Source organism: Dryobates pubescens, chromosome 14, assembly GCF_014839835.1.
Source record: "Dryobates pubescens isolate bDryPub1 chromosome 14, bDryPub1.pri, whole genome shotgun sequence".
NCBI classification, from domain to species: Eukaryota; Metazoa; Chordata; class Aves; order Piciformes; family Picidae; genus Dryobates; species Dryobates pubescens.
In genome coordinates, this window is record NC_071625.1 from 8,119,497 (window position 1) to 8,262,028 (window position 142,532).

Sequence of the window (142,532 nt, forward strand, 5' to 3'; positions counted from 1 at the left end):
ATGCCCTGAATTTCAAGAACTGGTTCCTTGATTACTTTGGAATTTGCCATGAGTTAATCAAAATGAACTCTTTGGCCTCATTAGCTCTGAAATAATTGGAAGAGATGAATTCACTTGCAGGCTAGAGCAAGAGCTTTGCCTTTCTCCTGTTTTCCCCCCTCTTCAGGACCATTCTTTACTGCTATGGGCTGGAGAAACATCTGCCCTGGGAGAAGATGGAACCACGGGAGGCAAAATATTGTGAATGATTTGCTTTTTATTGTGAATGATTTGCTTTTTATTAAAGCCATTTGATCTTCCCTTCTGGCATATGCAGGGTCTATGCTGTCCTTTTCAAGGGAACCTAATGGTGCAAAATTCCCTCTGTGCACACTTTTATCACGTTTTTCTTCACATGAGCTCTGTGTGACACTGCATCAGCGATGAGCCCCTTTGCCATGCTTGAGTCTTGCTCAGGGTGACTAATATGTGACACACTGGATGAGAAAAGTTTCAGGTGCTCCTTTCCCACAGCAGTTTTCCTGGTCATGGAGTGAAAACTGACAGGTCAGTAAACATACAGAGTCAGGTGGCTAACCTTTGCACACTGAGGTACAGGTCTGACTGGCTGAAGAGCTGAGAGCTGAGTGGTTGGACACCCTTACACCAAGTGTTTTGTGTAACTCTTCACATACATGCTCCTGAAATATTCCTGAGCTGTGCTACTTTACAGGTAAAACTCTGCACTTCCCTCCCAAGCCTTGTGAAAAGCCAGCATGGACCAAATACCTGTCTTGGCTCATACAGATGTAGGATCCCTGTGAGATCTGAACACCGAACGGCAGCGTCCAGGCTTCCCCAGCTGGTGCTGAGACAGAGCTGGTTGTGGGTGTCTCTTGTTAGAACTCAGCAAAGTGTGGAATAAGGATGGGGGGGAAAGTCCCTAATTTTCCTCATTTCCCATTCCATCAGGAGCCACCTGTCTAGTGTTATGTCTCGAAAGGAAGAGCCCTGGGCATTCAAACATTTCCAGCCCAGATGCTGTGACAGTGGTTGCGTCAAACACTCCCTTGGGCCGCCTGCTCCATGCACCCCTAGGGCCCTTCCTGCTCTTCCCTGCAGAAGTCCCTTAAGTTCTCCAGAGCACCATGGCTGAAAAAATTGCTTTCTGGTTGTTCAGGTCCCCATACTAGTGTGCCTCAGTGGTCTTCCAACCATAACAATTCAATGATAAAAATCTCTTCCCACCCTCAGAGGCAGATAAGTGACATCAGATTCTTGCTGATTCAGGAAGTATTTGCTGGCCTCCCTAACCAGGCAGGCTGCTCCCTCTTCCCAAGGCAGTGGCTGGGAAGCAGTAGGTGGTGACTACTGTGCCGGTGAGGAGTCCTGTGAAACATCAAAATTAACCTCTGAGCCAGGATTTTCCCATCTGATTCTGCACACTCCTAATTAATCCTTTCTTCAGACCTGACTTAGGCTCCATCTCATTTACAATGTTTGACTGCTCCCCTCCAAACTGCTGATACCTCAGTAATAGGATAAGCACTGGGAAATGAATGTGTTTAATGCTCTCACGGGGCCACATGTCTCCTCTCTGGCTCTCAGTGTGCCTCTTGTCTTCTCCATTGCTGTTTCTTACAGTACAGTGCATAGCACAAAGAGAATAGAATGAAATGTTGGCCAAGGTGGCAAATAGCATCCTGGCCTGGATCAGGAAGAGTGTCAACAGCAGGACCAGGGAAGTGATTGTTCTCCTGTACTCCTTGAGCTGGACACACTGGCTTCAGTTTTGGATCCCTCACTACAAGAAAGACATTGAGGTGCTGGGGTGGGTCCAGAGAAGGGCAATGAAGATGGTGAAGGGTGTGGAGAACAGGTTTGGTGAGGAGCAGCTGAGGGAACTGGCATTATTTAGCTTGGAGAAGAGGAGGCTGAGGGGACACCTTGCTCTCTACAGCTTCCTGACAAGAGGATGGAGTGAGCTGGGGCTTGGTCTGTTCTTCCCAGTATCAGGTTACAGAACAGGAGGAAAGGGCCTGAAACCTTGCCAAGGAAGGTTTAGATTGGATATTAGGAAAAATTTCTTTGCTGCAAGAGTTGTCAGGCACTGGAACAGGCTGCCCAGGGAGGTGGTGGAGTGTCAGTCCTTGGAGGGTGTGGACATGGCACTCTGGGGCATGGTTTAATGGCCATGGTGGTGTTAGGTTGAAGGTTGGGCTTGATGATCTTAGAGGTCTTTTCCAACTGAAATGATTCTATGATTCTGTGAAAGTAGCTGCACTAATCAGTTTTTCTGCCTCTTCACAGGCTGCTATTGGTATAGCAGAGTGGGGAAGGAGACCTTGCTCACTCTGCATTTCCATCCCATGCTGCTGGATCCTGCCACAGCACTGCTGTGCAGGGCCATTCCTGGACACCTCTGTGCATGGAACTTCAAAGGGATGAGGGAAGCTGCTGGGCTGCCCATCCACTTCCAGCCTACCTGAGATACTTGTCCTTACTAGGCATTAACAGCACAACCCCTCCATACAGCCCAGAGGTGGCCAATGTGTTTAGCAGTGGGAGCAGCAGTAATGTATATGTTGTGGTTTGTTGGGTTTTTATCCAGCTCTTCTAAATTGATTACTTTAATCTGCAGGGATAAGCCCCTGGGTTTTCACACTCTCTGTGAAGAAGAGTGAGCAGTACATTAAAAATCTCTTCCAATAGCTTATCTAAACCTGCTTTCTCCTAATCCCCCAGTTTGAGTCTTGAAATTCAAATATGCTTAATATGCTTCCTTTCTCCTTTCATGGCTATGTCACTCAGCAATTAGCCAGCTGAAGATGTGGGGAAATGTTAGTTCACACTAATGAGATACAGCTCTGCCCTGACTGCTAGCTCTCCAAGGAGATTAGGAGAAGGTGGAGAAAATATTTCTAAATGAGGATGGAAAAACTGAACCCCCTTGCCAGGGTTCTGGGCACATCCACTCTGGAGCAGTGCTGGCTGTGCCAAGGTTGGCTCCTCTGTGATAAGGGCTGTTGTGAAGAAACACAGAAGCTGAAGCCTGCTCCCCTTGCCTTGTGGGAGCTGCTTTTTAGCTGAGGCTTTACCTCTGCCCTCCTCCTATGCTACATCATAGTGATGCCCACTCCTGGGCTCCTGCTGCTGAGATTCTGGACCTGACCCAGCACAACTGGCTCAGCTTCCCAGCTTGCCCTTAGATATGTTTTGCTGCCGTGGACTTGCTCGGTGACCACCTGGCTGTGTCTGACCCTAGTCACTGATCCCCAGACCTGATCCCCAGACTGGATGCTCAGCATCCTGGCCCCTGGTTATTGATGGATGTGCCTTGCTAGCTGTGCTGCCACAGAGCAGCGCTGAGGTCCTCCTGTTTTGAAGCTGGACTTTTACGTAGCACAAGTAGAACACATTGTGATGGACAGTGAGTTAGAAGATAAAGTAAAGGTGGTACCCCCAAATTTCTTGGGGCTATGAAATAGTTGCCAAGGGACTGTAATGATGAACAAGAGCATTCAGTGCTGGCACTTTCCCTGGTGGAGCAGGAGCTGGATGTTTTCAGTTTTGAGCCAGGTCTTTTACAGAGCCTGAGTAGAGATCATTGTGAAGGATGGTGGGTTAGAAGCTAAAGTAAGGGTGGTACCCCCAGATTTCTTGGGGCTATGAAATTGTTGCCAAGTGTTGGGCAACAGCATTCAGTGCTGGCTCTTTCCCTGCAGGAGTAGGAAATGGACACCTGACTTGCTTTTGTCTTTCCAGGGAACATTTTAATCCCATTCAATAACATTCCCTCCAATTCAAAACCCTGGGAAGACTGAATCGGCCCTGTGTGGCCACACGGTAAAGCTATTTCTGCCCAGTTCATTATTTCCAATGAGTAATAGCAGATTTGTCAATATTTATACTGCAGCCTCTGTAGAAGCCAGCTTGTTTAAGCTGAAGTCAATACAAACTGGTGATTCATGCTGCCTGAAATATCTGTCCACATTCTCTCAACACTTCAGTCGAGTTACAAACGCCTGCACTTTAGAACAAGAAATATCTTGTGTTAATACCTCTGAGTTAATATTTTCCCATTATGCAGATCGGGGTCTTGAGGCAATGACTTCCCTTCAGCACCATTTATAGCTCCTGACAGCTTCCTGACAGTGACAGAGTGAGTTCTGAAGCGCAGAGTCAGCCAGCTGAAGACACCGACCGAGCTGGGGGTTTATTAAAAGCACCTCTCAGCCGTCATGCAGTCTCACATGTAAATATCCTCACCAGCTTCTGGGGAAGCAACAGCAGACGTGCAAACGGGCTCTGTTTCCACTGCTGCCTTTGCAGTGGCTTTAAGGATACCATCTGAGCGGAGAGAGAAGGGGCTGGGAGTCTTGAAACTCAAATCCACCCCTCCTGGTTCATTGGTGACCCTGGGCAAAGGCATAGGATGTATGAATCCCCAAAATGTGTGAGGGAGGTGTTACCTTCCAGAGGGATACATCAGCTGCTACACAAGTAAGTAGAGCCACTGCTTTCACTCCATTTATCAGGGGAATAAATGCTCTCAGATTGATCTACTCTACAAAACTCAACTCAGTTGTGGTATATGGTGTGGAGACATCTCCTGCTGCAGTGTGTACCCCAGGAAAAGCAAAGATAGCTCTTTGCATAGTGGACTCAACACCAAAACTGTATTTCATGGAGGTACACCCTGACTAGTTCAGTGACTGATAATCATAGAATCATCTGGCTGGGAAAGATCTTTAAGACCATTACCTAACCATTACCTACTCTTCCAAGTCTGATCCTAAACCGTGTCCCTCAGCACTATGTGCAAGCCTGACATTCATGCTGCAGTCCATGTTTATGCTGCTGCTTTGGTAGATTTTACAACCTGCAATTCAATTCCTTGCTCTCTAGCTACACTACTGAAAAACCCAAAGGTAGGTACTGTAGAGCTGGAGCTATCACAGTGATGTGGCATGGCAGGTCCTTCAGCCTGCTATGACACAACAGGGTGATGGGCAAGAGGGACAGCAATAGAGTACCACAATTAACTGGGACTGTGACATGAGTTTCCACTTCGATCTGGAATTGTTTTGCCAGTAGAGTGGAATAAGCTGGAATCTGGAATTGTTTTGCCAGAAGAGAGGAATAAGCCTGTAGGAGTGATCTAAAAGTGGTAACCAACAGGTTTGGAAAAGGAGCTCCAAGCACATGTGGAGAGAGGGTCCTGTAACTTGTTCTAGTGGAAAGTGTCCCTATCCACGGCAGGGGGCTGGAACTAGATGATTCTTGAGGTTCCTTCCAAGCCTGACAGTTCCCTGATTCTGCCATAGCATTGGGTGGTTTTAGTCTAAGTCCCACTGTCTCACAGTTCCTGACTTGGCATGGCTTTCACCTTGATTTTTCTTCTTCTTTTCTTTGCAGAGTAGAATTCATAGAATCATAGAATCAAACAGGTTGGAAAAGACCTCAGAGATCATCAAGTCCAACCTATTACCTAACACCTCATGACAACTAAACCATGGCTTCAAGTGTCACGTTTTTTGAACATCTCCAAGGATAGTGACTCCACCACCTGCCTGGGCAGCACATTCCACTGGCCAATTACTCTTTCTGTGAAGAACTTTCTCCTTACCTTGAGCCTAAACTTCCCCTGGTGCAGCTTGAGACTGTGTTCTCTTGTTCTGCCCACTGGTTGCCTGGGAGAAGAGACCAACCCCCACCTGCTTGGCCTCTAATGTGCACATGAGCTCAACGTGGACTGCCCTGTGTCCCAAGCAGGCAGAAGGATGAGTCTGAGGATGTGATCAGTGTGCTCCCTCAAGCTTCTGGACCAAAAAAAAAGAGGCAAAATGAATCAGAATTATATCAAACCTCATTTTCCAAAGCAATTTTCATGACTTTTGGAGATTTTTACCCTGACTTTGACTTTGGCAGTGAGAGGGCAGCTATTGAGAGAGAATGTGTGAGCCTGGCCACTTAGCACTGCTCACGTGTCCAGCACACGTGAGCGCATCAAGGCTGTGAAAGTGTTCATTACTGCCAATTCCCTTATCTGTGCAGAAGACAAACAAGGTAAATAAAGACAAGCCATGTAAGAAGCCTTATGAGAAAGGAGGACTCTTGGAGCTGTGTCTTGTCTTTTTTTTCTATTCTCCTCCCCAAGAGCCACCTCAGGGTGCCTTCCTCCAGCTGCTGGTCTCATGGACCTGCCCTGGCTGATGAACTACAGCCCTGTAAGCACTGCATGGTGCCTGGAGGTGCTCTGGGGGAAGCCCATAAACATTTCATGGAAGGTACCAGCTTTTTCCCTGGCTTTGGTAAATGAGTATGTGTTACCTTCCAAGTATTGTCTGATGGCTGTGAGGGAGTGTATTTACAGCAAGGTTGCAGTTGCTACAGAAACAGGTCAGTGGAAGACAATTAGGCAAGCAAAAGCCACGGAAATCATGAAATCATCCATGTGTGAAGTGGCATCCTAAACATCCACACCTTTCCTTAATGTATACACTTGTGTGCAGACAGATGGAGCATGTAAATAGGTGCAATATTATCATCAGCCAGTTTGAGATGTCCCTTCTTCTGCTTTTGCTTGGGGAGGAGCATACATCCTCTTTAAAAATGAAAGCAATGACTGCTTAGAGCCAGAGGAAGCTCTGCTAAAAGGTCTGCCTTCCCCTAGCCTTATTCATTATTTAGGTCTTCAGCTGATGCATTTAGTACTGCAAGGCACTTGGAGACTGCAGTTTGACAGAAATATGCTGCATGAAACCAAGCTTCCTCAGGAGCAGGAAGCATCTTCAAAAGTTAATTGCTTTTACACAGTTAAATAAACCTCTTTATTACTGCTCTGTTCAGAAGAAGAACTCACAGCACCTCTTTAATTTCTTCATGATACATGCTATGTGGGTAGCCCAATTCCCCTCTCCTTTTCTGTTTTGGTAACAGTGAAAACTTCACACCAATGAGTTGACTCTGACTGCATCTTGGAACACACAGGAAGAGAATTAACTGTGGTCTTTTAATGCTGAAATTGGCTGGAGACACAGAGCCACACACTGATTTACTTCATAAACCCTAAGGTTAAAGCACAGAAGTGCTGCAAAAGAAACCATGGGCTGAGTCCTAGGTTGTTTCAAGTTGACAGCAGTAGCTGATACATGAAGAGGAAAGCACACTGGAGGCACCATCGATGTACTGTTATCACAAGAGAAATAAAATCAGAGAGTCCAGTGTTCAGAGGGAAGATGTGCAAGTATTAGTTCTTCATCCAGGTAAGCAGGTACTGCCTCTAAACTGAGCAACCAAACCATTTGTGTGGCTCTTGCCTTCACAGCAAACCAAAACATTTCTCATAAAGCTACTGTGAAGACCCCAACTATACAATTAATTATCACAGATGTGTTAGGAGGTGAATTGCAGAACATGCTGCCTTGTGGCTTTTGAACACAGACATCTTTTTGTACCTCCAAGTATGGGTCCCTGAGATCTGTGTGTGTGAGGGGGGCATTGGCTTTCCCTGGTACATACAAATCGTCTCAGCATAAGGAAGAACAGGCCAAAAAAAGCTGTTTTCTGAGCCCTCCTTACTGGTGCTGAGGATGTTTATTGTGTTTTGCATGTTCCCAGGGCTTTACAGAACAGATTAAAAGTTTGCTCTTGGTGAAAAGCTAGTGGCATTATGTGTATCCTGTCACTGCTTCAAGCCAGGAGCCCAATGCACCCACCTAGCAGAGGCTGAAGAGGACAAGACTGTGGCCAAAGTTCTGGCTTGCATTGTGGGATCCTGCCTGTGGCAACTTGACCAAGATCTCCCAGGTGATGTTTTTTGACCTTGAGGATGAGAGAAATGAAAATAACTGTGAGTGGGAGTGAACAAGTATGCTCCTAGCTGCTCAAGGGAGAAACGGAGCAGCTGGGACTTGTAACACACGCAAAAGCAGGCAAAGGAGTGTGCACATGAGGAGCAGGAGAGGTGCGTGAAGGGCTGCGTTACAGAAGGGGAGATGAAGGTTAAACACATCCAGATTGTAGCTCCATCCCCTGCTGCACTGTACACCAGGAGTTCTGGAAAAAAAAAAAAAGGCTTTACATTATTTATTTTCCAGTCACTTCCAGTTAGCACTGCGAGACAGCCACCCCGCAGTGTGGCAGAGCCACATGCCTGCGATGCCTTCCCTCCAAAATCCCTAACAGCACGCTAGGAATGCTCAACAGCCTCTGCAGCCACGAGGGGAGCAGAGTCTGCACTGAAGCCAGGTCTAGCTATTAATTGGTTTCATTTAGTGAAGTAATGGGAGTGAAAAATGTGCGGTGCAGAAATACCGTTGCAGGAGAGCAGGGAGATTTCTCAGGCAGAGAGTTTTCACAGCTATTCCCCCCCCTGCTGTGCTCAGGACTGGGACTGGAGCTTGCAAAGCACCAGCTGGGCACATCTTGAGTTGAAACAGAGAGCTGAGAGATACAGATTTGGAATGGAGATGTAAATGTCTATATGTGGCTCAGCCAGTGCTGTAGGAGGGCAGGGTTCTACTGCTCTCAGAGGCACAAGTTTTCCTTTAGGTCACTGGTCAGACAACTGCACATACAGTGCCTGCAGACAGACAGCAGTGTGAATCATCGAATCACCTCTATGACCATCGAGTCCAACCTTCAACCTAACACTACCATGGCCATTAAACCATGTCCTGAAATGCCATGTCCACAGGTTTCTTGAACACCCCCCAGGGACAGTGACTTCACCACTTCCCTGGGCAACCTGATCCAATACCTGACCGCTCTTGTGGGGAAGAAGAACACCTTCCTAAGATGTGTTCTAAACCTCCCTGGCACAGTTTCAAGCCATTTCCTCTCATTCTGTCACCTGATACTAGGGAGAAGAGACTAACACCCACCTCACTCCAGCCTCCTTTCAGGGAGTTGTAGAGAGCAAAGAGGTCTCCCCTCAGCCTCCTCTTTTCCAGACTAAACAACCCCCAGTTCCCTCAGTCACTCCTCACAAGACCTGTTCTCCAGACCCTTCACCGGCTTTGTTGACCTTCTCTCAATGTCTTTTGTGTAGTGAGGCTCTTTATCACAGCTTACACCCTCTCTGCAATGGCATGGGCAAGTGACACCCTCATGTCTGCACGGAGCACAGGCACCCAAGTATAACTCAGTCACAAAGTACAATTGGAGCAAGTACCAGGATTTTCTCTCTGATGGGAGAAAAAGTGAAACCAGTGCAGGCTGCCTGCAGAAGCTCAGCTGTGCCTCCTGGCTGCTGCTGGGCAGGGAAAGGGCTGCAGAACTTCTGGTCGGAGTCTGAGTTGAGTGAGAAAGCAGAGAAACTTTGTGTTGACTTTAAACAAAGAGATAAATGGTAGAAAAGGAGGAGAGGAGGCCTGCTTTATCTGTTTTGGTATGGCTGGAATCAGAAGCACAGCCCGTTTGCTTCGGGGAAATTTCAAGGCAAGATTTTGCAAGGAGTTTCAAAGTGAGATCTGTGAGATCAAGCAGGAATTAAGTTATGAGATGTAGTGTAGTTGGCTTCACAACAGCCTGGAGGAAAAACTTACTAAATCAGATATGATTATATCTGATTTATCTTGTCACTCTTCACAGAGACCTCCTCGCTCCCTACAGCTGCCTGAAAGGAGGTTGGAGTCAGGTGGGGGCTGGTTTCTTCCCTCTATTTACAAGCAGTAGGGTGAGAGCAAATGGTCTTAAGTTGTGATGGGCAGGTTTAGGTTGGATATTAGGAAAGATTTCTTCCCTGAAAGGGCTTTCAAAGATTAGAACAGGCTCCTCAGGGCAGTGGTTGAATCCCCATCCCTGGAGGTGTTTCAGAGAAGCAGAGATGTAGTGCTGAGGGGCATGGGTTAGCACCAGCCTTGGTACAGAGTGTGGGCAGTTAATGATCTTAAAAGTCTTTTCCAACTTAAATGATTACAATTCATGATTTGTGCATCTCCTGTGTTGGAATATTATTTATAAGTGAAATTGTGATGGAACTGTCTGGGAAATGGCAGCAGGGAGTAGACAGTGCTACTAGTAAAAGATTAAGGAGATGAATGAATCTTTAATCGCAGTGTTTATCATCAAATAAGTTGCTCTCATTTCCCCTTTATGTTGGCTAGCTCATTGCCTTACCAATGAAGACTGTGATATTCCTAGAAGCCTGAAACAAAGATTGCCTCTTTTCAGAAGGCTAGATGCTATGCCATCAGTGAGGAACGAGGCTTGACCTTTTGTTTGCAAAACAGGGAAGGAAAAAAACTGCCTGCTGAGGGAATTGAAAGGCTGTGGTTCTATGGCTTGTGTTGTACAAGAGAGCAGGCTTTTGCAATAGTCTTTTCCTGCTTGTAAAATCCATAAACAATTTGCAGCAGTTTTAGTTAATTGGGTCATTCCCCCTCCCCCCCCCTTATAACCTTTTAATTGGATTCCTCTATATTTCTTCTGGCTCCAGTCCTGCTTTTTCAGTCTGCTTCTAGCAGATTGTAAACAACCCTTTTGGTTTGCCAGTAATAAATCGGACCTGGCAATACCTCGTCATCTCACAAGAGTACACTGAAAGTTAACTACAATTTGGAAAGCAGTCCTAGATCCTCTGGTTCTTAATTACCAGGCAGTAGCTGCACAGGACTGCAGCCTTGAAAATGATTTAGTAATGAGTGAATAATGAGAAGACATGACCTTGTTTTATTCCTAATATCAATGTCTAGAATGTGAAAATGTTCCATGTAGTCCATTTTCTGGAACAGAGTGTTTGTGACTGACTAATTGGCAGTTAGTTGACATGGATGTAGTTTAGCCAAAGCTTTATGCATGTTGTGATTTACTGCAGCAGTAAAGGTGCTGGCCACAGATGGCAATGCAAGCGGCAAAGAAAGGACCGCGCTCCTCAATCGATGTATTTATGTCAGCACTGGAAATAGCTTGGAGGCTTGAGAATGCTTTGTCACATCATTCCTGGAGCTATAATTGAGCAAAGGAAGTTGTGGTACCAAAGTAACTAATGAGAAGGTAAAAATATTTCTTCTGTTCATGAAAGAAAGTAAAGAGTGGGGGTGGGAAAGGAAGGAGTGGGGGGAGATGAGAAATACAAACTATTCTTAGATGTGCCTGAGTTTTAGTAACTTTGCAAAGGGGAGGAGTGATGACATTAACAACAAATTAATTGCTGCATGGTATCATTGTCTTTCATGTGCATCTGTGCACATCTGTGCTGGATTCCTCATTTCTCATGCACAAGAAGCCTCACTACAAGTTTTGGGGTCTTGATTACGAGAAGCACCTAGGTACTCACACACAGAATCACAGACACCTAGGTACTCACACACGGAATCACAGACACCTAGGTACTCACACACGGAATCACAGACACCTAGGTACTCACACACAGAATCACAGACACCTAGGTACTCACACACGGAATCACAGACACCTAGGTACTCACACACAGAATCACAGACACCTAGGTACTCACACACAGAATCACAGACACCTAGGTACTCACACACAGAATCACAGACACCTAGGTACTCACACACAGAATCACAGAATGGTAGGGGTTGGAAGGGACCTCCAGAGATCATCGAGTCTAACCCCCTGCTAAGGCAGATTCACCTAAAGAAGGTCACAAAGGAACACATCCCAGGTAGGTTTTGAATGTCTCCAGAGACAGAGACTCCACCACCTCTCTGGGCAGTCTGCTCCACTGCTCCATCACCCCTTGCCCTGTCACTGGGCCCCACGGAAAAAAAGACTGGTCCCATCCTCCTGACACCCACCCTTGAAGTATGTATAAGCCTTTTCATAGTACTCTTCCTTCATGGGGAAATGGTGAGCTGACTGGGAGACAGCCAAAATCTCAGCCCACGGGGTGCTCTTCCTCTCCCTCTAGTGCCTCTGCAGTGGATTTAACACCAGGCTTTCAGTCCTCTTTTTTCCCCCATCCTCCCCTTCCTCCCACCGCCAAGTCTATTCATCCCACACTCGGTAACAGCTGTACAGAGGAGATGTCAAACGCTGCTGCAGATGGGAGGCACCCAGTGCCAGCTGACAGCCTTTTGCATGCCCCCAGTCAGATTCGTTACAGGGACAAACGTAGGCAGGTGTCCTGAAGCCTGCTCCTTTGGTGGAAGGGTCAGCTGCCAGCAGGATTGCAGGATTTTCCCAGGGCAAATAATTGTCTTACAGCTAGACAACCACAGTGCAATGCTCATGGAAGCTTCCCTCTGTGGTGGACTAATCACTTTAAGTCCTCCAGGTGGATTTTTTTTTGGGGGGGGTGATGTCTTTGACAGCCTGCCCTAAAAATACAGACACCCAAATGGTGAGAACTGCAAGAACTGCATGGTCATTCTCTTCTAAAGCATTCAATCAATTCAGCATTTAACTCCCACTTGCAAGAGTGGCTTTGGACTAGGAGACACTCAGGCACTTCAAGAGGTAGAAAGGCATCCACAGATATTTTCAGCAATACCACAATTAGCTCAGGGTAAAGTTGAAGCTTATGGGATTTTAGAATCCTGCTAGGCATCTGCTTATCTGTCCCAGTGGGTCCATAGGTATGATCTTGACCTGTAGATACCAAGAGCTGTGAAGGATTTCTTTCCCACAAAAGGCTTTTAGCAGGAAATACAGAAGTCAAAACAACAGACCTGTTGACTTGCTAGTCAGCTGACACCTAACCCAAAGGTTAACCTTCCATGTTCAGTGTCTCTTTTCGATGGTACAGTCAGTTCTGGGCACAGGCAATTCTGCTTTCAGGAATTTCTACTGCTGCCTCAGGTGGGACACATTACACAGGATTTCAGATCCAGTGTATCCCCCTCTGGCTGCCAGGACTTTGATCCAGTGTTCAGAGTTATGCCTGGTGCATCAGGCAGTAATGCAGAGGGAGCGAGGGTGCTCACCTGTCTGGTTTCCTTCCTTTAATATCCCAGCAGTGTTCACCCAGGATATGACAAAGGTTCACTGAGCAGCTATGTTTTTCACTTCTCCAGGAGACTGATGTTTCAGTATATAGTTGTCTCCTCTGCTGAGGAGGTTTTGAATTTGCACTTTGAAGGACAGTGCCCAAGACAGGGGATTATGAGGAAGGGGCTACCAAGTGAGCCAGGGAGTGGTGTGACTACCACCCTGCTATAAGGGCTGTTGTGTGGGGAGGGAAAAATCCTCTCTGTGTTTAGCTATGTCACACTGAATAGCTGGAATGCAGCTGAGCAGTGAGGCTTTTCTCTTACTAAAATTTAATGTTAGACTCTTTTGATCCTTCATATACAGTGGAAACATTCCCATTGGAGGGACTGAACATTATCCTGACCCACAGCAGGTTGATTTCCCCTGAGCTTGGGACAGGTTTATGGGACAGAAGAGCTAAATTTCCTGCCTAGAATCATAGATTGGTTTGGCTTGGAAGAGATCACAAAAATCTTCTAGTTCCAACCTCCCTGCCATGGGCAGGGACACCTCCTACTCAACCACGCTGCTCAGGACCCCATCTAATCTGCCTTTCAACACTTCCAGGCTCAGAGACTTCACAGTTTCTCTGGGCAACCTGTTCCAGTGCCTCACCACCTTCATGGGGAAGAATTTCTTTATCACATCTAATCTCAATCGAGCTTCTTCCAGTTTCAAGCCATTATCCCTTGTACCATCACTCCAAGCCTTTGCAAACAGTCCCTCTCCAGCTCTCTTGCAGCCCTTCAAATACTGTCAAGAAGATTTCTCCCAGAAGATGACTCAGGGCTGTGAATAATTGGAGGGCATTTTGTGCCAGGTAAAGTACTACAAGCCTGGCAAGGCAAAGAATCTGGCACAGATGTCTCTATCACTTTCTAGTGCTTTGGTTGTGTGACCTACATGGTTCAGGTCTAAAATGTTCAGCCCTCTCAGTAGGCACAGCCCTTTCAGCCTGCTTACAGTCTTGTTTGCATAGCATGAGATCAGCATAGCAGCTTTCCTGTGTGACCTTCCTTAGGAAAACCTGCCTTGGCAGGGGGGATGAACTTCATCTCCAGAGGTCCCTTCCAATCTGTTCTGTGATTCTGTGGTACCCTGACCTAGCATAACCTACCATCACCTACCATCAGCCAGTCCAGCTCTGTGTAACTGCATTTGTGACTATGTCAGGAAAGCTAAAGGGCAGTGAGGTCCTTTGAAAAATAATTAGTTCTCTTAAATGTGGGTTCTTCAATGAGCTTGGCAGTATTAATTCTTTGAAACCTTGGCCTTTATACACTTCTGAGTGCTTTGTCTCTTATTTTCAACAAACAGCTGACCTAGGGGGAATGTATTTAAAACTCCACAGAGGAAGACCCAGCCTATCTGGATGGCAGAGCACTGGGAAGGCTCAGGTGCTGTAGGTGTGAAGTGAAATGTGGCATGCAGCTATAACATGAGCTGTTCCTGGTTTTGCTGCTCTACTCTTACTGCCATACAAGAAATGTCTCTTGCACAGAACAGGCACAGTCCCATTCAGAACAAAGTATTTTGAGGTCTTGTATTTAGGCAGGTAGTCATAGGTTTTCATGTTTGTAACTGCCTGGAGGAAACAAGAAGTCACAGGCACAAAGCTCTGTTGCCCAGTACACCACTAGTCCCATTGTCCTTCCCTTTTGTCCTTTGTTATGAAGACCACAAGACCTTCAAGACAGATTCAGTTCATGTGTTGATATTCAGGGATCCTAACAGGAGCCTGCAGGCAATATTTACACTGCTTGCAGCAGGCATTAATCTGAGTAACAAATGCTCATTACAACGATTCCATCTCCTTTCTAGCCAGGACAATCTGTACAAGGGGAATGCTTCATTGTATTTACAGATGGTGGCTTTTGCCTCATTCTTGCATCTAAAACCTTTCTGAACAGGATTCCTTGGGACCTGCTTGGGATCTGATCCCACAGGTAGCCCTCTTGACGCTTTGAGTGGGCCACAGCTGCTAGGGAAATTGAACTGCATAGTGTGTGGGGGACCTGGGAAAGGGGGGGGATTTCTAAACTTAGGCAATGAGTTCAGCAAAATGGTGCAAGGGCTCCACCTGCACTGAACAGGGCATTCCTCAGCCAGGCAGGTGGTGGGTGTGCCAGCAGTGCTCCACTCCACTCAGGCTCAGGTGACCTGGTGGGACTGGCAGAGGATACTAAATCAGCTTCTCAGGTAATACTCCTTCCCCCATTACCAGCTCCTGCTTTTTGGGATGCACTGGTGAAACCTCCCTGCCTCTAAAAGCAGCAGAGGGATGCTGACAGCTTCACTGCTCTGCAGGTTTGCTCCTGACAGGCATTTCAGCTCTGCCAGGGCTGCTGCCATTGTAAAGGAGCTTCAAATGTTAATGCTGTTGATATTCTTCCACTATGATTACAGATCATGTATCACACAGCAGTGGGAAAGCTTGGGAATTCAAGTGGAGTACAGTGGGACAAAATCTATTCTCTTTTTTTCTTGTAAAGGAAACAACCCAAACACAACAAACAGATGTGCCTTGGAATATCTACTTGAGATGAGTTTTTGAAACAGTTGTGAAACATAAGTGAGGTATGTAGGATGAGCCTGTGTTTAGAATCATATATTTGAGCAAATTAATTCCTGTGCTATGAGATGCAACAAGGGATAAACATGCAGGGATAGAGCCTGATCTGCTTGCTAGTTTTATGGCTCCATTATAACAACCTCCCGCTGCAGCTACACAGATTCTTTATCCCAGCAAAAGCTCATGTTCCTCCTGCCCAATAGATTGCAAAATACCTGGGTTTTCTGCTGCTGTTTGTTATCCAAAGCAAGGACTTCCTGAGTTGGCACCTCCTGACTCTCTATTGTGCTCTGCTTTAGCATGTGACCGTGCCTGCTGAACGCTGGTGACAATTTGGCTATTCACACAGCCTCACGCCGTGGAGGCCTTGCTGCTCATTCTGTGCAGACATTGATCTTTTTGAACAATCAAATCCATAGCTGTCAGGGCCAGGGATTTGGAAAGGCTGGAGTAAAAAAAAATCTGTTTGGTAGCTTATAAATCTTAGTAGTCTTGTAAAGCAGTTTGCTGGGCAAACTACAAAATGAAAACTTGTGGAATTATGGACTGCTTTAGGTTGGAAGGGGCCTTTCAAGGTCATCTAGTCCAACACCCTCACAGTAAGCAGGGACAGCTTTAATAGAACGAGTTGCTTGGAGTCCCATCCCAAAAAACCAAACCCAAACAAAACTTCTTTTTATCTAGTCAAAAAATCCCTCTTTAAGTTTAAACCCATCACCCCTTGTCCTGTCACAACAGGCCCTGCTAAAAAGTCTGTCCCCAGCTTTCTTATCAGATCCTTTGGATCCTGAAAGCTCACCGAAAGGTCTCCCTGGAGCCTCCTATTCTCCAGGCTGAACAGCCCCAACTTTCTCAAGCCTGCCCTCACAGCAGAGGTGCTCCAACCCTCTTTATCATTTCTGTGGCAGTCCTCTGGGTCTGCTGCAACAGGTTCATGTTCTTATGCTAGTGAAGGCCCCAAAACTGAACCCAGTACTTAAGGTGTGGCCTCACCAGTGCTGAGTACAGGGCACAATCACTGCCCTGGTCCTTCTGGTCACACTATAGGTGATCCGAGGTACAGGATGCTGTTCGTCTTCTTGGCCACCTGGGCACAGGCTGGCTCACGTTCTGCCAGCTGTTGTTCAACACCCCCAGGTCTCTCCCTGCTGGGCATTTTCCAGCCCCCCGGCCCCAAGCCTGGGGCATTCATGGGGTTGTTGTGACCCAACTGCAGCCCTGTTGAACCGTATACCACGGACCTTGGCCTACTGACCCAGCCTGTCCGGGTCCCTCTGCAGAGCGATCCTACCCTCCAGCAAATCCAGAGGGCTGAGGGTTCCCTGGATCCCCTAGTTCAGATCACGGATGACGGCGTCGCTGGGCGGGTTCCGAGCTCTTTAGCCTGCCAGCCCGGCACCAGTGCCGACTCACAAGGGCTGCCGGAGTTAGTCCCGGTCCCGGTCCCGATCCCGATCCTGGCCCTCGGCCACCCTCACCTGGGCGGGGCGGGGCGCGCCGGTGACTGACGTGTCGCGGCACCGCCCCCGCGGTCACGGGCGGCGTCTCCGCTGCCAGCCAGCAGCCGGTGAGGAGAGGCTGCGATCGCCGAGCCGGGACCGGGACTGCCGCCGCCATGGAACCCTCGAGGGACCAAGGTAGGGCAGAGGAGGAGGCGGCGGGCGGCTGGCCGGACGTTCTTGCCGCTGCCGTGCGGCGTGGGGACGGCTGTTCTCCCCGCAGCTCTTCCGCCACCGGCACGCCCGGGCGGACCTGCCCTGCTCCGCTCTGCCCTGCCACCCCGCAGCGGGAGCGCCTCAGCGCACCGTCTGTCCCCTCCGCGCTTTCGAGACTGGGCGAAGGGCGAGGTCCCTTCCCGAGATAACTCCCAAGGCGGCAGTGAGGGACTGCGCGGGGAGAGCTCCTGCTGGAGCCCGGGGCCGGAGCGGGTTCCCCCGGCCTGCCGCAAGGCTTCGCCTGCCGCCGCCAGCTCGGCAAATGCGGAACCGGGAGGCGGGCAGCAGAGCCCGGGGCAGCCCCTCCGCTGCCTTCCCCGCTCAGTGGATGTCGGCACTCCCCGGGCGGCGGGCACGGAAAGCGGCTGCCGGCCTTCCCGCCGCGATTAGCGGAGAGATTAAACTTTCTAGTTTCACCCAGGAGTAAAAGTAGAGCGCTTCCACTGCACCACCGTGCAACTTTGTGTTAACCAGCGCTGTTCGCAGGGTTTATTCCCTCGCAATTCTCTCCAGACCAGGGCTGCCCAGCCTCTGGCAAGCTCCATTTTGGCAGCTGCTCCTCCCCGGCTCCTGGGCGGTAGCGGCGGGGGTGGCACCTCCGGGCGGCCGCTTGCGTGGCTCCTCGTGGCTCTTCGGCTTGTGCAAGGCCCCGGTGCTCGCCGACCTGCCTTTGGCCGGGGGAAGGCTTGTCCCAGCTGCTACGGTTGCAGCCATCTCCTCGAAACAGTGAGGATGCCAAAGTGGGGATTTGGTGCTTTGATGAGGGCTGACCTGAATACGGGCGAAGCACAACTTGCTAGGGAAGCTTCTCCCACAGAGGTGTGTTAGTGACCCTTCCACCAGTTGGAGTCCACTGTACAGTGTCACGATGACCTGAACAGCAGCTGCATTCCTTCGGACCCAGTAAGGCAGGCTGGGGTCAGGATGCACCTTCGTTTGCGTAAGCTGGTGGGACTGTGGGCCTAGCACGGTGTTTGTGCCCTTTTTCCTGCTGAGGGTGTTGGGAACGATTGGAAGTGTTTGCTTGTGGCAGCAGTGGTGTTGGGGTGCTGGGGGTCTGTCTGCTCAAGCTCTCTGCTCTGTCAGGGGAGATGGTTGAGGCACCAGCCTGGTCTGCCCCTGTGCTTGCTGAAGTGTTTCGAGGCTGCTGTAGTGCACTTGTACAATTAGCAGCGACTTCTGAGTCTCTCCATATAGAAAAAATGTCACTTTGGCAGAGCAGGGGCTGAACCTCCTCCGGGAGTTTCAATCATTCTGAAATGCTGTGTCTTATAAATACAAAAATCCCCAATCAACCAAACCCCAAACCTTGTTTTTGGGGACTGACAAAACAGAACCGTTCAGCCAGAGAGCAGCACAGCTGTCAGTTCAGTCAGGATTTTAATCCCAGCTGCAGGAGCGTTGGCACAGATTTCAGTTATTTGTCCCAAAGTTCTCTGTGTTTGAACCTGTTAAACACAGCTGCAGGGTCTTGAACAACTCCTGAAGCAAAAGGAGAGTAAAATCCTGTGATCTTTTGAAAAGCTTTAGTGACAATGCTGACACTTCCAGAGAGATCTGTTTGGCGGTTGAGCTCATTTTTGTACAACTAGTGCTTTGTACGAAGAGGCTCATACAGCACCTCAGGTTGTACATCAGATCGGTGTATCTGATGTGACCTCAGTGCAAACATGGTGCAACACTTTCTTCTGCTGCCTTCTTTTCAAGGCAATCAGGCTATTTTCTCTTTTGGGTGAGGTGAAGACTGCAGATACAATGGGAAAATATAGAAGAACCAATAGACTCGTGCCTGTTCAATTAACAACTTCCAGTACCCTGCTGGGTAGCCTTCCAAGTCCTATCTCCCTGGCAAGCTGGTGTGCTTGCAGTGGAAATTCTGCTTGATGATCTGGTATTAGACACTGAAGCCGTGTATTTGGCTTAAATCCAGGCTGCCAGGTTCTGTCTCTGGGGCTGGCATAAACATCCTGGGTTGCCTCCTCTAAGCAGAAATTAGTTTGTTTGAAGTGTGAGTCAGAGGTTGCATTTTTCGCTGCTGTTACGACCGCTTTCTCAACGAGCGAATGCTAGGGGTGGGAAGATGATCTAGGTCATGGTTAAGATTGTGGTCAGACTAGGCAAGGTGTATAATGTGTTTAAGTCTTCCCTCTGTCTTGAGCAGTTGGGTCTGGCAGCAGCATTGGAAGCACTGAGCAGTTTTTCACCTGAAGTGTCTTTGTTTCCAGTGAAGGGATGCTTGGCCTGGCTGTATGCCTCTGCACGGTGCTCTGTGCATTCCAGCTGCTCTGGAAAGCTGGAGTCTCTTGTTCTGTGAGTACAAGCACCAAAGCAGTAGTCAGCCCTAGCCAAATGAATGCAATATTCTCCTGAGCTGAGGAGTCCCTTGTTCTGTTGCTTTGCATTAACTTGTCACAGACAAAGGTCTGGTCCTTCACGGTGTTGACTTGGTCGCTGAGTGGACTGCCACCTGCAGCTGTGCTTTCACAAATATTCTGGTGCTTTTTTTTCCTTATATTTTTCCCCCTCAGAAAGAAATTGTGTCCCTAGTTTTGCATGTGAAAATGGTCTCTCTGTGGCTTGCCACTCTTCCTGTTAGTGCTGGGTATGGTTCACCACTGCAAAACCAAGGGTGGTGCTGCCCCAACAGTAGAGGCAGCGTGCCCTGAAGGAGGAGGCTATGCCCCTGAGCAGTTTCATGAAGTTGTGCAGCACAGCACAAGGAGTTACCAAAAACACCGTCTCCAGTGCTGTGTTCAAGGGAAGGTTCCTCTTCTGTTTCATCAGCTTTTAGATTATGTAACCTGGTGTCTTTCAAAATCTTCTGGCTTTGTGGGACTTAGAGCATTAGAATCATTTCAGTTGGAAAAGACCCTTAAGATTGAGTCTAACCATTCTCTTAACTGCCAGCTCTCCACCACATCTCTGCCTCTTTGAAACACCTCCAGGGATGGGTATTCAACCACCTCCCTGGGGATCCTGTTCCAATGTTTCAGAACCCTTTCAGTTGAAGATGTTTCTTCTAATCTCCAACTTAAACTTTCCCTGGTGCAATTTGAGGTCATTGCCTCTCCTCATGTCACTTGTTACTACAGAGACCAACCCTTACTTTGGTACAACCTCCTTTTAAGGAGTTAGAGTGAGGAGGTCTCCCCTCAGCCTCCCTTTACTGCAGATTAAATGATCCCAGTTCTCTCAGATGCTCCTCTCAAGGCCTGTTCTTCAGACCCTTCACCAGCTTTGTTGCCCTTCTTTGGATCTGTTCCAGCACCTCGATGTCCTCCTTTAGTGAGGGCCCCAAAACTGAATGCCATACTCAAGGTGCACATTGTTGCTGGGTACAAGGGCATGATCACTTCCTAGTCCTGCTGGCCACACTATTGGAGATCCAGGCCAGCATGCTGTTGGCCTTCTTGAGCTCCTGGGCACACTTTGGCCGGCTGTTGACCGACACATCCCCAGGTCCTTTTCTGCAGGACAGCTTCCCAGCCACTCTTCCCCAAGCCTGGAGGAGGTTTTTGTGACCAAAGTGCTGATTCACTATAAGCACTGAAACTGACTTTTTTTTTTCTTTGTAGTAAATTTGGACTGGATGCACTTGAAGGTCTCTTCCAACCAAATACATTCTGTGATTCTGTGGCTTAGGAGTCCCAAAACACTCCAGATGGTTTCTTGACAGAGTACATACACCTTTCCTTCCATAGGGCATTGCCTTGTGTTTGTGGGGCTGGCAAAATGGACTCTAATGTTCTTTTAGAGCAGAAGGAAACTGTTGCTGGCAGTAAGATAAGGTTTTCTCCCATTGTCCCAGTGGATGAAGCTCCACCTTTTTGTACTGCTCTGTTTGTTTTCTTTATCTCTAGGTGCTTGCAGTACTATAGGTAAGATTTTTGTTTTCCTTAGGGTGTAGTTATGAAATCAAATACTTGTATGTGAATAAGAGTGGACAGCTGTTGTCCTTACTGCAAAGGAAGAATGATTTCACTGAGCTGAGTGTCTGTCACAGTGACTTGAAGATGAGAGAGGAGAAAACCAGCAGACAGTTAGATCCGTAGGTCTCTTGAGCAGCAGCAAGTCTTCCCCTCTTGCATGAGAAGCTTGGGGATGAAGACTTCATTTTTCTGACTTGGGTCCTGGCTTGACATGGAGGTATATGTGAGTTATTTAATGAATGTGAGTTATTTAATGACACTGCTGTCCTCCTCCCTCAGCCAGTGCATAAATCAGGCACTGAAATGCAGGGGAGTGGTGCACTGTGTTGGAAGGATGCAGGAGCAGCTGGTGCACAAAGCAGTGTCAGCTGTTGCTGCCCCCTCCAGTGCTTGGGCATTGAAGGGTAACTTAACTCTTCATTCATGCTCACACCCACTTCAGGAGGAGATTGGGGGAGAGAGCTTGCTTGGCTCTCCAGCAGTGGGAAGAGTCTCTTGGTTGTACTGTGTGTGGATCTTCTGTCTCTGTTCTCTGTAGCCAGCACTGTCACAGGCAGCCAAGACAATCCTTCACCCAGCCAGAGTAAAGCCTGCTCTCAGACCTCTTGAAATGGGGAAAGCTTAGCTAAGAATCTGCTTCCTTTGAGCCTCTACTAACTGCTAGGGGCTTTTAAAATCCCAGTGACATGAAACTGATGAAAGTCCCGTTTGTTCCACTTTCCCACACTTTGCAGCCCTGTGGAACAGCCCATGGGTTCCCCTTTCTCCTGCTGCAAATGCCCATCAAAGCAACAGGAAACCTGGGAGGCTGGGCCTGACCTTGCTGGCTCAAAACAAAGCACTGTGGCTCAGCTCCAGTTTAAGAACTGTGCTGGTGCAAGCTGGGCAAGGGCCTTGCTTTGCTTGATCTGGGTGCTCTGTGGGTAAAGTGGGAACAGCTGATCTTTATGGCTGGAGCTGGCTGCCTTATGTTAACACCTCTCCTAAAGCTGGCCTGGGTAGGAGTGTTACTAAGCTGTTTTCAGCTGTGCCTGGAGACAGCCCCTTCCATCTGCAGGGGCTGGTGATAACTGTGTCCTGCACTAGGCTGCCTTGGGAACTCTGTTTATGTTCATTTTCTTGTTCCTGTCTATTCTGTACATAGTTTTATTTCTTGTCTTCTACAACTGCTAAATACAGTAGCCCTTGACCAGGAGCCAGATCTCAGGATAGTCCTGGGAGGAGTTGGGTGGCAAGGGAAATGGGTGCTGTGCTGGGACTTCTGGTGCTTTCTGCTGTGCACTGACACTACAAGAGGCTTTGGCTGCCCTGTGTGTTGTCAAGGCTGGGGTGCTGGGTACGCTTTGCCCTCTTTCTCCACAACCCTTTGCTCCTTTAACAGGAAGAGGTCCAGGCAGTTTTCACAGTGAGGCAGCCTCTCATCTAGTACAGAGAAGTCCAGGGACTAGTTTTGCCACATAAAATCAGTGAGTTGTTTGTAGCTTGCTGATTCCTGAGGGTGCTGCATATTGCTGCAGGTGAAGGAGGCTATCAGCTGTATCTCTTCAGAAAGTCATGTTTCCATGGCAGCAGATACAGTGCAAGGAGTCTTCTTGAAAGGCAGTGTTTTCTTGACCAGCTTTTTTCCCCCCCTCTCTTTTATTTTTTTTCTTTTTTTCACCCAAACTCCATTTTCAGGTTAGTAGGAAAGATCAGTGGTGTTGGTTATTGAATCCTGTGCAGCAGACACCTGATGGCTGTGGGGTTTTTCATGGGTTTTTTTAGAGGAGCTCACCTGCAGGTAGGATGGTGATGACCCCACTGTTGCCTTCACTTCAATCTTTGTAATATGGGCACTTCTGGTTTGAGATTTGCTCTATGGAGGAAGGGAGGTGTTTGCCCTTGTCCTTTAAATGTCCTGCAGTGAGCCAGCAGAAAAATGTCAAACAAAGGGTGACTGAAAGGGAAAGCAAGCATTAAGTGAGATTAAGCACTAAATTGAAATGCTCTTGTTCAGCCAGAACTGTCACTCTGTGTAATCTTCAATTTAAGATTCCAGAGAGACAGGTTTCTCTCCTGTTAAAGGCAGTGAACATCTTTAGAGGCTGTGGAGTCTCCTTCTCTAGAGACTTGCAAAACCCATCTGGATGTGTTCCTGTGTGGCCTGCCATGAGTGAACCTGCTCTGGCAGGGGGGTTGGACTCAATGATCTCCAGAGGTCCCTTTTGATCCCTATCATTCTGTGATTCCAAGTCTCTCATATCTGGGAGAGAGCCAGAGAGAGATGTAGAGCCTTTGCTCAGAAACCTTGTGTTGGAGGTAGGCTTTCAGCCACAAGCCTTCTCTTCTGGGAAGGACTGCAGTAACAGACATACTACACATAACTGTCTACTCTGGATCTCTCCAGACTGTCACTCCTGTCATTTCCTCTTGCTCCTCTTCTGCCTTCTCCTCTGGCCCTTATGAAGGGGAGCTGAAAGAACACGTGGCTGTGTGTTGGCTGTGGCAGAGTGATACCATGAGCTGGGGGTAACTGAGCTGGCTGTGGCTGCCTGCTATGGAAAAGCTGATCTGTGGCAGAGGTGTAGACAGCTGCACGGATTCCTCTGCTACTGCACTTACGAGTGGTGGCAATCATCTGCATGAGTCTGCAGCCCATTGTCCCTGGGGGAGGCCAGGACAGCAGAGAGTACAGTGGCTGCCAGCAGATGCTGGTGTGCAGAGAAATGCTCATTGTGCTGGTGCAGAAAGGGCTGGATTGATGCTGTCTAGAGAGAAACCAGCGCTGCTGCTGTGGCACGGACACAGCCCCTGAAGGGGGCAGCTTTCCTGTTTCACAGGCTGACTTCCCTGTTGCAGGGTGTGAGAGCAGAGCAATAGGTGTCCTCTGCAATGCTCCAGCAAACGCTGCCTTGGCCAGGCCTGGGGTGCTCCCCTAATCTCTGCAGGAACAGGTTGTACCACACATGGTTTGCAGTGAGAAGGTTCTGACCCACCTCTCTCCCTGCTTGTAGCCTACCAGTGGCCCAACGAGCGTGTCCTGTGCTTAAAAACTTCAGAGGTGAAGAGAAAGAACACTCTGTGTGTGTAAAAGACAGCAAATAATGTATTGCTAGTGTCACAGGAATCTGAACTAATTCAAGAGTGGTTATTAGTTTAGATCTTCTTACAGAAAGATGGTTTATGCAGATGAAGTCTCAGCAGGAATGAAGGTCGCGTTGTACGCGCTCAGTTTTCCCACCTTTCCCTGGTGCTCCTCTCGTGCTTCCCCTCTGTTCTGAGGCTAGTAGTAGTGTCATTTTGGTGGTGGCAGGGGCATTACAGCACGTTGTTAGTGTTGTGACTCCTTTGTTTGAAGGAACAGAATGTTGATGGCTGCTGCTTCCTCATGGCAGGATCCACTGAGGTCCTTCTCTTACAGAATCATAGAATTACTAAGGTTGGAAAAGACCTCTAAGATCATCAAGTCCAACCCCAACACCTCCAGTCACAACACTTAACAATGTGCTGTAATGCCCCTGCCACCACCAAAATGACACTACTTGTGCTCCCAAACCCCTCATGAGCTGAGGTCCCTTCTCACAGGTAATTAGCACTAGAACAAGAGGGAACAGACGTGTCCTGACATGCCATGTCTACTTGAGTACTGTTTCCTTGAGTACTGTGACCAGTTCTGGGCCCCTCAGTTTAGGAAAGATGTTGACTTGCTGAAATGTGTCCAGAGAAGGGCAACAAAGCTGGGGAGGGGTTTGGAGCACAAGCCCTGTGAGGAGAGGCTGAGGGAGCTGGGGTTGCTTAGCCTGGAGAAGAGGAGGCTCAGGGCAGACCTTATTGCTCTCTACAACTACCTGAAGGGAGGTTGTAGCCAGGTGGGGGTTGGTCTCTTCTCCCAGGCAACCAGCACCAGAACAAGATGACACAGTCTCAAGCTGCACCAGGGAAGGTTTAGGCTGGAGGTTAGGAAGAAGTTCTTCAGAGGAAGAGAGATTGGCCATTGGAATGTGCTGCCCAGGGAGGTGGTGGAGTCATCGTCACTGGAGGTGTTTAGGAAGAGACTTGGTAGGGTGCTTGGTGCCATGGTTTAGTTGATTAGATTATGTTGGATGATAGGTTGGACTTGATGATCTCAAAGGTCTTTTCCAACCTGTTTTATTCTCTTCTACTCATTGTTAGCTTTACTTTTTACACATTGTTTCTTTCATGGCTCTGGAATGTCCCTTTTACATCCAAGTAAGTGCCTTTTATGTATGTTAGATGTTATTTCTTTGCTCTCTCTGTTACCTCCTGAAGTAGTTTTTGTCCAGCTGCAGATCTCCATGGGCAGCTGATGACTTTTTGCAGCCCTGGGGTCTTTAGTGTCAACGCTGTACCCTATGATTTATCACACTGTGCTTGCAGTGTCACAGCCTGTCTCTGCTTTCTGAGATGCACCAGATGAAACAGAGCTGCAGGCAAATCAAGAAGCTCAGACAGAGCAAGCCTGACAAGCCTGTGCTCCCGAGGCCTTGCAAACTCAGTTAAAAGCTCCTAGCTTGTTACTGGCGATGGCAATACGGTGTTAAGGACTAACGAAGAGGCTGGTGAACAGCTGCAGCTGGCTGGGGAAGGTGGGAGAGGCTATCAGAGGCAGACCAGCTGGATTTACTTTCTCCTTTGCTTTTCCTTCTCTAGCAGCTAGAGGGGAGTGGAGCTTCATCAGAGCCCCCTAGGTACCGATGTAAAGATGTGCCAAGGGAGGCAGCCTGGGCTGGAGTTAGTGTTTCCAGTCAGGTGCTTCCCTAGGATCAGAGCCCATGCCTGGCAGTGATCTTGGTTCATGAGAACATATGCAAAATGTTGAAAAGAAGCTTTGTAAGTAGTGCTGCTTTGCTGCTCTGGCAAGGCAAAACTGCCTGTTTCAGCTGGGAGCACTGTTTGCTTGATTGATTTTTTAAGTACTTTAATTAAACTTCTATCAGGAGTCCCAAGACTAGCAAAAACCAGTCTTGCTCATCACTCTCTCTGTGACTGCTCTCTGCCTGGACATGTACCACATCATGGCACTAGAAAGGCTTGATCAGGATAGCAGGATTTAGTAGAACCCCCTGATTCTTCCACTCAAGTCCTTGCTGTCTGGTGTTCATTGCAGTGTTCTACAGTGGTCCCTGGGAATGCTCATCCAACAGTGGACATCTGCAGCTGCTGGCAGGAAGGGCTGCCTCCTTGAGGATGGCTGTTTCTCTACTCTGCAGAGAATAGAATAGAATAAAGCAGGTTGGAAGAGACCTTCGAGATCATCGTGTCCAACCCATCATCCAACACCACCTAATCAACTAAACCATGGCACCAAGCACTCCATCAAGTCTCCTCCTGAACACCTCCAGTGATGGTGACTCTACCACCTCCCTGGGCAGCCCATTCCAATGGGCAATCACTCTCTCTGTGTAGAGTTTCTTCCTAACCTCCAGCCTAGACCTCCTCTGGTGCAGCTTGAGACTGTGTCCTCTTGTTCTGGTGCTGGTTGCCTGGCTGGTTGCCCCACCTGGCTACAGCCTCCCTTGAGGTAGTTGTAGAGAGCAATAAGGTCTGCCCTGAGCCTCCTCTCCTCCAGGCTAAGCAGCCCCAGCTCCCTCAGCCTCTCCTCATAGGGCTTGTGTTCCAAGCGGCTCCCCAGCTTTGTTGCCCTTCTCTGGACACGTACCAGCAAGTCAACATCCTTCCTAAACTGAGGGGAGGTTACAGGGGACCAGAAGATGCAAGTTTAGTCTAGGGTCCTGACATGTCCCCTGCTTTTCCTTACACAGATTCCCAGGAGTGAGGCTGTACAAGGACTTGCCTATCATGGAGCCATGGAATGGTTTGGTTTGAATCACCTAGTTCCAGACAGTAATTATCTTTAAAGAAACTGTCCTGGTTGGAATCAATGATCTTAAAGATCTTTTCCAAATGAAATGATTCTATTCTTCCAAGCAGGAACCAGCACTTCCAGCCCAAAAGAAGCTTACACTGGCCAAAGTGCCTCTTGCTCTCTCCTTGCTGTACTGCTCTGTAGAAGACAAATCCCTTCAGCACAGCTCAGAAGTTATTTGCCTGCATCTGTGGAGTCTCAAGAAGCAGGCTGAAGGCAGAGAAGCCCTCAAATGAGTTGCTGTTCCTAATTAACCTGCTGCCTCTTCTGTGCACTTTGATTACTGTTTGCAAAGCTTAGTTTTATGCCTTGACACCAACAAGCTTCAGTCTGTGAGCTGATCCCACGCTGCTTCTCCAGTGCCACTGAAATCTATGCTGGGCAATCCTGCAGTGTCTTGCTGAGCAGCTGATGTGTGCCCAGGGGTGAGCAGCATTAGGAGTAGCACACAGGGTGAGGAAGGAGCCCTATTTAAATATTGGCTTTCTTGTTGCCAGCTGTCACTGTCTTGGCAGAAGGAAAAAGGGCTGTTTCACTGCAGCTGTGCTTGGAGCCATCAGCTCTTCAAAGCACCATTCACACTGTGGGTTTCATCTCCTCCATGAGCTGCTCACAGGGTTGTGCTCCAGATAGTGGTTTTTTTTAGAGGGGATTTGATCTTGAGTAAAAGAGTAGACTTGCAGTGAGATCTTGTCTTTCTCTTCTCCCAGGGTGGCTCTGATGCCTGCCCGGCAGGTGTTTGTTCTACCTCCTGGTCCTCTGGGTTATGACAGCCCTTTGTGTCTGCTGCCAGAGTCTTCAAGTGCCATGCAGCTATAGTCCCTGGATAGGCAGTGTACAGGCCCTTGAGCAAGGGATATGTCCTGGAGTGTCAGTGGAATCTGCAGAGCAGCCTGTTAACTGCTTCCTGCAGTGGTGGGGGAGTGTTTGTGCACTGAAGAGCAGAGCCAGGGCGTTACTGGAACACCACTTAGATTCTGTCCTGGCACACCAGTACATGAAGTTTTGAATATGCTTTTGCTTCTTATTTACAGTTCAAGAGAAACCTTCACCTAGGTGAATCACAGGAATCTCCTTCTCTTCCCTCCCCACTGGAAAGTACTTCAGTGTTTGGGGAAAGTGACAATGTGGAATGGGAAGAGGGATGCAGAAGCCAAAGGCAGACCTGTGTGTGTGCTCAAGAGGAGCTTTTTAGGCTCTTTGGGAGGGAGAACTGAGAAGCTGAGGACAAAGCAAGTGTTAAGTAACTAGACTCCTGTGGTCTTCCTCTTCCAAGGCAATGTCACTGGAGAGGCCTTGGTTCCCCTTCATGCAAGGTGGTGGCAGCAGCACTTCTGAGGGGTGTGATGGCTCCTTAATGATCATGTCAGGTCACAGCTCCCCAGCTAAAGTGCACCTTGGAGACTGACAACTGGGAACAAGCAGGATGCAAGTCAGGGCTTGGACTTTTCTTAAATATCCTGATCTGTTCTTTATTGCATTTTAAAGAGGTATTTAAGCTCTGAATTACTTTGTCTGTGCTGTTGGATGAGCTGCGATGTGCCAAACCTGATGTCCTGGTAACCTCCTGGGTATCAGCTAGACCAGTCCTTAAGCATAAAGCTTGAAAAGCTTCCTGGGCTAATCCATTGAACAGAACTGATCCATGGAACTGTGCCTGGAGCATCACCTTAGAGGGGCTATGGTGATGAGTTGGTGATGGCTGCTAAACTTAGATTTCACTTGGCAGTGCAAAGCTTTATTCTTAGGGTTTGTAGTGATAACCAAACACTGTGAAGAGGCAACTTGTAGAAACAGTGGAGGTGTGCTTTGTTTAAAAACAAAAACCCCCTAACCCCTGCCCCAAAAACCCTAAACCTAATAACCCAAACAAAACAACAAACCCCACCTACAGCCAGCCAAAAAAAACCCACCCAAAAATCCTGCTGTATTCTTTCCTCACATACCCTCCTCCAACTTTTAGAGCTGAAGCTCTATTTCCTTAAAGACACATCCTTCAACCTTGGGTCCTTCAAACTCACTGCACCTCTTCTCTTCCCCTGTATTTTCCATCACATCAGCTGTCCCAGAATTAGGAAGAGTGTCTGTCTGACATTTTTTTCCATCTAGATAGACCTTTCCAGTTTTGTCCACTCTCATATACTTCAGCAAAAGAAATGGTTTAACTTGCTCTACTTACTTTGCTGTGAAATACAGGCAAGGAGCCAGGAAATCAGCTCAGCCAGGCATGCTGATGTTTAGGAAAACTTGTGCAGAGTGGACTGTAATCCAACTAGATTATGCATCAGGAACTTCTTTACTTTGAGGGTGGTGGAACACTGGAACAGGTTGCCCAGTGAGGTGGTTGGAGTATCCATCTCTGGAGTCATTCCACGCTGTCCACTGGGACAATGTCCTGTGAAACCTGCTCTAGGTGAATGTGCTCTGGCAGGGGTTTGGACTAGATGATAGCCCCTATTACAAGAGGGATCTGGAGGTGCTGGAAGGTGTCCAGAGAAGGGCCACGAGGATGAGCAGAGGGCTGGAGCACCTCTCCTATGAGGACAGACTGAAGGAGTTGGGGCTGTTCAGTCTGGAGAAGAGAAGGCTCTGAGGTGACCTTATTGTGGCCTACCAGTATCTGAAGGCTGGGGAGGGACTTCTCAGGGTATCAAGTAGTGATAGGACTAGGGGGAATAGAATGAAGCTGGAGGTGGGGAGATTCAGGCTGGATGTGAGGAGGAAGTTCTTCACCATGAGAGTGGTGAAGCCCTGGAATGGGTTGTCCAGGGAGGTGGTTGAGGCCCTATCCCTGGAGGTGTTTAATAGCAGGCTGGATGAGGCTCTGGCCAGGCTGATCTAGTATGGGGTGTCCCTGCCCATGGCAGGGGGGTTGGAACTAAATGATCCTTGTGGTCCCTTCCAACCCTTACCATTCTGTAACACTGATTGGAAGTCTTGAGACTTTAGTACTTTTATGATCTGAACCCATGTAGGTTGGAGGAAAACCAGGTATAGTTTGTCTGTGAGATCCCCCAGAGGTAGAAAGTAGTTACCTCTTGTCCAAAGTGCCAGCTGGTGGAAGGAGGTATGCTCAAGTTCTAGGACCTGGAAATCCTTAAAAGCTTTGTAGGGAAATGATCTCTAAACAAACTTCTTGAGCCTCTTCTCCACTGCCTTCTGCTTTGGGAGTGATGAGTGTTTTGTGACCGTGTTGACTTGTGTGACAGCAGTATCTCTAGGCTAGCAGCTTCATTTAATTTACTGTCCTAGACTGACTTGAAGGAGGAGCAAATGTCTCTTAACAGGATTTACACAGCTGAAGCAGCATTAAAAGTCATTCAGGGGCATATGAATTGGCTAAAATTCCAGGGTACTTAAAATGGAAACTTCAGTGGCCACAATAGTTTAAAGGTAGATGCATTACCTGCATTATGTTAGAAAAATTGAGTCAGTGCAGTTGGTTTGTTAGTGAATAACTCCTGGTCTGTTGCAGGCACAGCTGCAGGATTCTCCCTCTTATCTCTTAAATGGGATTAAGAGCAGTGAGGAAATATTCAAGCCCCCCCATCTTGAGTTTGACCAGTTTGCAGCCCCTGCAGAATGTGGTTTGATATCCCTTTGGTAGTGACAGCCAGTGCTACCAAGCAATGCAGGAGGTGGTGCTGCCCAGCTGAGATACCACCTGGAGTCCTGTGTCCAGCTCTGGGGCCCATGACATAAGAAGGGCATGGACCTACTGGAGCTGGGCCACAGGGAGGCCACAAAGATGATCAGAGGGCTGGAGCACCTCTCCTGTGAGGACAGGCTGAGGGAGTTGGGGCTGTTCAGCCTGGAGAAGAGAGAGCTCTGGGGAGACCTTAGAGCAGCATTCCGATATCTAAAGGGGACCCACAGGAAGGCTGGAGAGGGATTGTTTAGAAGGGCTTGTGGAGGCAGGAGGAGGGGCAGTGGGTAGATTTAGGTCAGACATTAGGAGGAAGTTCTTCACAGTGAGAGTGGTGGAACACTGGAACAGGTTGCCCAGGGGTGTGATGGAGGCCCCATCCATGGAGACATTTGAGATCAAATGTGATGGGGCCCTGAGCAACCTGATCTAGTTGGAGATGCCCCTGCTCATGGCAGGGGGGTTGGACAAGATGACCTTTGAGGGTCCCTTCCAACCCAATAGATCTGTCATATGTCACCTAGCAGTAGAGGCAAGTAGCAGGCCAGCTCCACCTGGAGCAGGACAGTTGGGTGTGTGACTGGTGGAATGCTGCCCTGTAAAGGAGTAGATGTGATTGACCAGTTGGGGAAAGGGGATCAGGAGCATGTTCTTAGCTGAGAGAGTTCTGGGGCACATCTCCTTGCATGTGTATTGTGCCAGTGCCCTGCTGCTGGCTAGGCAGAGTTTTGCAGTTCCATGGACGTTTACACTATGCTCTCAGACAAGCCAAGAGCAAAGCTGTCAGTAAGATTTCTCCACAGCTTGCTACTCAGAGTTGCTTATGTTGCTTCATGTGTTATGCATTTATGCTTGTTTGACAGTCTGAATCTTAAACTTGGTTTGTCAAAGCCTGGCAGGGGAGGAGATTATCAACTTGGTGGTTGCCATTAAGCTTTTTACCTAATGATTTTTGTTGCTTGCTCACTCATCTTGTGAGCAAAATGTAAGTCAGCCCTTTTTATGCACATACCTGGACTTGTGCAAAGCATTTGACACTATCCTGCCTGGCATCCTTGTCTCTACGTTGGAGAGACATGGATTTGATGGATGGAGCATTTGGCTGAAAAAGAATTGGCTGGAGGGTCACTCTCAGAGTTGTCTGAGTGGAGACCAGCCATGAGTCGTGTTCCTCAGGGGTCAGTTCTGGGACCTTTGTTGGCAATGTGGACAGTGGGATTGAGGCTCCCTTAGCAAGTTTGCCCACAATACCAAGGTGAGTAGTGTGGTCCCCATGCTGGAGAGAAGGGATGTGGACAAATCCAGGCACCAGCTTGGTAATTACATGGTGGGAGCTCGTGTGTACCTCAAGCATTGAAGAGTGCTTACTGGCATTATCAAGGGGCTGCTCAGACCAGGTGGTGCTTTTTGTGTGTGTGCGATTATCCTTCCAGATACCACAGTACATGATTCAGCCTAATATGCAGCCAAATGTGCTTTGTTCTTAAAACTTCAAGATAATTTTCAGGGTGGGGCCTGACAGTGTGCAGTGGGAATGGTGGGCTCTTTTGGAGCTGCTTTTCAGACGTGGAAGTGCCAGGGTGCAGTGTTGGAAGGGGGAGCTTCGTTTTAAGAGTGCAGAAGAGCAGACTTGCCTTCTGAGGGAGGCTAGGAGCTGCTGCAACTGAACTCACTCAAGTAAAGCTTTTAATTAGATTGCAAGGTTCCATACTAAAACTTTGTTGAAAACAATTTAGTTCTGCACTACAGCCTTTTCTTCCTGATCTTTTCCAGCTGTCATCTGGCTGCAGCTCAGCACTGTTTCGCCAGTGTTCTTGACAGGTTCAGTTTCCTACCAGGGATTGGAGTCTCCAGAGAATGGCAGCATGACTGGGATAAGCAATTGAAGTCAAATAAATACATTCCTCTAAAAGCTACCTGGCAGTTCTTTGAGTCTGTTAGTCTCACTTGGAAATATTCCTCTGTGTTTGCAGAGTTTGGCCCGAGTTCTCCAGAGCTGCTGCAATGTTCTCCTTACCTGCCCTACTTCTCCCCAGTACAAGTGGGTTAAGAGCCTTACTATGGTGCCAGCTTGTCCAGCAGCAAAATATGACTGTGGAGCTACTCCCTCCCAAAATCTCAGGAAATTAGTCTGAGTTTATAATTGGATTGGAAGGAAGAGAGAAGTGCTGCCTTTGCTAAGGCAGCAGTCTGAAATGGCGGGGACTGAGACTTTGCTTTAAGGAAAGGGCAATACTGACAGTCCAGAAATCCACAGCTTTAACACTCAGAAGTGTTTGTCCTGCAGGGTGACACATCTTGGGGGAACACTGAGCATTCCATGAGGGTTTTGTTGGTTTGTGTTTTTTGGGTTATTTGATTGTTTTAAGTAAGCAAAGGCAGCATTTAGTCTTATGAAAATGCTGGAGAAGATCTTTCTATACTGTGTTCAGTTTTGGGGTTGTGAGTGTAAGAAAGACATTGAGGTGATGAAGTGTGTCCAGGGAAGGGCAATGAAGCTGGTGAAGGGTCTAGAGAACAAATCTGGTAAGGAGCAGATGAGGAACCTGGGGTTGTGTAGTCAGGAGAAAAGGAGGCTGAGGGGAGACCTCCTTGCCTTCTCCAACTCCCGAGAGGAGGTTGGAGTGAGGTGGGTGTTGGTCTGTTCTCCCAAGCGGCAAATGCCAGGATGAGAGAAGACACAGTCTCAAGTTGGACCAGGAGGGGTTTAGGTTGGATATTAGAAGACAGTTCTTCACTTACAGGGTTGTCAAGCCCTGAAATAGGCTTCCCAGGGCAGTGGTTAAGTCACTGTCCCTGGAGGTGTTTAAAAGAGGCAGAAATGTGGTGCTGAAGGTCAAGGTCTAGCCAGGAGACTTGGTAGGGTTGGGTTAATGGTTGACTTGATGGTTTTAAGGGTTTTTTCCAGCTTAAATAGTTCTGTGATCCTATACAAAGAGTCATACTACACAGTGCTGTTGCATCAGGGGGAGGTAGTGCAGAGAAAGTATGTGTGGGGAGGCTGAAGTAATGAGATTATTGTGCTGGTATTGAGTTGGACTCTGCTAGAAGACAACAAACGCCTGAACCCTTAAGCCACAGTCTGCTGACCATTACTAACAGGGCTGCAGAAAGCTGTGCTCACACTGTTCAGCAACCTCTGTAGCTGTGCAGATCCATTCTTGCCATGCATACTTCTTGGGGGGCTGGAAGAGGTACCTGCTGTCAAAGGGGAGAGAGGGAGCGCAAGTGAACCGCTTTAAGGCTTGGTTAGTGGTTAAGCTTCTGTCCTGTTGCTTCATGGCATCCTTCTCTCTTAGTGCAGTTTTAAAGTCTCAGATCAGGTGCTGAAAGGCTTTAGTCATCTGTAAAGTGGTAAGGCTTTGAAGATCAAACTGAAACTAGGGAACCTAGATTGGCTTAAGATACTTAAGTAGCTTTATAGCTCTTAAAATGGCTTATGCCCTATAAAATTCATTTGGAGTGGGGGGAAGAGCCTGACTGTTGCTGCCTGATTGGGCTCTACCTGGTAAAGCTGGGGGTCAGACCTGACTGGAAGTCTTTACCCCAGTTACTGGAAGGCCTCTGCTTAGCCTTGCCTGCCAGCAGATTGCAGAAGGTGCAAATTTAGACCAGGTACCGGCTGAGCAGCCGGGTGAATCTTAACAATCATCCTTGAAATAGGAGGTTCAGTATTTCTGTATTGCCTCCAAAGCAGCTGCAGAGCTGGGTAGCAGGTGGTATCTGAGGAAAGAATGATGTCTGAGACTGGGCAGGCAAATATCTGGTGACAGCCCTTGCTTAAACTTCATGGCTTTTCTAGGTATGCAGGAAGTTCCCTCCCTTGTGATTCATGGTGTGCACAATCCATGCTGGTGCTAGCTAGTTACCTGGCAGGGCTTTAAGCACACTCTCTAACCTGGCCAGAGGAGATTACATGTGATTAATTGTAGTTGTTGTGACTGAGCCTTCCTGAGACACCTGGTGACATTCAGTTGAACTTGTCAAGGATGCTTGAAACAGTTACTGACAGAAGTTACCTACCTTCATGCCACTCTCTCAAACAGCAGCTTCCAAAATGGCACAGATGACTGAAGTGCCAACCTTTTAGTTACCCAAAGATGTTAAGGGCCAATGAGTACTTTCTTAGGAACAACTAAATCTTCAGTTTCAATCTTCTGCTTAGTGAGCAAAGCCCCAGTGCCACTTGTCTCTGGAGCAGGTACCTCTGCAGGCTTCAAGATCTCTTCAGATACTGTCTTGCAGCCAATACCTGCAGTAACAACGAGGTGACAATTGATCTGTTCTAGCAGGGAGGCATATCCTGTACTTGTCTCTCCAGCCACACTGATGGGCTGCGCAGTGTGGCCCATCCACGCTTCTGGCTGCAGCAGTGATAGCCCAGGTCGGTAACTTTATTCAGACTGCAACTGAGGTGTCTCCAGGGGCTTGAAGCCACCTTGTGCACTGTAAAGGTGTGAGAAGAGTGCTGCTTTTTTTTGGTTTTGAGTGGCTGGTCTGGCCACAGGCAGTTCCCTGTAAATGCCAAGAAGGTGTAAGTACTGCCTCGGTAAATCAGGAGTCAGGAACTGGGATTCCTGATTGTCAGCAGGGACGAACAGATCATCATATGCAGTGGTTATTCCTACAATAGCTACTCCCAGCTGTTGTAGCCTGCTAGCACTGACTGGTCTTACACTGAATGGTTCTTTGGGGTTGGGAAAAAGTCTGTGAGGGAATAGCTTTATCTTCACTCTCTTTTTCTGTGTTGAGAGAGTGATGGTAGAAAGCACCCAGCTCTTCCAGCATTCCCCATCCAAGAGCTTGTTCTGCCTAATCCAGTCAGTACAACTCCTGCCTGAGCTGTTGTGCAGGGCAGCCTCTCTGCTGAGTTACAGGAGGGAAGGCAGCAGAGCAGATGAGGTAGCTGCTTACCTTGGCCTGCATGGTTAGTAGAGCTTGTTTCTGCTGTAGCCATGTCACAGCCTCTGGCTGCTTTAACCGGAATCTGGCATCGAAGCTTTCACCTCGTTCACATGAACTTTGCAGTGTTTCTGTTGGGTGCCACAGCCACATGTCAGAAATGCAGAAGGCTGTTACATTTTCTCCTCTTCCCTGGGTTCAGAAAGTAGCAGAGCATTTTAGGCTTTGGCACTTGCGTTATTGTGAGCCTGCAGGTAGCCTGCACCAGAAGCCAATGTAGGTCTGCGGTCTAAAAGGAACTGCTCTTTAATTAGCTGGAGGGTCTGTTCCTGCTCCTGCTGACTGCAGTGGAAAGGGGAAGTTAAAACTTCAGAAGTGGTACACTTTCTTCTTGTATCCCCAGGGATGACGTTGCCTGAGCTTTGCTTCAATGTGCTGCAGAGCTCCTTCACTTCTGCGGCTCCGAGGGGAGGGTGGGGTGATGTCTCTGCCTTCAAAGAGCACTCAGGGTGCGGGGGAGAGATTAGCTTCCACTTGATTGTGCTCCTCTGTGTGCAGGCTGCAGTGAAGAGCCCAGGCGAGGGGGTGGGTGTGGGAGGGAACGGTTGCTCAGCTGTACAGGTGATCTGCACTGCTGGTTAGCTTGATGTTTCCAGTGAAAGAGGCTGGCCTTGGACGTAGAAAACCACACAAACAAACCACAAACTAAACCAGGAATGTAGTGAAGCATTGTAGAACTGAGCCAAGTGCCTCTTTTAGGTACGGACTTCTGCTTCCCAGGGCTCAATCTGATGCCCAGCAAGGAATCAGGTGGCTTACATAAGTTGCTCTTTATGGTCTACGTGTCCCAGTAGAAATGCTGTTGGTGAGGACAGAGCATTCCGGTGTTACCGGTTCCTGGCGTAACGGGCTGCTCCAGCTGACGCTGCCTGACGCACCCAGGACAGGGGGGGCAGTGCACCAAGCAGCAGCCTAAACCCTCTCATGCTTTTAGCCTTGTGGGCAAAAATAATGCCTACTAGCATGCTGACTAAAACACAGGTGATGTTCATAGCAGGGTGGGTTGGAACTAGATGATCCTTGAGGTCCCTTCCAACCCTAACAATGTTATGAGTCTCATTTACAGCATAGCCTTCAGAGATCAGTGCTGCTTCCTCCTGTTCTGTGGAGCCCATGCTACAATGTGAGACTTGGGCAGCAGAGACTGGCTTCTGGCTACTGGTTATGACTCTGGTGGAAGCAGCTGGGGAAATAGTTACGCACGCAGAATTTTCCATTAATCAGAGGAAAAACTCCTACACAGATGGTCTATAGGATAGATTATGGCTGGTAATCCTTTTGTGTCCTAGAAGATTAAGGATATCCTGGTGTAGCTGCAGTCAGCTGACCTTTTTTTTTTATTTAAATGATTGAAAATTCTTGATGCAGTCCTGCAGAGGACCAAGGCTCTTCCAGCAGCCGTGAGCCGTGTGCTGTGAATGTTTGTTAAAGGCACGGTCTGTTTAGATCCAGCCCCGGTTATACATTTACAGGAACTTAAGGCTGTGGCAGCAGCTTACGGGATGGATCAGGAACCACTTGCTAGACAGCTCCATCCAATCTAGCAGTGGTGTAAGAGAGCCAAATTTTGGGGAGGGACAGTAAGTGTCATGTGAAGGAAGCGGAGCGATTCTTAATCCTGCTGCCTGGGTCACCCCAGAGAGCGAAGATGAACGCGGCGGTGGAAGAGGAGGATGGCTGCATGCTCTGAGTTCTCTGGCATGGATCTGTATGAGGATTACAAATCACCCTTTGATTTCAATGCTGGAGTGAACAGAAACTATCTCTACCTGTCGCCTAGCATAACCCTTTCTCCACCGGGATCACCTACGCTGGCCAAGTCTGGTAATTTCTTTCTCCTTCTTTTTCAAAACCTCTGTGTGGAAAGCTTAGTGATTAAGGTCTGTAAAAAGCAAGTTCTTAAATGAAGACTCTGTAAAATGTGGCTGCAACACTGATGTAAGTGAAGGTAAAAGCTGACCTGTTGTTAACTCTGGTAGTTGATGAGCTTCAGTGTGCCCTGTAGGTAGTCTCTCCTGTGCTATGCATTTACCAGCTTTACCTTATTTCTTAATCCAGTAGAAAGGCAGTTTGAAGGCAAATGGAGTGAGCAAAATAATTAGGAGCAAAAGAGCAGATTCTGTAAGACTGGAGTAATTGGCCTAGTTTGACTGACTCTTAGCTTTTTTCCAAGGGGAGGTAGGAATTGCATACCGAGCCTGACTTCAGAGCTCTGTGTGGTCTGACATCTGTTTGCCTCTAGTACTGAAAATAGCACTGATTAACGAAAATGCCCTCTAAAACCTCTACTCTATTCCACTTAGCATTTAAAATGTGCCTGCAAATAGTAACTATACTTGTGCTGCCCTGAGGAAGCCTCTGTTGCATGCTGTGCTGCAGCAGCATCCATCTAGTCCTTAACCCTACGAGTAGGTAGCCTGTTGACCAGAACCCCTGCTCCGGTGTTCCCACCTTTCCTGTCCATTGGGTGCTGCTGGGTGTGATCTTCCAGACTACTTAAAAATGCACAAAGCTAAAGCAGACTAAGCCTGGCTTCAGGTGTGACAAAGGAGTTACAAAGGTGGTGACTTCTTTGTGAATGGGCTTGTGCTTTAAAATCTTAAAGAATGTCTGTGACCTAACCTAGCCCCCTTGGTGAACTGGCTAAGCTAGGGGCCTCTGGGGAACAGTGGTCAGCTTTCACTTCTGCAATGACTGTATCTTCTGCCTCTTCTAAATGAGGGGAAAGTGGTCTTCTGTACCTGGTGGTGATGCATCACCATAAGCACCAACCTTTGCTGGACTTCAATTTCTTTTTTAATTCATTTTGAATGAATTTGTGGTTAGTGTTTGGGACAGTCATGGAATGGTTTGAGTTGGAAGGGATCTGAAAGATCATCCAGTTTCACCTGCCCCTGCCATGGGAAGGGACACTTCCTACTACACCAAGTTGCTCAAGGTTCCCTCCAGCCTGGCTTTCAACACTTCCAGGCTTGGAGCCTCCACAACTGTTCAAGGCAACCTGTTCCAGTGCCTCACCACCCTCATGGGGAAGAATTTTTTCCTCATGTCTAATTTCAGTCTATCTTTTTCCAGTTTGAAGCGTTTAGCCCTCATCCTGTCCCTCCATGCCTGTGTAAAATGTCCCTCTCCAGCTCTTCTGAAGGTTCCCTTCAAATACTGGAAGGCTGCTCTAAAGGCTCACCAGACCCTCCTTTTCTCCAGGCTGAGCAACCCCAACTCTCAGCCTGTCTTTAGCCCTCTGAACATCTTTGTGGCCCTCCTCTGGACCTGCCCTAACAGTTCCATATCCTTCATGTGTTGGGGGCTCTAGAGCTGGGCAGAGAAGCTGAAGAACTTTCTCCTCTCAGTTGAAGAAATTTGTCTCACTTTGGCTTTTTCACTGAGACAAATGGGAAGCACTTCAAATACATCTCTCTTATATATTGCAAAATAAATATCTTCTGTGGCACTGTACATTACTCAGTGCTGCAGTGATCTTACAATCTTGTACCACTTGTTCTCCTGAACTTTAACAAGAGCCATTTTTCTTTAGCTTTGCAGCTGTATAGTGATAGCTAAAGTGCTCATTCTGAGTGTCTGACACAGAACATATCACTCTTAAAGATAAAGCTTTGGGAGGTCTAACCCTCCCCTACCTCAAAGGCTGCCCGTCTGAAATAACCAGGGCTTCCTGAAACTGCTTAAGTAGGGACTTCTGGTCAAAATAGAGACAAACCTGGGTTGAAACCAACCAAAGCAATCCCCAGAGCAGTAAACCTGAGTGTGAAATGAATGACTAATGCTTTGCCTGCTCTAGCAGAATAACGAGGGCTTAAGTGCTGTTTCCCTGAACATGACCTGTGGAGTCCTAATCAGCTAACTTGTTCATGCCTTTATTTGGGTCCCTTAACTAGATCTAATGAAGTGCTGGGATAATATGTTAATCTTATAAATTCAGGCACCTTAAAAACTGACCCTAAACCTTGGGATTTTCCCCCAACACTAGACAAGTCCTTCCAGTTGTTTTCCCCAAAAGAATTTTTACTTGGTTTAAGGAGTTTGAGACGTGAAATGTTCAGCTAGGCTTGGTTACAGCAATCAGTATCAGCAAAAAATACCAAAGAAATGAATTTTAAGTCCTTTGCAACATTAAAGGTTGCAAGAGAGCTAACATAATGAAAGGTAGCATGTTGGAAGCCAATAACAATAGTTGTGCTAGTGAACAGAGAAGACCCCAAGTGGAGAAAAGCTCTTAGTAACAGATTGAGATGAAGTATTTGCATTGTTTGTCTGACTGCAACGTCCCTGGTTTCTTGCCCCACACATCACAGAAATGTCTAAGGTGGGCTGTGCACCTTTCCTACAAAGCTTGCTCAAAGTCAGCATCTGTATTTGGGTTGTGGCCATGCCATTGTGGAGATCTGTGGGTTGTTAGCTGTGTAGATGACTGTCTCGTGGTCAGGCTGCCTAGCACAGCCCTTGCAGGACACAGGGTTCATCTGTGCTATGGAAGTGTTGAAGTGACCTGAGGAATGGGAGCAAAGCGAGCAGAGAGGTGAACAGTAATGGGCTAAGAGGGGAGGTGCCAGCGTAAAGGCTGATGGGAAGATGTTTGTGTGCTTCAGATGGAGCTAAAGGAAAAGTAATAAATGAGAGGTGGCTGGAAGGCAAGGAGAGGAGAAGGCTTGGTTAGGTTTCAAAGGTTGTATGGGGCCTTGATCAGCCTGGTCTAGTAGGAGGTGTCCCTGCCTGTGGCAACTAGATCATCTTTAAGATTCTTTCCAACCCAAACCATTCTGTGATTCCAGGATGTACAGGGTGAGGTATGGGGGACTCTGAGCAGCAGTGATTTCCTGTCTCACTAAAAGATTTAGAAACGGGAAGGTGAGGAGAAGCTATCCCCTTGTTTCCTTGTGTTACCCTCAGTGTAGGCAGCAAGCAGCACAACCTCCCATAAAACAGCAGCTTTCCAAGGGGAAGGTGATTCCCCCAACAGAAGCTATTGCTGCTGGGCACAATCCAGCATGTTTTCCTGCTGCTGGATTCACTTGATCTCTTTATGGTGAGATAATCCAGATGACTCTCCATGAGCATCTTGAACAGCCTTTCAGTGGGATGTGCTGATGCTCTTGGAGTTACCGTGGTCTTTGGTACTTGCAAGCTTTCTGAAATGGCTTTTGCAACAGCAAGCTCTCTAATCCCTGGAGGGCTTGCAGATGGAGAACAAGGACTGGAGATGGAGGCTCAAGTGCTGGGTGTTGGAGTGTCGGGGGGAGATGCAATTTCAGTTAGTTTTCCTTCAGTGGAGACATACATAATGAATAGGAGAAAGGGCAGCTTGACAGAAAGGGCAGTCTTGACTACCTGATATTAAAAGGAAAGATGTTGATGTAGAAGAAAATGATCTGAGACATGAACTGTAATCCTTTTTTTTGGTTGTGTTTTTTGTTTGTTGGGGTTTTTTTGGGGTGCTGTAGTGCTGTGGGTTTGGGCATTGGGCTCCATTTTTTTTCTGCCTTAGATTTCTGCCAGAAAACAGTGTATTGGGTAACCTGTAGGAACTAGATTGTTTGTGTGGAGGGCAGGCAAATCTCTGGGAAAACATGGTACAGAGTTCATAAATCAATGCAGAATGGAGCTCCAGTTGCTTTCTGGATGCTTCTTTCTCAAGTGTGTTCCACGGTAACCTACCATTTACAAGTGCTCTGTGGATGTAGTGGTGTGATGTGTTCTGGGCACAAATACAGGCAGAAAACACTGGTTTGGAAGGAATTTGTGGAAACAAGCTGTATCTGAGTTTAGAAAGTTCATGAAGAGCAAGGCACCTTCTTATCTTATGCTGGACAGCTGCTTAGGAGCATGCTTCATAGCGTACCTATAAGTAATTAACAGATGCACAGAACCTTTTTTACTTGACACCCCCCAGTTGATGGTGATGGAGCTATTTGATACCAAGCCTCACAGTAAAATCAGTGATGGTCTTCTTGCACATTAATGCCTTTTGGGATTCCTATACCAAAATGGCAGTGTGGGGTGCCATCAGAAGCTGCTGGAATGAGGATGGCATTTTATCTGGTGAATTACTGCAGTGACTGGTAAGGGAACATTGTTTAATATGTGCTCCACTTGTCTGAATTGCATATTTATATACATACTCACATACTCTTACTCTCTCCAGTAACAAACAAACAATCCTGCTGGTTTGGTGGAGGTTGTTTTTTTTCTCCTCCCCCCCCCCCCCCCCCCCCCTTTTAAGGTTTTTATTTATTTTCTATTACTTGTAAAACTGTTTAACCTCTGGAACAATTAGTTCTGGGAATTCACAACTGAATGGTTGTCTTTTGTGCAGTCTCTCTGCAAAGTAGGGTGCCTTAAAGCTGGCAATCTGTGTTCTAAGTGTCAGCTAGGAAGATTCAAACTGGGAGATCTTTTGCTGAAAAATCAGTTGCATTGAGGTGCTTAAAGTGATCTTGCTGCAAGCACTGAGGACTCTGGTGCGAGTCTGTCATAGTAATAATGAGAACACTGTTGTTCTTCCTGTCCCTGAAGCTTTTCAGATGAAAACTGAGGGACACCACGGGAGTGTTTGGGATTCACACAGAGGAGTTTGGCAGAGTTTTGGTTTCTGGATTTGGAAGGGAAAGAGGCAGCAGTGTGAGTGGATGTATGTCCTCATCAGTCCCTTCTCAGCGCTCCACTGCTGTCTGAAGGGACAGCCTTTTGTTCCCAAGCTCTTTCTCTGGCTTCTCATCTGTCCTAATGTCCAGGAGCAAAACAGCAGCTTCTCATTCCACATCTGCAGTTTTCTACTCTCAGTGGCCCCAGTTACTAGGGTCAGAGAGGTTGAACTGGGTGTAAGGGAAGAGTTTGTACTTGAGATTGCAACATTTTTCTCCACTGTAGCTGAGTTTGCTGGTTGCTGTGAGACCGCTCCTAGTGTGCTAAGAGGCATTGCTTAATCCAGAGAGCAGGGAGGGAGGGAGCCTCTGCTTTGGTCTTGACTACCTTCAGTGCTTCCAGAGTTCATGTGCTGCATGAACCAGAGAGAGCAGGGTGTGTATGGGGACCACTGGTTGGGACCTAGCATTCTGTGCTGTGGTTTCTGCCAATGCACCCCACTATTTTGTTCTCAATGTGTTTCCAGGCTTCTGTTATTGCAGCAGTTGTACTGAGCTCTAACACAACCTGATGGAACAAACCAGCCAGCGAAAAGCCTCTGGGTTCCTGAGCCATGGTAGTCAGGGAACAGGACTTTATTGTCTTCTCATCAGTTTTCTTTGTGCACTGGCACAAAAGGGCTGTATATTAACATTAGCTGCTCTCTGGCAGACACATGATGACTTTGGTTTATTCATCTCAAGGGCTGCTGAGGAGTGACTCTATACCTGAGGTTGGAGAGGATGCTGCTGCAACAGCTGGTATGGCAGAAACACTCTCAGAAGAAGAACAGGATGAGCTAAGGAAAGAGCTCGCTAAGGTAAATCTCTTGCAAATAGCTCTTAAAGTGGTTTTGAAAATGAAAATCTGGGGTAATGCTTTCTCTGAACAGACAGTTAATGCCTTGTGTATTTATTATGTGTCTCAAGCCAGGTATGGCGCTCCTGTGTGTTGCAGGGAAGGAGAGGGATGGTGGCAAGGAGAAAAGAACAGCCAGTTCTAACTATGGGGTTAAGCTAGAAGTGTTACAGGGCTTAAACCAAGACACACAAATGCCTCACCCTTTTTAGTTTTTCCTCAAATGAGGAGGAGGTAAATAACCTGCCAGAGAGAACGTGGTTGGAAACCAAACCCGAGTGTTGCGTCAGCTGGTGTGTGGAGTAACTAAAGCTGTTGTGTTCATAGTAATGTCCACGGAGATGCTGTGTTGCTAATGTCTAACCATGTCACTATTCTTGGTCGTACAGCAGCTTGTTTACAAGAGCAATTTAAAGTGCCACTCTTCAGAGGACAATCAGATCCATGCATTTCAGAAGTGGTCAGTCAAGCTTTGTTGAGTCACCAGTCTTCTTTCTGGTGGAGCTCTGTGTGATTTTATGACCCCAAAAAAAACTACTGACTTAATCCTAAGGTTGGCAAGCAAAGGCCTGCTGTGAAATAAGCACACTAAATGCAGTCTTTTGGTATTCACAAGTATTATTTCACACCAAGCCAGCCAGCTGAAGGTGGTGAGGGAAATCTGGTCCTGCTAGGGTGCGTCATGCTGGACTTTGGACTGGTATCCACAACAAAGGTGCACTGAAGATAGTGGCATTTCCTCAGAGGAGCTTAAATGAGTGGGCAGGCTGACACTCTAAAGCAAAGTCCAGTATGGATGTGGAAGCATGGTTGGATGTATGCCTGGCCTCAGTACATGTGGCCTTAGTGCCTCTGCCACATCTACGTATCCCACAGCATGGCATCGTAAAACTGCTTTGACATCTCTGCTCGTGACCTGGTCATGCTTCTCTGAGAGGCTTACATGGCCATCTGTGTACAGAAGGAATTACAGACACAGTGCAATTTCTAGTTGCTCAACAGCTGCTGTGTGTTTGTTGTGTGTTTTGTTGTTATTTTGGGTCTTTTTTTTGGTTTGGTTGCTTCTTTGTTTGTTGGCTTTTGACTGCTCAGCCTGTCACCATTCCCACCCCGCCCCAAGGAAGGCATTCCTGAGGGTGAATTTTTCAGTTCAAGCAAGGAGACAAAACTTGTGCACTGGTCAGATGTGCTCTGAGGTACTGGTCATACATTGGTATCTCTACTGACGTGGCAGGAAAACAGAGGCTTGGTGATTGTCCAGGTCAGACTAATCTTCAAGCTTAAGCCTAAGGTTGTCTAAAGGTAATGATTTCTAACTGTAAAGGTTTTAGCTATCAACTTCCTTGTGCATGTTCCAGGAACAGAGATAGCTGCAGGTGGGTTACTTTCTTACTAGCCCTTGTAGCCTCTGTTGGATTTGCCTTTTAGTATTGATGAACAGCTGTGAGGCAGTGTTCAAATGTGCCAGCCCTCCCCTTACTGCTGCCAAGCAGATATTGTAATAACGACACAGTTAAATGGCTAAGTGTATTACTGGTTAATTACCTCTCATCAACTCTGCTGCCACAGGTAGAAGAGGAAATCCAGACGCTCTCACAAGTGCTGGCTGCCAAAGAGAAGCACCTAGCAGAAATCAAGAGGAAGCTGGGGATTAACTCTTTACAGGAGCTAAGGCAGAACATTACCAAAAGCTGGCAAGATGTTACAGCAACCACAGCGTACGTACTGCTTCCTGCTGGCTGTCTCAGCTCTTGGGTGAAGGCTTTGTGGTTCTTGGGTCAGATCTAAACCTTGTCAAATAAGCGTGGATGACACAAAGTGAAGTTGCACTAAACCAGTGGGATAAATCATCAGAGGATTTTTCAAAGAAGGCCACTATCAGCCATCTCATCTCATGCAAAAGAGTCATTGGCCATGCTGTGGGCAGTTCTAATACCCTTCTTGTCTGACAGTTCTGAGGTACCGTTACTGAGGTGCCAGGGTGTCCTAAGTCCAACAGAACAGCTTTTTTTCCCAGCCTGAAAAGTTGTGAACTGAGCTCATGCAGAAAGGGCGCAGAGTCACAGTTCATGCTCTTGCCAAACACAGCTAACTTAAGGTCCAGAGTGAGTTGCCTTCTGCAGTTAATGGCTGCACAAAATGCAGAAGACTGTACCTCAAACATTTTATGGTGGAGTTTATTGACAAAACCACTTGGTCTAAGATTTTAGATGCCAAGCACAAAAAATAGACCTCTGTTCTTTTCCAGTGTGTGTGCATGCTGTGGTTTACTTGGAGTTTTGTTTGTTTGTGTTTGATTGGTTTGGGATTTTTTGTGTGATGGTGGGAGGATTGTTTTGGGTTTTTTTGCTGTGTTTTCAATCCTACAGTAGCAGAGAGCATCTGTTCTGGGGGTGGGGAGTAGGTGTATGCTGATCAGCCTCACCTGATGTCTGAGAAGGCAGAGATGCTGTAGCCAGAGGAGACTGCAGTGGCTCAAAATAAATCTCTTAAGTAGCTTGTCCATTTGACCCTAAAGTTGAAGTATACCTCTGGGTTTGATACAAGTTTACATGCACTGAAAGGTCCCTTTTGTATTCTAGTAAAATAACCACAGGCTTAATTTTGTTTGAACACAGCTACAAGAAAACATCAGAAACCCTTTCTCAGGCTGGCCAGAAGGCTTCTGCAGCTTTTTCATCTGTTGGTTCAGTCATAACTAAGAAGTTTGAAGATGTCAGGTAGGTTTCTTCAGCTTTTCACAAGTAGCTGTGGTTTAGATTTAAGCAGGGGACCACTGAAATAATTTTATGCTGTCAACATACCTAGCACTTCTAAAAGTTACTCTGTCAGGAACCTTCAGCATCTGTTTTAGGAGAGCTGCAAAATGTGCTTGTACTGTCCTCACCGATGCAGCAGAGTTCTGTGGTGCGTAGTCTCCGTGTGCAAGAGAAGCAATGTGTGCTATTAGCCCCACTGCTGCTTCTGTTTTTCTAGTGGGATGGCAGGTGGCTGAGTCTCTGCCTGCTTGTGTGATGCACATAGCATTCTCATTTCTCTGACTTTCTCAGCCTGTGGAATACTGCACTGAAACAGTGACTGTCTTTTAACTGTCTGTGCTTTGGTTTTGTTGTTCTTTTTCTGTCTTGTGTGTGGATTCCTTCTGGTGTGTTTTATTTCCTTGTAAGCTGTCCTACCTCACAGCAGTGGCTTGATTTTATTACTTTTTTTTCCATAGACAATTGGCATTTTTCAGCTCTTCAATATGGGCATGCAAGAAGTATGTTTGGTGGTCACTTTTAGCACTACTGTGAGCTGGATGCAATCCAGCCATATGTTTAGCTTACAATTCTTCGTGTAATTTTTACTACTGGAACACAGAGGGCTACTCTTCTCTGCTTGTAATTTGTTTTGAGTAGTGGATCCAACTTCATTTTCAGCTGTTGGACAAATAAAAAGTCACACATTCAAACAAAATATTGCTGCAGGGTAATAAAATCAGCCTCTGTTTTAAAGTGCTGCCATTAGCCTCTTTCTTGCTTTCTGAAGTCTAGTGAGAAAACTCTTTGAGGTGCAGCTACAGTTACATATTTTTCTTCAGATTTATCAGAACTTCCTTTCTCTTTTTACTGCTTACTCTGGCATTGTGCAGACTACAGGCTTTTGCATATTCCTTTAGGTAAGGTGGGAACAAGAACTGTTTCTGAAACTAAGCATGTAGTCAGACTGTCTCCATTAAAACCTTTAAATAAGTTTTGTCTGCAGAAGGTAATTTCTTTGGTTTCTTCTCCAGTATTAATGTAAAACGGAAGCTCTTCTAATGCTAGGGGAGATGTATCTTCATGTTCATCTGGTAATCATCCCAGAACATGAGAACTGGAGTATCAGTAATAATAATTAGCAGTTAGTTTCTTTTCCTTGTAAGAAAGCAATCTGTTAAAATGATTCTGTAAGTGCTTGTGACAGAATATGGCAATGGCATGCAGAAGTCCTTCTCTTTGTCTGTACAGTGTTTGTGCCTTGACAGAGTAGAAACTTCTCCCTTTTTTGTGTCTGTTGCAATGGCTGTTTAGCATTTTGACCCAAAACAAATCACTAGAGTCTGAATGTAAAGTTCATAGTTTGTCCAGTGAAGCAGTCCTTATCTTTGGGTTGATTACTTGAGCACCTCTAGACACTGAGTATTTTGGTTGCCTTGTCTGTGTTGCCCTTTACCTGCCCAGTTGAAGTAAACAGCTAAAGTTTCAGTGTAGTAAAGTTTCTATATATTGCCTCTCACCCTATCTATGCACACCTGAGAGTCTGGCTTCCTCTTCTCTGTGCTCTCCCACTCAGAAGCTAACTAAAGCCATGGGATTTCTATAAAGATGCAGGGATCTGGTTCCCAAAATGCTAACTGTAAGCCACAGCCCCAGGGCATTGCCTGGGGAGGGGATGGGCAGTGGCAGAGGATGCTATCACAGCTCAGGCTCTGAAGGGAGCTGTTTACTCAGGTGCAAGAACAGCAGCCTATTTGAAATACCTCCTCTTCAGCATCAGTACAACAAGGGGCACCTGGAGGATGTCTCTGTACCTTTTGGAGTCTGGCTGTTCCATTAACAGGGTTCACCTTTCTTCCTTAAGGTATGGTGTCCCTCTACTAGTATTAGACAAAGACAAGCACAGACTTACAGCTCTCTTGTGGCTTCAGGAATTTAACACCTCAAGAGAGTCCTAATTGCTAGGTAGGCACTGAGTACTCTGTCAGGTGCTGGGTCACCGGGAGGGAGTGTAACAGGGCCAGATGAGTCCACACTGTTGGTGTGCTTCCTGGGGAGAATCATGCCAATGAAAGGTCAAGGGTTTGTTATAAATTCAGGAGCAGCTGGGTTTAAAAGCAAACCAAGCAAAACTGGGAAGAATCAATACTGTTCAAGATCTTAGCTGCACATAAATGGGAGATTAAAAACCTTGGAGCTCTCTTCTTTCATGAAGACCAAGTTCATCTGGGATTCAACCAGTGAATCTGTGTCCCAGGGTTATGTGGGTACTCAGGTGGTCTTTACTTTTAAGAGTGCAGGAGTCTGAGCTTTAGACAGTTTTAGAGCCCAGGTTCTTTGTTGAGAATGAGAACTGATGGCCCTGATACTGACTGGAACAAATGCTGACTATGCAGGTGTGTACTGAGCAACCTGGAGGGTGTCCCTGCCCGTAGAGGTTGTGGTCTGGAACTTGATGATCTTTAAGATCCTTTCCAGCCCAAACCATTCTATAATTCTATGATTATTATTCTTAAACTCTGACATGACTTCTTCATCATGGCTTCACTTTTCTCAGTTGTAATGGTGTGATTTCTTTTGTGTTGAGCTGTTCCCACATGTTCCATACAGCAAATATCACATGCAGGTCTTCATTCTTGCACTACAAAGTGCTTTTGGAGGGAGTTGCGAAAGAGAGTAAGGCAGCTCCTGAGGCTGTGAACTTGGAAAGCACTGAAACAGAGGAAGAGAAAGGACTGGTAGTGCAAAGTCAGTGCATCATAGCTTCCTTTTTGTTTGTTCCCTCTGCTTTTTTTATTAAGCTAACAATGTACTCTGCTCCTACTTGGGTTTCTCTTATTGCCTTTACTCTCCCTTACAAGAGCTTCGGATGAGCTCACCTGTCCTCATGTGGGCAACATCAGCATTAGTACCCAGATACAGCACTGTGCAAATTTCCTGAGCAATCATGACTTTGCACTTGGCTCCTCCTGCACTGCATCCATATTATGGAGCAGAAGTCCTCATCGTTGCCCTGTTTCAAGATTGCACAATGACTTTCTTCACTTGCTTTGGAAATCTGATATGGTCATGGACTCCTAAATAGCGTCATTTATCAGCTGGAAACCCATTAACAAAAGCATCTAACTTGTGCTAATGCACTCTTCAGCTTGTGTTTCCCAGGCAGGCACCTCTGGTGTGCCTCCCTGGGCCTTTTGAAAATGTGAGGCAATGCAGTAGCTATAAATATAATCATGTAAGGGATAAGAAAGCTTCTAATGCAGCACAAAGTACACGGCAGGCTGGAGAAAACTTACTGTGCCTTTTTGGGGTTTAGTCTTTTATTTTTGAAGCTAGAGATTTGCTTGTGAGCATTGCAGAAAGGGCTTCTCTTCTTCAAACCACCCAGCATGGTGGCCTAGTTAAGGGAGTGCTTTGATGTGGCATTCTGTCATTTTGAAGAGAGACACGAGTCCTTTCCTTTGTAAAGCTTTTCAAGGCTTAATTGTGCTTCTTTGTACTACTTGAAGAACAGGTGGTTTGACATTAAAAGATCAACTGCCTTCCTCTGATCCAGTTTTCTTGCAAACCAGATAATTCTGTGATAAAACTACCTGCTACCTGTGGTGACATTTTGCAAAGTGAATACTGAGTGTATGTAAGTGTATTGTACAACAGCAAGTAAATCCTTTGTGGATCTACAAATAGATCTTCCACTAAATGATCTCTCTGAGATGAAACTAAATGTTTCCAGACGCCTCTTAAAAGACCTGCACTAGGTTGTTGCTTTTCAGCATGAGCAGTTCTACAGATTGTAAATCTATATTGGGGGGGAAAAAGGTAAACTGCACACTCTTCAGCCTTGAGTTTCTTGCAAGGAGGCACTTTTTGTGGGTTAGGCACAACTGAACAAAGGGAACTCGTTAGTGTCACGCTAGTTGTGTACAAAAGCTTGGCACATGGCAAGACCAAAACTTGTAGTAATCCACATTACAGCAAGGAATGTAAATTGTACTCTGGAAGACAGTCAGCTCCTCTGTGCTCTGGAAAAGCTTGTGGAAACCAAACCACCTGTGAAGGTGAAACACAGCAGAAATGAGGCTGGGGAAAGGGATGAAACAGGGGCACGTATTCCTGACACGTGTCAGGACAGCATCTGGCCTTTGCCCAGCTGATTCCAACCTTAAACTGTGCTTCTGCTGTGAGGGATCCCAGCCTTAAGGAGCACCACACACTTTTTGTAGCTAATGTTTTTCCTATCACTATATTCTACTGGTGAGCCTCCTGAGGTAATTCTTTCAAACTTATTCTGCAATATACACAAAATCTTTTTGCTTCTCTGAATGTGTCTCCTGTTGTGCTGAAATACCAACTGCAGTTTTGGAGGGGAATCAAATGTGGGAGATTCCCACCAGCAACTGCCTGGACTTGATGATCTCCAGAGGTCCCTTCCAACCCCTACCATTCTGTGATTCCTCTTGAAAGACATCAGGAACCCAGCTAAAATCTGACATCCCAAATACAGTTATAAAAAACTCTGAACATCAGTTTTTCTAATTTGCTGTTGTGGTATTTGACAAGAAACAGCTAAAAGTCATCAAGAATAAAGGATATTTTAGAATATGGAACTAAATCAGATTCCAAATGGTTTTGGAAGTTATTTATGAGCTCCTTCATCTATATCTAGTTGGAAACTCCTTAATCTATATCCAGTCACCTTCTAGGAGTAGCTGTGGTGTCACTAACCAAGCAGTAACTGCATAGCAATACTGGCAGGTCACAGAAGAGAATTGAGCCTAGGGCTTTCTCTCCATCCACAGCATAAACCTGATTGTGACTGGAGATGGCTGTATTTTGTATTGATGAGTATGGAAATACTACACAGAACTGAAATGGAAGGCTTCTGAATGTTGGAATAATTCTTTCAGTGGGCAGGTTTTTGGATTGGTAACTCCTGGATGTTCAATTTCTACTTGATACCCTGAAATCTGTCAATGCAGCATGATTCACTGCCTGAGAAGCTTAGTGAGTAGACAGACTGTTGCAGCTAAGCACTCTGTACTAACAGGCATGGCACTTGGATATTACTGAGACAGTAAAAAAGCTGTTGCAGCTTTGGCTCTGACGTACTTGTGTGTGTGCATGGCTAAGCAATGTAGAAAAGCAAAACCAAGCAGTTACTACCCAAGACTGTTTTGCTGTTTACCAAAGAAGACATCTCTTAGCCAGTTCCTTCTGTCTGCCACTTAAACTAACTTCTCCTTTTCTTTTCTCTTAATGCTGCCATTTAGTATACGCTCCTTACAACATTCCATTAGCATGCCTATTATGAGGTAAGGTATGCATAATCCAGCTGCTGGGTTGATTTTTCATGGGTGGAATCGACTCAAACTCAGTTTAGGTCAACTAATGTGGGTTTAAAACGAAACCAAAAAGCCCACCCAGCTTTCTAGTGGATTTCCTGTACTAACACGTGGGATAAAATGTTCTTTCTGCTTGATGGTGGTGGTGGTGGTTGTGCATTGGGAGTGTGACCACTGCCCTGGTGGTGGGAGAACTATAACGGCCTTTCCCTGCCTGCTGGAAATGTCATGCTACTAAATGACCCCAAGTTTAAAAGGCAATAAATAGCTTGGCATCTGGTTTAGAGCAATGAAAGTGAGTAACAAATACGGTGGTTTCATGAGGAGTCTGTTGCTGACTGGGAGTGCTTGTCTTTTCTCTCCTTGCTTGGCACTGTGTCACTCCATCTTCTGAGATGACTAAGATAGAGACATATATACCTATCTATATATAGCTAGATATAGACATGTCACTGTGTGCTTTCCCAGATGAAAGAGTGCTGCTAGGTGTGGGAGACCTACACAAACACCAGACAAGGGGGGGAAGGGAAGCTTAAGACCTCTTTTGAAAAATCCCTCCTCTCTTTTATATAATAATTTATTTTGAAGTCTGCCACAAATCCTTAGTCCCATCTTGCTGAAGGCAAGCATTTTCCAACCTGCATAAAGGCTGAGAAGGTGTACAAGTTACTGCACAGATTTGCAAATGGCAGTGACAGCTAGTTGGAGCATTAAGCCACTTTTCTGACCTTAGATAATACACCAGTCCTCAGCACTGAAAATCCCAAGCTGTCCTGCTTGTCCTAGGCAAAACCTAGCAGTTGAAGTCATACATTGAGTACTGTCTCCAGTTTTGGGGCTCTCAGTACATGAAAGACCTTCAGGTGGTGGAGTGGGTCCGGAGAAGGGTGACAAAGCTGGTGAAGAGTCTGGAGAATGGCTGGTGAGGAGCAGCTGAGGGAACTGGGATTGTTCAGTCTAAAGAAGAGGAGGCTGAGGGGAGACCTCATTGCTCTCTACAACTCCCTGAAAGGAGGTTGGAGAGAGATGGGTATTGGTCTCTTTTCCCTAGTAACAAGTGATAGGACAAGAGGAAATGGCTTCAAGTTGCACCACGAGAGATTTAGATTGGCTACTAAAAGAAACTTCTTCCCTGAAGGGGCTGTCAAGTCCTGGAGCAGGGTTCTCAGGCAGGTGGTTGAGTCCCCATCCTTGGAGGTGTTGAAAAGAGGCCGAGGTGGTGCTGAGGGACATGGTTTAGCACCAGCCCCAGCAGAGTTAGGGAGTGGTTGGACTTCATCTTAGAACTGTTTTTGTTGGAAAAGACCTTTGAGATTTATAATCATAGCTGTTTCCAGCTCTCAAAAGGCAAAATGCCCCTGCCAACCATGTTCTGTTAGCACAGAGCCTACGAAAGTAAGCTAGTTTTCCTATGATCAGTGAAAACCCTCTGGTGACAAGCTGTCTGCAGCTATAACATACTAGGCTAACCAGAAGTGATGACTAAGCTTTTATGAACAAATCCTTTAAGTCAAGAAACCCTTTTGAAATCACTGGGACTAATAAGCTAAACCTAAAATACTTGCTAGTTCTCCCTTCCATGTTGTGATGAAAGATCCTTTTGCTGAGCCTGGCAATGCTTAGATGCCAGAGAAACAAACAAACTGCAACTTGAGTGTGTTTTCGTAACACCTGGGGACATACCCAGATCTGAACTATTCTTAGGCTACCCTTAAAACAAGGAGAGAGCCTCAAACAAACAGAATTCATGTTGATGCTGGAAAAAGCAACTATCTGCTTGTTTTCTGATGTTTTAGACCCACCAGATCTGAGTTTAATTCTGTGGTTCCTTTGTTTATTTTCCTAGAAATTCTCCTACTTTCAAATCCTTTGAGGAAAAGGTTGAAAACCTAAAGGTAAGCATTACTAAACTGTGGTGATTGTGGAGCTGTGGATGTGGACTAAAAGTGCAGTGGCCTTAAGGGTAGCCTGTTCATTAGTGATTGGTAAGCTACTGAAGGTGCATAGATAAGGTCTTTTGAAGTACTGTGGAAATTGTTTCTCTGCTTCATGATTTGAGAAGACAGACACAGGCTTCCTGCACCTCTTCGAGGAGGATGCCTTTAATTAGAAGGACTAACAGCTAGCTAACCTGCACAAGCAGTGAGTATAATATAGTGTTTTGTATACTGTTTCATATAACTAGTATTGTGTACCCAACATGGTCTAGGCTTTTATTTCCATGCCTCCCTAAAGATTAGCAGGCAACGCAGGAAAAGAGTTTGGGATATTTCTCTCATTTCTGGCATAAAATATGCAAAGCTTTTTTTACTTTAAATGAAAATGTACTCACAAAAGCCTCAAGTGCCAGAAACAACCTTTAATAGATTCTCCAGATAAAAAAAAAAAACTTTAAAAATCAGTAATACATGTAGCTGGAACCACATTTGACAGGCCTCGTGGGCACCTTGGGTTGGATGAGAAGTGACAACACAGGGAACTAAGTTCCCTGGCAAAGTAATTGGCCATCCCCTCCTGCCATCCCACAGGAAACATGCTGTAGAAGGAAGTGGAAAGACAAATGTGTTACCAGGAAAAAGTAAAATAGTTGCTGTGCCCCAGTAAAGATCTCAGGAAGTGCTGTTGAGCCTGAAAACTGTGCAAGGCTCTTTCTTGAGCTATAGAGAAGTGAGTTTCAGCTCTGAGCCTTCAAAGCCTATATGGCTTGCAAGGCTGTATACCTCTGCCTGGTTTTGACTGAGGGTATGTCAGCCTTCAGACTCCCTGGCGTCAGGGCTGCTTTGTGTATCTCAAAGTCCAAGGGAGACTGCTGTGTTAATCTGATCATGGTGATTGTTTTCCTCATGATACTCAAAAGACTTTAGATGCTTGTCAGTCCTGGAAAAACTGCTCTGCTGAAGAAAGTCACTCAGATTCTTCTTGAAGAAGTACTGGTTGTATACAGTTCAGTGTGTTTGACATGCCCAAGTAACTACAATTTTATGCTGAGGCTCTCTTTGTGTTTCAGTCTAGAGTTGGAGGAGGCAAACCTGCTGGGGGAGACTTTGGAGAAGTTCTCAACTCTGCTGCCAATGCCAGTGCCACAGAAACAATTCCAGAACAGACACAGGAGGAGACCCAGTGAGACTCCTGCCTCTCTCCTGCTCCCCACTGCCAGATGCTGCAAGCAAAGACAAAGCACAGTTGTAACGTTCCTTGCGCTCTTTCCACCAGATGTGCTTTTATTGAGCACGTAGATATTTTACCAGGTTAACTGATACCAAGCTGGTTTGTGGGTTCAAAACATTTTTGAAACTAAAATCCATGGTTTGGGGTTTTGTGTGGGAAGCAGAATTTTTATGCCTTTCAAGCATTTAAAGGACTTACCTGTAATTTGAAGGCAACCTTTAAAATATAGCAGTGAAAAACCCTCTTTTGAGAAGTTAATTATACTGTACATACACTGTGGACACATAATTTCTTTGGAATCTGTAACTTCTGCTCAACTTAATCATTATGAATCTACTGCTGCTGCCAAACTGAAGCTTGTTACTCTGCTCCCTTGTGATAATTTCAGTTAAGTGTTTCCTGCACAGGACACTGGACTAGGAGGATCACTCCGAACTCAGGAAAGGACTTCTGCTTCAGCAGGCTTTAAAGAAGCTGTCCATAGGAGGGTTACACATGAGAAGAGACATAATGTTCCCTGTCTAACAGATGTGGATAGGGTAATGCATAACATCTAAAACTCCCTGATTTGTCTGTGGATTATCTGCCTAGGAAACTTCTGACCATTGCAGACAGAAGCAAGATGCCTAGTAGTGCTGGTTTGGGTCAGTTAAAAATGACATTTTCAGTTGTTTAACGTACCTGGTGTTTAGGTGGTGCATTCATCAGAATTTTTGACCTTGTGAATAGAGTCACCTTAACCTGCACATGGTGGTGTCACGTCTGCACTAATGACCCATGGAGTGTAAGCATAAACCTGAGCACAGAAATGGGGCTTTTTGGGGCATCAGGAGGATTGCTCTCAAATGCTAATGTCGTTTCCCTTGTAGGCTGACCATCAAAAACATCTCCTGCACTGTCTTTTGTTACTTTGTGTTAAAGGCCTGTGCCACTAGCACCCCTATTCCTGTCTGAGATCCCAGAAATCTGTTTTGAGAGGTGCACAGTGTCATACCGCAGCATAGCTCTCCTACAAGATCTCTTCCACGTGTTGCTTTATCTGACGTGTTCTTCAGGTTTCTTGTATTTTGTGTGCTGCTGGCACATGGTGTTGGTACAGTTAAAACTTTTTGACAAGTGTTTTATCACCATGCTTAGAACTGGAAATGAGTTTTGAAACGTTTGTGTGAAGTCCATGAAGCTTCTACTACCACAGAGGTTTGGAGCGGTGCGTGGGGGGAAAGCTGGCTCCTGACAACCCTGTTAGCATGTCAGATGTAGTATATATATATATGCTTAATTACATGTGAGAAGCCTAATAAAAATCTGTGAGAGGAATGTTTGTCCTGTGAATACAGAGCATTATATAAATAAGAACTTTTTATGTCTAATTGAAACAGTCCTTTAAGCTTGATTTCCAAGTAGTGCTGATGTGTATGATTGTACTAGGGCGAATCTGTGTGGATGGAGCCCAGGTCTAGGTTGACTTCTTGTGGCTTATGAGAAATTAACCTGCCCTGATTGTGTTGGGAATTGAAGAAAATGGGTTGAGATGTACCTCCAGTCTCTTGACAGATACAAAAGAATGGAGAATTAAATGACACAGTGGGAGTGGAGCTCTTCCTTTCTAGGGTCAGTACCATGCCGGTCAGGTCCTTCTGGAACATGATCCATGTCATATGGCTTTGGTGTGGGTTTTTTTGTTGTTGTTGTGGGGTGTTTGGTTTTTTGTGTGTGTGGTTTTTGTTTGCTTCTTTTTTTTCTAACTATGAACAGAATTGTCTTCTACTCCAGTTGGCCTTTCTGACTTATGCAAGACCGGGGGAGGTTGTTGGTTTTTTGGGGGGTTGTTTTTCAGTTGTGTTGTGGTTGGTTTGTTTGTTTTTAAGGCCAGGTAGCTGCATCCCTGGGTTTGTAACATCTCATATTTAGCTTTGCAGCAGCATCTCTGCACCCTCCCCTTGAGGGCAGGCTGCCTTCGGGCGGCTGTGGCAATGTCAGCTCTCCCCTCAGGGGTGTGCGGCTGGCATCTCTGTCCCGTTCCCCAGAGCAGGGCTGCTGCCGGCTCTCCTCAGGCTGCGGGCCGCCGAGCCCTCTCCTTCCGCTCACCCGCCAGCCCTTCGGAGGTACACGGCGGTTACGAGCCGCCCTGTGCGTCGGAGCGGGCGGCCGGGTTCCGCCTACCCTCGCAAGCCGCCTGGGGCTCGCCCCGTGGGGCTGCAGGAGGCTGCCGCCCCGCCGCCACCTCCCGCCCTCATCCAAGATGGTGTCGGTCGCGCCTCAGCCGCGGCCGCTGCGCCTGCTCCCGCCCTGTGACCCGGGCTGCGAGTCAGAGTTCGCGCTCCGCCCCGCACGCAGACAGCGATGGCGGCGCCGAGCTGGGGCCTTGCCGCCGCCCGGGCACGGCTGCGGCCGTGGCGGCTGCTCGCGGTGAGGAGGTGCAGCGGTGCCCCGCCGGCGGGAGCCCCGGAGGCTGGGCCCGTGCCGCAACGGGCGGCGGAGCGTCCGGGCACAAGTACGGCGGCCCCAGGCTCCCGGCAGGTGAGTCCGCGGCGGGGCGGCCGCCCGTGCATTGCTGTATTCCCGCTATAGAAAGCGTACGGGCAGCTTCGGCCGCGGGGAAGGCAAGGTACAGCTCTGTGGGCAAAACTGTGCTGACTTTTGGAGGAGGGCAGGGAGGGTGTGGGAAACGTTTAGTTAACAATATCGTGGTAAGTCAAAGAGTTGTTAGGCCGGTACTTGAGAGAGCTGTACACACGTGAAGGCTGGTGCGGGTGAAACGCCTGCGGAAATGCACGGGTGTGAAGGTGTCACAAGAAACAGCGGCGTGCGCTTGAGAGAACGGTGTGGGTTAACGTGGAAAAGATGTGAACAAGCCCTGTGAGGAGCAGCTGAGGGGGACTGGGGGATTGGAAAAAGGGAGGCTGAGGAGAGACCTTCAAACGCTGCAAACTACCTGAAAGGAGCGAGGTGGGTGTTGGATTCTTCTCCTTAGCAGCAAGTGATAGGAGCAGAGTGGCCTCAAATAGCCCCAGGGGAGGTTTATGTTGATTAGGTTTATGTTGATTACCAGCCATTTTTAATTAATTTTTTTTTTTTTTACTGAAAGGGCTAGAAAGCCCTGAAACAGGCTCCCCAGGCCAGTGGTACAGTCCCCATCCCTGGAGGGGTTTCAGACATGAGTAGGTGTGCTGAGTGCCATAATTTAGTGGGAGTCGTCGGCGTTACGTTAATGGTTGGACTCAGTGATCTTAAAGGTCTTTTCCAATACAAATGATTCTATGATGTTATTCTTGGGAGTAAAATTGAGGATTGTGAGGTTTTTGTCAAAGCCTGCACTCTAGTGAGTGCACAGATGATTTGTCAAGAGCAGACCCCGCTTCCAAGCAACAGGAAGGCAACAGCCTTGTACCTTATGTATCCTGTGTTGTCCTGTTACTCCACCCTGAAAGCAAACACAGAGAGGCAGATAATGAGCAGCACACACATCACAGACCCAAATAACGTCTCTGGGCTCTTACAGGGTGCGTGCACACCAAAAGCCATGCAGCACTTTGTACCTATTTGCCAGCAGAGACAAGGAACACAGGCTTTCCTCTGGTGGTGCTTTCAATAAAGGAGGAGCAACACCATGTCTCTGCTGCTTCAAAGAGCAGATCTTGCAGATGCATGGCACCATGGAAACAGACTGCAGCTAGAGCCACCACACTCACCCTTAAGGACAGCGCGTTGCTCCCCTTATGGAGTTTCTCTAAAGGTCATCTAAGGGCTTGAATTCTTGCAGCAGCATCCGATCATCCTCCCCTAAGCATTACCCAGCTTTACACCACACTACATCAGGGTTGCTCTCAGCTGTGGAAAATTTATTTACCAAATAACACACTTCCTAGGATTCAACAATCAGTTAAAAGCAGTGAAAAGTTGACTTTAAGAGAACTACACAGAACCAACAGATTACACTGCAAGTCAGACCCCTTTCATCTTCCACTGCTAACTTCTTCTCACCAAAACCCACCTCTGCATGCTCTTAACACACCAAACAGTGAATAATCATCAATCATGCTTGGGCTCAGAGAGTGCTTTCTAACTGGGCTAAGAACAGCGTAAGAGTAGACTCATGGCAATCCTCACCTCATTGCTTTGCTTTTAAAGTCACTGTGTCACTGCAAAGCAAGCTACTGGTTTTCCCTCTTGTTCCACTGGGGAAATAATTCAGCAGAGCACAGAGAAATCCAGAGCTGTTGTCCAGCTCCTCATTTTCCATTCTTGGTCTGATTTCTTTATTGCATGACCGCTCTCCATCATTTTTCAGCAGTCCTGACTCACTGGAGAGGTCCCAGAAGACTGGAAGCTGGCCAACGTGGTGCCCATCCACAAGAAGGGCCGGTTGGATGAGCCAGGGAATTATAGGCCTGTCAGCCTGACCTCAGTGCCAGGCAAGATTATGGAACAGGTCTGATCTTTTTTGGGGAGAGAGATGTTTGAGGACATTTAAGTTGTGAATTTGGAACTGAACAAAAAAAAAAGGACACGTTTAAAGTTCTCCTCTGTGGAGCTGCTTAAAGAGATCTTGTAGAAATTAGGACATGCTCTAGGTGTTAGTTGTATTTGCACACTGAAGCTGCTTGCCTCATGAAATAGGAAGCCTGTGCCGTTTGGGAAGGATGTGATGAGTTTTCCTGCTGCGGGTGGAGAAGTGGTTGTTGAGCTACTTTCTTAGCTGGGTTACCAGTGTTTGAAGAAAATGTATGAAGGAAGGAAGTAATTCAGAGTACATATTATCTTTTTCTGTACTGTGAATTATAAGTAGTCTACAGATGGTTTTAAAATGAGTGATGCAGTTTGTCCAATATATTTTGAGGGAGAAATGGGCTGTCACTGTGTTAGCTTTGCTGCCGCTTTGTGGAATGTGTCACACTGTGATGAAACTTTGCTATTGGTTCATTTTAACTTGATAGTAACAGGCTACAAACCATTGTGTGTGTCAGAGCTCAGTGACAGGAGCAGAAATGTGGCTGTTGTTCCAAAGTGGAGACCTTCAGCTTGGCCAGGCTGTGATCCCACCGAGGCCACCAAGCAGGGATGCTGCAGCCAGCTCTGGGTGAACCTCTGTTCCTGGCACAGCAGAGGGCATTGCTTCTTTCTAGATGGCTCAGGGAAAGCAGCTAGTTTAAGGCATTTTCTGTGTAGTTCCTTGAATAGTGTGGTAGTTCCTTGAATAGTGTGTTTTAAAGGAGGGAATTTATTAAGAAGAAACAAAACCGATCTCTAATGTTCAGCTGGAAGGAACTGGGGTTGGTATCAATACATCATCATAACTGATTTCTGAACTAGAGGGATTAGAAATTATTCTTCCACAAAATTATATGGCTTATTTTTTTTTTAGCCACAGTTTCCTGAAAGTAAACAGGATTGGACAGCAGAGAAATGATCCCTGCTTCCTCTTTGGAGGATATAAGTGTATGTGAAGATGGCTCTCACTTGAATACCGCTGGGTATCTTCACCCAGCATGTGATGGCAAGCCTATGATAGCTTTGTCAGATCACATGACAGACATGGTCTTTGTGAAGCAAAGCAGGAGGATTTCTGGTCTCTTGTTTCCCCAAAGCTCTGTGAGAAGAAAATAGCATTTTGTTTACTTGATTACTGACTCAAAATGTCAGTGAAAAGTGAGAGTGGTGATGTAACGGGACGGAGATTGGAATCAATACAGCTGACCAATATGATCGAGTATTGTTCCTTTATTGTTCCAGTATTGCAGGCCTATGGTGTGTGTATAGCACAGTAAAGTAAAGCATGGAAGGAGAAGAGACAGGAAAGGCAGAAGTGTGTAGCAAGGGAACTTCTACAACTTACATAAACTTGGAGTGCCTTGTTGGCATGGCTTCATTGTTTCCCTATGAGTGACCACACATCACACTGTTATAGATTATTGGTCCAACTACTGATGACACGCGAGGGTTGTTGATGCAGGTGCATGTCCTGTTGTCCCAAGGTAACTTGCTGTGTTTATAGCTACCAGCGTCTTGTTTTAGTTACATGCTGCAGGCACAGCACTGTTTGGTACACTGCTAGCTGGCTCTGCACTTCTGCTGAGCATGGCCTGCCACCACGTCAGGCTCTAGGCCTGCACTGCCAGATTGCTCACACTGCTCAGTGCTGGCATTGCCACAGTGATGGTTTCATTTTTTAATGTGTTAGATCAGCCATAGAGCCCTGGAATGGTTTGCTTGGAAGCGACCTTAAAGATCATCTAGTTCCAACTCCCCTGCCATGGGCAGAGGTAATCGAGGCCTCGTCCAGCCTGGCTCTGAACACTTCCAGGCTTGGAGCCTCCACAACTGCTCTGGACAACCTGTTCCAGTGCCTCACCACCCTCATGGGGAAGAATTTCTTCCATATGTCTCATCTCAGTTGAGCTTCTTCCAGTTTGAAGCCGTTGCCCCTCATCCTGTTACTCCATGCCTTTGGAAAAAGTTCTTTTCTGGCTACCCTGTAGGCCCCTTCAAATACTGGCAGGGTACCCACACCTCAATGGGGAGACCAGTCCTGGGCATGCTTGCTGCTTTTACTGCTTTGACAAAATGATTTTGTTCCTTAAAATGATGATTTAAGTATCGCTCATTATTAAGTAGCCAGATGAATAGCTGCAAGGTACCGATTCTGTTTTGCTTTCACTGAGGAGATAACAGAGAGATGAGATTTTTCTTTTCAGGACATTCCTGATGCTGAGAATGTAGTTTTGTCAATTTACCTAATTAATAGTAGAACATGCAAAGTTCTCAGTGCAAAGTTCACACTTTAGTTTGACTGAATTAATGAAAGCTTTACCTTTGCTGTGTAAGATACTTGGGCTTAGAGTAATCTACCGGATACCTCCTTGGAAGTCCTACTAAAAACACACTGGGCACGTGGAATTTTTGCTTGGAATTCAGTGAAGAAAGCCTTGTTTGTTTGTTACAAGTTTAGTTTGATTCTTTCTCTGGAGAATATGTTTGTGAATGATCTTCTACATTCTATTGCTCTGTAGGTTCCTTCGGAGAAGTCGGAATCCTTCGCATCCATGTTGAGACGCTCTCCTTTAATTCAGATGGGACCTGCCAAAGATAAAATTGCCATTGGTCGAATATTCCACATTGTAGAGGATGATCTTTATATAGATTTTGGTGGCAAGTTTCACTGCGTGTGCAAAAGGCCAGAAGTAGATGGGAAGTAAGTAGTAAACCTGTGGTAAGCGATGAACGCCTGTGAACAGCACGCTGAAATGCTTAGCTGATGGGACTTGAGCACCTTCTGGCCTGAGCTTGGATAGCCTGAATGAATCTAATGGTTTACAGCTAGAGGAGTTAAGCTATTGTGCAGAATGAAAGCTCTGTGTTGCTCGGTCATCCTTGTCTTGAGTGCAGCTTCCTTTGCAAATTTGCATAATTGCCGTCTATGTTATTCCAGCTTATGATAGCCACTGAGTGTTTTGTCACTGAGCAAAGGGGAAATCAGCGTCATTTGAGTTGTTAAAACAAGTGCTGTTTATTGAAACACTTGGGAGTTCTGTGAATGCTGAACTTTAATTCCATGTCTACTGTAAGCCTCCTTGGGCAGGAAATATCTGTGCTTAATGTGAGGTGATGTACTGGGGAGTTTAGACATGATTTGTGATGATAATGAGAGTCATCCGCCATTGGAATGGGCTGCCCAAGGAGGTGGTGGAGTCACCCCCCCCAAGAGGGGATTGGATGTGGCACTTGGTGCCATGTTCTAGTCAGGAGGTCTGTGGTGACAGGTTGGACTTTAGAATAGAATAGGTTGGAAGAGACCTTCAAGATCGTGTCCAACCTATCATCCAACACCACCTAATCAACTAAACCATGCAACCAAGCACCCCATCAGGTCTCCTCCTGAACATCTCCAGTGATGGCGACTTAACGATCTTTGAGGTCTCTTCCAACCTTGGTGATACTGTGATACTAGTAGATGATCAGTGCTGATGTGGTCAGATACTTCCTACTGCAGAAGAGGATTGAATGTAGATTTTGGTGGTGGGTTTCACTTTATGTCCTGAACTAGATAGCTGTGGTGGAACTGGAGCAGTTGTGCTGGAGAATACAGTAGGTAGAGCTAAAAGATAAGAAAGCAACATTTTCATGGAAATAGCTTTCCACTAGAATAGATTATAAGCTTTCTAAACTCTTTAGCACCTTGTGTTTATGTATTATTCAGAGATGTCTATTTAATTTGTCTCTAGGTGGCTCTAACACTTAGTATTTAATATGTAGCCAAAATGCCATGTTTTTGAATTAATAACATCAGAATGTCTCAGTCTGTGTCTTGTCCATCTTTTTTCCTTGAGAGTGGAGGAACATCTTTGTTCATCTGCAAGATCACTGCATCCAAAATGCTAAATATGGTTCCTGTGACAAATAGTTTGGAAAGAGATTGTTTGTTTTGAGAAAGATTGAACAGAAATAGTCACACATTTGTGTGCAAGCTTGTGAAGGTATATAAATACTCTGATAAAATACTCAGCTTCATTTTTGACAGGTCTATGGCATTCAGAGCAGAGGTAATTGATGTCCCAGGATGAACTGTGTCCTTTGTGCCTGTCACATTTAGCAGCAGGCAAAGCTTTTCTCAGTCTTTCACTGCTGCTGTAGTGGTAAAGCTCTTGCTGTTCCTTGCATCTTTTGCTAATTCTAACTTGAGATGAGCTTTGCCTTTCCCAGTCCATGCCTGTGGAGTGTTTCTGTCTCATCTGAATCTCTGGCCATTCATTTTGGTTTTGTGGTGGCATTCAGACTGAAGCTCCCTGTTCAGCTGAGCTAGCCTTCTGCTGGGTCTGCTTCGCTTCTGCACATCAGGGAAGACCCTTCTAGAGCATTGAGAAGTTTGTCCTTATAGATCAGTGGCCTCTACTGAGCACCTTTTCACACCAGGTCAGCTCCTTGTCCACTCTGAATAAACCCGAGTCCTGAAGCCCAGATTTCCCTTCTGCTGCTTGCCTTTCTCCTTTTTTTACTAAGCTCTGTTGCTTGTGGCCACAGCTGCCATCAGCTACCACATTCCTAATCAGTTCTTTCCTCTCCATGAGGAATGTGTCCAGCAGAAGATTTGCCCTGGTTTGGCTGTTTGGTACCTCTAGCAAAAAGTCATCACCAAGGCACTGGCTCTGGATTGGTTGCTTCCCTTTGTGTTTGTTTCTGCATGAGCAGACATCAGGACATTTGAATTCCCCTGTGAGAATCAAGGCCTGCAGTCAAGTAGGTGATTTCTGATTCAGTAAGGCTTCATCTACATCCTCTTCCTCATCAGACAGCCCAGAGCAGACATCCACTGTCACACTGTCTTTGTTGGTCTGATTCTGTCCTGTAGCTCTCAACTGTCCTTGTATAGTTGACTTCATGCACTCATGTCTCTCCATTGCTTCCAGGGCAGCCCCCTTTACCTTGTGCCGTGTTTCCTTGTGTGCCTCCTGGATTTGGGCAGCACATCCCCAACTATGATTCATACACTTGGTGAATGCTGAGTCCAGTGCTCTTACTAGAAGTAGTGTGCAGACTTGTGCCTTTGCTTGTACAGTTTCTTTGATCTGCTTACATAGCACAGGCAGCAGCTCATAGCTTTAGAGTCAAGCTTGCCTTGCAAAACAAATAGAATCTGTCCATATGGTGGCCTCAGCTTATGTGAAGGTTTAGCCTTTTGATGGGTGCTGACTTCTCTTTGGAAGGCAATAACTGCTTTAGATCACCAGAGTAAAGGTCAAGCTAATGCTGGGGTGGCTTCTACCAAAGCTTGAAAGGAGCTGGGTAGAATTTTGGAGTGTGTATTTGGATCTGTACCAGCTTGCATTGGTGACTGCAGTAAGAGTGTTCTGCTAATTCCCTTGTTGGCACAAGTGACATGGTCACCATATTTTACACACATGCAATCAGTAGAACTGTTCATGGTACCGTTTCTGTGAAGACACAGAGCACAGCTGTTCTACTACCTGTATTCTGATGCCTTTGCTTTGACTATATTGTCAGTTTAGGGCAACTTCTCCAAGATACTAGTTCAGTATCTTTAAAGGAAAAAACCCCTCTCTCTTGCCATTTATTGAAGGAGGCATCTCCATGCAGATGTGTGTTAGATATTTCCTTGGTCACTTGGCTTTTTTTCTCACCAGAACACAACAATTTTTGTGATGCTCTAACAGAGTTTCCTTTTCTTACAGAATATCGTTTGCTCTTTGGAAGTGATAGAAGTCACTGGAAAAAAAGCAAACAAACACAATCCTACCAGACATTCTTGTCTGTAAAGCTTGTTCTCTTGGACTGCTCAGTTCTGATCCTGATAGTTGTGATTTATTGGGATATCCAAATGAAATGTGGACAGAAGAAAGGATTCCACCCTCAAGACTGTCTTGGGTAAATGAGGAGCTACCAAAAAAAACCAGAGCTGTCCCTCTTGGAAAATTTGAAGTACCTACATCAATACATTTTTTCCATCAGCTCTTCTCAAGGAAACCTTAAAAAAAAAACCAAAGCCACCAAAGCAAACACTACAAAGAACTGTGTAAAAGAAACTTTAGAAAAGTAATTAGAAAAGCAGGAGCAGGGAAGTCATTGTGCCCCTGTACTCAGCACTGGTTGGTTATTGCCACACCTTAAGTACTGTGTCCAGTTCTGGGCCCCTCAATTTAAGAAGGACTTTGAGATACTTGAACCATGTCCAGAGGCTGGTTAGAGGTCTCAAGCACAGCCCTATGAGGAGAGGTTGAGGGAGCTGGGGTTGTTTAGCCTGGAGAAGAGGAGGCTCAGGGCAGACCTTGTTGCTGTCTACAACTACCTGAAAGGTGGTTGTAGCCAGGAGGCGATTGGTCTCTTCTCCCAGGCATCCAGCACCAGAACAAGAGGACACAGTCTCAAGCTGCACCAGGGGAAGTTCAGGCTCAAGGTGAGGAGAAAGTTCTTCACAGAGAGAGTTGTTAGCCATTGGAATGTGCTGCCCAGGGAGGTGGTGGAGTCACCATCCCTGGAGGTGTTCAAGAGGGGATTGGATGTGGCACTTGGTGCCATGGTTTAGTCATGAGGTCTGTGGTGACAGGTTGGACTCGATGATCTTTGAGGTCTTTTCCAGCCTTATTGATTCTATGATTCTAATGATACAAGATTTAAATTGAAGAAACATGTGAAGAACCTGCCAGCTATTTTTTCCCAGTTTTCACTCTGCCTTCTTGCCCTCTTTGGGAAAGCTGTTTTATGGGACTGCAAAAAAATGTGTTGCAGCATTAATTGTATGGAGGCTGGAAGCTTGCATCAGCTTAGTCAGAGACCAAAGATACCCTTGGTAAAATCCAACTAGGGCCAGGTGAGGATGAGTTCAGTTATAACTACCAACAAAATTTTGTTACTTGGGATTTATTGAATGTGGCAGGAGTATTTATTACCCTTATGGTTTCAAGGTCTTATTTAATATGTGCTGTACTTAATTACTGTAATTAGTACAGTCATGTTTTTTTAATATGCTTAGACTGAGATTGCTGTGTTAAATTTGTGTTCTATGCCAACAAATGCAGCACTTCTGTAAAGCATGCAGAGTTTACACAGATGAGAGAGGGTCTGTAGCAAAGTAGAGATGAAGAAACCTTTCAGCCAGGGGAAGAAAGTGGTGTATTTTTTCCTGTTATTTCTTTTGACATGCAGAGGAAATGAAATCCTAAAGAGCGAAGTGTCTGCTAGGTCTCCAAGTGAGCAGCAGCTTAATCCTTGACAAGGAGGTGCTGTTACAACCTGCTTCTGCCATGATCCGATGGAATTCCTGAGAGCCAGAAAATGTGGGAAGGGGCTGTGCTGACACTGCTTGTTTGTTGCATGGTCTGCACCTGTACTCCCATCAAAGCACAACAGCTTTCAGCAGCTTGCTGAAATGTAGGGGTTGTGGGACCAGCTTCCTAAGAGGATTAAACTGCACCTCTCCCTGCCGGTGTAGTGAAGCTTTATTTTCAAAGGCTGCTGGAAGCCTCCAGCAACTCCAGTGTTATCAGGCTGTAGGATCAAAAAGGCATTTCCTTTATGCTTGAGTCTGCAGCTGATGCAGGGATTTCCAGTATATCCTGTGGCAATTTCACTTGACACCTTCCACACTGCGCAGCAGTGCCAAGCCAGAATCGTAGGGAAGGGAAGGAGTTGGTTGATGCTGGTTGTGATTTAGGACATGACAGCTTAATGAGCATCATAAAACATTGCCTAATGCTGCTTCTCTAAATTGTATCAAAATATTTACACTCTTTGAGTGGCTGCCAGGGTGAATTTTATTGGGGAAACAGTTTAAATTCCTCTCTTTTTGTTCTATTTTAAAAATACTTTATAGATAAGGGCAGAATGGAATCCAATTAAAAATAAACTATCTTCTTAGACTAGGAAATACGAATAAGGCTGGCTTTGTTCTAGCACATTCATTACATTAAGAGAGTCTTAAATTTAAGGTAATGGTGATAAGTAAAACTATTTCAAAGGTCTTGTGAGATTAAAAGAATCAATTTCAGAAAACCCCCACCAGAGCTGCATGAAGGGAGATGCTCTGCAGGGGGGAGCATTTGAGTAAGGCACCATTTGGTTTAGTTCCAGCTTGTATACTAAAAGAAGCTGCTGCACATGGATCTGGAGGGTAGGTTTGGAGTTGACTTCTCTATTTGGATACTGTGTGAACGTGCTTCTTGAGCAATTAGTCCATCTGAGCTGCCTCAGAGACAGCCCCACCGAGTGAGCTACCTTGCTCTCCATGTGTGGCAAATGGGAAGATGTCAGTGTGTGGCCAATTCACCCTTTGCTTGCTGAATCCTGGTTTCCCTGACTATTGTGTGCAAGATTACCATGGAAAGATTTAAAGAGATGATGTTAAAGACCCAACCTTTCTAACTGTTTAAGACCAGACAACTAACTGGCAGGAGGCTGGTCTTACAGAGAGGCCCTGCACCTTGCTTGCTTCCCTGCAACCTTTTCTCTTTTATTGCCAGAGGAAGCACAAGCATTAACTTCATGCTTAACCTATTGTCTGTGACTAACTGGGAGCAGAGTCTGAGAAGCAGTACAAGCTACTCATAGGATACAGAGCTGGCAGCAGTGGAGAGACTTAAGAGAATCATAGAATCACAGAATCATTTCAGCTTGAAGAGACCTCTAAGATCACCTAGGCCAGCCTTCAACCTAAGACCACCATGGCCATTAAATTTAATATTTTCCTTGGAGTATCTGTTTCTTCCCTAATCTCTGCTGCTGCTGACTGGAGTGGTGCTGTTCTGGCAGCCTGGCACATCCTACAGCTTTCATATCAAGCTTGATGGAACTCTTAGTGCTACAAAAAAGAAAAGGAAAAAAGAGTAATTAATGAGCTATATAAAGGAAGCATTTCTTGCTGCAGGAATGCTGATTTCAGTTTTATGTGTTTGTTTTTACAGTGGTCTGCTTCCTTTTTGCTGTCTGTTGCCAGCAAAATAGCATCTATCCCTAATGTGTAGTTCTCCAGAGGAAAGAAGGAAATTGCTAACCAGCAGTGCAAGTGATACAATACATGATGCTTTTGCAAGTACAGCTTTCAGACTTGTGCAGATGCAGAAAAGCAAGCCAAATCAAAGAGACTGAAAACCTGTAGAAACATAGTAATTTGGGTTTTAGTTACTAGTGCACATTGCTGGGTCAGTGTGCAAAATCATTTGGGATTTCCATGGTGTAGTCTTGCTCAGAAAAGGTTCAAGGTCCACTGAGGAAAAGGTTTGTAGCTCCTGTTTTTATTAAATGAGGAGAATGAACACAGGGATTACACTAACAGCAAGTTCTTGTTCTATTTACATGTTTTAATTGTTGCTGTTAGCTCATGGGCATTAAATCAGTGGTTTCCTCCTGCACCACTTCTTTTTTGATCTGTTGTAGTTTTCATTCCCAACAGATCTTTTTCTCCCAAGTCTTTCTAGTGGTAAGCACACTGTAGAAGACTCTTAGTGTCATAGTATCATAGTATCAGTCAGGGTTGGAAGGGACCACAAGGATCATCTAGTTCCAACCCCCCTGCCATGGGCAGGGACACCCCACTCTAGATCAGGCTGGCCAGAGCCTCATCCAGCCTGGGCTTAAACACCTCCAGGGACGGGGCCTCAACCACCTTCCTGGACAACCCATTCCAGGGCTTCACCACTCTCATGGTGAAGAGCTTCCTCCTCACATCCAGCCTGAATCTCCCCACCTCCAGCTTCATTCCATTGCCCCTAGTCCTATCACTGCCTGATATCCTGAGAAGTCCCTCCCCAGCCTTCCTGTAGGCCCCCTTCAGATACTGGAAGGCCACAATTAGGTCAGCTCAGAGCCTTCTCTTCTCCAGACTGAACAGGAGGAGATGGAGAAAATGAGTAATCAGTCTCTTACATGCAATACATTCTCTCTCTTCCTTCCATCATCTTTTACTGCCACTACCATGTTCATTGGTAATGTGTACACTTTCCGGGCTTATTCTCTCTATGCTTTTTTCCAGTCCTGGTTGCTAATACATATTTCAAATGTGAATATCATGTAGTCACGTTTGTAATTGCTACAGGTTTATGTTGTTATCTCTATTCAGTGTTCTAGAAGTTAGTAAAACCCTTTAAAATTGTATATCACTATTGCTCACCTTTTTGCCAGTGTTTCCCACTGTTCTATTGCGTGTTTTAAGCAGTCACCATACTTCAGAGGTGGCCATACTGCAGCAATGTATATGTTTTGCTCCTTCTAATCATGCTTTTTGGCAATACCATAAATAATTTTTGCTCATTTATACATAATGAAAGTAGAACTGACATAACTTACTAAAATATCTACTGACATAATCTTATTCAGTCAGCTCACGCGATTTGTCACACAGAATTTGCTCTAGCCTTTTGTCATCCACACTGATATTTTTGTTGGTTTGTTTGGGAAGACTATTTTCTGGCTTATTAAAAAACAAACAGACAAAGCAGTAGCCTAAGTAAGCAGCCTGTGAAGATTTGCAAAGTTTGTATGACAGTGGTCTCATAGAATGGGCTGGATTGGAAGGGACTTCCAAAGGTCATCGAGTCCAACCCCTGATGCAGTCAGCAGGGGCATCCTCAACTAGAGAGCCCTGTCAAGCAGCACCTTCAGTATCTCCAGGGATGAGGCCCTAACCACCTCCCTGGGCAACTTCTTCCAGTGTTCCACTACCCTCATGGTAAATACATAGAATAAACCAGCTTGGAAGAGACCTTCAAAATCATCGCGTCCAACCCATCAACCAATCCAACACCATCCAAACATCTAACCCATGACACCAAGCACCCCATCAAGTCTTCTCCTGAAAACCTCCAATGATGGCGACTCCACCACCTCCCCAGGCAGCCCATTCCAATGTGCAATCACTCTTTCTGTATAGAACTTTTTCCTAACATCTAGCCTGAACCTCCCCTGGCGCAGCCTGAGACTGTGTCCTCTTGTCCTGTAAAGTTTCCTTTGTGCCTATAACTTGAAGTGGTTTACATCCACAGTGCTGTGTTTCTGACCATTATATCTGTAGTTTGAAATAGCTATCTGAAATCAAAGCAATCTTTGTACTTCCCTGCTCCTTCCTCGCCGTCCTCATCTTCCAAGCTGTCTTACCTATCAGGTAAAGACCTTCTTACTGGAGAGCAAAATTCCTTTGTATTTTGAAGGGTGAACTTAGAGCATGTTATCCTGGAGTTGTTGAATAATTACGACCTGGTTAGATTTCTGAAGTATAAAACAAAGTGTGCACACACTTTCCTGAATCTCTTCCAGTTTCTTTTATGGAAAACATAAGCAGACAGCCAGTCTCCACACTGGGAAAACCAGTTTCTTTCTGTGATTAAAATTACCAGAATGTCATGTTGAAATTCTCTGAGGACCAAGGTGGTTTGCGCTAGTCATCAACAAACTTGTTTTTTTGGTACTCTGGTCAGCCTTTGGTCTCAAACTTTGCCCAAATTCCAGTGAGAATGCTAAGCAGGACCGATCTTGTTGTCCTGTTCCCACATAGCAACAGTTCAACTTGAAAAGGAAGTCTAATTGTTTGTATGAAGAGAGCTGTTGTGGTTTAGCCTCGGCTGGGACTGAGCCCCACACAAGCACTCAGTCACTCTTCCCACAGTGGCTTGTGGGGAGAGAATCGGAAGGGTAAAAGTGAGAAAACTCTGCATTGAGATAAAGGCAGTTTAACAGGTAAAGCAAAAGCCAGCACCTGCAAGCAAAGCAAAGCAAAGAACTCACTCACTACTTCCCATCAGCAGGTAGGTGTTCAGCCACGTCCAGCAGAGCTGGGCTCCTTGGCTGCTTGGGAAGACAAACACGATACTCTGAATATCTCTCCCTTCCTCCTTCCTCCACCTTTGTGTGCTGAGCATGACATCATATAGTCTGGAATATCCCTTTGCTCAGCTGGGGTCAGTTATCCCAGCTGTGTCACCTCCTAATTTCTTGTGCACCCCAAGAATGCACACTGGTGGGGTGAGAGGCAGAAAAGGCCTTGACTCTGTGTCAGCTCTGCTCAGCAGTAACTTAACCATCCCTGTGTTAGTTACTGCTGTTCCCAGCACAAATCCAAAACATAGCCCTGTTGGTACAGGGAAGAAAATTAACTCTGTGCCAGCCAAAACCAGCACAAGGGCTAAATTGAAGGAGATGGATGAGCTCCCTTTTCTACCAGGCTTCCAAAGAGCACAACTTGCCACTGCTCCCAGCCCAGACAATGTATGCGGTGCCACTCCGTCTGCTGTCAAACAATTGCAGCTCTCTGTTCCTGAAAGGGGCATACAGAACAGCCCTGTGATTGCAAACTTTGTTTGTGTACCTCAGCAAATAACCTCTAACTTATTTATAGCAGCATGCATTTTGGAAATTACAGCATTTTTATCCCCTATGGTCATAGCTTATTATTTGCTTGGTTACTTTACAATTGTGACTGTTTTTGCCACCCACTGGATATCATTCTTCAGCAGTTCTTTTCAGCCACAAATGGAGGTGTTGGCTTTGTGTGGTTCTGGAATGCACAAGACTGCTTCCAGAGTTCCTGAAATCCAAAGCCTGTAAACCTTTTTTTTTTGGTTTGGTTTGTTTTTATTATACTGTAATCAGTATAATAATCATTGGTATAAGCAGATGATTATGCTGATCTGGGATGATTATACTGATGATTATTTCAGATTATCATACTGAATTCATCCAAGATAGACACTTTAGTTACCATGGTACCATGGGACAGGTGTTGGTTAGCAAAAGTCCAATTAATCTGTACTGAGGCACTCTACTCAGCATTGAGTATGTAGTATGCAGCATCCACCTAGGATTACAGCCACAGCAGTGCATGCAAGCCTGCTAGTCACTTTTTCACCTTTGTTTTCACTTCTGTCATTAAAGTAGCAGAGAATTAGGGGGGTTGATGGCTTTTGGAGGAAAAACCCCCACAAACCTAATAGCATTTACTGGTGCAAACTTTGTGCCAGTTCTCTGTTTCCAGGGTATCATTATAAATGGAGGATGGAATATGCTGTATAAACTTTCTTGGGGAGAACAAAGCAGTCCATAGGTGGCCTGGAGCTTTTTTTTCTGGCTTTGCCAAAGTCTGTAAATACTCTTTAAACCACCCTGTTCCTCATATGTGGACGTGCACACACACACGATAGGAAGAGAAGGCTTGGCAAACTTGTTATGGTGCTGGAAGGCTTGAGTGTTGTCTGTGGATGGAGGTGGGTTAACTCTGCCTTTTCCTCTAGGAAGTCTAGAAATGTAGAAACTAGGATTATAAGCTTGTGGTTTGGTAGGAGAATTCTAGTATTCAGTTTTGAAATTGATGAGACAAAATGACTTGGATCTCTGTGTGCAGGCCCCGCTCCCTGAGAAAGCCCTACTGTTTCACAGAATGGTAGAGATTGGAAGGGACCTCCAGAGAATCCACCCCACACCTCCCCCTGCCAAAACCAGGGTAGTTCCACACAGGAATGCATCCAAGAAAAAGAAACTCCACAACCCCCCTGGGCAGCCTTGTTCCAGGGCTCCATCACCCTCACTGTAAATTTTCTCCTCGTGTTGAGGTGAAACCTTCTGTTTGCATGCTGGGAGAAGCTCTCTCACTGAAATATTTCTAGTAAAGTAGTATTAATTACCTTAAAGCTAGATAAGACTCAAGGAATCTCAGCCATTCCAGATGCAGCAGGCAATGATTTTTAGTGAAAACTCTAACACTTCCCAACGGCTTTCACTGAGGAATGACCATGGGTGACGGTGGATGAAGCAGGGACATGCCTCTTACATAGGCATGTACACAGGCATGTGGTGCTTTTCAGAGGTACTTTCAGAGGTACTTCACAGAGGTACTGCAAAGCAAGGTGCAGATGCTTCTGCCTTAAGCATCTGGTCAGTTTGACCTGTTCTTGTAACAGATGCAAAACCAGTCCAGGTTACTGCGGCAGTGTAACTGCTGTGTTAGGCTGGGTGTAACTGGGCACTAAACCGTCGTCTTAGCATAATGAGTTGAGCTGCTATGCTGTGCAGAAGACTTTTGATTTCAACTGGGGAGCCAGCTTGGGCTGAGGTAGCTCCTGGGCTCTGCCTGGCAATTCACTGAGAGATGCAGGCTTGCCCAAAGACAGAAGCTGTTCAGTTTCTAGGCTGAGAGGCTGAATTAATGACGGTTTGGGCAAGGCTGAATTAATGTGGTTTGGACCAAGTGTGAATTGTAACGTAGATCTCACTCAGGAAAATTAATGCTGTCATATAACCATGGAGTGGTAATTATTCATCCCTCTGGAACAGTTTCAGTAAGTGAGTCTGAGAAGGGAGTTAGCACAGCTAGGAAAACACTCTGCAGGTGAATAGATCAACCCTGAGCTCATCAGAAGGCAGAAGTGAAGCCTCCCACAGATATTAGAGAAAGGAGTTTATATTTGTTGTTTAATTTCTTTCTGGGTCCTTTAGTCTGTGGCTTCACAACACTTTATCTTGGCAGAACAGGCATTTTGAATTGAACCATTTTTAAAAGGCACTTGAGCTGCAAGAACCAAGAATGTAAAGCACTAGATATATTGTTAATATTAGCAAAGCTAGAGAAGCACAGGATTACTTCGCTGATAACCTCAGTCTGCTGCATAATACTAAGATTACTCAAGTAAAGAGAACTGTACTCCCAGAAGTCAATACTGGGTCCAGTTCTGTTTAACCTCTTCAGGAATTACCTCGGTGGTGGGACAGAGACTTGTCCCTCAGCAAGTCTGCACAGAAGACAAAACTCAAGAGGAGTTGTTGTTAGGCAGGGTAGCTGCGCTCCCACCCTTGGGACCTTGACAGGTTGCAGAAATGGGCTGACAGGAACCTCAGGAAGTTCAACAAAGAGAAGTGTAAAGTCTTTCCCCAGGGCAGGAACAACCCCAGACACCAGTAAGTGTTGCAGCTACATGGCTAGAAAGCAACTTGGCATAAAAGGCCCTGGGAGTCCTGATGGACACCAAGTTGAACTTGAGCCAACTGTGTGATGTTGTGGTAAAGAAGTGAATGATGGCCTGGGCTGCCCTAGACAGAGTATTGCCAGCAGGTGGAGGGAGGTGATCCCTCTCCTCCATCCAGCCCTGGTGATGCCAAAGCTGGAGTGTTGCGTCCAGTTTGAGCTCTCCAGTTCAAGACAGTCCAGTAAAAAGCCCCTAAGATGATGAAGAACCTGAAGCATCTTTCTGAGGAGAGGCTGAGAGATCTGGGACTGTTCAGCCTGAGGAAGAGAAGTCTCAGCAGGGATCTCGTCAATGCCTGTAAATACCTGAAGGGAGTGAGCAAAGAGGACAGAGCCAGGCTTTTCTCAGTGGTGCCCTGTGACAGGGCCAGAGACATGCATTGAAACAGGAGGTTCTCTCTGAACGTCAGGAAACTATTTCTTTACTGTGAGGGTGACAGAGTACTGGCACAGGTTGCCCAGGGAGGCTGTGGAGTCTGCATTCTTGATACTCAAAAACTGTCTGTGACTATTGGTTTGCGTTTGTGTCTGCAGAGAGGGAGGGGGCAGATGCTGACTGCTGCTTGGAACAGGCCTAAAAGACTGTTAAAATTAATTCTGTTACTGCTGCACACTGAACCCATGACAGATGGTAGTCTTGCCCAGGCACTTTCTGTAACTCCTTGTCAGCCTGGTTGGGACCAGGGCATGTGAATTCATACAAGGCAAGGTGAGCTGTGAGGCTGTTTCCAAGTGTAGGGCATTCAACTGTTTTGCTATTGTTAGACAGCTCTGCAAATCTGAATAAAAAGAAAAAGCAGCATTTAGAGGCAAAAATAAATAACATTTGGTTGCATGTTTGCTATTTAAGAGTAATTTATTTTTGTTTTTTACTCACTGGTGTGTTGACAAAGCTAATGCAGTCCTTGCTGCCTCTTTTCACACCAAGCTGTGTGGTGCAGCAGACACGCTGGAGGGATGCTGTCCAGAGGGCCCTTGACAGGCTGGAGAGGTGGGCACAAGCCAACCTCATGAGGTTCAACAAGACCAAGTGCAGGGTCCTGCATCTGGGTCGAGGCAATCCCAGGCACAAATCCAGGCTGGGCAGTGACTGGCTGGAAAGCAGCCCTGAGGAGAGAGACTTGGGGGTGCTGGTGGATGAGAAGCTCAACAGGAGCTCTCAGTGTGCACTTGCAGCCCAGAAAGCCAATTGGATCCTGGGCTGCATCAAGTGAAGTGTGGCCAGCAGGTCGAGGGAGGGGATTCTCCCCCTCTACTCAGCTCTGGGGAGACCCCACCTGGAGTACTGCATCCAGTTCTGGAGCCCATATTACAAGAGGGATATGGACGTGCTGGAACATGTCTAGAGAAGGGCCACAAGGATGAGCAGAGGGCTGGAGCACCTCTCCTGTGAGGACAGACTGAAGGAGTTGGGGCTGTTCAGTCTGTAACAGAGAAGGCTCCAAGGTGACCTAATTGTGGCCTTCCAGTATCTGAAGGGGGCCTACAAGAAGGCTGGGGAGGGACTTCTCAGGATCTTGGGTAGTGATAGGACTAGGAGGAATGGAATGAAGCTGGAGGTGGGGAGATTCAGGCTGAACATAAGGAGGAAGTTCTTCACCATGAGAGTGGTGAAGCCCTGGAATGGGTTGTCCAGGGAGGTGGTTGAGGCCTCATCCCTGGAGGTGTTTAAAAGCAGGCTGGCTGAGGCTCTGGCCAGCCTGATCTAGTGTGGGGTGTCCTTGCCCATGGCAGGGGGGTTGGAACTAGATGATCCTTGTGGTCCCTTCCAACCCTGACTGATACCATGATCTGCTTATGTGGAACTAGGATGGGAATAGCAACTGGGTTTAATTTTTGTGTTGGATGCTTCGGAGGAAGCAGCAGAGGCAACAGAGCTGAAGCAACACTTAGGTTATGTGTCATTGCCTTTACTGGGTAGGGAGTGTCTGCTGGGGCAATGTTTACTGCTCTGGTTTTCCTTACACTTGCAAGATTAAATTTACAATACTAGGCAGGTGTTGCTGTTGTGCTGGAAGAGCTCCAGTGCAAGTAAAGATTTATATATTTAAAAAGAAATTTAAAAGGTGTCACTCTTCTGAGAGCATTCAGTAACTGTTCAGACTTGCTGCAGGAGATCTGGGAGGCTGTGTGTGGTCACTGTTTTGCTCTGCCAGCGTTTGAGGTGCGATAGCAGCCAAGCAGGGATGCAGATGTCTGTGGCTTTGTGAACTTTCTGACCATAGCTAGGATTTATGGACACTGAAATATGTAGCATGAGGTAGTGAATCATGAAGCTTTTCCCCCCTCCTTCTCTCAGCAAAACCAGAGCCCTTTACTTTCTCCTTTTGTGATAGCTGTCGAGAGAGCCAAATTGTCTATTCTCTTGTCTTAGCATTTTACAATTTACTATTTATTTAAAGAACTCAAATCTCCAGCCACCCAGCTTGGGTGAGAAACAAAACACCTCCCCAGTCCTCCAAATACTGAAGGGATTGTTCTGAAAAATACTGAAGCTGTGCTTTAAATGATCTGCTTTGAGGCTTGGCAGGCTCACACGGAGAAGCGCGCATAATGTCACACTGCCCGAGCACGTACCCTCTGAACCTATGTGACTTTAAAGGAAGGGCAGTGACAATGAGAAATGCCTGTCCCTTGGTACTGTTTGGTGACTTCCCATTAGTAGGGTGAGAGGAAGAGGCCTTCAGTCATTTTTCTTTGCTTAATGATTTTAGTAGGAGTGAAGGATTGCTTACTTGTTCTCTGGGAAAACTCTTGTTCTTTATTTTCATAGCAGTTAGCAGCCTCTTCCAGAGGCAATGAGAACCTGTCAGATAGCTTCATGGTTTGCACCAACCTCTACCAAGCATGTCTTCGTGGAAGTGCACAGTGTACATGTTTAACCCTTCTGCAATATTCTGGAAGTAACAGAGTGTTCATGAAAAAAACACCTTATAATACAGAAGATGAATTCCAAACCAGTCTTTTAGATCTTTTCCGTGTGTCATAAGGAAGTGTAAGTCACACAGAAGTTTATTTGCAATTTGTACTCATTAACTTCAAATATTCAGGTAGTTATCTTAAACTGATTGCTCATCTGTCCTCCTTCTTAGGGAGTTCAGTCATTCTTTTCCAGTGACTTTAGAAATATGAAAATCAGGTGGTGCCTGCTTCTCCTCGCTCATCTTTGTGTCCCCAGTGCCCAGACCAGTCCACTTGCCACCTAAATACTAGATTTTGCTCTCTCTGAAGCCTTTCAAGACAGTTCTTGGCAGCTAGCCTGACAGGGCTGCTGGAGACGAGACTGAAACTTGCTCTGCTTCCTCCAGACAGAACTCAGTAAACAAGCTGAGCTCCTCTGCTTGGCAGGAGGCACTGCTGCCAGCCTGGGGCGGCTGCAGAGCACCAGTGATGCATAGCAGAAGTACAATATTGCTTTCTGGGTCTCTCCATGACTTAAATCATGTGTTGCTGTAATGTGAAGGTTTTGAAACACTTCTTTGCTTCTGCAAGATGATTGAAAGTATTTTAAGCCTGGGCCTGGTGTAATCATCAGTGATGCATTTAGCTAAAACTAAATTATTGTTAGCCACAGGAAAGGACTAACATGTGGCTGGAGTGGCTTAGGCTAGGTTGAATTTGGTCAGATGTGATTCAAGCTTATAAAGAATAAGCAAAAGTTGAAATCTACAGATGAAATCTGTGATTTATCATAGGACAGTTTGGTTTGGAAGGAGCCTCACACATCATCTAGTGCCAGGCTCCCTGCCATGAGCAGGGGACATCTCCTACTAGACCAGGTTGCTCAAAGCCCCTTTTTAACAGTGCCAGGGAAGGAGGCATCTGCAGCTTTCCTGGGCAACCTGTGCCTCTCACCCTCACCCTGGGGAAGAATTTCTTCCCAATATTTAATCTAAATCTACCCTCTTCCAGTTTGAAGCCATTACCCCTGATCCTGGCACTACACATCTCTGTAAAAACTCCCTCTCTAGCTCTCCTGTAGGCCCCCTTTAAGGCTGCTCTAAGGTCTCCCCACAGCTTTCTCTTCTCCAAGTTGAATACCCCCAACTCTCTCTGTTGTCTTCATATCAGAGGTGCTCCAGCCCTCTGATCATCTTTGTGGCCTTCTCTGGGCACTCTCCAACAGTTCCATGTCCTTCTTGTGTTGGAGGCTCCAGAGCTGGACACAGGACTCCGAGTTGGACCTCACCGAAGCAGAGTATAGGGACAGAATCCCTTCCCTCCACCTGCTGGCCATACTTTTGATGCCATCCAGGACATGGTTGAGTTTCTGGGCTGCAAGCACCTTCATGTTCAGTTTCTCATCAACCAGCACCTGCCACATCCATCTCTTAGTGGCTGCTGTCTATCCATTCTCTGCTCAGCCTGTGTTTGTGTTTGAGATTGCCCTGCCTCAGGTGCAGGACCTTGCACTTGGCTTTGATGAACTTTGAGGTTTGCATAGGTCCACCTCTCAAGGTAGTAGACTTAAGGGCAGTCATATGTCCTACAGCCAGTGCTTCAAGCAGGCAGGGGTGCTCTGTTTAAATGAGGCTCTGTGTAGGTATAAAAAGTAGAAGTTCTTGTGCTGTTTTAATGTAAAGTATCTGAGAATAGGGCGAGGGGCTTCACATACCTTTCAGAACTTGGTTGCCAAGAGGGAAAGTCATGGCTTCAGACACCCCAGGGTTTTGTGACTGCTTCACATGGGATGAAACTTTCAGTTTGTGGGATTTGTTTTGGGTTTGGCATTAGACACATCAACTTTTTAGCATTTAATATTTTTTTAGCTGGTTCATGTAATACCATTCCAGTATTTTGAGCTTAAAAAAGAAAATGGACAGAGCAGTAGAAGGCATGCTAATGCTGTCTGGGCTGTTAGAGATCAAATGAACAGTGTGTTTTGTGTCAGCAGTTTTGATATCCTGCAAAAGGGCTCCCTTTGTTCCTTCAACATGCTTATAAGGATGGTAGAGTCAGTGTGGGGTTTGTAAGGGGAAAGTTGGCAAAATTATCTGAAGTGTTGCAGGAATCTGTATGAAGTGGATTTTTGTCTCTAGTAGGTAACTAAGATACAGGTGTGTATGCAGTAGTGTGTATCTGGTGAGTTCCCCCTGACCCTTTGTTTGAGCAATCTAAAATGTTTTGTGTGAAATAGAGATTGTCAAGGGTCAGGGCTGGGCAGGCCACTAAATATGTGACAGAGGCTCTTGAGGAATCCCTCTGCCTTCCCAAAGGGAAGAGAAAGGGAATAAGGGAGAGAGACTGATGGGCTGGAAATTAAACCAGCTTTAATGAAAATAATGAAGTAAATACAGGTGTATTCAAAACCAATATCAAACCCAACCCCTGATGGCAGTTGGTCAGTGTCACCACTGATGCTGTGGCAGAAGTCCCAGACTGGAATCTACAGCAGATGGGAGCCAGATTGAGGAATGGCATTATGGGACTGGGTTCAGGAACTCACAGATCAGGATCAAAGGCAGAATGAATAGAGTCTCCCTCAGACACTGGCCACTGAAGAAGAGGAAGAGGAGCAAAAAAGAAACTTGTGATCCTGCAGCTTTATACCAAATATGAGGTCCGTGGGATGGAATCCCTTGTTGGTCACCTGAACTGTCTGCTCCTCCCCACAGGTGCAGCCTTTTACTCTGCACCCCAGCCCTTGGTGCTAACTCTTCCCATCACGTTCTCACTGCTAGCAGCAGCCACTGTGGGTGCAAACCTGCCCTGAGCTGCACAGAGTGCTGGCACTGAGCAGAAACTGAGCTGGGAAGTCACAGCAGTGGCCGGAATGAGTTCTGCTCTGGCTCAAACGGGGACACATATACAACAGTGGTTGCCTGTTTGACACAGCCTGTTGGAATTCCCCATCCCATGCCCAGGTTGCCTCCTGGTCGAAGCTGCAGCCGTGCATTGGGTCTCAGAGCGTGAGGGGGGAACGTTGCTGTGCTTTGGTTTTGTAGGAGACCGAATGTGTTCGGTTGAAGCATCGTGCGCGGGTCCGAAGCGAGAGGCTCTCGGCCCTGCGGTGGGGCGGTAGGAGCCGCGGTGGCTCCGGAGCTGCCCTGCGGTGGGAGCCGCGGCGGCTCCGGGCTCGCCAGCGGAGCTGCCCTGCGGTGGGGCGGTAGGAGCCGCGGTGGCTCTGGACTGCCCGCCGGAGCTGCCCTGCGCAGGGGGCCCTGCCGCTGGCTGCCGGGGCGAGCGCGGAGCCGTTCTTCCGCCGTCACTTCCTCGGCTCCCATTGAGCGGCGGGCAGCGGCGGGGCACAAAGGCTGCACACACTGTACAAACAGAGCAGCAAAGCGGCAGGACACTGCCCCATTCTTCGCGCTGTGTGAGAACTGAGGGGGACTCTATTCAGCGTCTTTGTGCTGGTGTCTGTCAACAGCGCCGCTTGAGGCCGGCCCCATTGTGCCGCCCAGTGTTTCTTATTGACCCGAGTCTGTGCCCGCGATGTTCCCAGGGTCGAAGTTGCGAGCCAGAGAATGTTTGAAAAGGGGTAATGGTGGGCTAAATGCGTTCTGCTGCATTGTGGGCTGACCCATTAAATCTAAACTGCGAGCCGTGTTCATGCAAACAGGTAATTATGTAGTCACAGCTGCAGCCACTGACAGCTGGTCACCGCCCCACCGAAAAGGGGGCTGGGGTTCTCGCCTCTTCCCCCCACCCTCTCAAGCCTTGAACTCTAATGATATTAACTGAAAATAGAGGGTGGATTAGCCAGACTGGCAGGTCAACGAGGTAGATACTTGATCCATGTAGGCAGAAATAAGTCCTAGCACGGTTGCTTGGGTGCCTCTGCTACCTTACACATCACATTTTTTCCCATAGCCGTGGGCTTGACTGAACTCTGGATCCAGTTATTGCTTAGCAGTTTTAAGTCAGGAGAGGCTGCAAGATACTTTTGTTACTCTGTCTTACAGAATGCTTGTGAATCCAACAAGGGGCCACAAAGACTCTGAAGGGACTGGAAAATCCCCCTGATGAGGAGAGGCTGACCTGGGGCTGTTTAGCCTGGAGAAAAGCAGACTGAGGGGATTTCCTCAATGCTGATTAGTATCTAAAGGGGGCAGGGGGCAAGAGGATGGGGTGGGCACTTTTCAGTGATGCCTAGTGATAGGACAAGGGGCAACAGGCACAAATTGAAACAGAAGGTTTCATATGGAAAAATGTCTGTACTTTGAAGGTTTCAGAGCACTGGAGCAGGCTGCCCAGAGAGGTTGTGGAGTCTCCTTCTCTGGAGAATTTTGAAGCCCACCTGGACATGATCCTGAGCAACCTGCTCTGGGTGACCCTGCTTTTGCACAGGGTTGGACTAGATGATCTCCAGAGGTCCCTTCCCACCCCAATCATCCAGCAAAGAGCTTTGCAAACAGTCACCTCATTAACTCATTTTATTTTGGGGTTTTTTTCTGGAGTAAGCAATGGCTCTCATCCATAGAGGCTGGCTTGCCAGGATTTTCTGATAACAGACCCTTGTTATCAGTAGGCTAGCATTTCAGAACTTAGTGCTCAGTGTACAAGGGTAGTAAAACATTGCTTGCCATAAATCATGTTAGCCCATTTGAGGTATTGATCAGCATTGAGAAGATCCCCTCTCAGTCTGCTAAACAGCCTCCGGTCTCTCAGCCTTTCCTTGTCAGAGAGACCCTCCAGTCCCAACATTCTTGTAGTCTCTGCTAGACTCTCTCCCTTGAGAGTCCATCTGAATGCCTCACCCTCTTTAGAACACTTTAATTCTGTAACTAAGAAAACCTGTTTCATTCCAAACATAGAAAGTGAGGAAGAACTTGAAATGAGAATGCCCAGCAGAAATCAAGAAGCTTCTTGACTAAATTGTTTGGGGTTTTTAAACCATGACCTGCCTAATGAGTAAAGCTTGAGCAAATGTTTAACTTAAGTATGTGAATTTTGCTGCCATGTGTATCTTGTGATGTCTGAGCTGTAATTCTGAGTGTCTATAGGTAGTTCAAAAGGAGTTACAAGAATGCATGTTTCAGAGGCAAAGATGACTTCTTGTCTTTAGATATGTCACCTGACTTCCACTGAAGTAGGTATTAACCACTGCAGCCTTCTTGTACCTTTGGAAGGTGGTGCTGCCTAATGAAAGGTTGAAAGCTGGATGTAAAAATAATGATGTCCTTGGTGATTTGGAGAGCTTTGAGGTGGTAACATCAATGTGATCAGGGCGAGACTTGTCATGGTATATGTAGCTTAGTTTCCTGCTTCAGCAAGGAAGACATTATAGACAAACTTTGTACAGTCATAGACAAAATAGGAGAGCAGAGGATGTAGGCTGGAGGCTTCTTGGGTGTACACTGAACACTACTCACCTGCACATGCAATACGAGTACTCAGTGTCCTGGCCCACACTTTGGGGAGAACAACTTCTGTGTAGGCTCTTAGATTTTCCCAGAAGGAAAGATTTGTAAGTACTATATTGGTCTAACTAATTTTCTTGAGGCAGTGTTAGCTTGCAGAAGTAAAAGGTAAATAAGCATAAGGAACTCCAGTTTAAATAAAAAATTAGGGTGGCTTTTTTGTCTTGTTCTTTATTTTTTGGAGGTGGTAGTGCTCCAAGTGCTTAATGAGCAATGCTTAACAGCTTTTCCTTTATCTTTCACAGCAGCATGTATCACATGAAAAACTTTAATTTACTATACCCCTTTAAAATGGGTTCTACTTGGTGTAGGTTTTGTAGTGGGTTAGATTAAGTTTTAATAGATCTCTTTTTCATAGTCACAGAATCATTTTGGTTGGGAAAGACCTTTTAAGATCATCAAACCCAACCATTCACCAAGGCTGGTGCTAAACCATGTCCCTCAGCACCAAATCTCTGCCTCTTTTAAAAAGCACTTCCAGGGATGGGGATTCAGCCACTTCCCTAGGGAGCCTGTTGCAGTATTTGAGAACCCTTTCAGTGAAGAAGTTTCTTCTGATACTCCACCTAAACCTTCCCTGGTGCAACTGGAGGCTATTTCCTCTCATCCTACCACTTGTTTCCTATTTTATTAAATACAAATGTAAGTAGCCTGTGTGAGACTATTCACAACCCAACAGGACTGTCTGTCAGTTGGTATCTGTATATTTGGAATGGAAATGAATAATATTCATTGTTACACTGGTACACTTACTGATAAAGTAAACCTTAAAGTTGGCATTTGTATATTTAAGTATGATGCATATGTAGACATGATCTCAGTGGCCATACTTCATGTCCTTTTCTTAGAAGGAGAATGGAGTGTGAGTCAGGAAAAAAGGTGTTTAAGAGAAGTTAGCTGACTTGTTTGAACAAAGAGCCTCAGGATACCACAACCTGTGTGTAAAAAACAATAGCCCTTCTTGGCACACATTGTCCCTGGGAGTTCAAAGGAACTGTGTGGAAACTGAAATAACCTTTCTAAAAATATATCTGAGGGCATACCCTCTGAGTACTGGAAATACTCTGGTAGCATAGTGTGTGTGGGATGTACAGATTCCAATACAGAGAGTCTGGAATACAGCTGAGAGGAAAATAGCACAGTGGAGCATAGGAATGGGCTGTAGAGGGTGGCTCCTTTCAGGATGTCTCCCTGTATGATCCGTGGGGAAGGGCTCTTGGTTCTGTGACCTTGCAGTACAGCTGGACCTTAACCATGACCTTAACCAGGTTCACAGAATGCATTGGGTTGGAAGGCACCCTCAAAGGTCAGCTTGTCCAACCCCCTTGCAGTGAGCAGGGGATACCTCTAACTACATTGGGTTGCTTGGGGCCCCATCAAGTTTGACTTTGAATGTCTCAAGGAATGGGGCCTCAACTACATCCCCAGGCAGCCTGTTCTAGTATTCCACCATCCTCATTGTAAAGAACTTCCTTCTAATGTCCAGCTTCTCATCCACTAGTACCCCCAAATCCTTTTCTGCAGGGCTGCTCTTACTCTTGTCATGCCCCAGCCTGGACTGGTATCGAGGATTGCCCTGACCTTGGCGTAGGACCTTGCACTTAGGAAGATTTTTTTCAGGTTTAAGAAAATGCATTTGTCTCAACAGAAAACTGGAACAGCACAAAACATCCAAAATCATTCTTCCTAGCTTCATAAAAATATGCTAATTCTTAAACCCACTAGTTAGCTTATTTCAGTTTTAAAATGTGCAGTGTTACCCTAATACTGAGACAACTTTCTGAGTTTGTTCAGTAGTGGGAGTTTCCTGGATGTGTTGAAATGAAGAGATGGTGTGCTACAGAAGCATACCTGATCATGTGTTTTAGTTGCTAACATCTCCAGAGAAAGACACTCCACAACATCTCTGGTCAGTCTGCTCCAGCACTCTCACAGGAAAGAAGTTTCTCCTGACACTGAGGCAGAACTTGCTGTGTGCCAGTTTATCCCTGTTGCCCCTTGTCCTATCACTGGGCACCCCTGAAAAGAGACTGGTCCCATCTTCTTGATAGCCACCATTCAGATATTTGTAAACATTAACAAGATCCCCTCTCAGTCTCCTCCAGGCTAAACAGCCCCAGGCCTCTCAGCCTTGAGGCTGTTGAAACAGTTTGCTTTTTCTTACTGGTTTTGCTGCATGTAGACATGCCTCACATTCAAGTTCAGATTCTTTTTTTTCCTCTCCCAGCTACTAGAGTGACATTGATTTAGATCATCTCTCAGTCACATTGTGACCTCTGTTGTTTTCCATGTATGGGTAGGATGCAGTGGATAAACAGGTTTTGTGGAACAAGAAAATGCAGATGACAATCAATGCAAGTCAGCCTCCACATGGGCTTCCTTTTTCTCCCTCTGACCATTGTCACAGCTTCCCCTCATTCAGTTTGGTGGTGGTGGTTCTTTGTGTGGGAGCAACAGATAATACTGATAGATCAGCACATGTTGCATTTGTGTTTGATCTCTTCTAAAGCAGAAATGCAGCTCTAGATCCTTCAGTATTCCTCATTTCCCTCATGACAACATTGCTTCTCTGCAGCCTTTAAGAAAGAACCAGAAAGCTATTTGGAGAGCAGAGAATTTTCAACAGCTTATTCTTGCTTTATTTTCTTAGAGCCATTTCTGCTCTTTGATAATTTGAGATCCACCTGGTTTTCTCTGATAGAAAGTAGTGATGACAGTTCACACAAAATTGACACAGGAGAACAATTCCTCACTTGCAGAAATGCTGCTAAAAGCCAAAGTGCCATCCACATGATTAATTCACCTTCATGGATGGAGTTGGTGGGGTCAAAATGTGGACAGCTTGGAGCCTTCACAGTGCTGCTAATGGGAAAGCTGCTCAGGTATTTCTAGAAAGAAGATGCTTATACCTTGGTTTCTGCTGGAGAAGGTAGGTGCAGCAGAGGGTTAACTCTGTGGCATACTGAAGTGTCTTAATTAGAGCTTGGCAAAGAGCCAGGGCCAGTAGGAAAAACGCTGTGCCTGAGAGGGCAGCAGTAACTAGTGGTCTGAGCCTCTGGCAGGTCTCTTGCATTCAGCAGCACTCTCTGCTTGTACCTACCTGTGGTGGGAAAGCAAGATGCTGCCCAGACCTGAAACGAAGCAGTCAAGTGTTTTCCCACCCTGCTTCACCATAGTAGCCTTAAAAAGAAAGGATGTGGGGATGTGGAGAAGGGGAGAGATACCTGTGACTAAAAGCAGCTTTTGCAGTGACTAGCTGCACATAGTGGCTGGCAAGTTGAAGGAGGGGCTGAAATTCAAACTGCAGAGCAAATCTGGCTTTGCACAAGTAGAGTATACTACTAAAATGGGAAAATGGGGGAGTTTGTATCATGGGATGATAGAATCATTTAGGCTGAAAGACCTTTGAGGTAGGCCGGCCATTAATCCAATACTACCAAGTCTGCTGTTAAACCATGTCCCTGAAACTCGATGCTGAGAAGATTTTAAAGCATTGATAATATGTGGTGGTGTCAAAGGGTGGTATCCAGCTTTCCTTCAATATAAAAAGGCCAGCTTTGGAGAAGAAATTCTTTCTGCAGCTATTCAGGGAGAGAAAATGTACAATTTTCATGTGGGATCTCCTGGGTTTGATGAAATGATGTTAAAACAAGTGCTGAGTCACTTGCCATAGGTATAAATACCTGCAAGGAATAACAGTTCGTTCAGCCATTTCCAGTCATTTCTTAGGCTGTTTCTTCCCCACAAAAGAGCTATACAAGCATAACAAATTTCAACTGTTAACCAAAAAAAAAGTGACAACCAATTAAAGCAAGGTCACATTCCTGGTGAGAAGGAAGGACAGCTTTTTTTACTGTAAACCTTCACTTTAGATTCAGTCTTGTTATTTTTTTGCAGCAGCAGTAGTTTTAAACCAATGATTTATAAAAAACCCTTTTTCATGTTGGCACAACAGGAAGTTTCCAGGGCCTCTGTGTTTTTCTTTTCAGTGACTGATTTTTGCTTCCAGGTAAGTGATGAGATTCCTAGTCTTATTGGATTATTTTGGTGTAAGTATAAGGGTAGCTTTTAAAGCCTTCACTTCCCTTTAATCATAAGTGTTTAACTCCCATTTGGGGCTAATTGAAAATATTGAGGTTTTCAAGGTGTTTTGGATGGATGCAGAACACAGATTTGAAAGGAAGGACTTCCCAGCTGAGGACTCCTGTTGCATCCACCTCCCTTCAGCCTGCCTGGGAGCCGATTTCCTACCCTCAGAGCCTCTCATTGTGGTCACTTGTGGCTTCTATGGCAGAGAGAAGAACATAAACCCAGCTATTTTGGGCAAACAGCAGTACCTCTGGCAGTTCCCTGTCTCCAGCAGTAGCCAATGCCTGGGGAAGCTTTAAGGGCAGGGCAATAACAGAGAGGTGCCTTTGTTCATCTTCCAGCTGCTTGTGGCTGGGGAGGCTTCCTGAGCCAGAGCTAGTGTCCTTGTGTTCTCCCTTTCCCCGGAAAACACTCCTTGAACTTCTGTCAGCTGTTTCAGCGTCAGCAATAGCTTACAGCAGAGTATCACAGCCTGTGTGATAAAGGAAGTTCTTCTCAGCTTGCCATGCCAGCCTCATTTAATGCCCCTTATCCCTGCATTAGGATCAACAATGAACCATTTGACCCGCTTGGTGCTTTCCATGACTTGGGTGCGTTCCTGTTTGTCACACAAAATTGAAGGCTACCAGGGGTAGGGAGCAGGGGGTACTGGTCACACTGCTGAAATCCTTTCTTCTTGAGGCTGAACAGTCCCAGATACTTTTTAACACTACTCTCTGAACACTTGGAAGTTTAACTCTATTGTTTTACAGAAGAGAGGAGGACTAAAGGGGCCATTTTTTAAAGGGCATTATTTCGTATAGCAGCATAAAATATTTTCAGTTGAGTCTTCTTTTTGCTTACATGAAGTGAAGTACTCAATTGGCTTTTTGACTGCAGGAGTCTGAAGCAGATGTTTTCATTGAAATCATCTCTTGTAACCCCACAATCTTTTCCTGAGCAATGGAAAGTAGTCCAGTGTGCATGTGAAGTTTGGGTATTTTCCCTCAATGTGCAACACTTCACCTTTATCTGCAGCGAATTTCACTTGTTGCTTAACCTCCCATTCACACAGTGCTCTGTGAGGTGCTTCTGCAGCTCCTTCTGACTGGCTTCATTTTTACTAAGAGGAAGAGTTGTAGCCTCCTGACTAAATGGGAGTTGGGGGGAGGGCAAACTGTTGGTATGCAAATTGCAGTATTAGATTCTTGGGGAGCTTGACTTATGATTTCTCTATGTTGAGAAAATTAACCACTTTATTTTATTTCCTGTCTTTCCCACTCATCAATACAATGATTATCCTTCTTACCCCGTGACAGCTTAGTGTGGTGTTTCCTGTGGGGTGTGGTTTTTTAGGCTCTCCTTGCAAGGGATTTTCTGAAACCCTCTGGAAATTGAGTTAAACTTTTGAAGTGACCCAGACTCCTTTTTGACTCCTTTGGCAGCCATGCACCTAACCATCTGATCCCAGTTACATATTCTCTCTTTGCTTTCCCCACTGAAAAAGGCGGCAGGAGTGCATCTAAGGACTGCCTCCCCTTCCCTGTAGAAGCTGGAGTGGCTCTGGTACACCATCTGGACCAGATTGTGCTGGTCTTACAATATACCCAGTGCTCTAGTCTAGGGAAAGAGGAACCCCACGTTTGAGGTGCATCCAGTGAGTGGGAAATGAGATCTGTGGAAACTTTATATGGAGATAAATGAGATGCTGGCCATCATGGCCCAGGTTCTTCAAAAGTAACCTTTTTTCATGGCACCTGGGCCATTCTTCTTGGCCATTTGAGCAATGTAGTGTGCTATGGGATTGTGTGGGGAAGCTGGAGAAGTAGCTTCTTTGGAGTAGTTCCATTGACTCTGTGCTGCATAGCAGAGGTGGTTGGGTAAGTGAAATCACCTTGTTTATCCACTGGCTGCTCTTCTAGGCTTAGCCTGGCCAGGACTCCACCTTAAAGCATCCTGCTCTGCACGGGTGTGTATGCTGCAGTATGTCTGTCTCTCAGATACTTGCAAGGCTGCAAATATATATCTACAACTGTTAATTTGCTATTAGCTTTTTTAAAGCACTTACTGTTGGTGTGCTGGAATTTGGAAACTCTCAGTATGAGATTGGCTACTAACTCTTGTGGGGGTCCATGTGTGGGCTTCTTTTAAAGGTCAAATTAACACTTGGATCAAGTAGGAGGACTCCAGGATATGGCGCAACATAAGCTGTGGGACCAGAGATGTCATGTCAGTGATGTAAATCAATGATGATCACAGTTGTCATGATGTAGTAAATCAATGGCATCCTTACAGATACCCAGCCTGAAGTAAATTTGCTCAGAAGAAATGAGTATGATTAAGCAGTGAATTCTTTGCAGTCATAAGGCCCAGGTCATCAGCTTCATATTTTCTGTCTGATTAGTTCTGGGATGATTTCTGGTTCTATTATGCCTGCTTTAATTTCATTACAGACACAACTTCATTAAATATTAATAGTAAGGGGTGTAGGATAAAACCTTTGTGTCTGGTTCCTCACTCTTCCTTGCTGCCTTATTAGCAGTGGAGTGTTCTGAAAGTGATGATCAACTGCTGCTGCAAAGCCAGCAGATGGAGAACACTGCTCAGTTTCTACCTGAATAGGAAATCAGAAGTCACTGTTGTTTGAGGAGGAAAGGGGGTAAAATGTAATCAGGCAATCAGTACTGTGAGTAGAAAATCAGGTTTCAGAAGGTTAGCTTTGGAAGGAACCTTCTCCCCCTCTCCCCCTGCTGCCTTCCTACCTGGTCAGTTACTTTTCCTTTACAATGTTAAATGTACTTCAAACTTTGTGGCAAACTGACAGTTGGTGCATGTAACATGCAGCCTAGCAGCATGGGTGGCTTCTGCCCAAAGAGTTCCTTTTGGCTTTTTGCATCCTGCAGCTGATGGAAGGATGTGATTGCAGAGGTGCTGCTGCTAAGAATGCTGTTGACTTATCCATATGTTGGCAAATGATTATAGTTATGTGAAGAGAGGCACAGCCTTTCTCTGAAGGCAGACACCTGACCAGCTGGCAAGACAGCAGCAGCTATTCCATCTTACCCATCAGTTCCCCTAACAGAGCATCTTCTGCTCTGGCACTCCTCCTTTTTGATTTGGAAGCACAACTCTTAGTTGTTTTGCAGAAGGTTGCTTTGTAGCCAACTTTGATCGCAGCAGCAAGCAGTAATTGAGTGAATTGTGTGACGTGTGCTGACAGAAGGTTAAAACCTTTCCCCACTATTCATATGAATAAATCAGGTAACTGCTAGCATAATTTTTCAAGAATTAAATATTTTTTGCAGTCAAAATTTAGATTTCTGAGAAAAGAATCTTTCAGTTCAGCTAACCAATGATCTACATCCTTAGTCAGCATTGTCACTTACGACAAGAAAAATGTTTTATTTAGAATCATAGAATTGTTAGGCTTGGAAGGGACCTCAAGGATCACCTAGTTCCAACCCCCCTGCCATGGGCAGGGACACCTCACACTAGACCAGGTTGCTCAGAGCCACATCCAGCCTGGCCTCAGAAACCTCCAGGGATGAGGCTTCTACCATCTCCCTGGGCAACCTGTGCTAGTGTCTCACCACCCTCAAGGGAAAGAACTCTTTCCTAATAATCCTCATTTAGCAGAGCTCATCTCTGCTTACCCTTTTTTTGTCAAGCCCACATCTGTCTCACACAGATTTTTTCATAAGTACTTTATGGGCTGTTCATAACAGCGAGCCTCGTGGTATAGAGACAACGTATCCAGCTCAGCCTCTCAGAGTTCCTAAGTCCTGAAGGTTTTAGTCACATTGTTAGTTAAAGATGATGGGGTAATGATCCCAGTGGCACTTGGCAGATGAAAAGCAAAGTTCTGCCCCTGTCCTTCTGCAGATTATGGACAGTGGAGTTTTCTTCTGGTTAGGTCCCATCTCCTGCACCCATCACCCATGTGCATGTGCACGTTCCAGCAATGCCATGAGAGGCATGGCTAACATCTGCCACGTGCAATCTGCTCTCTGTTTCTCTTTCCTTTTCCCAGGGGGAAGGTTCTGTACAGAATTTTGGGTTTACAGATTCAAATTTATATCTGGTTTGTTAAGTTTGCTTCTGAGAAGGAGCCCCAGCTGCAGGAATGCAGCCTGTACTTGGTGGTTCTCACTTGGGCTCTCTTTTTGGAGCCTGTGTCTTGAAGACAAGTTTTGATTTGAATAGATAACTCCCCATACTTCAGCTTCACAAATACCTTTAAGTAATAGCAATCTGCATGCTAGATCTTTCGTATAGCCAAGCCCTGTTGCTTGAAATACCTCCAAGTCCAGGGGATTAAGATCTTGTAATAGAGTGCTAATTTTTTAAGTCAGTGTGCTGATCAAAGGAAGGATTTGGTGTGCTTCTGGTAACCTGTTTTGCCAAGGGATTTCTAGCTGTTGTTGTCTCAAGGGTGCCTGGAGGAGGAGTGATGGTGCTGTTGTCTCAGTGCCTGATACCTCTCTCCTATTACCCTGACCTCTGGGAAACTAGCAGGAGAGTGCTGTTCACAGGAGAAGGTGGAGTTCAAGTGCCACCTCAATTCCCACCACTTCAGGGAGGTCTAATCATTTTGTTGTCTAGGCACTGGTGCCTTTGAAAAGCAGCAAGGAAGGTGAGTGTCTGAAAATGACTTCAGAAAAAGGCAGGAGCCCTGCTTGCCTGGTTTAGGACGTGTTAATTTCTGAGGTCAGATCAGTGTCAATTGTGGCACAATATCTTTGTCAGTATCTGGTTGTGGATGTCATAAAGTGTTATTTTAATGTTTCTCTAAGATCTCAGTGCAGATGGGACTTCTGTGCCTGTAATCGAGTTTTGTTGCTTTTTTTTCCCACTGAAGCCAGTGTCAGCTCTCCCAGTTAGGTACAAAAGCAGGAAGCACAGGGGGCAAATTTGCACAGGATGGATTGCAGTCTCTTCAGGCTTCATTGGTATTTCCTTATGGATGCAAGGATTGAGCCAGATGGTTTGATTGGGGGTGGAAGGATGGGCTCATGGTACCAAAGGAAAATTTTGGATACCTGTGATGAGAACAGGTCCTTGCAGTGCATTGGGCTACACCTTGCAGTGAACTGGAAGCAAAACTGCTGAGGCAGTGCTGAGTAATGCTTTAAACTGTGTTCTAGTAACTCATACAACAAAAAGTGTCCCCTTCCTGTCTCAGAACTAGCTTCCCACAAACAGTCATCACATTTGCCTTTTGAGTGTTGTCACCACTGATAAACCACCTCCTTTGCTGATCTGCAGGCAGAATGCTGCTGTCCTCCAGTCAGTTTAGTAGTTTGAGCCTTTGCAGACAGACCACACCTAGCTGAATTGCTGAGGTTTGTTTGAATGTCTCCTGGTTTGAGCTAGAGCAGAACTGATTCTGGTCAGTGCTGTGACTTCCCAGCTCAGTCTCTGCTCAGTGCCAGCACGTTGTGCAGCTCAGGGCAGCTTTGCACACACAGTGGCTGCTGCTAGCAGTGAGAACGTGATGGGGAGAGTTAGCACCATGGGTTGGTCTGCTGACCAAGGGCACTGCTACGTCTTGTGTGCCACCTTGGGATACAGAGTAAAAGGCTGCACCTGTGGGGAGGAGCAGCCAGTTCAGGTGGCCAACAAGGGATTCCATCCTATGGACCTCATATTTGAATAGAATAGAATTATCCAGGTTGGAAAAGACCTTTGAGATCATTGAGTCCAACCTATCATCCAACACCATCTAATCAACTAAACCATGGCACCAAGCACCCCATCCAGTCTCTCCTAAACACCTCCAGTGGTGTAAAACCAAGGGATCATAGGGGCCAAGTTTTCTCTTCTTCAGTGGCCAGTGTCTGAGGAGGACTCCGTTCATTCTGCCTTCCATCCTGATCCATGTGCTCTTGAATCCAGTTCCAGAGTCCAGCTCCTGAATATGGTTGCCATCTGCTGCCGAGTCCAGTGGTCAGGGATTGGATTCAATATTGGTTTTGTATCTGTTTGTGCATATTTTATTTTATTCTTACTCTTTTAGTTGAAGCAGTTTTACTTTCCCAACCCATCTGACTCTCTCCTTTATTCCCTTTCTCTTCCCTGTGGGAAAGGATGAGAAGTTCGTAGAGAGCCTCTGTCACTTGTTTGGTGGCCAGCCCAGTCCTGACCTTGACCCTTGACAGAATGAATGCCTAATTCAAAGGCATTATTCAGCTTTTCCTTCTCTTTTGGGTCTGGTTTTCACTGTGAGTTAATGTTATATCTCTGTTGCATCACAGGTAAAATATATACAAAGGCTTGCTTCTTCTCTGCCTTCTACCTTGTATCACACATCAGACTAAAGGTGGGTTAGATGCTCTGCCTCATATTTATGCTTTAGAGACTTACTTAGCATGGACAAAGAAGTTCTCTTTCTCTTTGACTTATTGATGTAACTTTTGGAATTAATTATCTTTATTTTCAAGGGGGGAAAAGCTTTGTTAATTCCATAAAAGAATTAACATCCATTTAATTGGATTTGGAAATACCTTTAGATACATCTTTCATGCTTCTTGTCCCAAGCACAAGGTGGGTGCAGGCTTTCTGCCTGCAGTTTGGCTAGTGGCTGCTTGCTTTCATCTTGAGCACTTTCGAGCATGAGGAGCACTGGGCTCACAAACAACTGCTGCTCACCAGGACACAGGGATGCTTGTACACCAGCGCTGTGCAGCATGTGCCCAGAGTGACAGTGAAGGAAAAAAGGTGTGGGGGGGGAGAAGCAGGGAGGGAAATACCCCAGACTAGCTGCAGCCTGCTGAGCATAACCAGCTGCTGCTTGCTGTCTTGTGCTGTGAGAGCACCTTTCTGACAGGTTCTCAGGCTCAGCTCCGAGGTCAGCACGGGATTAGGATGGGAACCCACTTTGCCTCTCCTGACAGCTGCAGTGTTTAGTCACCAGGCGGTGACTTCAGCCCTGTGGCTTCTAAAGAATGTTTAATTAGTGTGCCTGCTATCAGAAATTATCTCAGGCAGAGAGACAAACATATGTTGGAATTGGAGACGATGATTGTAGGGGGGCTGGTGAAGGGTAGCATCCAAAATATTATGAGCAGTTTTTCCTATAGGCTGATAGACTTTGGTTGTGATGTTGTGGTTGGGTGTTTCAGTGCTTTATGTCTTTATTGATTAAATTACTGCTCATTTGAGATTAAAGTCTGCAGCAGGCCAGGGCTGTGTTCACAGATGGAGCTTTAATTTGGGGGGGGTTGAATTGCAGTCTCGGCGCCGTATCTGGGAGTACCACGTTCTGCATGCTCTGTCTGTGGGCACGTGGAAGTAAGTGTTCCCATTTTCCTAGGCAGTGATCCCACACTGAAGAGGTGCTTCTGTTCTGTGGAATGATTTGTGAGATGTCCCCCAAAATCCACATTTCTCCTCTAATGAAAAAGTGTGCTGAAGTGAACAAGTAGCTGCTGTTCTCTCCTGTGGAGTAAGGGCTTGGTGGGAACTTGAGGAGCCTTGGGAAGACACAAGTGCTGTTGTGCAAAGAGCCAGGCTGCCTCGCCAGCGTGCTGTGAGCACAGGCCAGCTCAGGCCAGTTGGTTACAGATAAAAGCCTTGGATCTCTCCAGCTTTCCCCTGGGACTGGCCGTGTCTCACTGTAAGCTGTGACTCCATCGCCCCCTGAAATACTTCCTGAAAACCCAATTATTTTCCAGATAGCTTTGAAAGCTGCAGGAGATGGCTGGGCATCCCCTCCCTCGTAAGGAAACAAACCACGTTTGATGGTGAAAGCCTTTTCACTTGCTCCAGCGTTCAGCTGTGTGCCTTGTGGTGGGAGCGAGGACGTGGGAGGCGAAATGTGGCAGCACTTGGTTTATTTCCTAGAGCGTACAAGATGTGACCTGCAGCCACTGCCTCCATTCAGCCAAGCCCCCTGAGAATGTTGCTCCTGTCCAAGGGTGCTTTCCCACCAGGAGATTAGGGAGGAGGCTAAAGAGAGCTTGTTGGCCTGCGGGGTGAGTTGGTGAACATTTAGGTCACAGCAGAGCAGCAGAGTTTGCAGTACAGAAATACATGGATTCACAAATTGCATTGGGGTGGAAGGCACCCTCAAAGGTCATCTTGCCCAACCTCCCCCTTCAGTCAGCAGGGTCATCTCCAACTAGATCAAGTTGCCCAGGGCCACATCAAGTCTGATCTTGGTCGTTTCCAGGGATGGGGCCTTAATCATATCCCTGGGCAACCTGCTCCATTATTTTGCCACTCTCATAATAAAGAACTTCCTCCTTATGTCCAAACTAAATCTACCATTGCCCCTCATCCTATCACCACAGGCCTTTTTAAACAGCCCCTCCCCAGCTTGCCTGTAGGTCCCTTCCAGATACTGAAATGCAGCTCTGAGGAATGGCAGTGTCCTGCCTGAATTCTGTGGTTCTTTGAAGTATTAATGAAATGGTTTTTAACATCCCATTTCATGGAAAGAAAAACTGAATTGAGCATGGAAGCTGTAAGGTACCCAGGAACAGAAACTTTTTTGGCAGGAAGGAGCTGGGGTCTTTTTTTTCCTGTGTTCTAACCAGGATGCATTAGTCTTCCTGCCTGATTTACTTCATAACTGGGAAGGACTCTGATAAATGGCCTAAAGGCTGCTATGGCTTCCCAGCATCTGTTTTCTGGCAGTCAGACTGCCTAGCAGCTTGGAGCTGGTGAAGAATCTACCTCTGCTTGTGCCAGTTTGCTGAACTGTGCTGTCACGGAGAGTGTCAGCAGAATTCTTCTCCGCTTTACAGTGGGAAGGGAAACTCAATGTTTCTGTCTTCCTTAGTGTTTAGATTCTTATTTTGGTTATTTGGGATTTGTAAGAATAAATGAGGAAGGTTGGCACTTCAATACATGGGACCATAACATTGTTTTGATTGGAAAAGACCTCTAAGATCGAGTCCAACCGGCAACCTAGACCACCACGGCCATTTAACCATGTCCCAAAGGGCCATGCCCACACATTTCTTGGACACCTCCAGGGACTCCACCACCTCCCTGGGCAATCTGTTCCAATGCCTGACCACTTTTTCAGTGAAGAAGTTTTCCCTAATATCCAATCTAAACCTCCCCTGGCACAATTTCAGACCATTTATGTCACCTGACAATAGAGATGCCTCACTGCAGCCTCCTTTTAGGGAGTTGGAGAGAGCAATGTGGCTTCCCTTTAGCCTCCTCTTCTCCAGGCTAAACAATCCCAGTTCCCTCAACCACTCCTCACATGACCTGTTCTCTAGTATTCTCTAGTTCTGTAGTATTTAAGTGAGGACAGTGTATTCTGCCACCAGCAGTGCTTCAGGAGCAAGCAGAAGAGTTCTGTTGTTATTTCTTCCCTTTGCTGTACATCCTGCAGCTCCACAGCAGTGCCTTTTCCTGTTGCATCTCCAGTACTGTAGATGTGATAGCCCATCTCTGAAGTATTACTCTGCTGTCAGTGCTGGGGAGAAACCCATCACCTTCTTGAACTTGACCTGAAGAGATTCCTGCCAGGAGATGAACAAGAGGAGCCAAAGTAGCTTCCATAGAGGGTCATCAAACAGCCACAGGTTGCTGTAGCAGCAGCCTGCAGAGCTCATTCACTCGTTGTCACTTTGCAGTAAAAGGGAGGAAGAATGTTTTATGGGTGACCAGGACCAGGACACAAAGTTGTACTTGAATCATTTTCTTAGATTACCATTTTCTATATTTGATCTTTAAACTTGACTCAAAGCCTGGAGAAACTGAGGAGGGGTCAGTAGATTTCATTTCCTCTGTATGTTGCTTCTGCTTCTCCAATGCTGTGTCACTTACACCCCTGCAAAGCCAGCAGTTGTATATACGTGACGAGTTGAGAACAGAGATGGCAATCTCCACCTGCTTCAGGTTGGTTTTTTCTTTCCCTAAGCATTTGTTCAGCAACTAAGCCAAAGTGCCAGGAAGGTGGAGTATCTCAGCTGTAGCTAAATAAAGTTTGGAATGGTCTGGAGAACAAAAGGAGACCTGGCGTTGGTACTCTGGTGTATGCTGTGGGCCTGAATCTGGTACTTGCCTACATGTAAACCTACCAGTCCTGCCAGCCCCATGCTGGTTCCTACAGAGGCATTGGAAGAATCTTTGTGCTTGAGTCAGAGCTTCTTAACCCTTGGTCTCACTCTGGAAATCAGACCTGAAGTTAAGAGGTAGCACACGAGGAAGAATCTGTGCTTTACAAAGCTCCTCATCCCGTTTTCTGCCCCGAGATCTCCCCTTGCTTCTCATTCTTGTCCTGTGTTTGCTTGCTGTCTTGTGCCTCATACACTGAAGTCCACACCAGCATATACCCTGTGTTTCTGAGGTGCCTCCATCTGTTTTCCAGTTCTGTGATCTTTTTTCCCCCTCTTCTCCCCTGCTTCCACCTTGAAGAGTGTTGCCATTTTTGCTAGCTCCATAGTTGACCTTTCAACAAGCCTGGAGAAAAGGAGGCTGAGGGGAGACCACTTCGCTCTCTACAACTGCCTGAAAGGAGGTTGGAGCCAGGTGGGGGTTGGTCTTTTCTCTAGTAACAAGTGATAGAAGGAGAGCAAATAGCCTCAGGTTGCACCAGGGGAGGTTAAGGTTGGATATTGGTGTTTCTGTATGAGCAGCTATGCCATGTGTTGGAGAGTTTGCAAAGAAGATGGAATTCCTTGTTTCTCCTCGGCATTGCTATGCAGTTGTTATATTCCTATGTTTCACAGTCATAAGTGAATTCAGATTTTCAGGATGCCGTGAGCAGGAGGCATATTTATCCTGTATTTATCTCCTATTGATCCCATATTTATTCCTTATTTATCCCAGTTCACAAAGGGCTGGCTAAGGATCAGAGGTTAAAGATGAAAGTATCTATTCTAAATTCTGAGAATTATGATTACACAGCTTGAGCCATTCCATCTTCCATTTCTCCTCTGACTTGAATACCTAGCACTCCTCCTGCAGCTGTATGAACCAAGCAGCTGCCTTTGCAGCCACTGCTGGCCAGTGCCTCCAGCGCTGCTCTTTCAGCTGGGCAGGCAGGCAGACAGCTGCTTTTCTGTAGCAATATGTGGGGTTGGCACTGCTCAGTCAGGCAGCTGCTCCCCTATCCTTACAGCTGGAGGAAGAGTGGTTCTGACTAGGACAAGCTCATGAGAGTGGAGAGACTTCAAAACAAGGAGGGTATGGCCTGCTTTTTCATCTCTAAGCTATATTGCTCAGGGCTGTGAAAGTGTTTGATTTCATTAGGAAGTGTAAACAATTAATGGAAGTAATTGAGCACATCGAGCTTACCTGCCTTATTTTGCTGCATTTTATGGCTTTAGACTGGTGACAGAGTCACTCTGTGACTTGGCTTTTTTTCTTAATAAGCAGAATAGCTTCTATTGCTTAAATTCACACTAAATTTAAAGCCTTGTCACACTCTCTTTTTGTTATACAATTGGGGTTAGGCTCTGTTCACAAGTGTTCACTTTCTTTGGGATTTTCACACCCACAGAGGTGAAATGGGAAGTAGGGCATGGCCATCCTTGTTTGTAGCACTGAGGTGTAACTTCTGCCCTTGTTGAAAGAAAAAGCATGAGAGCTTGTACCACAGTTTGGGCAGCCTTCGACAGATGACAGCTCTGCTCTGCTGTACTTCATCTGGTCATCGCCAGCCAGTAGCAGCTTGGGTTCGGAAGGCCTTGTCCACGTGAATCTTCCTCCTGTCAAATTCTCAAGTAACATAAAACTTAGAAGGAAAGAAGAATGGGGATTAGCAAAAAGCCTGAAAGTGCTGTGTGTGACATAAAGGCGTGCCAGCGCTGCTCAGTGACATAAAGCTACTTCAGACTTTGTGGGCAGCGTTGAATGGAGTAGCAGAACTCTTCAGGGAGCACCAAAGTGTTTCTTGAAAGGGGAAAGCAGCAGAGAACGAGCAGCGAGGCACTCTGGTGTTCTGTTGTGAGCGAGCAAAGCAGGCTGTGCACCTCTTGAGCCTCTAGCAACCTTCCAGATGGGGCTAGTGGAACAAAGGAGGTGGTTGGGGAGTAAACAGGGAAGCGTGAGAGGATTTTGGCACGGAGGGGAGCGTGTTCCTCCGTGCGATCGCGAGGCCTCTGCGCCGTAAGCTGCTCTCGGAGTGCAAACAAACACCTTTGGGAAGAGCGTGGCACGCTCTCCTTTGATGTTGCTGAGAGGTTTTGGAGTGCATGTAAGAAGTAGTCTTTCTCTTTTTCACACCCACCACCTCACACCACGTAGTTACAGTCGGTTTCTCTTCTTTCCTATGGTATTTGCAGCAGGCAGAGCGAAAGTGCTTGGGGTTTGTTTGGCTGAAATGAAAATCTCTCCTCCCTTCAACACTCTTCAAGCCAAAAGTGAAGTTTGTCCTATGCTATTTTTAGGTGACAATTCAAAGAAACGTTATTATTGAGCATAGTCTCTCCTTTGATACACAAATGAGGTTCTTTTGATGTGGGCTGCTTGTTCCTGTAGCAAAGCAGCTCTTCAGAGCAGTTGGTTATTAGCAAGCAGTTGTTAAATGTATACATCTGTTGGTACTACACAGGCAAAAGTGCTGCTGGTGCTGCCCAAGCCAGCTTACCTCATCCACTGGGGTTTTTGTCTCCTGGCACTCACCATGCTGAGTTCTGTCAGATTTGGAGTGCTGGGCACTGCATTATGTCAGCATTTTGCCTGGAGTTGGCCATTTGTTCATTTTGCTTTCTGCACTGCAGAAATGTTTCAGACCTTTCTGGAAGCCCCTGGCTGTGGGCGACTTTTATCCAGTGTTACCCTGCCCTGCTTCTGGGCAGAACCTCAGGGTTGGGCAGAGGTAGTCTTCATCGTGGAGGTGCCTTGTGCTGCATGATTGATAATCCACCTGGATTGAGACAGTAGGTGTTTGGGCACATAGATTTTATAGGTGCTCCTGGTGAGGATCTTCAGATGAGCTTCTCTGAGCAATGGTCATCTCCAGACAGCTCTGCATGATTTTCCATACCCTTTAGTGTCTACTGTTTCTTATCCCAGACCACACAACTTGGGCACTGACAGCAGAATCATAGAATGGTTTGGTTTGGAAGGGACCTTAAAGAGAGCTATTTCCACCCCCCCTGTCATGGGCAGGGACACCTGCTGTTAGATCAGGTTGTTCAAGGCCTTATCCAACTTACCTTTCAATGCTTCCAGCTTGGAGCCTCCACAGTTTCTCTGGGCAACCTGTTCCAGAGCCTCACCACCCTCACAGGGAAGAATTTCTTCCTAACGTTGAGTCCCAGTCAAGTTTCTTCCGTTTTGAAGCCATTACCCATTTTCCTGTTACTCCATGCCACTGTGAAAAGTCCCTCTCCAGGAGGGACTCCTGGCCCTCTTCAAATACTAGAAGGCTGCTCTGGAGCCTTCTCTTCTCCAGGCTGAACACCCCCCCAACTCTCTCAGGCTGTGTTCATGGGAGAGCTGCTCCAGCCTTCTGATCATCTTTGTGACACTCCTCTGACCCTCCTCTGGACCCTCTCCACTGTTTCCAAGTCCTTACTGTGTTTGGGGCTCCAGAGCTGAGCACAGGACTCCTGGTGGAGTCCCACCAGAGTAGAGCAGAGGGGCAGCATCCCCTCCCTTGACCTGCTTCCCACAGTTCTTTTGATGCAGCCCAGGACATGGTTGACTTTCTGTGCTGCAGGTGCACATTGCCAGCTTATCATGTTGAGCTTCTCATCAACCAGCAGCCCAAGTTCTTCTCAGTACTGTTTTCTACCCATTCTCCACCCAGCCTGTATTTGTGCTGGGGATTGCCCTGATGGAGGTGCAGGACTTGCTCTTGGTTTTGTTGAACTTCATAAGGTTGGGATTGGCCCACCTCTGAAGCCTGTCCCTTGTGTCCTACAGCCCAGTGAGGTAGAATGGATACTTGTCAGGAAGAAAGGGTGATTTAGAGACAGCTTCTTGTTTTCTTTCTCCTGGACAGAAACAGAATGATTTGCATTTCACAGTCCTGCCATCAGAACTCATTATTGGTGGATAACAGACAGTTTGCACAGGTGATTTCTGCTGGTAGCAAGACTAACAGCTGGTGGTAGTGCTGATCTTCTCAGGGGAAGATGAGAAAACTGAAAGCTGACCTGGGATTTAGACAAGTTAGGATCTTTTTTCTGCTCTGTGATCTGCCTCCTACTGCAGTAAAATGAGTGATGTAGAATAAAACTTGAGTGCATACCTAAAGAACTGAAATGATGATGGTGGAGAAGCTTTGAAAGCTCATTTTTGTCACCTTGGCTTTCTTCTAGCTTTCCTGCCCATCATAAGCATTAGAATTACCAAAGTATTAAAGGAACTCTTGCATTTCATGATTTCTTTTTTAATCATTTCATTATGAAAATAATTAGTGCATGTATTCAGAACCTGTTTCTAGTATAGAGAATGATTCACTTGTATCTTTTCATCTTTGCTGGAGGAAGAACAAAAAAAACCCCAAACACACAGTTGGCTTGGTCTAGACAATTAGCTTAGATAACAGGTAAACAAGTTCAGCTGTTAGGGTGGTGAAACTCTGAGAGGGCTTGCTTAGGGGGTTGTTTGAAAAACCCTTCTCTTCAGAGAAGTCCCTTTGAAACAGTTTTGGTATATAATTTTCAGGGGTTTAGTGGAAAAGGTAAGACTGGAAGTCTCCTCCCACTTGTAGCTTTTCTGATATTGGTCAAACATTGAGGACTTGCAGAACGTTAGGGGTTGGAAGGGACCTCTAGAGATGATCAAGTCCAACCCCCCCCTTGCCAAAGCAGGTTCACTTAGGACAGGTCACACAGGAAAGCATCCAGATGGGTTTTGAAAGTCTTCAGAGAAGAGGGCTCCACAACCTTTCTGGACAGCCTGTTACAGTGCTTCATCACCCTCACAGTAAGGAAGTTTCTCCTCAAGTGGAACCTCCTGTGTTCTAGCTTGTACCTATTGTTCCTTGTCCTGGGCACCACAGAAAAGAGACTGGCACCTTCATCTTGAAACCCACCCCTTAGATATTTATGGATTTACTGATGAGATGCCCTCTCAGCTTTCTCAAGACTTCTGGAGGAAGTGGCAGGTCATTAAAGATGACTTGCTTTTGAGGCACTTGAAGGCAAGCAGAGTGGAACTTCCAGCTTTCCTATACAGGAGGTGCCAATAAATACTGCCAAATTCCTGAAGTAAATGTTTCTGTGTGCTGTGGGTAAAATACTGCCTTCTCTTCAAGATTTTATGTTCCCTTAGAACTGACCCAGATGGGTGGGAAGCACTCCTGAATACAATCTCAAAGTAGCTTTTGTAAATGACAATGAAATAGGGAGGAGTGAGACACTGATACGACTATTACCCAGCATCAATCCTGCCACCTCAATTTCATTTCGTGCCTTTTTTGGGGTTTATTCTTGTTTCTTTCCACTTGCTTGATAATTGTTGGAGGAAGCTGAGATGGTCAATCACATGACCTTATTTCTGAAGCAATTTCCTAGCAGGCTTTGCTAAGCTGTAACCTGAGCAAATGTCTGTTTTCTGCTTCACCGAGAGCCTGTGCTTGTTAACAAGGAACCTCATGATGTGTCGCCTTAACTACAGGACCTCTAATTTCCTAGTTTTTCATTTGTGCTATGAAGAAAAGTGGGGTTTATTGAAGAATGAATATACTACTTACAACTTGGTATCTGGGTTGTTTCCTGTTCATTCTAGAAGATGAGAAAAAAAGGAGGAAACCCAGCAAAATACATAAACCTCCGGTGTCACGGTCGTATTTGGTAGGAAGCTGTTCACACATTATAAGTTAATTGAACTCTGTCACTGCTTAACTGCCTCTGTGTCTGCACATGGACAAACCAGTTTCCTCCTGAAATGGAAACTCTTAAAGAAGGTTATCGCTGAATGTATCAACTAGTCACTTTGTGGAAGTTGTTTAGATGATCAAAGTCAAGCAGTAAAGGTTGGAAATGCTAAAGATTTCCCTAAGAGTTGAGTTTTGTCCATCACTCCCTGTGGCTAGAGAGCAGTCAGGCTGAGAGGGACCTGGGGGTGCTGGTCGACGGTAGAATGAACATGAGCCTGCAGTGTGCCCAGGCAGCTAAGAGGGCCAATGGCATCCTGGCCTGCATCAGGAACAGTGTGGCCAGCAGGAGCAGGGAGGTCATTCTGCCCCTGTACACTGCACTGGTTAGGCCGCACCTCGAGTACTGTGTCCAGTTCTGGGCTCCTCAGTTTAGGAAGGAGGTTGACTTGCTGGAACGAGTCCAAAGAAGAGCAACAAAGTTGGTGAGGGGTTTGGAACATAAGCCCTACGAGGAGAGGCTGAGGGAGCTGGGGTTGCTTAGCCTGGAGAAGAGGAGACTCAGGGGTGACCTTATTACTCTCTACAACTACCTGAAGGGAGGTTGTGGACAGACGGATGTTGGTCTCTTCTCCCAGGCAAGCAGTACCAGAACAAGAGGACACAGTCTCAGGCTGCACCAGGGGAGGTTCAGGCTGGATGTTAGAAAAAAGTTCTATACAGAGAGAGTGATTGCACATTGGAATGGGCTGCCTGGGGAGGTGGTGGAGTCGCCATCACTGGAGGTTTTCAGGAGAAGACTTGATGGGGTGCTTGGTGCCGTGGGTTAGTTGTTTGGGCGGTGTTGGATTGGTTGATGGGTTGGACGCGGTGATCTTGAAGGTCTCTTCCAACCTGGTTTATTCTATGTATTCTATGCACCCTAGCAGTTTGATTTACAGCAGAGTTTCACCCCATGTGTTGGAGCATTGCATCTTTGAGATTAAACCAGTGCCACCCTCAAAAGTCTTAAGTGTTTTTAGTCTTCTGGGGGGCACAGTTTAGTATCAAACTGCTAACCTGCCCTTTACTGCACAGCCTGCAGAGTCACTGCGCATCCTTTCTTTTGTAACATCCAAGCTATGAACCAAGGGTAGACCCCAGGGGTGTGAGTAGTAAATTCTTTCATTTTATTAGTCCGCACTTGTTCATTCTTTTTTGGTACTTTATCCAAATTTCTACCAGACATCAACATTACAGGGCATTTTCAGGCCAGTGTTACCTTCACACGTTTAGGTTTGAGCCTGAAATGTAGGTTGCAGGCAGAGTGTTGCTTACACTATGATACCAAGCGGCATATGTTGTGAGCTGTGTTTTTTCCATCACATGGAGGAGCATGTTTTTGACATGCAGACTATGATGGTGGCATTCCAGGAACACTCAGTAAAATGCTTCCCTTCTCCAGTCCCTCCAGCAAAATTCACTTGTTTTTTTCAGTAAGGCTGAAATGTTTAAATTACATCTGCTAACGCTGGAAGAAAACCACTGAGTTATAATTATTTGGAGCTAAATCTGACACAAGTGTGAGGAATTAACTGTTCACCGAGTGAGGGGGAACCCTTAGCCTTCCCCAGATCCTTTTCACTGTCCCTGTTGCGGCAATGAGGTTCTGGTAGCTGCTGCCTCACCATTACCCCAGCTCAGCAGGGGTGAGCCTACCTGCTGGTCCGCCGCTGCCACTCAGAAATGCTGCTGCTGTGTCTCCTGGCCACAAACATTGCTCTTGGAGGCAGAGAATCCAATACACAGGCAAATCTAGGTCCCCTGCCAGGGATTTCCAAATCCCAGCTAACAGCAGCTGCAGTGCAGGCTGAACTGTAAAATTTCTGTGGTTTCCCCCTAAGTTTTACTGCAGCTGATGAAGCAAAGCCATCATTCTTGCATTTATTTGCTGTTTTATTGGGTGCTAAGTGTGGCAAGTTGCTAAAAAAACCTCTGTTAAATAAACCTGGCTTTTTACATTTTATGTGCTGTGTTTTATTTGTGTTTTATAACCAACATGACTTTTTTCTGTATTAGAATTATTTCTATACCAAAAAAAAAATATAGTGATACTTTGACATTTAATTGTTCCTATTTTGTTTGTGTGGTATTGTCGGGATAATTTGATTGAGTCTGTGCTGCCCATGGATGAAAAGGCTGAACAAAATGGGCACCTGTTGTAAAAAGACAGTTGATTCAGGTACTTAAACAATTCCATTTCAGAATGTTTAGTTACAGTGGGGAATAATTGGTGACTTTGACAGCATTTTCTTCATGTGTTAGGTATGCTCATCCATCAGTACTGGGGTGGAAGAACTTCATCTCATTCATTGTGCTTCCTTCTGAGTTTCTTCTGGTAGTTCACTTATCTTCACCAGTGTGCTTAATGCTGAATGGGTCAGTGTGAGATGTGGGTAAGATGAGGTCTAAAAGGGTGCAAGTTCATAGTATCAGTCAGGGTCTTGCTGTATTTTTCATCAGCAGTGCTGTATCATAGTATCAGTCAGGGTTGGAAGGGACCACAAGGATCATCCAGTTCCAGCCCCTCTGCAATCGGCAGGGACATCCCACACTAGATCAGGCTGTCCAGACCCTCGTCCAGCCTGGTCTTAAACACCTCCAGGGACAGCGCCCCAACCACCTCCCTGGACAACACATTCCAGGGCTTCATGGTGAAGAACTTCCTCCTCACATCCAGTCCAACATGATTAAAGAATTGGTTAGATAGGTCAAGGGATTCACTCACCCTCCCCTGCTCTGATGAGGCCCCACCTGGAGTCCCACATCCAGCTCTGGAGCCCCCAGCATGAGAAGGACATGGAGCTGTTGGAGAGGGTCCAGAGAAGGCCACAAAGATCATCAGAGGGCTGGAGTACCTCTCCTACGGGAGAGTTGGAGTTGTTCATCCTGGAGAATAGAAGGCTCTGGGGAGACCTTAAAGCAAGCTTCTAGCCTTTGAAAGGAACCTACAGGAGATCAGCAGAGGGACCTTTTACAAAGGCAAGGAGTGACAGCATGCGGGATAATGGCTTCAAACTGGAAGAATGTTGAGTGAGATTAGACATGAGGAGGAAATTCTTCCCCATGAGGGTGGCTGAGGCCTTGGAACAGGTTGCCCAGAGCAGTTGTGGAGGCTCCAAGCCTGGAAGTGCTGAAAGGCAGGTTGGATGGGGCCTTGAACACCAGGTCTAAGAGGATGTCCCCTGCACATGGCAAGGGGGTTGGAACTAGCTGTCATTAAGGTCCCTTCCAATCCAAACTGTTCTAAGTTGTATGACAGACAAGGTGCTGAAATACTGTCAAGCCTTACCGGAGCTAAATGTGAGGGTTTGGTCCGTAGCATTGCGGCACGGCAGTGGCAGCAGTGCTGAGCGTTGTCTCTGTGGAAGGATCTGCGCTCTTTGTCCTGCTTGGAGGTTACAGCCTGCAGGTGAAACACAGCCAGGCAGGTACTGAAGATCAGTCTTGCAACCAGGTAAACCTGTAGCTGCCTCCTGTGCTCAGGCGTGCTCTGGGCTCTGTGGGTGTTTTGTCACCCGCATCACCTGAGCTTATTCCCAAATCCAAGAGAAGCTGAATGTGATCTGGGTGACTAAAGGTCTGCTTTGGCTTTGTGCGCTCGTTGTTGTATCACTAACACCATTGGCATCAGAAGTGTTTTACTGCGGGCATAACCTTTAAAAACGCACAAGGAGATTCTTTTAGGGTCGATAAAATATTTTAGTGGGATTGCTACATTTTCGCAGCCTTGCTCCCTGAATGGGCAGAGCCGCTGCCGTGTGGGCTTTTCCTTTTCCCTGCCTGAGAACACTTTCAGAAGGATTCTTTCACCCTGAGAGCATTAGGGATGGCTCGAACCATCAGTACTTTCCTTAAACCTTTTGTGGAGCACAATAAACCTCCCTGTCCTTTTTCTCCAGAGAGCGGTAGAGTTTCACCCCCCATTTAAAATGCAGATAGGACATTGTGTGGAGGAGTTTGTTTGAAAAGGTAGGTGAAGCTGGAATGAGTCCTCACCCAGGCGCTCTGTGTGTGTGCTTGTATCGGCAACCCGATACTGTGGGAAAGCTGCGAGGCACCTTCTAAGGTGGTGGAAAAGAAATACTGTACTACAATTAGTTTTACTCACAGACGAGAATGGGATTTTGTTATCGTGATTGATTGCGCCGTGCTCTGCGCCACCGGAGGGTAAGCAATAGCAGGAGCTGAAATCCTTGAGCCGTGGAAAGAAGAGACACAAGTGAAAGGCACGGAAGCAGGCTTGAGGTCTCTCTTACTGCCGCTAACAATTACAGCCACAAGCTCCAGCTTCTGAGCTAGATGGAAGTGATAAGCAGGTCCCTTTACAATGACCAAGCTTATTGGAACATTAATTTGGACAAAAGCATTCTTTGTTTTATTAGTATTGCTGACTCTGTAGGGCAAAGCTGGCTTTTAAACTAAGGACTGCCTTTACTGCAGGACTAGTTTGTAATGTTTTGGGGACCCATTCCAGGCTTATGAATTGTGAATTTCCCATTGGGTTTCATTTGCTTTGATGAAATCCCTCCTTCAGTCTAATGGCAAAGGCTGTTATCCTAGTCTCCATCTAACATCTAACTTGATGGCAGGTAGCGGTGGGCAGAGGGATGGAGGGGTCCCAAATTGTTTTGATAGCTTTGTGAGCAGAATGCAGGGTCTGTGCTGGCATTATCCTCAGCCATTTGCACTGACCATGTCCCTCGTGCAGCTGCATTTAGACATGGTTTGGGGAGCTGATACAGAAGAAAACTGCCTGATGTTCAAATGCATCTAGTTCCTGATCACACTGGTAGCCAGAGACCTTTCCCTGTGGTGGGGACAGCAGCAGGAATGGCCAGGGTGGGAGTGAAGGTAGAAGGCTCAGACTGCCCTTTCACCAGCTCCAGCTTGTGCTGGGTGGGTATGGTGAGGCAGTCCCAGCCTCCTGACCCCAGCGTCCCTGCTGCATGCAGGGCAGAACAAATACAAGACCTGCAAATAAGTGGAACCTTCCCTTTAAGCTCTGCTGAGGCAATTCACAGCAGCAAAGGCAGTGCATGCAGAGGCTCTACAGCACAATTCCTAGGAGAGCGAGGCTGGCAAGTTAAGCAGTCAAGGTTTTCAAGGAAGCTTGGGAGAAGATGCATGACCTGGAGGAGTGTATGGAAGGGTGGTGGGTGGATGTTAACATCTGGGCTTCTTTGCCAGTATATCCCAAACCACTGTCATGTTCAGGGGTACCACCACTCTAAGTCTAGAGTCACTCCCTTGCAGGATGTGTTTAGTTTATCTCAACTGCCTAAAACCTTATTAAAACAGAATCCTTGTCCTTACTTGTCAGAAGGTAAAGGTGAACAGGCCAAACATCCGCTTACACCTTGCTCTGGAGTGGTGTCCTGTGCTCAGGAAGAGCCATCCTGCCTTTCATATGTTTGAAATCCATGGAGTCTTGAAATATCTTCTGTGTTTTTAAAAATGTAAATGTTCAGTAGGATATTTTGCAGATAAAAGAGAAACAGGGAGGGGGGCTTGAAGTTTGCTCTGTAAGAGCCTTTCAGAACCTTTCAGAGCCACTGTGCAAATAAATTCTGATTTGAACAAGTGAAGACCCTTGCAGAAGTGCTGCACACAAAGGAGATGTGGGCTTTTATTTTCTTAAGTAGTGAACAGTTTGGCAGTAGGGCTTGAAGATCAGCACTTGGAGGCACTACAAAGGAACTCAGTGATGAATTAAGGAGCTTGTGATACAGGGTCTGAATATTTTTTGCATATTATCAAGATTTGGGGGTGGAATGCACAGCAATGGTAACAGGGAGAAAATAAGACAGCATCTTAACAGCTTCCCTTTTACACCCCAGTAATACAGCTCTAGGAGATGGTGTGAGCATTAGCTGGGAAAAAAATATGTTCACTGAGTGCTTGTATCCTCTGACACCAACTAGAGAAACTGTTGATGAATTTTAAGGCACCAAATATATGCTGGGGAGGAGAAGGGAGATCGTGAAGGAGGTTGTATGGGGAGATTCAGTTTAACTGCCTGCAGTTCAGAGGAAAACATGAAGAGCAGAATTGTGTTAAGTGCATGAGGAGGACCTACTGCTCTGACAAAAAGCCCAGCAAATGACAGGTGTTGCCTCCTCCATTGGTTCTATCTGTTCTTCATTGTTTTGGTTGAATTTTATGGGTTTAGCCCTATTTCAGGATCCTCTTGTGCAGGCACATTGCAGAGCTGCGTGTGTGTGCCCACAGAAATCAGTAAGCTTCCTCCTGTCAATGACATGGGCCAGGAATCAGAAATCTTAGAGTGTAAGCAGTAGTTTGCAAGCACTTCAGGATTTGCTGTCTCTGCACTGGCATCCTGAAATGGGGTTAAGGATTTGGCAATAAGAATGAGGGCAAAAAGGAAAATTACCTAAAATTGTCCGAATCTTGTTTTCATGAGCATTTGCATCAATCAGCTGCATTGAAAACTGCAAAAGGAGACTAGAAAATCATCAGTACATGCACAGATACTGTCCCATCTTTTTAACTTTTCTGGTGTTTTTTGTTCATGCATAGAACAGGTGAAACAGTTTTCCTTCACACAGTGCCAAGCTCAGGTAAATTCTCTAATGTTACTCAAGTATTTAGCTGTGTTTTACCTCAATGGCTCCCAGTTGGGTCTTCATTCTTTGCAGTTCCCCCCTTTCCCAAGGTGATTGAGGTGGAGATACCCAGTTTATTCCACTTGCCAGGATAGCATGGGGATCATGGGATGCACTAGGAAGTCCATCCAAGTGGTTCCATGCAGGTGTTGGCACCCATTCACCTCAAGCCCAGTTAGATGTGGGCTGGTTTCTCGCAGTGCTGTGTTGTAACCCTTCTCATCCTGAGTTCCAGAAGGACAAACTAGCTTAAATGATAGAAGTTCTTCACAATGAGAGTGGTGAAATACTGGAACAGCTTGCCCAGGGATGTGGTTGAGGCCCTGTCCCTGGAGACATTCAAAATCACACTCAAATGTGGCCTTGGGCAGCCTAATCTAGTAAGAGGTGTCCATGCTCACTGCCAGGGGGTTGGACAAGGTGTCCTTTGAGGGTTCTTTCCAGCCCAATACAGTCTGTCAGTCTGTGTGATCTTAAAGGTCTTTTCCATCTGAAATCATTCTTTAAGTGCAGTGCTCAACTAGAGCTGACTCTTCCCATTCAGGTAGCAATAGACCTGGGTCAATAAGACCTAGAAGTTGGAGCCTAGTGCAGAAATGTGCAATCAATTTTGATTTGGTATGGTCAGGGCTAAACAAGAGCTAAACCATTTTCCTTGACCTTAACTGACTCTGGAGTCACTTTCACTACACCCCTCATTGCTTCTCATACTAGGAACCTCCTGCAGCTGTATCAGGTCTGGCACCACAAAGTAGCAGTTTAGATCTGCATGGTTTGGTAGTCAAGATCTGTCCAGTAAAGGTGCTTGGACTGCTTCCACACCCAGGGATCCCTACTAGACCTGAACTCTGCGTGCCTGAGTTCAGCCCTCTCTGTGCTGAGCCTCCTGAAGGGGAAGTGCTGGACCAGTGTCTCCAAATCCAGAGTTAAATGCCATGGACACCTCTCCCAGATGACAGAGCTGGATTGTTCCTTTTCCCTGTGGACAGAGGTTGTAGGAGCTCATGTAACTCAGTTTCCTCTCTGGAGAAGGCATATTAAGATAACACTGCATAGTGTGAGCAGAAAATGCAGTGTTCTTTGTCTGCTGTGCATTGGGTATGTCAAAACCTCCCTGCTTTGCTGGAGCATGTTCCCAGCAAGGTGAGCGTTTGAGAGGCTGATTGAAAGGCTGAGCACTCTTGCAGATCTGCATCATTTGACTCCCTTCTCCCCAAAGGGAAGGGGATGTAATTTCAGACCTTTGGTTAGAGAGTTACAAATATTTGGGGAAACAGATAAGTTTCTGCTAATTGATTCCCTGGGACACTTGTTGCCGCTCTTGGAGGCACTGCTGGATTAAAGAGGCATGAAGTGATCCACATTGGTGGTTTCTTGTCAGGTGGTTGGATTGCACCAGACAGGGCAGGAAGAAAAGGAGAATATGGTGTTAGTAAGCATCTCTCTAGGGAAGAAAATGTAAAGTTTCTTCTGCTTTTTTCTATAGCCAGGACCTTGAACATATTTAACTGTTGCTGGGCCATCAGCAGGAAGCATCTTCTGAAGTGGAGAAGAAAAATGTCATTTTTCAATGTGACAATGGAGAATTGTTGGATCATTTAAATAGCTGATTAAGGAGGTCTTACAAAACCAGAATCTAGATGGTCATTGGTAAGCAATGCAAGCAGCTCTCCATAGAGGGCCTTTCTACAACCACTTGCTTCCGCTGGGCTTGTTTCCATTGCTTTACAGCTTTGATTTCATGGTGGTGCAAGTTCCTGGTTCACTTTGCCACACTGCTCTCCAAGTGGCTGACCCAGCATCCAGAAAGGCAGCAGTATCTGTACTTTTTTTTTGGGGGGGGGGGTCTGATTTCTTCTTTCCTCCTTTTTAAACTTCACTTTGCTGATAATCAAAGCCCACAAATGCATCCATCTTGTAGGCAAATTTGTACTGTCTGTAGTTCAGCATTTTCATGAATGACATCTACATTGCAGTCATAGCAGTTTGTACTGAAGAGACAAGTAGAGCCAGAATCCTCAGGTGATTAGATGAGAAGTAGATGTGTGTGTGTGTGTGTGTGTGTGTGTGTGTGTGTTCAACAGCCAAAGAAAGCCTTTCTGGTAAAAATAACCCAAGCTAAAACTAGTGATGTGGGAGAAACTTAACCCTTTTCAGTGGGCTTGGAGGAGTAGTTGAGAACTGCTGCGGGCGGCTGTTTGCCTGCCTTGTTCAGATTCAAAACTAAAGGAAGGAGGAAGGCAATGAAAGAGCATTTCCTTACTAGGCACTCACACAGGCTATTGTCTGGGAGCTCCCCCGCCCCCAGCTCTTTCACCCAGGCGCACACACACACATACACACACACAAAAAGCCAGTTTTGTGTCCTTCTGAGCACACAGATGTTCCTCTTGGCACCCCTACAGTATGGATAGGTTTTTTTTGCCGGCACAGAATGTGAGGCTTCTTTGTTGGAGACAAAGTGTTGCCTGTGGTGGGAATTGCTGCAGTGATGGGAAAGTATCGTAATGTATTGTTGGGTGGCTGTGTTTTTTTCCCAGTAGAGACAGTACATTAAAGTAGCTTTGTGGGCTGTGAATTGTTAGAGCCAAGCCTGGCCAATAACACTCTCTCCTTGGCAAAGAGTCACACAAGGTATGGTTGGCATGGTTTGGATGGTCATGGGGTTTGTCATAGAGTCGTGGCATAGTTTGGGCTGGAAAAGACCTTTAAACCCATCAAGTCCCAACCATTCTCTAACTCTACCAAAGCTGGTGCTAAACCATACCCCTCAGCACCACATCTCTTTTACACACCTCCAGGGATGGGCATTCAAGCACCTCCCTGGGAGCCTGTTCCAGTGTTTTAAGAACCCTTTCAGTAAAGAAGTTTCTTCTCCCTTGGTACAACTTGAGACCATTTCATCTTGTCCTGTCACTTCTTACTAGGGAGAACTGGGCTAAGACGTGGTAATAGGGAGGTTCAGGGAAGAGACTGGTGCTTTTCAGCAGTTATTTGGGAAGCAGCAGTCCTCTTTTAGCCTTAGTTGATAGATGAATGGGAATCCTGTGCTGCCTCCAGGTCATCTTGTCTTAGAATCCCTTCCAGTTCTTCCTCCTTTTCATCAAGCCTGCCGGATCTCACCCACCCAGTATTCTCCAAAGTTGTATTCCTCAATGTGCATCCCTTCCAGACCCCACTGCTCCCTGCCAGCCTTCCTCTGACATCCCAAACCATTAGTGCCTGTCCTTCCTTCATCTTTAGCATTTTTCAGTCTCTCCTTGGGCTTCACATGCAACTGAGAATTCAGGTTTCTGCTTCAGCTGTTCAGCAGCTCTGGTTTTTTCTGTCTGTATATGCCAGCCTGCAGAAACCTGCTTGACAGTATGAGAATGATTTTGGTTTGCTGAAGTGTTTCCTGTGTGACAGCTCCTCCAAACTGTACAAAGCTTTAGGATTGAGCACCAAGGCTGGGCATGGTTTTTAAATTCATTGTCATTGCTCCCATGGGCAATTGTAATTACCCAGACAATTACCCATGGATAATTGTCATTACCCAGACAGTAAGGGGGAGAAACAGTCTGATTTCAATTTTGATAATAGCCATGTCTGGATTATCAAAACCTACTATTTTTAATCCCTTACAAGAGACCTGCTGAGATGGCTGGTGCAGGGAAGCTGAGTGAGGGAACTGAGAGGCCCTCCCTGCAGGAAAAAGAAAACTGGATACAGGTGAAAGAAGAAAAACTCTGATGGAGCGAGAAACTGAAAAGAGGATGAGGCTGGCTGGATAAATGGGCTGGGACTGGGATCAGTGAGGAGGCAGCAAGTAAGAGAGGCCAAAAAACAGTCAAATATTTTTTCCAGAGGTAGGAAAAGAAAACTGGGAAGGCCTGGCCAGAGTTCTCAGGGAGACAGAGATGTCAGAGGAGAAGTTATGATTAGGGAAACAGCCTAAGTGTAGCGAGGGAGTAAGACTGAGATTGGGTGTATTGAGAGGAAAACTGGAACAGGGTTTGAAATGTGGAGGGCTGAAGGTTCAGCACTACGTGTGTGGAAAGTAGCTGACTGAGACAGGGACCCCATGTGGGAAGGGGAAGGGGCAGAAGCAACAGCAGAGATCACTTGAGGAAAGATGGATGGAGCTTTGAGCTAGAGCATGCTTCTCAGGGGGTTGTTTGCCTCTCTGGGGGGGGGGGGTTGCACTTGGCTACATTTTTCTTTCATCATTTTAAGCAGTTTCCCTGGTTCCTGATGCCCATAAGCCTGAAGAGCTATGGGATTTTTTTATGTTTTGTAGCACAGTTGGCTATTTTTTAATGTATCCAAGTACATAATCTTTAATGTTTAGCATTTTGTGAGTTACAAAGCACTGTTTTAATCAAAATAGTTCATTTGGATAGGTTAAACAGCAGGAAAAAAAAAATACACAAAATTTGGACTGAAGCCTCAGATCTCTTTTAGAGTGCTGTTTCCTCTCAGGTTAAAGGATATGTTTTACATTAAGGGCTGAAAAAGCAACTGGCATAAATGACTGTGTAATGACATAACTGTATCTGATACAAGTTCTTAGATGACAGGAGGCCCCTACTGCAGGTTTCATTTGTCAAATCTTACCTCCCCATGCCGTGGAGAAAAGGTTATAGCATTCATCTTTGATGTGCTGTGAGGTCTGTTTTAAAATAGAGATTATTCTGTGGATTCTGTCTCTAAAAAGGGAATGATCCTGACCCTCAAAGTTTTGGTGAATTCTGAGAGATTCTTGTAGAGACCATAGCAAAAATGTCAGCGTGGGTTTTTGGGGGCTGCTCTGGTGGGCACTTGAGGTTTTGTCTGAGTTGAAGGTAAGCATGTTACTTGTCACAAGTTTTTCATGCCTAAAAGCTTCTACTCAAGAGGCTAAATGTCCATACCCAGTGGAACAGAATTAGATTGAAATGTTTGGCACCCTTGGCTGTGTGGTGGTTTTGCTGTTGTGGAAACAAATATCCTTCATCATTGCTGTAACTCTAATAGCAGAGCTTGGCAGTGTCTTCGTGGTGCCTTACTCGGGGCTTCTCCATGACAATCATGAAGCAGTTCCTGTCAGACTTTGCATTTACTTTCTTGTAGCTATAGGAATGAATGTGTCCTTGTTCCCTTCACCTACATCTGTCACACTTCCAGTCAGCTGCTAGTCACCTTAGAAGTCAACAGTGGAGATGCAGGGAAGGGTGACAAAGCCTGTCAATTTGGGTCCCACAGAATGAAGGGGTCAGGGCTTGACCAATATCTTAAGGTTTTGGGCAGCTCCATAAACAGAATCAGAGGTAATATTTTGTCCCCAGATGATGAAGTGACCCCCAAATTCTGTGCTCATACCAGTTTGATAGTTCTCTTCCCACCAAGTGTTGGTACCTGTTGTGATGTTGGTGTGTGTTCTTGCCTCTGTAAGCTCCAGTTGGCCAGGTAAATCCAAGTGCTTAAGAGTGTTTTTCACACAAGGATCTAGCTAATATCCCCAAGCTCTTCCTGGTATTCATTTCCAGTTTCTGCTTTAGCAGTGGTCAGAGCAAAGTGGGGTTTGGATTTGGACTTCATTGAGCACATGTTGGTTTTGTGGATGATTGCCATGGGCTCAGCTTCTGTGCTCTTGTTTGAAAGCCCAAGGTGACAATGACTTTAAGCTGATGGTTTCACACAGGCTTACAGCATTCTGCCAGATGCTTTCAAGAATGTGAGAGGCTTTTATCTAGCAAACTATCTAGTTCTCTGCTTGCATCTAGCAGAGTGTAGACTTCTTCCTTGTAGCAGGATGGCTTTGACACAAGGAGCAGAATCATTCTGAAAAGATTATTAAGCAAGTGTCGCAAATGGTCAGTGCTCAGAAGAAAGGAGAGCACGATTGCTGGCTTAGCTTATGGAAAGAGGAAAACAAATGAACTAGGAAAGAAATCCAGCTGAAGTGGCAATGTGTTGGTGAGTCACCAAAGTAAGATGGTGTTTTCTGAAAGGATATCCACGGCAACCTTGGAGCATTTTTGGTGAAGTGTTCGACTGCAGGGAACAGAGGTGCTTTGAAAACCCAGCTTTGAGCATCCATCCTTCATTTGAATGACTGAGTGCTGTGATAACAAATCATGGATGAATCACACTGAAGCTGAAAGGACCTTCAGGTCACCTCTCTGCACTTCAGTGTATCACGAGGCACGACATTTCAGCAGGTTATCCTCAACTGAACTGACACATCTGTTTTGACATCTCTTCAGCTAAAGCCGTCAATGCCTCAAAAGGCTCAGTGCTTGGAGTCTTTTTCTCTAGGGGTTCATCAATATTATTGGCAAAATGGTGATTCTCATTTGCATTTGTTGGACTTCACTGTCCTGCTGTTGAATGATTTTCCCAAGTAAATTCTTTCTGTAAAGGCAGATCAGAGATTTACAGAAGGCAAATCAACAGATGATAGAATCACAGGATAGGAGGGGTTAGAGGGGACCTCTGGAGATCATCTAGTCTAACCCCCTGCCACAGCAGGTTCACCTAGAGCAGGCAGTACAGGAACATGTCCAAATGGGTTTCCAAGGTTTCCAGACAAGGAGACTTCACAATCTCTCTGGGCAGCCTGTTGCAGTCCTCCATCACCCTCACAATAAAGAAGCTTTTTCTCATGTTGTGGCAGAACTCCCTGGGTTCCAGTTTGTACCCATTGATTGCCTCTCCTCCTGTCACTGGGTGCCAGTGAAAAGAGACTGTCCCATTCTTGACACCAACTTTAAGGTATTTGTAAACATTGATAAGATCCCCTCTCAGTCTTCTCCTCTCTAGGCTAAACAACCCCAGGTCTCTCAGCCCTTCTTCATCAGACAGATGTTCCAGTCCCTTAATCACCCTGGTTGCCCTGAGAACAAGATCTTTACATGGTTATTCAGTTTCATGCATGCTCTTTGTCTTCTCTTTAGTATACTTTTAAAGAAAGATGGGCAGCAGGCTGCTAAATGCTCTCCTAGCATCTCTCTGGGCACCCCATGGTGTACTTGGTGCAGAGTTCACACTAGCTTTCTACTGCCACTTCCTCCTGTCTTGCTCATACCTACAACACCAGGGTTTGCCCTTTTTGCCCCAGCAGTGCCTTCAGGCTCCCACTTCAGGTGTGTGTGTAGGAGGGGTGTTATGACTGTTCTATCAGGCTGCTGGAAACAGGGTTGTTGTCTTCTCGTTGCTAGATGCACAAGGTGTACCTTGCTGGAAAGAGCCACTTCAGCAAGATTTGTGTAGCACCGCACTGCCTTCAGCTTGACAGTCATCTGCTGAGCTCATCCCTTTCTTCTGAAGAAGGGTTTTATGTGTGCTGGCAACGAGGGATTGCTGGGAAGTGCTGTGCTCTTGCTGAGCTCCTGCCCTGCAGGGCATCAGAGGGTGACCTGTACAAAAAACATTACAGATCTGTGCCAGGGCAGCGCTTTAAGCCAACTCTATGTCTGCCTTTGCTAACACAGTTGAGACCAATATGTGCCTGGTCAGTTTATGTGAAGGCTTCCAAAAAAGGCAGCCTGTATTTTGTTGGTCACATGCAAGGCTAAATATTGGATAGTTTAAAACAATGCTTTAATGTTTTAACTGATCTAGGTGGGGATGTCCCTGCTGACTGCAGGGAGAATGGGATGGGGTGGGGTGGGATGGGATGGAATGGGATGGGATGGGATGGGATGGGATGGAATGGGATGGGATGGGATGGGATGGAATGGAATGGAATGGAATAGAATAGAATAGAATAGAATAGAACAGAACAGAACAGAACAGAACAGAACACTGGACTGGACTGGAGTAGTGATGTATGGTTGAGCAGACCTATAGTTCAGGTAAGGCAAAGGGTTTTCATCTTGATTTGTTCCAGTTCTTTTCCATGAAAAATTTACAAAGAACACTGAAGCAGTTATTTGGGTTGCTTCCAACATAACTTGAAGGCATCTTGTGGAAGTGGATGCTTGAGGAAGGATGCAGCTGTACTCAGTGCTTTGCCCACTTCAAGAGAGACAGAGAGAAGACTGCAAGCACTCATTTATACTAGAGAAAGCTCTTTGGAGCCCACTGATCATTGGCTGAAGGTTTCTGTTGGGTGCTCCAGTGGGTGCTCTACTGACACTGGCCTCAGGCAGGTTAGCACCTCTGAGGCTGTGTGTTAGAATCCTGGGTAAAACTGGTGTGCCCAAAGGGTTAAAATTGGTAGCTCTTGCAGATAAACTCTGCAGAAGTGGATAAAGCTTTGGCTCTACCTCCAAAATAATTGTTTAAAGTGCTGTAGAACATTCCTATACCTTCACTGGTGAATGCAACTGAAGCACTTTGGTCTGCTTCAAAGTGAATTTGATACTCTTACCTGGTGGTAGGAAGTGGTAGGAGGAAAACACGTGTCTGCTCCACAAACACCGTGCCTGGGGCTTGGGTGAAGGTTAATGGTTCCTGCTGATGGTCAGGAGATAGGATGATCTTGAATACCAGCATTGTTACCTAAAAAGAAAGCAAGTCCTTTTGCAAAGTGGAGTAGATCTTTTCTTTCCTTTTACAGTGGTGTCCTGTGTCTCCTAGGACACTGTTCTGGAGATTAATAAAAAGCCTGCTTTGTTTGTGGGTCCTGCTTCAAGCTTCTGCTTTAACCATAGGATAGTTTTATCTGTTTTAAGGATAAATGTCTTCTTGGTACCTAGGCTCTGTTAAAAAGAAAAGAAATGGTCTTTTCTCATGCCTCATCCACTGCTCAAACTCATGGACAAAGGCAGGAAAGTCAGGTAATTTATGCCAGAAATAGTATTAGGGCTCAGGGTAACTTTAGGGTTGGAGGCAGAGGCAGCCCATCTAGCCATCAGCTGTCAGTAAGGTAAAGGTTTGGGTCATGCTAGAGAATATTCTGGAGATTTCTGCCCTCTACCCAAGTGGCTAAAATCACTGGTGAGCTGTTACCTTCATCTAAGGTTCCTCACTGAGGAGCTTTCCTCTTCATTCCCCTTCTTACCTCAGAAAATCCTGGCTTCTCTGGGGAGCATTCTCTTGGAAACCAGCCGAACAAATCCCAGAAGGTATCCTCCATTTAGATGACCTCAGACATTCTCTTCTAATTTTGTGTTACCTCTGTCTTTACTCCTGTGAAAATGCTGCACATTTGCTTTCATGAGTAATTACCATCAGTTGTGAAACTGTTCTGGTTTGACCTGCAAATCTTTCACAGAGAAGGGGGCAGAACTGGTCCTTTCCAGCTGCTGAGGTATCAACCGAACGTAAGCTGTTCTCTGTCCTTGGTAGCTGTGCTGTTCTCTTCGCCACAACAGGACTTACTCTCATTCTGGACAGAGGAAGCAGATGAGGGCCTTGAGTTTCATGGTTTTCAGACAAAGGTGTGGTATTTCCAGTGTGTTGATTGATGCAGGGCATCACAGGATTCACTGGGATGAATGCTGGCACAAGCCTTGCTGGCTGAAGTTCCTCTGTGTAGCTGTTCAGAGCGCCAGATGATCTTCCTTTGGAGCTTTTAACCCAGCCAGGGGGGTTGCCCAGGCTTAACCCAGAGCCATAGGAAATTACTGTGAGAGAGAACTGACACACAATGGACAAACTTAAAGAGAAAGGCAAGTCCAGCACCTTTCCTTAAGGTTTTCCAAAATGATCTTGGTTGGATCTGCTGAAGAAAGCTGAAACCCAGTTCAGTTTTCCTCCATGCTGGCAAACAGTTGTCAGACAGTACAGCTGGAAGCTGGAGGTGAAAACAAGCAAGGTGGAAATGCATGCAACCCGACATCCCTGTTACATTTTCTGCAGCCTGGAGCAGGAGAATGTCTCAAACTCTCTCTTGCTTTTGCTCAAAGTGATCAAGCTTCACGTCTTCAGCTCTTTATGCTTTGACTAGGAAGAAAAAGTATGGCTGGAACTTGAGAAAGGAGAGTAGTTCTCAGTTTTGGTGCTGGACTTTGATCAGCAGGCCTCCAGGTGCTGGTATTTCAGAAATCCTCACTGATTTGCCATGGCTGTCTTGACACAGGGTCTGTTTTTAAGACATGCTGAACACTGTCATCTTCTAACTTGAAAAAGAAAGAAAGAGAAAAGCCAAAAGAGCATGAAACAATCAAACCAACCCCGAAGGCAGAATGTTTCACTACAGTAGTTGTGGGGTTCCTTTTTAATTATATGTAATAAAAACCTTACAGATGATACCCACTCTTCAGAGGAGGGGATAAGACCAGCAAAGTTTCCTTGCCTGAGGCCCAGAGTTGGGAATACAAACCATAGTCAGCTGGCATTGTGCTTTTGTGATAATAGCAATGTCACCACTGATCTAACCATGACTTGTCCTCCCCTTTAATGATAGGTTGTCCTGCAGATAATTGTGTGCATGATAGCAGATGATACAGGGAAATGTTTTGATGGAAGACACAGACAATTTCCTCTATAATAAACTGCTCTTCTATAGAGCCTGCATTCCCTCAGTGAGATGTGGTGGTGTCTGCTCCTCAGTGGACAGGGCTGTCATCAGCAGTGTCTCTGGTGTTACAGTGTCCCAGCAGCTGCAGAGCTGGTGCATTACAACAGTGGTGTGCTTCCATCACAGCAGGCGCTGCTAGCTGGGCCTGCAGGCAGGAGAGCAGCCTTAGGAGATGCCAGACCATTGCTTAAGATGAACTTACCTTCTTCCCCTTCTCCCTTTTCTCCACAGAAAGTATCAGAGGGGAACCCGAGTACGCCTGAGACTGCTGGATCTTGAGCTCACCTCTAGGTTTTTGGGTGCAACAACTGACACAACCTTGCTGGAAGCTGATGCAGTGCTTTTAGGGCTTGCAGAGAGCAAGCAAACGAAGCAAAAGGAGTAAATTTCATGTAAATAAATTCACTTAGTGCTCTATAGCAATTTATGAAACTGGGATGTCTCCTCAGGGAATAAATAAAAAGCTTCTGCTCACTTGGTTCTGTAAATAATGAGATCAATAAAAAACAATAACCACCTCAGACCTGATTCTTGCTCCATTTTATTCACTGATCTTTCTAGCTCTTTGCCTTTAGCTTTCAATGTGAAAGGTTAACTGAGCTTCTGTAGGTAACAGGAGTTGGATGTTTACATACCCCTGTAGAAAGTATGCCAGAGTTTGTCTTTCCATCCCAGAGGGATGTTGATCTAAGACATCATACTTCCCTGGAGGAGGTCCAAACCTTGCTGTTATGGTCCTCCTTCCACTACAGTGTTTCAGACAGAATATCAGTAGTTCCTGCTTGCCAGGTTGCAAGTACAGGACATCTGCAGATACTGGGTTTAATCTGTTGTAAAAAGAGGTCAAAAAACTGGCTGGATGCAGCTGGGCCAGATGAGTTGCAGTGGTTGGAATTAGATGCAGTTGGTGGCCAATCACTAGTAGTGTTCCCTGTGGCTCAGTATTGGGGTCAGTTCTCTTTAATATCTTTATCAATGATCTGGATGAGGGAATTGAGGGTACCCTCAGTCAGTTTGCAGATGACACTAAGCTGGGAGGGATGTTGATCTGCTGGAGGGTAGGAAGGCTCTGCAAAGACATCTGGACAAGTTGAGTTGTTGGGCTGAGGCCCATTGTATGAGGTTCAATAAGGCCAAGTGCTGGGTGCTGCACTTGGATTGCAACCACCCCATGAATGCTTCAGGCTTGGGGTAGCATGGCTGGAAACTGTCTGGTGGAAAAGGACTTGGGGGTGTTGATCAACAGCTGTATGAACATGGGCCAGCTTGTGCCCAGGGAGGTGGTTGAATCACCATCCCTGAAGGCATTTGAAGCATGTGCAGATCTACTGTTTAGTGGCATGGTTTAGTGGTGGACTTGGCAGTGCCGGGTGTATGGTTGGACTCAGTGATCCTTAAGGTCATTTCCAACTGGAGCAATTCTATGATTGTATGACATGTGAAATAAAAGCAAAAGGAAAGATGAAGTGTCTTCTTCCTTAAAACCACAGCCTTGTGACAGAGGGGTTTGACTCTTTCTTACTCCTCTGCCTAAAAGAAAAGCTTGACAAAAGAAAACTTCTTTCCTACCTTTGCCCATTTGTAACAGGGAGAAGAGAGATACAGAGTAGACCTCACCTGCTAGGAGGAGTTTCTAAAATATGTCTCATGCATGATCTGTCAAGGAGAATATTTTTGATATAAGGCATTTATTTGCTCAGAATACTAAGGGGAATGACTTGGAAAGCACATAACCATTCTGAAGGGAATGGGCATGTTCTAGCAGATCCTTTTAGCCTTTTGCAGACTGCAGGTTGTTTCTGGAATCAGGAAGGATCCAGCAAGAGAGGGCAAATCAACCAGTGGGAGCTTATTTTGTTTATTAATATACTTGTTCATCTCCCTGACCTTAGTAGGGAAGTTTGAGCATGGATTTCCTTGGGTGTAGCCTCCAGGTAAAGAGGTAACGCTGGAGTAGGAAAACAAGGCCACAAAGGATTTAAAATATCAAAGAGAGATCCTGGCTGTGGAACTTAACTCACCCAGCCTGCTCCCTCAGCCTTAAATGAGTGATTTGAGAGGAAAGAGAGGTGTGAATGTTTGGGGAGCAGGCTAAGAGCTGTTTCACAGTAGGGTATCAAATTGGGATTTTCATCAAGCCTTCCTCTAGCTAGCCTTCAGAGATGTGGCTGGGAGAGACTGTAGTGGTTGCTGTTTCCAATCCAGCTTAGTGTTTTGTTTGGCAACCCACAGGTTCACATAAACCAACCCAGTCTAACAAACCATGTGGTTGAATCTTCAACAGCTTTAGGTTGCTGCTAGGCAGTTCTGGCCTTTGGAGAACAAGTTCTTCTCACAGCTCATCTTCAGTGACCCGCAAGGCAGTTACTTAGTGGAGCTCTATTAGGGATGAATGATAGAAAGCAGACATATGGAAAAGGATTTGGGGGTGCTGATGGATAAGAAGCTGGACATGAGCAGAGAGTGTGTGCTTGCTTTTTCTAGGCCCTTAACTGAAGAACCATGAACTTCACCTTACCCCACAGACATTCCTTACTCCACCCAGATGTTTTACCTGAATGTCAGGGGTGTTTTCTGGGTTTGTAGACGTGCTGACTTCCATAAAAACCGAGTCAAAGCTGGTTTGGATTTTAGCTGAAACAATACTTTGCCTTTTGTGTTACTCAAATCCTGTTCTGAAGGTTTTAAGAAGTTTTCCTAGAAGTCTATGTTTTGTTTTACAAACAGAAGACTAAACACCTTGTGCCAAGAAGAAGGGGGCTGTCTGTTTTCAGTGGTGCCCTGTGATAGGGGCAACAAGTACAAACTGGACACAGGAAGTTTCACTGCAACATGAGGAAAAACTTCTTTATGGTAGGGCTGCTACAGCACTGGAACAGGCTGCTACAGCACTGGAACAGGCTGCTACAGCACTGGAACAGGCTGCCCAGAGAGGTTGTGGAGTCTCCTTCTCTGGAAGCTTCCAAAACCCACCTGGATGCTTTCCTGTGTGACTTGCCCTAGGGCATCCTGCTTTGGTAGGGGGATTGGACTTGATCTCTGGAGGTCTTTTCCAGCCCCTAACATTCTATGATTCTGTGATTCTCTACATACTTGGAAAGCAAAACAGCTTTATCATGATGTGGAGTCAGAAGAAAAATGAACACAGTTCAGTGTTCTTTTGATGGCTGAGGTGCTATAAGGAGACCTGGTCAATCCCCTTGCACTTGCCTGCCTTTTCATCTTACAGGTCTTTAGGTGAGGAGCTGGGGGAGGAGGGAAAGGCTGAGGAAATCAGGCCTGCCTGTCTTGCACCACAGCTTTGGCACTGCTCTTTCCTAAAGAAAAGAACACTTCACATTTTGCTTTTCTTTGGGGCATTCTGAAGAGTTCCAGTTCCTCCTCAGTTTCTCAACGATGTCACATTTATAAATCAGGCAAATCATTGTTCAAGGTTTGTGTTTTTTTCCTGACAGCATTATTCCCTAATGCTGGGAAGGCTTTTCAAATCTTCTGTTTTGGCTAGAGAGCATCTCTGCTGGATCCAAGCATGCACTCCACGTGGATTTTACTAAGTTTTGCATTCTGGGGAAGTTTTTCTCATATCTGTAGAGTCTAGACTGTCCAAATGAGGCTGGGACCTTGTCGTCTGGCTGTGAGCCAAAATAAATGTTATCCCTGGTACAGACCCACATCCCTGCCTTAGCCTAACATCATTGAGTTGTTAAATACTCCTGAGTGATCTTGTTTCCTTCTTGGTCTTTCTCAGTGGACACTGTAGTCACTCTGCAGCTTTGGGTTAACAGCTGAAAGTGGCAAAACACTCAAATCCTTTTAGAAAGCTTGGTATTTAAAGTGGTGAGGAAGGTTGGGGCTTTTTCTCCTGCCTTTAATGAGAAATCAAACAACTATAAAAATAATCAGCTCTGTCATTAGACAGCAGCTGTTGACTGTTCTTTCCTTCACATAACAGCAGCTTGGCCAGTTCAATCTTTGCCTGTCTTCTCAGCTTCAAACCTGGTTTGTGCTTAAGACATGGGACATACAGGAACCTGAGTGTTACCTCACTATCTCAGTCCAGTGGCATGAGGAAGACAGTCAAGGGTTTAGTATTTCTCTTCCCAGGAAGAGGAGCTGACCACATACAACAACAGTTGAAAAACTGATGTTGAAGGTCACAATCTAATGTGCCAGTTACCAAATGATACAAGTAGAGGCATCAGAGAAGAGAGCTCAGGGTACATCCTGGTCTGCTGCACAGAAGTGGGCATCATGTTGAATGATGGTCACGGTAACTGGGAATGACACTTGAGGACTGGAGGAAAGCAAATATCACTCCTATCTTCAGGGGCCCAATGGAGGACCCTAGCAGTGCTCAATGTCAGGATGAGAGGCAGTGGGCACACACTGAAACAGAGATGGAGGGGGTCCCTCTGAACATCAGGAAACGTTTTCACTCTGAGGGTTACTGACCACTGACACAGGTTACCCAGAGAGGCTGTGAAGTTGTCATCCTTGGAGGTATTTGAAAGCTATCTGGACATGGTCCTGGACAGCCTGCTTTAGGTGACCCTTCTTGAGCAGAGGGGATGGACAAAATGGCCCTCAGAGGTCCCTTCCAACTTCAACCATCCTGTGATCTGTTGATGTGTTACTTCTCATGCTGCTCCAAACACTGCTTCTTTTGGTAGGTTTGTGAAAGCGTAGAGCTTCTTCTGTATGCCCTGACCTGAAGATATCCTGCTCCTGGTTTTCACTTGGGAATCCAATTGCTAAAGGGCTGCAGGGAATCAGGATTTTCCTGAGGTGTCAAAGGTGGAAATCAGTACCTTCTGCATCAGCTTGAGGCTGGCTGGTTTGTTCAGCATGGCCTTCCCTGCAGTGGAAGGGAGCCTGGCTACTGCATGTGACTACTACTATCTTCCACTGAAGGCATCATTCATTTGACTTTATTCCTACTGCCTCTGTTGGCAAACCAAGAGCAGGTTCAGCCAAACCTGCTTTGCCACAGGTTCAAGGTTCCTGTACACCATGATAAGGGTGTCCATTGGCCACAACAATTCAAAGGGCAGTTTTGTCACTGTGGCTGCCAGAAGCATCTTACAGCTGACAGAGCTGTTCTCCAGGGATGTTTTTTTGGAGCAGTGGTGCTCCATGAACTCCTATGTTTAAATGTCCTCCCCTCCTAGCAGCTTCTAACTCCTTCTCCATCTGCCTAAGCCCTTGTGTGAGCTCCCCAGGCTTGTTGCAAGCTAGCATAGATCTAGCTGTTAAAGTACTTCCTCGGAGAAGGACATTTAAATAGGCCTGGTGTGGTATACTCAGGATCACATAAGTGCTCAGTTTAGGCCAGTTTAGGGAAAGCGTCTGGAGCATAGGTCTGGTGAAGAGTGGCTGAGGGAACTGGAGGCTGAGGGCAGACCTCATTCTCTACAACTACCTGAAAGGAGGCTGGAGAGGGGAGGGGTTTGCTCTTTCTCCCTAGGAACAAGAGGAAATGGCCTCAAGTTGCACCAGGGGAGGTCTAGGTTGGATATGAGAAGAAACTTCTTCAATGAAAGGGGTCACAACCACTGGAACAGGCTCTGCAAGCAGGTGGTTGAATCCCCATCCCTGGAGTGTTTCAAAGAGTCAGAGATGTGGTGCTGAGGGACATGGTTTAGCACCAGCCTTGGTAGAGTTGGAGAAGGGCTGGACCACATGATCTTGAGGGGCTTTTCCAACCAATACAATTCTAAGTGCTTAGTGTGTGGGTTTGTTGTCCCTTGTACTGAGGGCCAGACTTCACTCTCTGTGACTGAGCATTTCGTGAGCCCGTTTGGGTTCTCGCTGGCTCCTGGAAGACCACCTTTGTGTTCACAGCAGCGTTTGGGGGGGCAGGGCCTTCAGCAAGCTCAGGAAGGACACACCACTCCCGTGCCCGGAGATTTCCTCCACCAGGTGAGCAGCGGCGTGGCGAGAGCCGGCGCCGGCGGGGGCAGGCAGCTGCCCACCGGCTGCAGCTGTGAAAGAGCAGCTCCCTTCGAGATGGTCCTGCGCGCCCCTGGCACGGCGGCTGCGGCCCCCCGCACACGCGGATCGCCGGGGAGCTGCGGTTTCAGTTACTGACTGAACGACCCCGCGGAAGGGCTCCTCCCGGCCCAATTAGCGTCGCCGCTCGCCCGCCTCAATGCGGGGTTAAAGCGAGCTGCCCGCTGAGGTGGTGGGCGCGGGGCTGGGCGGGCAGGGGAGCCAGCAGCACATGCCGGGGGGGCTGGGGACGGCCGCCCATCCCCAGGGCGCTGGACCCTTTCAAGCGAGCTGCGGCGCGCCGGGTTCTTGTGTGAAAAACAAGGGGCACAATGCTGGAGTCGTAACCTCCTCACCCCTGACGGCATGGGAAAGTGCACTCCTCAGCTGGTGGGGAGAGAAAGGCTGCTGCAGGCATGAGAAATGTTCATAAAAACGCCGTTTAGGAGCCTGCCCTTCTCCCCCGCACATGTCAGCTTGCCTATCAAGCTGCCTAATTGGAAAATTAGGCTGGCCTTAATTTAGAGCCCTGAAAGTTCATGCCAATAATTTCCCAGAGCCTTTTTTTTCTCCCCTCCCAGTTATTGTTATAGATGGTTTCAGCACATTGGAAATCTTTACTGTCAAAAAAAAAAAACCCAAACAACAAACCAAAATGCATAAAACCCCACCCAGCAAGAGCAGATCTCTCACTGCAGAGAGATTCTTTGATTTGTATTGTTGTGCATCTTGTGAAGGGTCATCTGGAGACAAATGTGAGCCCCTGTTGTTCTGCATGAATCATTCGTTATCTGACTGCATGAGCTGAGCTGAGCCTATTGTAATTTACAGCATCTTATCATCTTCTCCCAGAGCTTAATTCACCTGCTGCTGTCTGTCTGCTGAGGCTCTGAAAACAGCACTGAGCAGAGGCTGCCCTGCAGGTGTAAACATTTTACCCCCAGGGTCTTGAGTCTCCCAGGGCACTGCTGATCCTGAGTTATAGAAGCCATAGAAGGCTGGTGCTAAACCGTGGCACTCAGCATCACACCTCCGCCTCTTTTAAATACCTTAAGATACATGTACTGTACCAAGGCCGTGGACACATCCTCCCTGGGTCCCGCTGAGTCTGCTGCTCTTGCACAGCTGCTGCTGCTTCCCACCCCAGAAACTCACTCCCACATGAGTTTCCAACCAACTTTAACCCTGCCATTTGTACAGTTTAAGGTTAGCTGGTCGTTCTGGCTGCTGGTTTTGGAAGATGTGCTTACAGGAGCACAGGGAGTAGGAGGTTGGGCCAAAGGGCATCTGGCATGAGCTGGGGGCAGTTGCCTTTCCATAGCCAAGAGAAGAGTGCTATTGAGCACTGGTGCAAGAGAATGCCTATGGATGAGGCCAGAAGGCACAGGTTAAGGGCAGGATGCAACCCAAGGGTTAGGATTTAGCACATTCATCCCCTGTCTTGGCGAAGCAAGCTATACGTATGAGCAACACCCCAAGCCTTCATCATGCCTTGAAATCATTGCCACACACAGGCTGAGATCCTACACTGAAGAAGCTCTAAGCTTTCAGAAGAAGGCTTCACCTAATGAATTGCCTCCACCATGTATGAGAATGATTTTCCTTGAACTATCTCATCCATCCAAGCCATGACAGCCCCGACAGCCTTGGTTGGGCTCTGGCAAGGCTGTGGAATTAAATTTTCTGTGAGTTATGCCAATGTCAATACAGCTTCACACAGTGCCGTCACTGACCCACAAATTAGAAGGGAAGCAAAGGTTGGATTTTTATGGGTGAAAGCCAAAACATTAGGGTACAGAAAATACAGAGAACAAAGTGAAAGCAAAGCAAACAAAACTCCTGCTCACCTTGGGCTCTGTCTGCCCTCCCTGTAGCCACATAGTGTTGCAGGGGAAGTCACCCTGCAAGGAAGACACCCACACGTGACTGGGAGCATCCCTGCCATTTCACTCTGCTGGAGGGCAAAGTCAGGCCCAGAATGGACACACAGAGCAAGGAGTCCTGTCTTCAGGAGAAAGAACTGCCCTTGTTCCACATTTGTTGAGTGGTTTTGAAAGGGCAGGAAGTCCTTCTGAAACAGGATTGAGTGTCATGTGAATGAAACTGGGCAGAACAAGAGCGTGGTTCCTTGTGCAACCCAGAGAGGTACGGACTACAAAGTGCATGGGCACTGGGTGGAGAAAATCAGATGTAAAAGGCATAGTTCTTCAGCCTATGCAGAAAGATCAAAGTGTGCTGCCAGCATTGCCCCTGGCAGCACATCATTGTGCATCCATTCAACACCTTGGTAAGACTCAGAGCTACAAGTCCCTCCTGTAAAAGGGCCAATTGCAGTGTCTCTACGCTTCACTGGTAACGTCACACCTTGAATCCTGTGTTCAGGTTTGGGGCCCTCACCACAAGAAAGACATTGAGGTGCTAGACCTGGTCCAGAAAAGGGCAACAGAGCTGGTGAAAGGCCTGGAGAACAGGTTTGGTGAGGAGCAGATGAGGGAACTGGGGTCATTTAGTTTGGAGAAAAGGAAGCTGAGGGTAGACTTTGCACTTTACAGCTCCCTGAAAGGAGGCTGGAGTGAGGTGTGGGTTGGTTTCTTCTTACTGGTAACAAATGATAGGATGAGAGGCAATGGCTTCAAGTTGCACCAGAGGAGGTTTAGGTTGGATATTAGAAGAAGCATCTTCACTGAAATGGTCATCAAGTCCTGGAGCAGGCTGCCTAGGGAGGTGGTTGAATCCCTACCCCTAGAGGTGCTTTGAAGAGGCAGAGATGTGATGCTGAGGATATGGGTTAGCAGCAGCCTTGGTAGAGTTAGAGAATGGTTTGACTTGATGAGCTTAGAGGTCTTTTCCAACCAAAATAGTTCTATGATTCTATTTTGGGTGCCATGTTGGCTGGTAAACAGGGAGAGGCCCAGGCTGGAGGAGCAGCATCCGAGTGCCTCAATGCAAAGCACAGTAGCACCCAGTGAACTCTGAAGGTGGGCAGCTGGGGAGGACTTTCCCCCTGTTGTTAGCCTCAGCTTACCTGCTGTTTCTAGGAAAGCATAGTTGTATGTACATATTGCCCTGTCCCAGCTCCTTGACGTAGGATTTGGTGAGCATCCCTGCCAGGGATGTGCCTGCTCTACCTCATTTCCCCTGGGCAGACCCACCCTTCACCAGCACGAAGTCAACAGGAGTCCTCCCTGCCTTCTGCCGCTTACAATGGAAATTAGTTCAGCAGGATGAAAGGTTGGTGGTGGGAAAGCATGTCAGAAAATACAATGCAGAGAACACAACTCCTGGGAGAGAGCCGTTTGTTTTGTCATTTGAAAGGGCTCAGGATTTAGCCGAGGGGGCGTAGTTAAAATTTACTTTAAGGGCTGCTGACAACTGCATTTGTCAAGTTAGATTATGGTCATACTGTCATAAAGGATCACTCTGTTGTTTTACTGCTGGTGTATATATGCATAAGTACTTTGGGCCTCAATGAGGAGAAAAATATGGCTCTGATGTGCGAAACCCCATACTGCTGCCTGAATTTCCACGCTGCTCCATGGGCCCTTTGGTCACCATGGAACTATTCAGTGCATACGTTTGAGAACTTGAATGGATTTTAAGTCTTTGTAGATTTGAAATAGCTTGACCTTCTGACAATCACACTCTCTTAATTCCTTGTCCTAAATACAGGCAGACTGAAGGGGATATGCCCAGACATTTCCAAAGAGATGTGAGCTCAGTGCTGAAGAGATTGGGCTGACACAGGCACCTTGATCTGCCCCTATGTTCCCAGGTAGGTGCTTGTTTAGCAAAGTGACCTTGTGCCCTTAAACTTAGGTTTTGCTACTGATTGTCATGACTTTCCTACCAATTTATGCTGCTGTGCTTACTGAGAGCATGACTATTTGACATCCCCCTTTTTTTCCTCTTCATTTTTAATTTCAAGCTCTGAAAGCCTGAGGATTGATCTGTGCTTTTGTTCCTTTTCCTCAGAAGAATGCCTTCATCAAACATTCCCTTTTTACTAAAAGATTTGCATATTTGAAAAAGCCAGGCTGTCCCACAAAAGCTGCCAGTCCTGCAGCCCAGCCTGTTTGCTGGGGGAATGATGCTTAGCAAGGGCACAGGCCCTTCTGGGTTACTGAATCACATGGGACAAGTCTGAACCACTTCAAGCTCCTGACATGGAGTATAGTCCCTCCCGGGCCGTGTACCAGGTCCCTGTGTAAAGCCTATCTGGTTTGAATGTAAGTGATGGGACTTTGCTGCTGCATTCGCCCACACTGAGGTGCTAGTGAAGAAATGGCTTGATCCTTCTGAGTTTGGTGGTGTGCTTGTGCCAGATCCCTCACTGTCCCTTCTCCCCAGGGATGCAGAACCACGCTGATGTGGGGGTAGACAACTGCCTGTGCCCTTTTTTCCTCATGACTTTTCTCCCTTCTGTCCTGTGTTGACGTGTAGATGTGGAGCTAAAGATCATGTTTTAGCAGCAGACTCAGCAGTTAGGTGATGCTTGGATTCAATGATCTTAAACATCTTTTCCAACCAAAATGATTCTGTGATTCTATGTTTGCTGTTCCTCTTGCTGTGCTCCTGAAAAGCAGCCTGCTTTGGGAGACTTTAGCCTTTCTGCTCTGCAGGGTTATCCTGGAATAATTGTTTCCTGCATGAGGGAGGCTACATTAAAACACACCTCTCTCAACCAGCCAGCCAGAACTGGATGTTGGCAGTGCACATCCAGTTCACCCAGAGCTGTCTGTGGATGCTCATGCCAGGTACTCGCCGTGTGCTCATCTGAATGGAGGCCCTTCTGGAGTGCTCTTTCTGGGGTTTTAAAAATCAGGTTTAACTGGCAACCCCCGAGTTTATTATATGCTGCTGCATTCGTAGTACAAGCATACTCCAGCGCTGAGCCTGGCCATGCGTTTTGTTCCTGTGAAAAGCTTGGCTGTGGCTGCAGGCAAAGGCAGGTGCAGCCACTGGAGCTTGCTCGCTGCCATCCAGCTCTCCTCATCTTCTCAGGCCGCTTGGAATCTAAGCTACATGAGACGCCGCTGGGCTTTTGCCGGTGCTCCTTGCTCCCTGGGGATGTCATTAGGTGTGGGTGTAGCGGGCCAGCCGGGGCCGGGGGCGAGGCGGCGCTGCCCGCCCCAGCGCGGAGCCAGCTCTCGCCGGCGCAGGGGCCGGTGGCACACCTCAGATTAGCCATGTGGCCGGCGCTGAACCGCGGCACTGCCGAGTCACATCCCCGCAGCTGACAGCCTGAATAATTTACGGCATGCAAATGGTGGCCCCGCTGGCTCTGCCGGTGCCGGCTCCGATTGCCGCAGCCCATTAATCGTAATTGCTAGTTCGTGCTGACAGCAGCGGGGCCCTCACCCTCGCAGGGATTAGGCAGCTCCCGGGGCGGGGAGCGGGGGAGAACCTTCCCGGCTCCTCGCCCTGCCCTGCCAGGGGACAAGGGCGTTTTTCTGCCTTGTTTTTGTATTTAATTGAACTACAAGGCCGAGCCCGGTGACTGCCATATGCTGCGTCCCCTAGGCAGCAGAGGGAAGCCCCTGCCCCAGGGGAAGGCAGTTGCTTTGGGGCCTGGCTGGCACCTGAGGGTCTGGTGAGGGCAGCCCCAGAGGCAGATGGAGAGGTTCCGCAGCACAAGTCGCATGGCAGGGGATCAGGGCCACCAGGCTCGACTGGTTTGCAGAGGAGCATCCTCCAGGCCCTCCTCGACTCTACAGTGTGGTGTCTTGCCTGACTCTCAGTGCAGTTTCAAACAACGGAGCATCCACTTCCCACCCTGTCTCCTAGATTTCTGCACCAATAAACTTTTTCATGACTGCCCAGCTTCACTTTCCCTTTTTCTGTCCCGTTTCATCCTATCTTCCCCACCCCTAGCTGGGCTATCCCATCAATTGCTCACACTGCTCAGGTACCTTCTCTGATCCAGAAGATCCTTCTTCTGTGAAGCATACTGATCCTCAGTCTTCTTCACTCATCCATCAACTCATGATGAACACGCTAGCTTTCAGCTTTGGGAGCTTTTGCAATGGGAGGAATAGCAGAACTAAGCTTCCAAAACTCAGCAGTTATGTTGTTTTGGGTACTTTCAACTGCTCTTCAGCTATCCCAGTCACTGTGACTGCCTGAGATGCTGGATTGCCAGCAGACATGATTGGAGTAGGGGCAGAGGCAGGAAAGGGAGGAGAAAGATTTTCAGCCCTGCAGAAGTCTGTGAGAGTGGCTAGAAGGAAAGGAAAGGGATGCAAGAGTGTACCAGTGGGTTCAGGGGACAGGGAATGAGGGAGGAGGAGGCAGCAGAAGGAATGGACAGTGGGACAAGAGTATGCACAGCCCTGGAGCAAGCCTGGGCCTGGGGAAGCTCCTTGCCAGAGCTGGACATGAAGGAGCAGGGCTGCTTGTTTCAGCTTGCAATGACAAATGATAGTTTTCCAAGTCATCACCTTCTAATTGATAAGTGCATGAGAGTGCAAGCCCACATGAACAACTGTCATTTGAATGGCTGGGGAATGTGGAGAACTGGGGGGGGGGGAAACCCCCTGGAAATGGTGTAAGGAGCCTCTTTGGCATCCCTGAGTATGTGAGCTATTTCAGGTATGTTTGCTGAACTTCTCCATTACTTGCCAGCACATGATACAGCTATGCCTGTGTGTGTGCACACTGTGTAGAAGAGGACATGTATCCTGGTGCAATGATACATGGATTTCCTTTAAATCTGTCATGTCAGGCCCCAGTGTATAGCAGATGAAAGTGAGATGTGCTGCTGGTTTGCTGCTCTTGCTGATACAAACTGTATTTAATCTTGACTGGCTCTTGGACATTTGAGAAGTGGGAATTATTTTTCTTCTTCCCTTTAATTTATGTACTCTCCAGCACAAATGACAAATAGCACAAGCCTTGTGTTCCCCATCTCCCCTCCCTGTCAATCCATGTGCTTAGAATGCAGGCAAAAGTTTTGGGAAGTCTCTGCTGGGGTGAAGACATCATCTGATCCCTTCCTTAATTAGAACATAGGCTTGATTTGTCTACCTTGATATGTGAAAAGCATTTGGATGTTGAGCAAGTACTTAACAAAGGCTTATTTCAACCCTGCACAAATGTATGCTGCTCTCCTGCCCTCTCATTTCCCAGGAGTATGAGCAGTAAGGGTGAGATGCAACTGGTTTGCATCCTTCCAGTGCTGAGAAAAAGAGATGAATGAGGGCAGGTGTGACATCGTTTCATGGTAGGGATTGATTGTTCTTCCAGTGCAAGGAATAAGGCTTCCAGTGGAGCCAGCAAGAGGCAAGTTCAGAGCAAAGAGAAGGAAAAACCTCCAGATGATGCACAGCTAGCTCCTTGCTGTGGTATGCTGGGGAGGCTGAAAGCTTGCACAGATTGAACAGGCAAATCAAAGGTGGGGAAAACTGTCAAAGGTTGCTAAAGGCACAGAAGCTGCTGCTGGCTGAGGCAAATCTGCCAAGGGCTGGAAGATGGGCAATGCTGGTCTGACCCAGTACAGCTGTTCTCTGCTCAGTCATCCACCCTAAAGAGGGGATCTGCTCTCAGATGAGCTGTCTGGGCCACATTCTAGCATTGACCAGCTGCAGTTGGCTAAACCTGAGCTTCATCCGTGACATTCATCTAACCCCACCAATTCCTCTGGACAGGATTCAAGACTGCTGTATCCTGTAAGGCATCTATCAGTGCCTGTCTGTGTTCAACCTAGGAAGAAGAGTGACTGGCCTGAAAAGTCATTTTGCTTGAGCTGGCCACTGAAGGAGAATGGGCAGCTTCCTGAAAAGAAATAAAACAAAAGGGAAAATACAGTCACAGCATGCTGAATTTGCCATCCTCTTTGCCGAGACCTTCCACCTCTCTGAGGCCTGGCACACAACACAACTTCTGAGCAATCTCCTCTCAGTCAAGGCTGCTCTGAGGTCTGCAGGTATTTCCCTGACTGAGGTGATTCCTTTGCCCTCATGGAGGAGGAGGAGTTTGTCCCCAAATTCCCACGATGCCTGTGGGATTGCTCTGGCTCAGAGGAGCTGTTTCCCATCACACATAAGCACTGGCCATGCAGCTGCGAATTGCAGCTGCCACCTTGAACCAGTTCAAGGCCTCCTCTGAAAGCACCTTCAAAATGTCACTAAAATAGGTATGAACATCTCCTGGGGGGGGGGAAGACCTGCCACCACCAAACCCAAGCAGCCTCTTGAGTTAGGTTATCAAATGCCATGATTTGTCATTGGTTTGATCTGACACAGCTTGGTTTTGAATGAAGGATGTGACATAGATACCCAGAAGCTTCGTTTGAAATGCTAGGAATGTGTTCTTCTCCTGAGCCTGTTGCAGCTTCATCTGTCTTCTGTCAGCCCTGTTGTACAGGCTGAGGCACGGAAAGGTCCTCAGCAGCTCTGCAGGCACACAGGCTGCTAAACACGAGTGGTTTTACAAGGACAGACTCCTTAAGCAAGTTTAGTTTGAGTAAGGTTTGTTTTTTGTTTTATATGAGCCAGCAGTGTGCCCACGTGGCTGGGCAGCCAGTGGCATCCTGGCTTGTATCAAAAATGCTGTGTCCAGCAGGAGCAGGGAGGTGATTGTCCTCTGGTACTCAACTCTGGTGAGGCCACACCTCGAGTATTGTGTCCAGTTTTGGGCACCTCAGCAGAGGAGAGATGTGGAGGTGCTGGAGACAGTGCAAAGGAGGGCAACAAAGCTGGGGAAGGGCCTGGAAAATAAGTCTTATGAGGAGCAACTGAAGGAGCTGGAGATGGTTAGCTTGGAAAAGAGGAGGCTGAGGGGAGGCCTCATCACTCTGTACAACTACATAGAATACATAGAATAAACCAGGTTGGAAGAGACTTTCAAGATCATCACGTCCAACCCATCAACCAATCCAACACCACCTAAACAACTAACCCACGGCACCAAGCACCCCATCGAGTCTTCTCCTGAAAACCTCCAGTGATGGTGACTCCACCACCTCCCCAGGCAGCCCATTCCAATGTGCAATCACTCTCTCTGTATAGAACTTTTTCCTAACATCCAGCCTGAACCTCCCCTGGCACAGCCTGAGACTGTGTCCTCTTGTTCTGGTACTGGCCGCCTGGGAGAAGAGACCAACATCCGTCTCTCTACAACCTCCCTTCAGGTAGTTGTAGAGAGCAATAAGGTCACCCCTAAGTCTCCTCTTCTCCAGGCTAAGCAACCCCAGCTCCCTCAGCCTCTCCTCGTAGGGCTTGTGTTCCAAACCCCTCACCAACTTTGTTGCTCTTCTCTGGACTCGCTCCAGCAAGTCAACATCCTTCCTAAACTGAGTGGCCCAGAACTGGACACAGTACTCAAGGTCTGGCCTAACCAGTGCAGTGTACAGGGGCACCTGAAAGGACGTTGTGGAGAGGCTGGTGCTGGTCTCTTCTCACAGGTGATAGAACAAGAGGGAATGGCCTCAAGCTACTACTGGGTAGGTTTAGACTGGACATCAGGAAAAAAATTTTTCCCAGCAAGAGTGGCCAGGCATTGGAGTGTGCTGCCCAGGGAGGTGGTGGAGTCCCCAACCCTGGATGTGTTTAAAGGTCGTTTGGATGTGGTGCTTGGGGATACGGTTTAGGAGTGAACCTTGTAGAGTAGGGTTCTGGGGTGGACCTGGTGATCCTGAGGGTCTTTTCCAACCTGAATGTTTCTCTGCCTGTGATTTTTCTCTCTTCACTTAGGTAACCTTGTGGTATGACTGTCTGAAATGCATCTCTGCAGCAGTGGGATGTCCTGTGCACTCAGTGTGCTGTTTCCTACTTGTTGGTACTTTGCTCCCCCTTTGTGCTTGGCTTTTATAAGGAACTATGCAACACAGCAGCCTGGGGGGACGGGCAGGAAGAAATTACACTTTGATTGCCCATTTTACATCATCTTTAACAATAGAGAGGTTCTAGTGACTTGGTACAGCCTGTACTCCACATAAACCCCAGTCTGTTATCTAGGAATGCTTAGATGGCAAGATAAGCTATAAATGCTAGTGGGGGAACATTACTGAATAAGAATACAATGATATTTTTTTCCCACTTCCACTCTTTTTTTCCTTACTTAAAATGTTCCCTTGAGCATTACCTGACAGACTGGAGTCCTGCAGCAGGTTATTGTTTTGGTTGGACAGGCTGAGATCTTTTCTTCATTTAGCTGATGCTAAAATTGCAATTTTTTCCCCCTCCTTTTTTAAATAACTCAAGATACAAGCTCACCAAGACACACGTGCTGCAGGCTGATAGAATCTTAGCTTTTGCATCCCATCCTCTTGTTCCAGATTAAAGGGATATGTGTTATCTAGTGGTGTTAATACTATAAGTAGGAACAAACTTAGTAATGAAAACATCCCCATTTTCTTTGCTGAAACTCTTGCTGAACTAGCAGCTGTGGTATTCCATACCAGGAGGAGGTCTTTCCGGGTGAGACCTGTTAGAGTGGGTCCAGAGAAAGCAACAAAAATGACAGGAGGGCTGGAGCACCTCTGCTGTGAGGACAGGCTGAGAGAGCTGGGCTTGTTCAGCCTGGAGAAGGCTCCAGAAGACCTAAATGAGGCCTTTCAGTGCTTAAAGGGCACTGTAAGAAAGCTGGGGACAGAATTCTTAGCAGGGCCTGCTGTGACAGGGCAAGGGGTGATGGGTTTAGACCAAGAGGGTAGGTTGAGACTAGATAAAAGGAAGAGCTCTTTTTTACAATGAGGGTGGTGAGACACTGGCCTAGGTTGCCCAGAGAGGTGGGAGATGTCCCATCCCTCAGGGGGACCTCAGGTCAGGTTGGAGAGGCCTCCGAGCAACCTGATTTAGTTGAAGATCATGCTCCCTTCAGGAGGAGTTTAAAGGTCCCTTCCAACCTAAACGATTCTATGACCGACAGTGTGTGCCGATGGGTTGTCATGTAATGTTTACATTGTGCAATTGCAGACAAAATTGACAGTCTATCACCACAGCCATCTTTTGGAGCTTGTCATGGAGGAATTAGAAAGAAACCTCCCTGCAGTCACCCCAGAGGTGCCCACAAATGCCAGCTGAGTGGCTGGAGAGCAGGGAACAGGCCTTTTAGTTCCCTTGTATTCACAGCATCACAGTATGTTAGAGGTTGGAAGGGACCTCAGGAGATCATCAGTTCCAACCCCCCTGCTAAAGCAGGATCACTTAGGGTAGGCCACACAGGAATGCATCCAGGTGGGTTTTGAAAGCCTCCAGAGAAGGAGATTCCACAACTTCTCTGGGCAGCCTGTTCCAGTGCTCCGTCTCCCTCTCTGTAAAGAAGGTGAGAGGAATGAAGTCAGGCTATGGCATCTGTTCCTTGCATGTGTACCTCAGTGCTTGACTTTGCTGGTAGTCCTGGGCTCAGCAGAAGGATAAGTGCTTCTGCTCTGGCATCAGTCGAGGGATCTAGGCCAATGGCATCCTGGCCTGCATCAGAAATAGTGTGGCCAGCAGGAGCAGGGAGGTCATTGTGCCCCTGTACTCAGCACTGGTTAGGCCACACCTTGAGTGCTGTGTCCAGGTCTGGGCCCCTCAGTTTAAGAAGGACATTGAGACTCTTGAATGTGTCCAGAGAAGGGCAATGAGGCTGAGGAGAGGCCTTGAGCACAGCCCTGTGAGGAGAGGCTGAGGGAGCTGGGGTTGTGTAGCCTGGAGAAGAGGAGGCTCAGGGGAGATCTCATTGCTGTCTACAGCTACCTGAAGGGTGGTTGTAGACAGGAAGGGGTTGATCTCTTCTCCCAGGCAACCAGCACCAGAACAAGAGGACACAGTCTCAAGCTGTGCCAGGGGAAGTTTAGGCTGGAGGTGAGGCGAAAGTTCTTCACAGAGAGAGTTGTTAGCCATTGGAATGTGCTGCCCAGGGGGGTGGTGGAGTCACCATCCCTGGAGGTGTTCAAGAGGGGATTGGACGTGGCATTTGGTGCCATGGTTTAGTAGTCATGAGGTCTTGGATGACAGGTTGGACTTGATGATCTTTGAGGTCTTTTCCAACCTTATTGATCTATGATTCTGTGATTGTGGCAAGGAAGAACGGTGTCCTACCGGGACACATAATAGAACAGTTTGGTAGGACCTACAGCCTCATCCTTCCACTCTGCTCCCACTTGTGTGGCCTCCACTGGGGCAGCAGTTCCAGTTTTCGTTTCAATATTGCAAAAAGGAGGTGAGTCAGCTGTTAAGAATGCAGAAGAAAGCAGTGCTCAGGGGCCTGGGATGCATGTCTGAGGAAACACTGCAAAATCCACTTTGTTTGGACTGTGAAAATGCAGAGGGCTTCAGCTAGGTACATGGCAGTGTCCTCCATGGCCATGGAAGTCAGAGGAAAATGGATGGTTTAAATTGCAGTAGGGGAGCATTAGGCTTCACAGAGTACTTTCTGTCTGAGAGGAAGCTGAAGGAGTAGGGAATGTGTGCAGCTTTTGCTACTGGAAATCTTCAAGGAAACCTCAGACAAACATCTACCCTGTTGCTCTCCTGCCCTGAGCAGGGGAGTAAGTGAAATGACTTCTTGAACCCTCTCCATCTTCTAGGACCTGCTCAGTGGAGGGCATTGAATGTGTGCTTGAATCAGAGTGGAGTCATCAGCTTTGTCTTAGTGGAGATACCTATGTTACCAACAGTGTTAAAATGGATCCACACTCAGGAAGGCATTAAAGCACATGTGTCACTTCAGACACATCTGTCACCTGGGGGGTTTGCCTTGTGTAAGAAGGAAAGGGCTGGCAACAGAATATCTAATTAACACATTTCAGAACTGCAGAGTGGATGCAGTTCTGTAGCTTTCAACATCACCTCACTGTCCATGCTGAGAGCAATGCTGCCAAAACTTCCCAACACATCTTTAAATCCCAGCTGAGGACCAACCCAGAGGGGCTTAAGTGTGTATTTCAAACCAAGCATTTGCTTATTGTGCTACTCACAAGGATGCCAGGAAGGGATTTTTGTGCCCAAGCTTGGTGCTCATGTGGCAGGAGGACACACTGTGGCAGAAGCATGTGGGATGTACCCAAGACTTTGCCAGCAGCCCATCACCCCACACACAGTTCTGCAGCTCACATCAGGACAGCCCTGCTCACCTTAAATTCACAGTGGTCTGGGGGTTCTGCTCAAGAGGATCATTGTGCCCACTTAGAGCAAGTGAGGTGTCTTCTGGTCTCAGCACCTCTACAGTGATGAAAGTTTTCACAGAACCACAGATTGCTGGGGTTGGAAGGGACTTCTGATCATCATCTAGTCCAACTCCACTGCTAGAGTAGGGTCATCTAGAGTAAATCACACAGGAATACATCCAGGTGGGTTCTGAGTGCCTTCAGAGATGGAGACTCCAAAACATCTCTGGGCAGCCTGGTCCAGGGCTCTGTCACCCTCAAAGTACCAGAACAAGAGGACACAGTCTCAGGCTGTGCCAGGGGAGGTTTAGGTTAGATGTTAGGAACAAGTTCTATACAGAGAGAGTGATTGCCCATTGGAATGGGCTGCCTGGGGAGGTGGTGGAGTCACCATCATTGGAGGTGTTCAGGAGGAGACTTGATGGGGTGCTTGGTGCCATGGTTTAGTTGATTAGGTGGGTAGGATTGGTTGAGGGGCTGGACACGATGATCTTGAAGGTTTCTTCCAACCTGGTTGTTTATTATTATTATTATTATTATAAGATTTTTTTTCCTTATGTTTACATGGAACCTCCTGTGTTCAAGTTTATGTCCATTGCTCCTTGTCCTGTCACTGGGGACCACTGAGAAAAGTCTGGCTCCATCCTCCAGGCACTTGCCCTTTAGATACTGATAAGCATTCATGAGACTCCCCCTCAGCCTTCTCTTCTCCAGGCTAAACAGCCCCAGCTCTCTCAGCCTTTCCTTGCAAGGTAGATGTTCATGTCCCCTCAGCATCTTAGTAGCTCCCTGCTGGACTCTTTGTCCTTGTCCTTCTTGAACTGGGGAGCCCAAAGCTGTCTATCATCCATCTGGGGACCAGCAGGATGTGTAGGACTTTGCCATCATCCCTGCTGGATGCTGGGTGCTGAGAGCAGCTCCTGCCTGTCCCAGCACCTAGCTCCACTAAGCCGAGTGCCTTCACTTTGCTCACGTTGCTCCATTCACCACTCTGAGTAAGCTCTGCTGTGGTTCTCATTGACCTCTGATTTTTTTAATTGGTCAAGTTCATTAGGCACCTCCCTGCAGAGGTTGAAATTTAACACTGAAAGCAATGCACAGACATTGTTATGCAGGCAGCGCCTGGTGAATGATGAAATCTTCCTTTGAAAGGGTTTTTGGCATGAAAATCCTTCTCTAGATCCTGCATGTTTGGAAATTTCCCACTGGAATTTCTGGGAAGTTAGTGGAAGAATACAAATTACAGACTGGGCTGTTTCCAAACACAGCATTTAGAGGGCACAGACTCTGTCAAGTGCTTCTTTCAAAAAGCAGATGCGTTCCCTGTACAGCGAAAATGCTTTCCTCCACCTGTGGAATAAATACCAGCGATGGCTTCACACAGCTCACCCTGGTACTTTTCCTTTCCCTGTCAGAATATGATTTGTATCAAACAGTTGTTGTGTTTGTGGCCTGGCTGATTTACCACTTCTCATCCAGGCTCTCTGTGCTGGATATTGCCTTCCCTCTTGCTTCACTGGAGACCATCAGCTTTTTTTTTCTTCTCACAGTATCAGTATCACCCAGGTTGGAAGAGACCTCAAAGATCATCGAGTCCAAACTGTCACCACAGACCTCATGACTAGACCATGGCACCAAGTGCCACATCCAATCCCATCTTGAACACCTCCAGGGATGGTGACCCCACTACCTCCCTGGGCAGCCCATTCCAATGGTGAGCGACTCTCCATGAAGAACTTTCTCCTCACCTCCAGCCTAAACTTCCCCTGGTGTAGCTTGAGACTGTGTCCTCTTGTTCTGGTGCTGGTTGCCTAGGAGAAGAGACCAACCCCTTCCTGGCTACAACCACCCTTCAGGTAGTTGTAGACAGCAATGAGGTCTTCCCTGAGCCTCCTCTTCTCCAGGCTACACAACCCCAGCTCCCTCAGCCTCTCCTCGCAGGGCTGTGCTCAAGGCCTCTCCTCAGCCTCATTGCCCTTCTCTGGACACGTTCAAGTGTTTCAATGTCCTTCTTAAACTGAGGGGCCCAGAACTGGACACAGGACTCAAGGTGTGGCCTAACCAGTGCTGAGTACAGGGGCACAATGACTTCCCTGCTCCTGCTGGCCACACTATTCTTGATGCAGGCCAGGATGCCATTGGCCTTCTTGGCCACCTGGGCACACTGCTGGCTCATGTTCAGCCATCTGTCAATCAGCACCCCCAGGTCCCTTTCTGTTTGGCAGCTCTCAGCCACTCTGACCCCAGCCTGTAGCTCTGCATGGGGCTGTTGTGGCCAAAGTACCGTGTAACTTGTGTGCCAGAGTTTGATGTGCACCACACGTGTGTGCCTCTTTGCTGGCTTCCTAGGCTCTGTAAGATAGATTCATTTCCTCTCAGCACTTCAAAACCTCACCGGTTTTGTTTTGGAGCCACCTGAAATGTGCGTGTCCCATTCAAACAAACCTGACTCTGTTTCATTACCTGCTGGGTTTGCTTTTTGAAGCTGTTTACAAGGGTGCTAGATGGTAACCTGTGCAGCATCAGGCAGATGCTCCCAAAGATCGTGGTCACAGCACAGTCTGTTTTCAGTCTAGTGATTGCTCTACACCCTTGGAAAACATTTAGCTGCAGCCTCTGTCACAGGAGACCCCGTTTTATCGTAGATAGATGTCAGCCAACTTCCAGGTTTGGGCTTCCCAATTCAAGAGAGACAAGGACCTACTGGAAAGAGTGCAACAGAGAGCTACAAGGATGATTAAAGGACTTGAGCATCTCTCCTGTGAAGAAAGACTGAGAGACCTGGGGCTGTTTAGTCTTGAGAAGAGAAGGCATCTATGAATACCCGAAGGGTGGGTGTCAGCATGAAAGTGCCAGTCTCTTCTCAGTGGTGCCCAGTGATAGGACAAAGAAAAATGGGTACTAACTGGAAACAAGAAGTTTCATCTCAACACAGCAAAAGACTTCTTTACCATGAGAGCACTGGAACAGGCTGCCCAGAGGGGTTGTGGAGTCTCCTTCTCTGGAGACTTTTAAAACCTGTCTGGATGTGTTCCTGTGTGGCCTGTCCTAGGTGATTCTGCTTTGACAGGGGGGCATGGACTTGATCTCTGGAGTCCCTTCCAACCCTTAACATTCCATGATTCTATGATTCACACAGGGTTTCTGTGCCCATGATAGCCTTGCCTTCTGCTGTCTGATCACAGGGTCAAGACTTGAAGGAGTGAGTCCTTGTGTCTCCACAAAGCCACCAGGGAAGTCCCCTCTCTGTTGTCCTGAGGGGCACAACCTGTGTTAAAATCAGCAGGAGTGATATTTTCTCTATGAGACCAGCAGCCAGAGCAGGCATAGCAATGCTGCAAGACTGGAGTAGCCTGCTGTAAAGAAAGGCTGGCAGGACTCTGGGGATGAGTCAAAGCTTAATTCATTTGTGATCCCAGGGCTGGCTGGCAGTTGGTATTCTGTTATCAACCTTTCTTCTTCCCCCAATATTTTGATTCCAAAAAAAAAGGAGACTAACAACAATAACTGCTTGGTTAGCAGTGGTTTCTTTACAAACAGTATAAACAGATGAGTACTGCACTGCCCTATACCAGGAGTTTGAAAAGGGTGTTTTAGAAGGCTCCTTAAGTTAAATGAAGGATAAGATCTTTATTGGCTTGTGGGCTGTAAGCGCCTGTGGCAATCTAGAGACAAACCAAGACCAACAGGGGGAAAAAACCATAAAATAATCCCCTTTGATAAATAACCTTTCCATATTAAATACACATCAATCTGACATCAACAATTAGCTGTCAGGTGCTTGGCTTTGCCAGCAAAGGCCAATTTTCAGATTAGTGCTAATTGCAGGGCAGGCTGACACATCAGCTCAGAGCCCCGGTAGCTAACGGCCTGGGTAGGAGCGGACTTCAATAGTGGGAGCAGGGGAGGGCTGAGGCTGCCTGTCTCCAGCTTGTTGGCAGTTTGACTGTAGACTAAAGTAATGGAGCTGGCAGGGTGGAATCAATTACTGGCCAATGAAGATTTTCCCACAGGTCGAGGCTTGGGAAAAAAAGGACGTTCCTGCTGCCGAGACAGCTGGCATGGACTGTCCACTGGGAAAGGAGCCTGGAGAATGAGAAAAAGAGGGACAGTTCTCGGTGATAAACTGGTGACAGACTATAAATTATGAAAAGGGGATTTGGCAGAGGATTTAGAGCTTGCTACCTCTGCTTTTCCCTCCCCCAGGACTTTAATGCCAGCCATGTTCACTGACTGAGTCATTCGATTATCTTAGTCAGAAAGTAAGAAGTGTTAAGAGAAAAGGCTCAGAATCTCCTTTGCTGAGCAGGGTGTGTGCACTTGGGAGCTGAGCTTTTAAAACCATTTAAGCCAGCGTTTTCCCTGTGTGCCTGTGTGTGTG

The 142,532-nt window shown here is 46.6% G+C and overlaps 1 protein-coding gene across 5 annotated transcripts; it reads left to right on the forward strand.

Moving 5' to 3' along the window:
• Positions 1-17,020: 17,020 nt before the first annotated feature.
• TPD52 (tumor protein D52) lies at positions 17,021-119,588 on the forward strand. Of its 5 annotated transcripts, none has more exons than XM_054167171.1 (8): positions 17,021-17,130; positions 42,955-43,070; positions 44,678-44,826; positions 45,727-45,828; positions 46,740-46,766; positions 51,117-51,158; positions 53,035-53,083; positions 54,196-55,848. In XM_054167171.1, exons 1-8 carry the CDS (start codon positions 17,109-17,111, stop codon positions 54,310-54,312), a joined length of 624 nt encoding a protein of 207 aa, XP_054023146.1. In that variant the 5' UTR covers positions 17,021-17,108; the 3' UTR covers positions 54,313-55,848. The 5 variants fall into 5 exon arrangements, with proteins under 5 accessions (XP_054023146.1, XP_054023147.1, XP_054023144.1 ...); XM_054167169.1 differs by lacking the exon at positions 17,021-17,130 and adding an exon at positions 36,965-37,435 and having other exon boundaries at positions 54,196-55,846; XM_054167172.1 differs by lacking the exons at positions 17,021-17,130; positions 46,740-46,766; positions 51,117-51,158; positions 54,196-55,848 and adding exons at positions 36,964-37,435; positions 61,367-61,548; positions 119,305-119,588.
• The last annotated feature ends 22,944 nt before the right edge of the window (positions 119,589-142,532 follow it).

Coding starts and splice junctions, on each gene's coding strand:
- TPD52 (XM_054167172.1), top strand. CDS start 37,285: ATGGCTGCATGCTCTGAGTTCTCTGGCATGGATCTGTATGAGGATTAC. Junction 43,071..44,677: donor TAAGGAAAGAGCTCGCTAAG/GTAAATCTCTTG, acceptor CTGCTGCCACAG/GTAGAAGAGGAAATCCAGAC. Junction 44,827..45,726: donor GATGTTACAGCAACCACAGC/GTACGTACTGCT, acceptor GTTTGAACACAG/CTACAAGAAAACATCAGAAA.